General features: G+C 43.9%; 2 pseudogenes; both read left to right on the top strand.

The window, feature by feature from the left end:
* The first annotated feature begins 91,973 nt into the window (after positions 1-91,973).
* On the top strand, positions 91,974-92,093 carry LOC144204738 (5S ribosomal RNA; annotated as a pseudogene).
* A 2,146-nt stretch (positions 92,094-94,239) lies between these two features.
* Positions 94,240-94,359, top strand: LOC144204736 (5S ribosomal RNA; annotated as a pseudogene).
* The last annotated feature ends 49,820 nt before the right edge of the window (positions 94,360-144,179 follow it).

The raw sequence follows: 144,179 nt of genomic DNA, 5'->3' as shown, positions 1-144,179 counted from the left end.
TACTTACCCTCCCTCAGTCGGCGTGTAGAAGGCAGATCCACGCTAAACGACCTTCCTATTACCTCACTGCGAATTTATTCCATAGAAGGGATTTGTGCTGTTGTCTCGTCTCGTGTTAGGGCAGGTTCAGAGTCCTGATGGCTATTGGGAAAAAGCTGTCCTTGAACCTGTTTGTCCGTGCTTTGTAGGACCTGTAGCGTCTGCCAGACGGAACAGGCCGTGTCCAGGATGGTATGGGTCCCTAAAATGATCCCGGGACTGCTGAGGTACCGGGGGTTGGCAATATCTTCCAGTGATGGTGATCTGCTGCCGTGCTTCCAGCATACCACACTGTATAGCAGTTTACCAGGATGCTCTCCACAGTGGCTCTGTAGAAGGTTGCCAGAAGCTTGGTGTCCAATTTGTTCCCCCTCAGTACCCTGAGAAAGTGGAGTCGTTTCTTGGCCTTCTTCACTACCACTGTGGTGTTTGTAGACCAGGAGAGCCTATCCGTGACATGGACTCCCATGAATTTGAAGGACTGGACTCTGTCTACCCATCATCCGTTTATGAGGAGTGGGGCCAGGTCTGTGCTGTGCATAAGAAAGTCCAGGATTTTTTTTTTTAGTCTTCGTGGTATTTAGTGTAAGATTGTTCGCCGAGCACCAAAGAGACAGTTTGTCGACCTCATCTCTGTAAGCCGACTCATCTCCACCTGAGATGAGTCCGATCACAGTGGTGTCATCGGCAAATTTGATGATGGAGTTTGACTGGTGGGCTGGTGTGCAGTCGTATGAGTACAGGGAGTACAGAAGAGGACTCAGTACACAGCTTTGTGGTGAGCCAGTGTTCAGTGTGATGGAGGAAGAGAGGTGTGGACCCATTCTGACAGTTTGTGGTCGACCACTCAAGAAGTTCTTTATCCAGCAGCAGATTGAAGAGGATAGTTCAAGGTGGGAGAGTTTGTCCTTCAGAATGTCCGGCTTTATGGTGTTAAAGGCTGAGCTATAGTCAATGAAAAGCTTCCTCATATAATTCCCATGGTGCTCCAGGCGGCTTAGTGCTGTGTGTAGAGCCACGGCGATAGCATCCTCAGTGGACCTGTTTTCTCTATAAGCAAACTGGTGAGGGTCAACTGAAGGGGGGATTTTATTTCTGATGTGGTGGGCCACCAACTTTTCAAAGCACTTTATGATCACAGGCGTGAGAGCAACAGGCCTGTCATCGTTCAAGCTGTCGATGCTTAGCTTTTTAGGGACAGGAATGATGGTGGCAGATTTCAGGCAGGCTGGAACGATGGATTGTTGCAAGGAACGATTGAAAATGTCCGTGGAGACTCCACCCAGCTGTTCAGCACAGGCTTTGAGCACCTTGCCAGTATTCCGTCTGGTCCAGTAGCCTTCCAGGTGTTCACAGACTGCATTACCAGTCTCACTTCCTGTTCCCGGAACTCCAGTGTATTGTTACAGGGTGGTAGTGGGGGTGTTGACACTGGGTCTGATTTGTCAGTCTCAAAGCAGGCAAATGGTTCAGTTCTTCCGCTAGTGAGGCATCCCCGTTTACAGACATAGAATTGTTATTTTAATTGGTAATATGTCGTATTCCCTACCACATCTTCGTTGGGTTTTATTCTTTGAAGTGCTCCTCAATTTTCTTAGTATATGCTGCCTTGGCCTTCTTTATGCCCCTTTTCAGAGCTGAAGGCGGTGTTACGGCATTTGATGAGTGCTTGTGTCTCCTTGGTCATCCAGGGTTTTTGGTTAGGAAAAACCTGCATCCGTTTGTCTGTAGTAACGTTGTCAATGCAGTTTCGGATATAGGAGAGTACAGTTTCTGTATAGTCCAGGAGGTCGTTGTGTTCGAAAAGTTCCCAGTTGGTGCGGGAAAAACAGTCCTGCTGCTGAGAAAAAACGTCCTCGGGCCAAGTTTTTATTATATTTATTTTTGGTTTTGTTTGCGTCGAAATGGGTGTACGCATGGGGTTAGAGATATGCAGAGATGGTCTGATCTAGCTAGATGTGGCAGAGGAGTTGCTTTATAGGCATGTTTGATGTTCGAGTAGACATGGTCGAGAGTTTTGTCTTCTCTCGTATTGCATTTGACATATTGGATAAACTTGGGTAGAACAGTCTTTAAACATAACCCACATAAATATCTGCATGTTGTGACGGAGGCTCCAAATGAGCGAAAGGAGCATTTCATGTGATGGTCCATTTTGAGAAAAATGAGACTCGCGTCCTGGGGAAGCCCATTTTAGAAAAGCCCTGTGTGATACTAGTGTCTGGCAGGTAAACTTGGGGCAGTTTTTGGAAAGTGTCCTGTGCTGTAATTAGGCACGAATATAACATCAACGTTGTAAGGTCTACGTGGGTAGTTCTGGAGTAAAAAAAAAAGATAAGCCTGGGAAAAATATTTGAAGCGCGTAAAAAGAAAAAAGTTTACGACGTGAGGCACACGAACTCCCTTCAAAATGGGGAACTCGTGTAATAAGGCAGCTAGAGACGACGATCCAAAAATGCTTCTAACGTGTTATTGTTTTTTATGGCAAAATAAGGCGGAGGAAAAGACAAAACATGCTATATTTAAAAAATAGCGGCTTTTCCTCGACTGACAGGGAAATATTAAAGACTGAGGGGGTGGGAACGTGATGTTTTGTAAGGAAAAACAGCGGGGCCTCCTCGGCTGACGGGGAAAAGATTTACCGAGGTGGCGGGAGCATAGGATTTTTAAAAAAATAATGGGAGAAGAGCTGCAGGAAAGTTCAATAAAAATCAGAATAACAGAGATAAGACTTGTTGGGTTTGTGGAAAATAGGGACATATATTGTGTGATTGCCCAGACAAAAGGATCTCTAAAAACAAGGAAGCTCAAAATGATTTAAAATGAGGATTTTGAATATGAGGATGTTGTGCTAAAATTTCACATTTCTGCAAATTAAATTCAATTTGAATTTTTGTGGGATTCTGGAGCTATTAGAACAGCAATTAGAATGGTTATTTCCAAGTGCTAGACGTATTTTGTTAATAGTACCTAAATGTACTGTCAATTTACTGGAATGAAATGACTTATTGCAGCTTGGCCTGTGTTTGATCCCGTCCGCTAGCGGGAAAATGGTGTTTAAAAGTTGAAAGAAAATATACTAATCGGCCATTTAAATGTCTAGACTTGCCAAATAATGCATCGACTGCAGGGAAAGCGCTCTGTTGCAGCGGCTGCTAATTAGATGGGAATAAAACGTGGGCCGCGGGGCGGCCGATTTGACCGTGTTAGGCATTCAATATGCGTGTGGACCGCACAAGCGACTTAAATGTATTTATTTTTCTGGACCCCTTCCTTGAAAACATTACTGATAGGTCTGAAAATACAACTTCAGGAGCAGGTTAAGAACGAGTGAGATCAATTTAAATAGGAAATAGGTTTATTACCGGACTGCAGGATGGTTGGAGAATGCTCCAACAGCTGCGAACCTCTCACAGCCTGCCTTCCTCGCAATCTTGGATGCAAGATGGCGGCGCGCACGGGTGCAGTGGCTCACTGCTCTCCAGTTCGTTCGCTTTTCTACAGTCGCCAAGACCTTATCACTGTCGGAAGGAAAGGCAAGAAACCTAAATCTATGACCTTCGATATCCCCGAGAACATCCGGAGACCTCCGGGATCTCAGTGGATATCCAGCCCTCCAAAAGTACGACGTAGACGACGAAGAGAAAGAAAACAGAAACGGGGTTGTCGGTCAGGCTTAGCGGTTAGGCTAAGACAACAACCTTTCCGAACCCCGCTTCCTAGTATCTTTCTGACAAATGCCCGATCCATTACCCACAAAATGGATGAGTTGGAACTTCGAGTTGCTACCAACAGCTTCGTAAGGTATTGCAACATTATTCTCATCACGGAAACATGGCTACACCAGCATATACCCGACGCTGCGCTATCGCTAGCTAGCCGAACGCTTTTTCGGAACGATCGTTCCAAAGAACTAACAGGAAAAAGCAAAGGCGGTGGACTATGCATGTACATACACAACGAATGGTGCTGTAACAGCAAGATCATTGACACCCACTGTTCTCCGGATTTGGAGCTATTGGCAATACGATGCAGACCATACTACCTACCGAGGGAGCTAACGGTCGTCATAGTAACGGCTATCTACATACCTCCAAATGCTAACGTCAACACGGCTCTCGACTTACTGCTAACGGCTGTAAATAAACAACAGCTCGATCAGCCTGATGGAGTCTTTATTGTCGCTGGTGACTTCAACAAAGCAAGTTTAAAGACTGTCCTACCTAAGTTCATCCAATATGTCAAATGCAATACAAGACAAGACAAAATTCTCGACCATGTCTACTCGAACATCAAACATGCCTATAAAGCTGATCCTCTCCCACATCTAGCTGGATCAGACCATCTTTGTTTATCTCTAACCCCTGCGTACAACACACTCCGAACGCAGACAAAGCCAAAAATAAAGTCAATAAAAACTTGGCCGAGAACGCTCTTTCTAAACTGCAGGACTGCTTTTCCCGCACCAACTGGGAACTTTTTGAACACAACGACCTCCTGGACTATACAGAAAATGTACTCTCCTACATCAGAAATGGCATTGACAACGTCACTACAAACAAACGGATACGAGTTTTTCCAAATCAAAAACCCTGGATGACCAAAGAGACACAAGCACTTATCAAATGCCGTAACACCGCCTACAGATCGGGGGACAAAAGAAAGTATAGAGCTGCCAGAGCAGAGCTGAAAAGGGGCATAAAGAAGGCCAAGGCAGCATATACTAAGAAAATCGAAGAGCACTTCAAAGAAAACAACCCAAAGAAGATGTGGCAGGGAATACGACATATCACTAACTACAAGAACAATTCCATGTCTGTAAACGCGAATGTCTCACTAGCGGAGGAACTGAACCATTTCTTTGCCCGCTTTGAATCTGACAAATCAAACCAAGTGTCAACACTCCCACCACCACCCTGCGACAATACACTGGAGTTTCAGGAACAGGAAGTGAGACTGGAAATGCAGTCTGTGAACACCAGGAAGGCTGCTGGTCCAGACGGAATACCTGGCAAAGTGCTCAAAGCCTGTGCTGAACAGCTGGCAGGAGTCTTCACGGACATTTTCAATCGGTCCTTGCAACAATCCATCGTTCCTGCCTGCCTAAAATCTGCCACCATCATTCCTGTCCCCAAAAAGCCAACCATCGGCAGCTTGAACGATTACAGGCCTGTTGCTCTCACGCCTGTGATCATGAAGTGCTTTGAAAAGTTGGTGGCCCGACACATCAGAAAGACAATTCCCCCCTCAGTTGACCCGCACCAGTTTGCTTATAGGGAAAACAGGTCCACTGAGGATGCTATCGCCGTGGCTCTTCACACAGCACTGAGCCACCTAGAGCACCAGGGGAACTATGTGAGGATGCTTTTCATAGACTATAGCTCAGCCTTCAACACCATCAAGCCGGACATCCTGAAGGACAAACTCTACCACCTTGGACTATCCTCTTCAATCTGCTGCTGGATAAAGAACTTCTTGACTGGTCGACCATAAACTGTCAGAATGGGTCCACACCTCTCTTCCTCCATCACACTAAACACTGGCTCACCACAAGGCTGTGTACTGAGTCCTCTCCTGTACTCCCTGTACACATACGACTGCACACCAGCCCACCAGTCAAACTCTATCATCAAATTCGCCGATGACACCACTGTGATCGGACTCATCTCAGGCGGGGATGAGTCAGCTTACAGAGACGAGGTCGACAAACTGTCTTCTTGGTGCTCGGCGAACAATCTTACACTGAATACCACAAAGACTAAAGAAATAATCTTGGACTTTCGCAAGCGCAGCACAGACCTGGCCCCACTCCTCATTAACGGAGTATGTGTAGACAGGGTCCAATCGTTCAAATTCCTGGGAGTCCACATCACGGATAGGCTCTCCTGGTCCACAAACACCACAGTGTTAGTGAAGAAGGCCCAGAAACGACTCCACTTCCTCAGGGTACTGAGAAGGGACAAGTTGGACACCAAGCTTCTGGCAACCTTCTACAGAGCCACTGTGGAGAGCATCCTGACTTACGGCATTACAGTGTGGTATACCGGAAGCACGGCAGCAGACAAAAAAGCCATACAGAGGGTGATAAACACTGCCCAGAAGATCGTCGGCTGCTCTCTGCCATCGCTAGAAGACATTGCCAACCCCCGATACCTCAGAAGAGCCGGGTCCATTGTTGGAGACCCATACCACCCTGGACACGGCCTGTTCCAGTTGCTTCCATCTGGCAGACGCTACAGGTCCTACAAAGCACGGACAAACAGGCTCAAGGACAGCTTCTTCCCAACAGCCATCAGGTCTCTGAACCTGCAGCAACACGTGACGTGACGACTACACATATCCCTACTATGAAATTAAGTCAAGTCGAATTGAAGTAACAGGAAGGTCGTTTGGTGCAGATCTACCTTCCACAGGATGACTGAGGGAGGGTAAGTATAAAGACTGAGAGGTAAGTGATCCATCTTATTCTTGTTGGCATCGGTGAGGCAACTTGTAGTCGCCGGAAAATGGCGCTCAAGGCGGAGAGCTAACAAGTATGAATATGTCATAAATAAATGTCATAAATGTGTCTGGCCTGGGAAGACGAACTTGTGGAGAAGCACTATACAATTTCGTCATACGCTGCTAAGGGTATGATGACTACTAGGCTTTTTGTCAAGTCAATGATGACGACAATGCCTATGTCTGATTTTTTTTTTTTTCAATTGTCTCTGAATGAACAGAGCTCAGTCTTTTTATAGGAAGTAAAGGGTAATATTTCTAAGACAGTGATGTAGGACAGAGCTTATGTAAACAAAACGTTGGGCTAATATGGTTAGACATTAGCAGGTTTAAGCTGTATGCAAACACGATATTTTTATAGCACACACAAACTTATATTGCGCGTTCCCAACAAACAGTTCCAAAGTGAGTTGGCCATATTCCACAATACAAGGAAACAATTGCAAGGCCAGCTAGTAAGCTATCTTACAATTCGTACTGTGAACAAACAATTGCAAGGCCAGCTAGTTGGCTTGTCCTACATTCCACTGTCCTAACAAACAATTGTAAAACCAGTTTGTCCACATTGGCGGGACATGAACAAACAATTATTAAACCAGTTGGCAGGTCTACCCCAATATTCCCTCCTTTGTGACTATAAAAATATCAAAACTTCATTCATCACGACGCTACTTTTAAATGAAATTCTTCACAATCACTTCAATCATGGTAGTTCGACAATGGCATTAATGGTACGTTTGTTCAAAGCTGAGAATTAGGGTAAACAATAGGTTAGGATAAGAAGCACGAGATCAATAACAGTTACAAATAGTATTAGGGATTTCAAAAGTGTGTGTTCATGAGCCTGAGAGGAACCAGTCAAACCACCCCTCTTATGGAAGTGGATCTCCGGTCACAGCGCTACGCATGTTCCCTACAGCCTGCAGAGCATCATGGACCAAGCAGGACGCGTCGACAGGGATGAAGGCGCAGCACGAATGTCCCACAATGGCACACACACCTCCCCGCTGGGTGGCCACTCCGGCAAGAGCAGGGCGGCCCTGGAAAATAGCCTGGGCCATTACGGATCTCTGGGCCTCTCGGCCTTGCCGCAGCCAGACTGATGCGCTGACACAGGGCCGGAACCTGCAGTAAATGGTCTCCAGACCCAGGGTGTTCCTTGCCACACCCACCCACGGGAACAGAGTCATTAGAATTTTGGAGGAGACTGACCAGTGTTTGTGTTTGAGGGGCACATCCGAGCCCCACATCCTGGTCGTGAGCTCCGACACTCGTTCATCAGCTTCGACGGTGGTGGCCAACTTGGTGAAATTAGCGGTCAAATTCACACGACGAGGTCCGTCCCCACGTGGAGATGACCAGCACTTTCTTTTCATCACCTTTCATTGTTTTCTCATGGTTGGCAGGTCTACCCCAATAATTACAATAATTGTCCTTGGGGGTGCTGAAGCAAACTTGAGGACAAAAATGGGTTTTTGCTATGATATAGTTGTGTTTGCAGCGTATTTTGATTATGGGGCCTTGGTAAAATATTTTGATGTAGTTGGATATTTGAAAATGAATTAATTTAGCTTATTAATCGTTGTCTTCTCTAAAAAGCGTCATAATTCTGCAAAAGTAAAAATAGGCGACATTTCAAGATAAGAATGTCAGGAGTGGCTCGGTTGCCCCTCCTGGCATGATGTCATGATTGTTATCAGCCGTGGCAATTAGGTAATTATGTTTTCCTGGCTATTTAAGCATTATGAGTTTTGTTGATCGTCGTCGGATCGACTGATTTGTTCCTCTGATTCTTCCCCTGACTTTCACGTTTGTCATGCCTACATTCATTCAATGCCATGCCACATCGTGGGAGATCATGTTTTCAGTTCTGTATTAGTAAGTGTTTCAAACCCAAGTTGTTTATGTTTGGTTTTTTCCCGTTAATTAAACCAAGCAACAAATGCAACGCAACAGCCTCCCCATTTCCTTCGGCGTCTCTGCACCTGGGTTCACTTTCCCCCGATCGCGTCGCGCTACGCGACGGGATCGTAACAGATTGATCCGACCAGCATGGACCCAGCGAAGCGCCACCCACGCTCGGCGACGCCAACCATCCACCTCGAAGACACCCGACTGCTTGGAGTGTATAAGAAACCCCTCAGAATCGTTTAGGAGTTTTATAATGAACACACCGTGGTGTGGGGCTCTCAGGCACATCATTGCTGGAGATGAGTCTCAGCTGGTAGGAGAGTTAGATCCGCATTAAGCTCCTACGCACCCCCCCCCCCCACCGCTATGCCCGTCGCACTGGGAAGCCCAAACAGTTTAATCATGATGCCCAGGTGCGTACAACCACCAGAAATCTCCCTGTGCAATCCTCCCAGAGGAGGCGCCGAGCGCCACGCCATAGAGCAAAGCGAAAGCAGTGCCTGGACACTCAAACCACTGTCCAAGCTACTCGCCCGACCTCGTCCTCCAACCTCCTTGGCCGACCTCGTCCGTCCAAACTCCTCGCCCGACCTCGTCCGTCCAAGCTCCTCGCCCGACCTCGTCCGTCCAAACTCCTCGCCCGACCTCGTCCGTCCAAGCTCCTCACCCAACCTCGTCCGTCCAAGCTCCTCGCCCGACCTCGTCCCTCCAAGCTCCTCGCCCGACCTCGTCCGTCCAAGATTCTCGCCCGACCACGTCCGTCCAAGCTCCTCGCCCGACCTTCACCACGCCTTTCCAAGTGCCCGAAGTTACTCGGTCGACCACGCCTTTCCAAGTGCCCGAAGTTACTCGGCCGACCACGCCTGTCCAAGAGCCCGAAGTTACTCGGCCGACCTGGCTGTTCCAGTTGCTCCAAGATAATCGTCCGACTTCGCTGTTCCAGTCGTCCCAGGATGCCCGGCCGACCCCGCTGTTTCAGTTGCTCCAAGATAATCGGCCGACCTCGCTGTTTCAGTTGCCCCAGCATACTCGGCCGACCTTGCTGTTTCAGTTGCTCCAGCATACTCGGCCGACCTCGCCGTTCCAAGTGCCCGAAGTTACTCGGCCGACCTCGCCGTTTCAAGTGCCCCAAGCTCCTGTGCCGAGGCCACGCAAAGTACTCCCGTTGCCACTGGGGCCGCCAGTCGCACCCGTGCCGAAGCCACGAACCAGGCTTCCAGTGACGGACGGCCTTTCTAGCACCGCTCTGCCAAGCACCGCTCTGCCAAGCACCGCTCTGCCAAGCACCGCTCTGCCAAGCACCGCTCTGCCAAGCACCGCTCTGCCAAGCACCGCTCTGCCAAGCACCGCTCTGCCAAGCACCGCTCTGCCAAGCACCGCTCTGCCAAGCACCGCTCTGCCAAGCACCGCTCTGCCAAGCACCGCTCTGCCAAGCACCGCTCTGCCAAGCACCGCTCTGCCAAGCACCGCTCTGCCAAGCACCGCTCTGCCAAGCACCGCTCTGCCAAGCACCGCTCTGCCAAGCACCGCTCTGCCAAGCACCGCTCTGCCAAGCACCGCTCTGCCAAGCACCGCTCTGCCAAGCACCGCTCTGCCAAGCACCGCTCTGCCAAGCACCGCTCTGCCAAGCACCGCTCTGCCAAGCACCGCTCTGCCAAGCACCGCTCTGCCAAGCACCGCTCTGCCAAGCACCGCTCTGCCAAGCACCGCTCTGCCAAGCACCGCTCTGCCAAGCACCGCTCTGCCAAGCACCGCTCTGCCAAGCACCGCTCTGCCCAGCGCCTGCCCGTCCAGTGCCTGCCCGTCCAGCTCCTGCCCGCCCAAAAGTGCCGACAATGCTCCGGCGCCCCTGGAAGACGGGGCCGGCGACGTCGAGAGTGGCAATTCGCAGTTGCCCCTGGAGGACGGGTCCGGTGACGTTGAGAGTGGCAAGGCGCCGGTGCCCCTGGAGGACGGGGCCGGCGACGTTGAGAGAAGCAATGCTCCGATGCCCCTGGAGGACGGGGCCGGCGACGTCGAGAGAAGCAATGCTCCGGTTTCCCGGGATGAGGGAGTTGGCGACCCCCCCGAGCAACCAGGGTAAGGTGCCCAACCGTACTAAACTTCTGGTGTCTCCTAAAGGCAGGCGGCTTGGCCAAGACTTAAAGGACCAGCTGGGATGCCTGTCGGACCGGCCACGCTTACGCCTTGTCATCGGCCGGCGCGGAATTCCGCCGGACCGACCAGTGCCTCGTCTCGTCTCTGGCCGGTGCGGACGCCCGCCAGACCTGCCATTGCCTCGTCTCATTCCTGATCGGCGCGGACGCCCGCCGGGTCAACCACAGCCTCATCTCGTTACTGGCCGGCGCGGACGCCCGCCGGACCGACCACTGCCTCGTCTCGTTTCTGACCGGCGCAGACAACCGCCAAACCTGCCACAGCCGCGTCTCGTTTCTGGCCGGCGCGGACGCCCGCCGGACCGACCACTGCCTCGTCACGTTCTTGGCCGGCGCGGACGCCCGCCAGACTTGCCACTGCCTCTTCTCGTTTCTGCCCGGCACGGACGCCCGCCGGACCGACTACTGCCTCGTCTTGTTTCAGGCTGGCACGGACGCCCGCCGGATCGACCTCTCCTTCGTCTGTTCATGGGTTGGTGTGGACGACCCCCGGACAATAGTAGGTCTCCCACCTCCATGCTTGTTCTCGTTTCTCATGTTAGAATTGACCTTAGGACGTCTAGGATCGGTCCCTTAGAGGGGAGGTACTGTCAGGAGTGGCTCGGTTGCCCCTCCTGGCATGATGTCATGATTGTTATCAGCCGTGGCAATTAGGTGATTATGTTTTCCTGGCTATTTAAGCATTATGAGTTTTGTTGATCGTCGTCAGATCGACTGATTTGTTCCTCTGATTGTTCCCCTGAGTTTCACGTTTGTCATGCCTACGTTCACTCGACGCCACGCCACATTGTGGGAGATCATGTTTTCAGTTCTGTATTAGTAATTGTTTCAAACTGTTGTTAATGTTAAGTTTTTTCCCGTTAATTAAACCAAGCAACAAATGCAATGCAACAGCCTCCTCTTTTCCTTCGGCGTCTCCGCACCTGGGTTCACCTTCCCCCGATCGCGACGGGATCATAACAAAGAATGCTGCTTTCACAGCGAGCATGAAGGTCACAGTTAGCGGCTGAGAGCATGCAGGGGTATGCAATTGCTTTCGCATTCATTTTTTGGGTTTTAAACAGAAACATAATTTAAGGTGATAAAAATTCTGTTTAGTAAAATTTGATTTGGTAAATATATTGGATTTGGAAATAGAGACAATAGCCATTTTGAGCAATTTATGGATTTCAGAGGGCTCTTAATTAAAGAAAATTAGCTCGCTTTTGGAGGATAAACGAATATTAATACTGTTTTTTGAATGGTTGGATTGTTCAAAATACTTTAACTTAGGACCTTGGCTGGTTAAAGAAATGGAAAAGAATGGAAAAAAATTAATATTATGGCATATTGGTGACAATTTGTTGGTCCTTCATTAAACATTGAATATTGCAATTAGGAAATGCCTAAAAAAGGTTGATTTCTCTAATTTAATTATTGTAGATTTTTGTTGTGGCAATCGAGAGCTACAGGAAATAGCTCTTATCTTAAGTAAACGTCATATGAGGTGATTTGCAAAATATATCTTAGGTTTTGAGAGTTATTTGTTTGTTAAAGATTACTGATTGGATACACATCAATTGATACAAACGAAGTTGTTATCTATTGCTTTAAGGGCATACAAATTAAGAGAACTTTATCTTAAAACTTACAGCACTGCAACTATGGAGTTAATACACCTAAATCAAATGAAAATCAAACATAGGCATTGTCGTTATGATTGACTTGACAAAAAGCCTAATAGTCATCATACCCAGCTGCGTATGACGAAATTGGATAGTGCTTCTCCACAAGTTCGCCTTCCCACGCAAAACCCATTAAATGACATATTCAGACTTGTTAGCACTCCGCCTCTTGAGCGCCATCAATCCGGCGACTGCAAGTTGCCTCACCGAGGTCACTAAAGGTTGCAGTCATAACGATTGGCAATAACAAGCTTAGATAATGGGGAAAAGAACAGTTTTCCGAGTTCCAAAATCTGGTTGTAGAAACAGATTGTTTGTCGCTTTGGGTTTTAACAAAATGCGTTGGTGAATGAATTCTGGGATATTTAGGGGATGGGAATCCCATATCTACAACAAATTCAAAGGAAATTTGGAAATAGTCTCTATTTGGCACTGGATGCCCAAAATCTGGGGGGCCTTTCATGGATTGAAATGAGTGATGAGATTTTGTCTATGTTACAAAATAGCATCTCTAAATTATGAAATATTAATGTTTGAGTAACGCTTTAAGTAGATGTGTTACGACTCCCCCTGGGGTATGATATACCAGAGAGTCGCAACTATCACAGCAGACAGGTTCGGTCAAAGATGAGTTCGGACACACACTGCAAGTAGCCTTCAGTTATTTTTATTTACAATAAAGTCAACAAAACCAGACTACGGGATAACATAGGGGAAGCACGAGATATTAAAGTGGCACCCTCAAATAAACACGGTAAAACCCCCTCCCAGACAGGTGTCCAAATGAACACCCACAAAAATACAGGAAATCAGACCGAAGGATGCCACCGTTAAACTGATGTAATATAATCTAGACAGGGGAATAACTGTGTCTAAATGCACAAACTATATGTATACCCAAGGGTGTCTAAACTTATCTCAAGTCCCCCTATGCAACCCAAAATCATTAACAACACATACAAAATATAACGGAGTAACATACTCACAAGCCTGCAACTCAGCAAGGCAAGGGCCAGGGCAAGAAGAAGGGAAAAGGCAAGAAGGGGTGAACTGACTACTGAAAAGGCTTTAAATAAGGGCAGGAGGGATGATTGGGGAATTAATTACAGCTGTGTTTGGCCTGGGCAGGGCTCTGTCACAGGGGTGGAGCCAGAGCTGGAGATAAAACACCTCCTACTGGTGTGTGTCCAGGCTGCCAGCCGTAACACCTCCCCCCTCAAGAGTCAACCTGTTGACGAAACCGAACCACCAACCTGCCCCAATCAATCAATACACTCCTGTTAAAACTCTCCTAAACTTGAGATAGGGCATTGTCCGGTGGGCGTCCGCGCCAGCCGATGACAAGGCGTGGCCGGTCTGGCGGGCGTCCGCGCCGGCCGGTGATGAGCCGTGGCCGATCTGGCGGGCGTCCATGCCAGCCAGAAACGAGACGAGGAAGAGGTCGGTCCGGCGGGCGTCCGCGCCAGCCGATGACAAGGCGTGGCCGGTCTGGCGGGCGTCCGCGCCGGCCGGTGATGAGCCGTGGCCGATCTGGCGGGCGTCCATGCCAGCCAGAAACGAGACGAGGAAGAGGTCGGTCCGGCGGGCGTCCGCGCCAGCCGATGACAATGCCTGGCCGGTCTGGCGGGCGTCCGCGCCGGCCGGTGATGAGCCGTGGCCGATCTGGCGGGCGTCCATGCCAGCCAGAAACGAGACGAGGAAGAGGTCGGTCCGGCGGGCGTCCGCGCCAGCCGATGACAATGCCTGGCCGGTCTGGCGGGCGTCCGTGCCGGCCGGTGATGAGCCGTGGCCGATCTGGCGGGCGTCCATGCCAGCCAGAAACGAGACGAGGAAGAGGTCGGTCCGGCGGGCGTCCGCGCCAGCCGATGACAATGCCTGGCCGGTCTGGCGGGCGTCCGTGCCAGTCCTTTAAGTCTTGGCCAAGCCCCCTTCCTTTAGGAGACACTAGAATTTTAGAACGGTCAGGCACCTTACCCTGGTTGCTTGGAGGGTCGCCAACTCCCTCGTCCAGGGGTGCCAGAGCTTTGCCGCTCTTGCAGTCGCCGGCACCATCATCCAGGGGCGCCGGAGCATTGCTACCACTTCTGGGCGGGCAGTCGCTGGCCAGAACGGTGCTGGGCAGAACAGTGCTAGAAAGAACTGTGCCTGGAAGGCCGGCCGGCACCGGAAGCCTGGTTAGTGGCTTCGGCACGGGTGCGACTGGCGGCCCCAGGGGCGACAGGAGTACTTTGCGTGGCCTCGGCACCGAAACTTGGGGTGCTTTCTGCAGGCTGATCTCCGCGGCGGACATTTTCTTCTTGCTTTGTTCTTTTTCAAGCCGCTCTTGCTCCAATTTTTTTCTTTCTAAATTTTCCTGCTCCAAAATATTTTCTCTTTCAATCAGTTCTTTTTCTTTTCGCTCTGCTTTCAAGGCCTTTTCTCTTTCTAGTCGATCTTGTTCTAAGGCCTTTTCTCTTTCTAGTCGATCTTGCTCCAAGGCTTTTTCTTTCTCTTGCCTCTTAAATTCCAAAACTCTTTCTTTCTCAAGCCGTTCTTGCTCAAGACGTGCTTTCTCTAAACGTGCAAACTCCAAAGCTTTTTCTCTCTCTTGCCTCTTAGATTCCAAAACTCTTTCTTTCTCAAGCCGTTCTTGCTCAAGACGTGCTTTCTCTAGACGTGCAAACTCCAAAGCTTTTTCTCTCTCTTGCCTCTTAGATTCCAAAACTCTTTCTTTCTCAAGCCGTTCTTGCTCAAGACGTGCTTTCTCTAGACGTGCAAACTCCAAAGCTTTTTCTCTCTCTTGCCTCTTAGATTCCAAAACTCTTTCTTTCTCAAGCCGTTCTTGCTCAAGACGTGCTTTCTCTAGACGTGCAAACTCCAAAGTTTTTTCTCTTGCAAGCCATTCTTGAGCTACACGTGCTTTCTCTACACGCTCAAGCTCCAAAGCTTTATTTTTCTCAAGCCATTCTTGAGCTACACGTGCTTTCTCTACACGCTCAAGCTCCAAAGCTTTTTCTTTCTCATGGCCAAACTCAGCCACGGCCTGTCCAGGCTTTAATTTGTGATTTCTGAACCTTTGGCGGTACGTCTCAGGCACCAGTTCATAAACGCGCAACACTGCTCTAGCTACCTTATCATATACCAACCTGTCTTCTATCGACAGTGTACTTAAAGCTTCAAGGCCTTTCCCTGACAGTTTCCTTTGTAAGACTAGAGCCCAGCCTTCTTCTGGCCACTTATTGGACAGCGCTATCCGTTCAAACGCACCAAACCACGCCTCGACTCGCGTCTCACTGAAAGGCTGTACAAGCGGAAGGTTTTCACTAACTTTAAACCCCCTACTTTCTACCATATTAGAACTCTTTGAGAGTTCAATCTCCCGCCTTTTTAGTTCAATCTCAAACTCCATTTTCTTGAGGGCCAGCTGATGAGCATACTCCCTTTCCCTAGCCTCATATTGCATACGTAATATCTTTAGAGCAATGGGGGCATTTTCCCCAATAGATACAGCACCATATCCCTCTGGTTTTCCTTTTAAACGAGCCCTGGGATTTATAACTAGAGCCTTTACATTCAAGGTGACACCATCCCTGCCTACCTCATCTTTCTCCATCCTGCCTTCACCGGCCTACTGCACATGCAGTCCGTACCACCAATGACCAAACCGCTGCTGTGATAACAGATCTTAATGATTTCCCGGACGAGCCCCCACTTGTTACGACTCCCCCTGGGGTATGATATACCAGAGAGTCGCAACTATCACAGCAGACAGGTTCGGTCAAAGATGAGTTCGGACACACACTGCAAGTAGCCTTCAGTTATTTTTATTTACAATAAAGTCAACAAAACCAGACTACGGGATAACATAGGGGAAGCACGAGATATTAAAGTGGCACCCTCAAATAAACACGGTAAAACCCCCTCCCAGACAGGTGTCCAAATGAACACCCACAAAAATACAGGAAATCAGACCGAAGGATGCCACCGTTAAACTGATGTAATATAATCTAGACAGGGGAATAACTGTGTCTAAATGCACAAACTATATGTATACCCAAGGGTGTCTAAACTTATCTCAAGTCCCCCTATGCAACCCAAAATCATTAACAACACATACAAAATATAACGGAGTAACATACTCACAAGCCTGCAACTCAGCAAGGCAAGGGCCAGGGCAAGAAGAAGGGAAAAGGCAAGAAGGGGTGAACTGACTACTGAAAAGGCTTTAAATAAGGGCAGGAGGGATGATTGGGGAATTAATTACAGCTGTGTTTGGCCTGGGCAGGGCTCTGTCACAGGGGTGGAGCCAGAGCTGGAGATAAAACACCTCCTACTGGTGTGTGTCCAGGCTGCCAGCCGTAACAAGATGCGTGGCTGGTCTACTTGCTGAAAGACATTTAGCCGACTGACATCTGGCCGACAGCCAACTCGCCGAAAGACCATCTGGCCGAACGTAGAATTAGCCGAACGATTATTTGGCCGACAGACTATCTAGCCAAAAAACATTTAGCCGACACGCTCGCCCGGTCGTGTGTGTGTACAAGTTTTTCAACCTCGGCCCGCGGGCTGTATACGGCCCGTTACTGATAACAACATTCATTTAGAATAACAACTTACAGATAAAAACATTCATTTAGAATAACAACTTACAGATAACAACATTCATTTAGAATAACGAGTACCAGATAACATTCATTTAGAACAACAAGGACATTTTATCACAGCCAAACAAAGAAAGGAGTTATAACAGTAGATACTGTAATTTACACCCAAATAGAAGACATTGAGTACTATAATGACAGAAGAAAAAAGGAATTATAACAATAGATACTGTAATTTACACCGGAATAGAACACATTGAGATTAATCTTTCAAATAAGGTTCTCAGCAAATAATTTTTAATATGTATCGTAATCTTGTGCTGACTCAGCCCATCTGTCAAAATTTTAAAGTCAATTTGGCCCCCAGGCTGAAAAGTTTGCCCACCCCTGGACTAACCCATCTTACAAAGGGTTAAAACAAACGACCGGACAAGGGAAAATACGATCGGATATATCAACTCCCCCTATCACCATTCTTTGGGGAAAGTGTTTTTACAAATGAAAAACATCTCCTACAGAAAAATATTGAAACAGGGTCTATCCTGTTACGCAGTAAATGGCAAGTCAATTTTTCCACTGTGTTAACTTTACCAATTTGAAGTTCAAAGGGCATGGTCTGAAATTGGGTGTGGTGGACCAACTGCGCCACTGATTCCACGGTTTGGCTTATGATGGAGAAGTGGGGCAACTAAATTAATTCATCCAACTCCTGTCAAAAAGAAATCCTCACCTGAGCTGTTGAAGTCCTGACCCTGAACTCAACCGGAAACGAATAGGCACTCTGGAGTGGAACTGTCCACCTTGTGGCAGACTGGTGGGATAAGGCCTTCGGCAAATGTAAACAATTGGCCTTCACCGAGGTGATATCAATAGCTGTTTTGGCTAATTATTTGACAATGTGTGGATGCCAGAGCATCGCTCCCGCCGTCAATAAAACTAGCTTGACTGTTGGGGGTAGGCAGGGATTCAAACTGGTCAGGCTGGGGGATGGACACATCTCCCAGTGCTGGCTACTCTGACCCCTCCTTCAGCTGAAGTCTTTGAAAATCTCATCAAGCCGACTCTGTGTGCCTCCTCTGATCCGAAATTATTGAATGTATATGGTTTTAAATCCGACAGGGGGGCAAGAGCTGGGCGGGCAAGAGCTGGGCGGGCAAGAGCTGAGCGGGCAAGAGCTAGGCGGGCAAGAGCTGGGCGGGCAAGAGCTGAAAGAGGAAGAAAAGGAACTTGGCCGGCAGGAATTAGGCAGGCCACCCGGCACCGAAAGGCCTGGTTCATGGCTTCGGCACGGGTGCGACTGGCGGCCCCGTTGGCAAGGAGAGCATTTTGCGTGGCTACGGCACGGGAACTTGGGAAGCTTGAAAAGGTGTGGTCGGCTGAGGCGCCTGGACAGGCGTGTTCGGTCGAGGAGTCTGGACAGGCGTGTTCGGTCGAGGAGTCTGGACAGGCGTGGTCAGGCAAGGAACTTGGACGGGCGAAGTAGAGCGTGGAACTTGGTCAGAGGCCCGAGTGTCCAGGCCCTCCATGCACTTCTCCCTGCGGCGCAGCGTCCGCCGCCTCCTCTGAGAGGACGGCACAGTACTCCCGCCCCCACGTGGAGGCCCATTGTCGATGGCCAGCTAACCATGCATATGCTGGTCGGGTTAATCCAGGTCGGAGTAATCGGAGAAAGAGTAGGGGTCATCGTCCTCCAGTGGAACGTATCGGGACCCGAATCGGCTTAGAAAATCGCTGTCCGAAACTCCGGCAAACAAATTGATAGGTCTTAAAATACAACTTCAGGAGCAGGTTAAGAAAGAGTGAGATAAATTTAAATAGGAAATAGGTTTATTACTGGACTCCAGGATGGCTGGAGAATGGTCAGACAGCGGTGAACCTCTCACAGCCTGTCTCCCTCGCAATTCTCTCTGACTGAACACTGGGCCAGTCTTTATATAGGAACACAGGGTAATATTTCTAAGACAGTGATGTAGGACATAGGTTATGTAAACAAAACTTTGGGCTAATATGGCTAGATATTAGCAGGTTTAAGTTGCATGCAAACACAATATTTTTATGGCTCACACAAACTGCCGCAGCCTATCTTATATCGCGCGTTTCGAACAAACATTTCCAAAGCGAGTTGGCCACATTTGAAAATACAAGGAAACAATTGCAAACCCTTTTAGCCAGCTTATGTTGCATTTCGTCAGGCAAACAAACAATTGCAAGGCCAGCTAGTTAGCTATCTTACAATTTGTGGTGCGAACAATCAATTGCAAGGCCAGCTAGTTAGCCTGTCCTACATTCCACTGTCTAAACAAACACTTGTAAAACCAATTTGGCTACATGGCTCGACATGAACAATTATTAAGCCAGTTGGTGTCTACCCCACACAAATCAATAAACTCCCCATCGTCCTCAGCATCAGTAAAATAAAAGATTGAGCATTCCAACAGCGCCGATAGAGGCTGGGGATTCTTCTTCCATTGAGAAACAGACCGCCTGGAGCTAGACATAATAATCGTACATAGGCCTTGTCGTCATCATCAACAACAAAAGCCTTCTTGTCATCACAACCAGAAACTGCGCATGACGAAATTGGAATCAATGTCTTTCACTTACCTTCAGTCAGCCAGTAGGAGGCAGATCAGAAGGGAATGTGTGTTGTGTTACAGCAAATTTAGAGTTCTGATGGATGTGGGGAAAAACTGTCCTTAAGCCTATTTTCTGTACTTTGTGGGACCTATAGCGTCTGGCAGAGGGCAGCAGCTGGAACAGATCGTGACCAGTGTGGTATGGGTCCCCTATGGTGTTCCTGACTCTGCTGCGGTAACGATGGCTGGCAATGTCTTCCGGTGAGGGCCAACGATCCTCTGGGCAGTGTTATTCATTTTCTGCATGGCTTTTTTGTCTGCAACCATGCTCCCAGTGTGCCACACTGTGATGCAGCATGCCAGGATGCTCTCTACAGTGATTTTATATAAGGTTATCAGAATGTTGGTGTCCAAGTTGTTCTTTCTGAGTACCCTGAGGAAATCGAGTCATTTATGGGCCTTCTTCACCACTGCCGTGATGGTTGTAGACCATGAGAGCTTATCCGTGACATGGACCCCCCGGAATTGAAAGGACTGGACCCTGTCTATACATACTCCATTTATGAGGAGTGGGGCCATATCTGTGCTGTGTTTGCAAAAGTCCAGGATTATGTCTTTAGTTTTCATGGTGTTCAGTCTGACATTTTTCACCGAGCAACACAAAGACAGTTTGTTGACCTCATCTCTGTAGGCCGACTCATCCCCTCCTGATATGAGTCCGACCACAGTGGTGTTGTCGGCAAATTTGATGATGGAGTTTGACTAGTGGGCTGGTGTAGAGTCGTGTGTGTACAGGGAGTACAGAAGATGACTCAGTACACACCCTTGTGGTGAGCCAGTGCTCTGTGTAATGCAGGAAGATAGGTGGGGACCAAGTCTAACAGTTTGTGGTCAGTTGGTCAAGAAGTTCTTTATTCGGCAGCAGATTGAAGAGGATAGTCCGAGGTGGGAGAGTTGTTCCTTCAGAATGTCCGGCTTTATGGTGTTAAAGGCTGAGCTATATATAGAACTATTGAAAAGCATCCTCACATAATTCCCATGGTCCTCCAGGCGGCTCAGTGCTATGTGTAGAGCCATGGCGATAGCATCCTCAGTGGACCTTTTTTCTCTATAAGCAAACTGGTGAGGGTCAACTGAGGCAGGGATTGTATTCCTGTTGTGGAGGGCCACAAACTTTCCAAACCACTTCATGATCACAGGCATGAGTGCAACAGGCCTGTAATCGTTCAAGCTGTCAATGGTTAGCTTTTTGGGGACAGGAATGATGGTGGCAGATGTCAGGCAGGCTGGAACGATGGATTGTTGCAAGGAACGATTGAAAATGTCTGTGGAGACTCCAGCCAGCTGTTCAGCACAGGCTTTGAGCACCTTGCCAGTATTCCGTCTGGTCCAGCAGCCTTCCTGGTGTTCACAGACTGCATTTCCAGTCTCACTTCCTTTTCCTGGAACTCCAGTGTATTGCTGCAGGGTGGTAGTGGGAGTGTTCACACTGGGTCTGATTTGTCAGTCTCAAAGCGGGCAAAGAAATGGTTCAGTTCCTTCGCTAGTGAGGCATCTACGTTAACAGACATAGTATTGTTATTGTAGTTGGTAATATGTCATATTCCCGACCATTAGCTCTCTAGGTAGATATTATGGCCTAATTTAGGCTTATGAGACGTCCAATGGTGGACCAAATTTCCTTGAAGCCATCCATTAGAGACGGCTAGAGCCATGTGCCCCTTGGTTACCCGGTACCAGTCGGCTGCCTCCAGGGTCCCGTGGGCTAAAAGGGCCCAGTAGTAATTTGATGATGGAGGTTGACTGGTGGGCTGGTGTACAGTCGTATGTGTATAGGAAGTACAAAAGAGGACTCAGTACACAGCCTTGAGGGGAGCCAGTGTTCAGTGTAATGGAGGAAGAGCCTTGGAGGCCGATATGCCGAAGCGGGAACCCAGGCGCGACTGCTCGACATTTAGTAAGAGACCTTGCGCACAACGTCTTCAACACCATTTGCGGGCTGGATTTTTCAACAGCGGCGCCTGGATTCTCTATGGTTGAATTATAATCTTGCTGGAGTGAGACTTCTGGTGTCATCTCTGGTTTTTTCCACATAAATGTCTGCATGTTGTGACGGGGGCTCCAATTGCGTGAAAGGGACATTTCATGTGATGGTCCATTTTGAGAAACGAGACTCGCGTCCTGGGGACAGTGATTTTTGGAAAACCCTTTACATTTGGGCCAGTTTGTTGGAAAGTGTCCTGTGCTGTGGGTAGGCACTGATTTAGGCAACGTTGTTCGGTGTACTTGTGAGTCCTGGGGTAAAAAAGTAAAATACAGATAAGGCTAGGAAAAAAATCGAAGGGCGGAAGAATACAAAAATTAACTGCGTGAAGCACACGAACTCACTTCAAAAAACTAAAAGATGGGGAACTCGTGTAATAAGGTTCAAAAGGATCCAAAAATGCGTCTGCCGTGTAAGGATTGCAAATTTGTGGAAAAACAAAGCGCTTTAGGAATTAGAAATCTATACTTATCTGGATAAATAAATATAGGTTTGCTGGCCAGCTTAAAATGCATGAAATAATAAGCCTGCCGGATTTTTAATATGGGGATGTTGAGCTAAAATTTCACATTTTCGTGACTTGAATTCAATTGGAATTTTTGTGGGATTCTGGAGCTTGTAGAATGGCAAATAGAATGGTTATGTCCAAGTGCTTGACATACTTTGTTAGTAGTACCTATATGTACTGTCAATTTACCGGATGGAATGGCTTTTTGCAGCTTTGCCTGGTCATGATCCCGTCCGCTAGAGGGAAGATGATGTTTAAAAGACGAAAGAATATATACAAAGCGGCTGAATGTTTTGCAGGGAATGTCTCCTGCGTTTTTTTTTTATCATATTCTAGACTTGTCAAATAATGCGTCGACTGCTGGGGAAGCGCTCTGTTGCAGCGGCTGCTGATAAGATTGGAATGAAAAACGTGGGCCACGGGGCAGCCGATTTGACTGTGTTAGGCTTTCGAGATGCGCGCGGACCGCATAAACGACTAGATTTTTTTAGATCCTTCTGTGAAGACATTGCAATAAATGTAATTGGCCTTGGGGGTGCTGAAACAAACTTGAGGGCAGAAAATGGGTTTTTGCTATGATATTGTTGTGCTTGCAGCATATTTTGAATATGGGGTCTTGGCAAAATATTGTGATATAGTTGGAAATCGGAAGAGGGATTAATTTGACTTATTGACAGTCTTCGTCTCTAAAAAGCGTTATATTTGGGCACAGAAAAAAGAGGGTTTTGTTTGTAGCTTTGGGTTTTGACAGGATGCGTTGGTGCGTAAATTCTGGAATATTTGTGGGATGGGGATCCCATATCTACAAATAATTTGAAGAAAATGTAGAAGCAGGCTCTATTTAGCACTGAATGCCCAAAATCTGGTGGGACCTTTCGTGGTATGAAACAAGTGATTATGTCCATGTTCAAAAAATAGCATTTCCAGATTATAAAATATCGACCTTTGAGTAATGCCTTAAGTAGATGGGTTGTCTTGGAATAAAATGGAATGGGCAAAGTTGAAGATACATTGACGACTACTAAAACAAACTCCTTGAGAAGACCTTCATAAAAAGGAGCAAAAGGGATATCATGATACCTATTATTGTTTTTTAATGGCAAAAAGACGTTATGATGGAAATGCCAAACATGTTGATAATGGTCGGGCTGGAAGCATGGAGTGGGCTGTGTTTTTCCACAGGAAAGAGGATGAGGTGAGACGGGTCCGGTAGACAAGAAGCGGGTTGTGAAAAGGGAGGAGATCAAAGGAGCATTGTCGGGGATTACGGGGGTAAGGCGATCGTATCCGTCGGAACCCCCTCCAACAAATATGCACGACCGGTTGACCATGTCAGGGGGCCCCGTGGGAGAATGGTCAAAAACATGGGGAAAGACGCTATAACCCCATCCTGGGGCGCCACAAATGAGTGATGTTGTGCTTCAACAATATCCCATGATCGAGGTTGCCAACCCTAATGTAGAGAGTGAGCAGCCCCTTGTTATTTTGGTTAATAGAATTTGGACCCAAGACGACGGGAAAAAGGCCGTAGACGGCGTCACGTCGAATAAAATTGACGTAGAGGAATTTGTCTTACAAATGGAGGACATGAGACGGTCTTATCACCTGAATGGAGTAGAAACACAGCAAATTTGGATGGCCGCGTTAAAAGGTGATTGGCATGCTATTAGAGGGAATTGGGATCCAAAAACTGATAGTGGGCCATTAGGTCATGACAGCCGTGAATGGAATTTGAGAGTGCGGGAGATTATAGAGCGGGCCATGGGGAAATTTAAAACAAACTTTAGAGGTGAAACTATTCCCACCTCAATTCTGCGTACAAACAGCTAAACTGGTAGCATTGAAGAAGGCATAACTTGGAGGTAATTTTTTTTTTAACGGTTAAAATACTTGAATGGAGGTGTGTTTCAATGTGTCACAACTTTTCCATTATTGCATTACTGGCAAACAGATAGTTAAGCGCAGGCACTCGCATGACAGTCGCTCATGCTGACTGACTGGGGCGATTAACGGCGGCACTTTAACTTCCAAAACAAATTTCTATTTGTAGATGTGTGGCACGCAAATTTAATGCATTAATTACCTGGTTCCTTCTGGAACGAATATTGCTGATAGGGCAGCAAAAGGGGGTGGAGCTACCAAGAAGCCCCACTGGGGATCGTGGTTTACACCTTTGATGAAAATGTACGGGCCACTGAGGTATGGGTAAACGACCCAAATTAAAGGACTGGTGATTAGCGCATTAACCTTACGGTTCAAAGATCTACTAATGAATACAGCCCTTCTGGAGTGTGGGGTAATTCCTGGCATCCTCGAGAATCTGTGGGTTTTCTCCGGATACTCCAGTTTACTCCCACAAAATGAAATTATGGATGCTAGACTGGTTGAACACTCTAAATTCCTCTGATTATGAGTGTGAGCGTGAATGATGGTCTGTCTTTTTGTGATTTTTGATTGGCAGGCCACCGAGATATAATCTATCAATGAAATATCAAGTTGGAAATAAATTTGGGAATTTGGAATTGATTTCTGAAATCGCCAATAGGCCTTGGGGATGGCGTGACAGATTGGTACAAAAACAAATTGGGACCTCTGCTTGCCTAGCTTGAGTCATGGGAAGTCCTATGCCTCGACAGGGGGGATGGTAGCCTTGCTACACGGCACAACAAAACGTATGGTTTTAATCTATATGCAATTTTTTTTTGCAGAGCATGTTTGACTTGTACTCATTATAACCCCAATGGGGCTGTACGGCCAAAACGCGGGCAATTCCCAAAAGCTACATATCCATTTCAAAAGATACATATGGATTTAATTGAATTAAGTAAGATATCATTCCACTATATAGAATTCCAGAAACCGTCTATAGTGATAATGGCACCCATTTTGTTAATAGAATAATTGAAGGAATTGGCACTAAGTTTCATATTTCGTTGCAAAATCATTGTGCCTACAATCCACAATTGGCAGGCCTTGTCGAACGAATGAATGGAAATGTAAAAAATAGACTAAAAAATGCATGGAAGAAACAAAAAGGCCATGGACAAAGTGTATTGATTTAGTAAAATTATATATTAACATCACAACTTCAAATGGATTAACCCCATTTGAAGTCCTGTTTGGTAGACCTTACAAATATCCATTATTCACTACACAATGGGAATTCGATGATGAGGCAAATCTAGCACACTACATGAGGAAATCTTTAGAAAAACACACTGAACTTAAGCTACCAGAGGGAGATTTTGCTTCTCTACAGGAAACAGACGAAGCGACGGTGATTGCTGCAGACTGGATGCTGATACGCAGCATAAAAAGAGAAACATTGGAGCGACGCAAAGTGGGAGGGTCCATGTCCAGTGTTGCTAACCACGCCAACAGCTATCAAAATAGTTGAGAGGGGAACACGGATTCACCTTTCCTACAATAGGAAGGTTATCTCAATTAAAATGTTTCAAGAGGAAAACTCCCTAAACAAAGACAAAAAGTCATGTTGAAAACAATTATTGCCCTTGGGGCAATGGGATTAATGATGATTGTGATTCTATTCCTGTCCACAGTAGGTCTGTTTTCTCCAGTTGGAGAGAATGGCGCAGGGTTTCAATTGAGGATACACCTTCTTACGGGAGGGTAAAGCGAGCAACATTTACAATTACATTTGATTAACATTACCTACTAAATCAAATTTCCAGACATTCTTTCAAGATGATACCCCCATCCGATTGAGCACGAAACAATGTTTGCCTTCCATACAATAAGACTGTAGAGATCTTCCCTTCGTGGGAAAATATATTTGGACCCGGCAACATCCCTGTTGCCATAAAAGGGATCAACCTACGGTAGGGAATATGTGTGGTACATAACAGCCCAAAACAGAGATTGGGAAAGCCTTGTGGCAGAAACTGGTCAAGATTGGAAAGCTTAGACTGACAGATTAACTTGTGAAATTTCTGAAACAAGGATTTCCCAAAAGGGGGATAGTTGGGTGCTGTTAATGGAAAATGCAGCTAGTGCTATAAATCAAACCTGCAGTGTAAAGAAGAGCACAATGTGGAGCTAATTTGTGAAAGGGTGGTCTCAGTTGAAACATTGAGGGGATGGGTAAAATAAGCTTTCTGACTTAATAAAATGCGGGAACCACACCAATATTTATTGGAAAGATTATTGCTTAGCAAGCAATACCAGAAAACTATAGGGAACTCTTTCAAATTGGGTTTAACGTCTCCATATGCGAAGGGTGAAGGGGTTTCAATTCAGACTAAACCATCTTACAAAGGGTTAACACAAACGACCAGACAAGGGGAAATACGATCGATATAACAACTCCCTCAATCACCATTCTTTGGGGAAAGTGTTTTTACAAATGAATAACGTGTCCTACTTGTCCAGAAAAATAGTGAAACAGTGTCTATCCTGTTGTGCAGTAAATGGCAAGTCAAATTTTCCACTGTTTAATCATTTTACCTGCTTAAACATTACAGGGCATGGTCTGAAGCTGAGGGCGATAAATGAGACATGGTGTGCCGCCATTCTGAAACAAACTGCACCCCTGATGCCACGTTCTGACCTATGGTGTTGGTGTGGTGGAGATAAATTATACGACTCCTGCCGAAACGCCAGTGTCTGTTTTTCTATCTACAGTGGAGGAGATACAATTGGCTCCTCAGAAATCCGGTGTGATGAAGGATCACTCCCGATGGCCTTGAGCGGCATGGAGGGAGGGAGATTCAACATACATTGATGCGATTGGCATCCCCAGGACGTACCAGATGAGTATAAGATGGCTAATCAGATCGCAGCAAAAATATGGATAGGATAAATTACCTGTATTACAATGTCCAAAACTTGGAAATTATACTATAATTATCCTGGCAGCTAGGTGGATATGCTCCTTGCGGAGCAAGGGAATGTGTGTGCAATGTTTGGAGAATAATGCTGCACCTTCATACCGAACAACACGTCACCTGGTGGGTCCCTCATCAGGGCCATTAGTGGCAGACCCTTAACCGCAATATGAAAAGCATTCTGGAATAGAATTATCGGCTTGGACAGACTGGTGGGATAAGACCTTTGGAAAATATAAGGATTTGGTCATATCTGTTGTGTTTTCTGTAGCCATTTTTGCTACTACCTTGACATGGTGTGGGTCTTATCCCCTGTTTGTGCTCCTTGCTAAGCCGACTTATAACTACTGCAATTGCCCCTAAAAATTCTAAATTACACAAATTATATGCTCTGCTTATGAAACGTACCGGGGAGAGCAGTGAAGTGTAGTAATTCCAGGAACGAATTGGCCGAAAATGATTATGTTCTTTCTTTTTTAGACCAGCCATGCGAGTAAGGGGTGGGCGGGTAAAATTGAGGCAGTCAACTGGCATTTTTTGTATTTGCCTTAAAATAATTAGCAAATAGCAAACATATAATAAAAACCGGGCGGGGGGTAATTCTGGGATACTATAATGAATGTGGGCATAAATCATTATATGTATATTTTCATCTCACCCAGTCCCGGGCTCTGAGGACTGTTGATCTAGGTTTGCAATGAAGAGCGGTGAAGGACTCTTGATTCCAGCAGATGGCTATCAATCAGCTCCGGGAAAACTCGGGAATACTATATTGTTCTTACATCGTGACGCCCTTTTTGCTTCTTTATGGAATTGTTTTGTCGAATGAAGGGTTCCTTTTTTAAAATTCCAATGGAGTTTTTTTTAGTTTCCCCTCAATTGTTATTATTGAATACCTGATATGTTATAATTGTTGCAGATGTTGTTTTTGCTTACGCAGTTGGATTAATCAATAAGATTGTAATTGTTTTGATTTATGGCCTTAAAGCTCAATGAGAAATGACCTTACGGTAGAACCATTTGGGGGCGGAGACGAGGTCGGAATGTTCTCGCTCGACCAAGCTGATCATCAGAGATACCAATTTAATTACATGTCAATAATTGAATCAGATGTCTGCCTGCAGTGTTGTATTATTATATTGAAGTTTATTTAAGTTTATTGATGAATCTAACAGGTGGGGACAAAGTCTAAAAGTTTGTGGTCGGTTGGTCAAGAAGTTCTTTATCTAGCAGCAGATGGAACAGGATAGTCCAAGGTGGGAGAGTTTGTCAGAATGTCCGGTTTTATGATGTTGAAGGCTGAGCTATAGTCAATGAAAAGCACGTAATTACCATGGTGTTTCAGGTAGCTCAGTGCTGTATGTAGAGCAATGGTGATAGCATCCTCAGTCGACTTGTTTGCTCTATAAGCAAACTGGTGACGGTCCACTGAAGGAGGGATTGTAGTCCTGATATGGCGGGTTGCCAACTTTTCAAAGCCCTTCATGATCACAGGCGTGAGTGCAAGAGGCCTATAATCAGTCATGCTGTCAATGGTTGGCTTTTTTGGGACAGGGATAATGGTGGCAGATTTCAGTCAGGATGGGATGACGGATTGTTGCTGGGAACAATAGAACATTTTTGTGAAGACTCCACCCAGCTGGTCAGCACAGGGTTTGAGCATCTTCCCAGGTACTCCACTAGTGAGGCATCTGCGTTCACAGACATATTATTGTTGTTGTGGTTGGTAATAGGTCATATTCCCTGCCACATCTACTTTGGGTTATTTTCTGTGATGTGCTCCTCAATTTTCTTAGTATATGCTGCCTTTGCCTTTTAATGCCTCTATTCAGCTCTGCTCTGGCAGCTTTATATTTTGTCTTGTCCCGTGATCTGAAGGCGGTGTTACGGCATTTGATGAGTGCCTGTGTCTCATTGGTCATTCAGGGTTTTGGTTAGGAAATCTCTCCGTTTATTTATAGTGACGATGTCAATGCAGTTTCTGATGTAGGAAATTACAGTGTCCTTGTAGTCCTGGAGGTTGTCGTGTTCGAAAAGTTTCCAGTTGGTGCGGGAAAAACAGTCCTGTAGCGGAGAAAGAGCGTCCTCGGGCAAAGTTTTTTATAATCTTTATTTGTGACCTTGTTAGCCTCCTGAGTGGAGTGTAAGCGGGGTGAGATTTAAGCAGAGGTTATCTGATCCAGCTAAGTGAGGGAGGGAAGTGGCTATATATATATATATATATATATATATATATATATATATATATATATATATATATATATATATATATATATATATATATATATATATATAAAAATGAAATGAAAATGAAAATCAGACATAGGCATTTTCGTCATCATTGACTTGACAAAAAGCCTAGTAGTCATCATACCCTCAGCAGCGTATGACGAAATTGTATAGTGCTTCTCCACAAGTTCGTCTTCCCAGGCCAGACACATTTATGACATTTATTTATGACATATTCATACTTGTTAGCTCTCCGCCTTGAGCGCCATTTTCCGGCGACTACAAGTTGCCTCACCGATGCCAACAAGAATAAGATGGATCACTTACCTCTCAGTCTTTATACTTACCCTCCCACGACATCCTGTGGAAGGTAGATCTGCACCAAACGACCTTCCTGTTACTTCAATTCGACTTGACTTAATTTCATAGTAGGGATATGTGTAGTCGTCACATCACGTGTTGCTGCAGGTTCAGAGACCTGATGGCTGTTGGGAAGAAGCTGTCCTTGAGCCTGTTTGTCCGTGCTTTGTAGGACCTGTAGCGTCTGCCAGATGGAAGCAACTGGAACAGGCCGTGTCTTCTGAGGTATCGAGGGTTGGCAATGTCTTCTAGCGATGGCAGAGAGCAGCCGACGATCTTCTTGGCAGTGTTTATCACCCTCTGTATGGCTTTTTTGTCTGCTGCCGTGCTTCCGGTATACCAAACTGTAATGCCGTAAGTAAGGATGCTCTCCACAGTGGCTCTGTAGAAGGTTGCCAGAAGCTTGGTGTCCAACTTGTCCCTTCTCAGTACCCTGAGAAAGTGGAGTCGTATCTGGGCCTTCTTCACTAACACTGTGGTGTTTGTGGACCAGGAGAGCCTATCCGTGACGTGGACTCCCAGAAATTTGAAGGATTGGACCCTGTCTACACATACTCCGTTAATGAGGAGTGGGACCAGGTCTGTGCTGCGCTTGCGAAAGTCCAAGATTATTTCTTTAGTCTTTGTGGTATTCAGTGTAAGATTGTTCGCCGAGCACCAAGAAGACAGTTTGTCGACCTCGTCTCTGGAAGCTGACTCATCCCCGCCTGAGATGAGTCCGATCACAGTGGTGTCATCGGCGAATTTAATGATAGAATTTGACTGGTGGGCTGGTGTGCAGTCGTATGTGTACAGGGAGTACAGGAGAGGACTCAGTACACAGCCTTGTGGTGAGCCAGTGTTCAGTGTGATGGAGGAAGAGAGGTGTGGACCCATTCTGACAGTTTGTGGTCGACCAGTCAAGAAGTTCTTTATCCAGCAGCAGATTGAAGAGGATAGTCCAAGGTGGTAGAGTTTGTGCTTCAGGATGTCCGGCTTGATGGTGTTGAAGGCTGAGCTATAGTCTATGAAAAGCATCCTCACATAGTTCCCCTGGTGCTCCAGGTGGCTCAGTGCTGTGTGAAGAGCCACGGCGATAGCATCCTCAGTGGACCTGTTTTCCCTATAAGCAAACTCGTGCGGGTCAACTGAGGGGGGGATTGTCTTTCTGATGTGTCGGGCCACCAACTTTTCAAAGCACTTCATGATCACAGGCGTGAGAGCAACAGGCCTGTAATCGTTCAAGCTGCTGATGGTTGGCTTTTTGGGGACAGGAATGATGGTGGCAGATTTTAGGCAGGCAGGAACGATGGATTGTTGCAAGGACCGATTGAAAATGTCCGTGAAGACTCCTGCCAGCTTTTCAGCACAGGCTTTGAGCACTTTGCCAGGTATATATATATATATATATATATATATATATATATATATATATATATATATATATATATATATATATATATATATATATATATATATATATATATATATATATATATATATATATATATATATATATATATATATATATATATATATATATATATATATTATATATATATATATATATATATATATATATATATATACACATTTATACACATATATATATACATATACATATATATATATAAATAAATAAATAAATAAATAAATAATTTGAAAAACGGCCTGGGCTTTTTTTATTTTTAAAGTGAATGCAATAAACTTACCTACATGAATCTTGTTTTTATTTTTTTATTTTTTAATCTTTTAACATTCTGGTTCCGTTAGTTGAAAGTTCCTAAATGCTGCATGCTGCATAAATGTAGGAGTGACTGATTGCTTGTGTATAAACAAGCAAGGTGATCAGATAGGCTTATATTTGGGGGTCTGGTGGCGCGAGTGGTTAGCGGGTCAGCTTCATAGCTCTGGGGTCCTGGGTTCAAATTCAAATCCAGGTCACATCCACCTTTGTGGAGTTTGCATGTTCTGCGTGGGTTTCCTCCGGCTACTCCAGTTTCCTACCACGTTCCAAAAACATGCATGGTAGGCTGATTGGACACTCCATATTGCCCCTAGGTATTGATGTTAGTGTGCATGGTTGTCTGTTGTTGTTGTTGTTGCACTACGAGCGCCTGAGGATTGCCCTCAGATAGCGCTAGAGCTGCCACTGGAACACGGATTATTTCATCCGGGGGGTAGTCGGAGGTGGGGGGCAGTCAAATGTCTCCGGCTGGATGAAAAACGTAGGGTGCCACGGTCCTTGTTGGCAGCTCTGAGTGGTATTTGTTGGAATTCGCAGGCCGCGGCGAGCGGCCTCTCAGGAGACACCACGTGAAGGTTTCCAACTTTGTCTCCCCATGGTTGTCTGTCTCCTTGTGCCCTGTGATTCAGGGTGTCCCCCGCCTCTAGCCCGGAGTCAGCTGGGATAGGCTCCAGGACCCCCCGCTACCTTAATGACGATAAAGCAGTTCAGAAAAGGAGATGAGACGAGATGTGTTGAAAAACTGTTTTCATGTGTTATACAAAAACAATATTTTACGATTTTTTCAAAATCAATAAAAATCTGAAAAGGGCAATTTTACCAAGCATTGTAGTAATTAAGTTTTTTGTTTTGTTTATATTTTTTCCGACAATGTATTATTTTGCTGTGGCTTGCTCAATTTAGATTCATTTTTTTTTACCTGAAACAGCGCCATTACTTGTGTAGTTGTTCCTAGTAAACAGATGAAGTGAATGAACTCATTAAAATAATCATTTTTTCCTTGTTATTTCTTTAAATACTATTATCCTTTTAATTCATCACTTTGCTTAATTGAGAGCAATAAATTGTGTGGTCCGACATATTACACATTAAATGAATTGAGCAAATATGGGGGATATGAAGTATGGACGCAAACAATATATACTAAATGAGGGCAAATGTTAAAAAAAAATAAAAATGCAAACACTATATACGTTTACAAACATAGTATGAAACATCATCGTTTTACCTGTCCATTACAGTCCTACATTCCATATCATTGCTTACACATAAAAAATTAAACCTTAAAACCAGACAAATGGAACATTTTAGTTGTTTTTCTTACAGTTGTATTTTTAGTAAGCTTTTCTTTTTTCACAGTTTATGACAGAAACCAGCATGATGGCATGCTATTAGAAGAACACAAATAGCACAAAATGCATTTGAGATAGTCCTTATTCAACACATACAAAACTCAAGAGAAGAACACTTTCTCCTGCATATAGAATATTCAGTTTATTCCATCTGTGTCTGTTATTCCAGATCTTTGAGGTTATCCACAAAAATGTAAAGTGAATGCATCGTCAACCTCACTATAAATACTTAATATGCTAAAACATCTCCCATCCACCCTTTTCAATGGTTCAAAAGACATTGAAATTAAATACAATTTTCTCACTACTTGGGGTGAACTTGTCATGCTATATAAATATTAGTTTTTGTATTTGTCCTAGACGTTGACATTTTTTTACTCACCTAAAAATATCCCCCTTTCCCTCCACACGCCTAAACATAAGAACTTATATATATATATATATATATATATATATATATATATATATATATATATATATATATATATATATATATATATATATATATATATATATATATATATATATATATATATATATATATATATATATATATATATATATATATATATATATATATATATATACATATATATATATATATATATATATATATATATATATATATATATATATATATATATATATATATATATATATATGATAGCAGGTGTCAGAACACACACATTGCGCGGATGGCAAAATGGCAAAATGTATTTATGTATTATTTCAGTAAATATAGATAGTTTTAAATATTTCGCACACCACACATACATATAGATTCACATCGCAAGAAAGGCAGCTTTATTACATAAAAAAAATCTGATGAGCTGCAAGGAACCTCTGATAATTGCCACAACGTATGGTATTGACTGCAAAATGTGAAAGCATCATACTTACCTCCTGTCTCTTTCCCTTCTTTTTGCTTTTCTTCGCAAGTTAAATCTTATTAACTGTGAGAAAATAACACGGGGGTAGTGGTGGTGGGAGATTGCCTTCCCTCGGACTCTTAGATCTATTAAGCCCTTTCAAATCTCTTGTTTTTTTCTCTACTCTTTCTACTTTTGTGCGCCTCAAAAGCCACATAATGCCACATTTCTACCACAGTGGGATAGAAGCACCACACCAATACAGGTTGTCACCATTTTGCTCCCTAAGCTGACAGGAAATGAAAACAGTGAGTTTTGTTATCCTGACAAGAGTTGATAAAAGAAAGAGAGTAAACGACGTTGCCATTTCATCAGGATTGTTGTTATGGGCTGTGCAAATGTCCCTAAATGGCAGCATGAGCATAAGTCAAACTGAAAAATAATCAGCTTTTGGATGTCTCTAGAACGATGGGGCATGTGAGACCAGCAGGTAGCCTTTTGATGCTTTTAAATGCAACATTGGGTGGGAAATACAGAAGGTATTCGTTTTGTAAACAATTTTAGTAGTTACTATGGTGGTGGGAACCTGCTGTTGCATTTCTGAAAGTCATAAAGTATTCAAGCCTCAACCTCTTGACATTTTAGGTTGAATTTATCTGTTCCTGTATACTTGAACCCAAAGCTGAAGGAAAGAGAACATGGATGGAAAGCCATTTCCCTAGCAACCTCTTCTAATTGTCCAAACACCAATTAATTTTCTTACGGCATTGTTATTAGTATACTCATGTTTTCTCTTTTGTCCCAGCTAAGCAACTCATATTGGGCACTGTTTTGAAAATGAACAGAGCAAAGATGGAACCATTTATTATTATTTTTTCTCATATAAAAGGAAGTTTCACTAGAATGCACTCTAGACCTAAAGTGATATCTAAGATCATTGTGTCCCATCTTGTTAGGGTTTTGGGTGGAGGTGTGTGGTTTTTTCTCTTGTGTCCCTCTGGGCTTCCCTTCCTCTTGTAACCAGCTCCGCGGGATTGGTAATCAGCCTTTTTGTGTCTATTTAAACCCTGTGTGTTTGTGCGTCATTTTCCGATCGTCAGCTTTGTTTGCTTCATGCAACGTTGTTAAGCCATGATCCATGTTCATCGTTTTCCCATGTCGCTGCTTTCTCATTATTGGGGTAGACCTGCCAACTGGCTTAATAATTGTTTGTTCATGTCGAGCCAATGTGGCCAAACTGGTTTTACAATTGTTTGTTAGGACAGTGGAATGTAGGATAAGCCAACTAGCTGGCCTTGCAATTGTTTGTTCGCACTATGAATTGTAAGATAGCTAGGTAGCTGGCTTTGCAATTGTTTCCTTGTATTGTGGAATATGTGCCCTGCTGGCTATAGGGAACATGCGGAGCGCTGTGACCGGAGATCCACTTCCATAAGGGGGGTGGTTTGACTGGTTCCTCTCAGGCTCATGAACACACACTTTTGAAATCCCTAATACTATTTGTAACTGTTATTGATCTCGTGCTTCTTATCCTAACCTATTGTTTACCCTAATTCTCAGCTTTGAACAAACGTACCATTAATGTCATTGTCGAACTACCACGATTGAAGTGATTGTGAAGAATTTCATTTAAAAGTAGCGTCGTGATGAATAAAGTTTTGATATTTTTATAGTCACAAAGGAGGGAATATTGGGGTAGACCTGCCAACTGGTTTAATAATTGTTTGTTCATGTCCCGCCAATGTGGCCAAACTGGTTTTACAATTGTTTGTTAGGACAGTGGAATGTAGGACAAGCCAACTAGCTGGCCTTGCAATTGTTTGTTCGCAGTATGAATTGTAAGATAGCTAACTAGCTGGCCTTGCAATTGTTTCCTTGTATTGTGGAATAAGGCCAACTCACTTTGGAACTATTTGTTCGAAACACGCAATATAAGATAGGCTGCGGCAGTTTGTGTGTGCTCAAAAAATATCATGTTTGCATACAACTTAAACCTGCTACTGTCTAACCATTATAGCCCAAGGTTTTGTTTACATAAGCTCTGTACTATATCACTGTCTTAGAAATATTACCCTATAGTTCCTATATAAAGACTGAGCTCTGTTCATTCAGAGAGAATTGCGAGGAAGGCAGGCTGTGAGAGGTTCACAGCTGTCAGAGCATTCTCCAACCATCCTGCAGTCCGGTAATAAACCTATGTCCTATTTAAATTGATCTCACTTGTTCTTAACCTGCTCCTGAAGTTGTATTTTAAGACCTATCACTCATAATGGACTGGTTGGCCTCCATTGACGGCGGTCGACCGAGGGGATTCAACTTTTTTTTTTGGACGGCGGTCGACCGAGGGATTTAACTTTTTTTTGTAAGGTTTGGTTTTGTGATTGGATTTCTAAGTCCTTGTTATTTTCTAAAGATTCCTGCCTCAAGTAATTAAAGTTTTGTCAGACCCGTCCCAAGTACTTGGCTGCTTCCCCGAATTTGGGTCTTACACTACGTTTAAAGATCGACGGCACACTTCACATAACATATTGGGCTGATTGTGCTTCTTCAAATATGGGAAAAGGGAATGAGCTAAATTTTGTAAAGTTATTGTCAGACAAGAAAGAATAATCTAATTCCCAAAGTAATAATTTTTTTTTTTTACTACCACTGCTATAAATCTGTCTTGGCAGTACTGTTTTATTATTAACATAATCACTGAACAATATGTATTAAAAATACGGTATTGCAATTTCAAAAGTGATTAACCATACCTGTTGTGAAGCTTTGTGATAGATCTGAAATACACTTTAGGAGCAGGTTAAGAAAGAGTGAGATCATTTTATGGCATACTTTGGGCGAAGTCCGGTTAATCAGTTTGAGGTCTTCATGAAAACGACCAAACTCAGAGCAAGTTTCCTATGACAATGATATTTCTATACTTACAAAAACTGATACATTATGAACAAACAATTGCCAAGCGACTTTGACATATTTTCTTACAATTTTTGAGGACTGTATATGGGTTACTGGTTCAAAGTAATTTGTATTTTGTCTTTTCATCCGGAACTTGGATGAAGATATTCAACAACGATACAATCTTGTTACCTTGATGATGTGGATATGGGAGTGTATAAGCCAGTGTGGGTCTATAATATACAGGATTAAATACAGGTGTCAAAGTACAGGTGTGGTTCTGAAATAGAAACACAAACAGAGTATAAGTGCCTTTCTGACAATCTGAACATCAATACACGGGAAATCATAAAGCGGAAGTTTGGTGAATTAGCACATCTTGAACACTCTAAGTACATTACCAGGTACATAACACACACTCTTATCTCAAAAGATGAAATGAATACTAAACTGGTGGGGACACGCCACGTGTAATACTATGGGCGTCGCTACGGTTATGACGCGACCGCCACGCTTGTATAATATAAACACCAACAGTGGTTGGTTCACCAACCGGACGGCACGCGTGAGGGTCAACGGTACTACAGGACGCTGCCGCAAGTTCAAGGAAGCCCTTCCCCAAGGATCGGTGTTGTCATTGCTTCTCTTTACCATCTACATCAACAACCTGCTTAACTCCTTTGAGTCTACCATCCTCGTCTCCGGCTACACAGATGACTTGGCGCTGGTCTGTAACAGCCGTAACAAAGAAGAAGTGGCGACGAGATTAGAATCCGAGGCCGCCAAAGTCCACCAATGGTCTGCGAATAACCACCTCACCCTCAATACGTCCAAGTCGGAGGTCTCCTTCTTTACAATGGACGCTGCCGAATCCTCATGGTGCCCAAACATCACCGTTGGGGGTGCCAGACTCAAGCTCAACCCAACCCCTGCCTTCCAAGGAGTCCGGTATGACCGCCGTCTCACATTCAACGAACACATACGGCACTTGAGTCAAGTCATGAGGCAACGCACCAACATATTGCGACAACTGACGGGGACGTCTTGGGGATGGTGACCTATTGACATGCGGACGATCTACATCGCAACCATCAGATCACTTGCAGAATATGCAGCTCCTGCGTGGGCACCATGGGCCTCTTCAACCAACATCCAGAAGCTAGAGAGGGCCCAGTCGGACGCGGTACGGACCGTTACGGGTCAACTACGCACGACTCCCATTGATGCCGTCCTGCACGAGGCCCAGCTCCCACCTCTATCCAACCGCCTATGACTAGCCAGCCTGAAAAAGGCGGACGACTGGTCCCACCTCCCCCCCAACGATGACAGGCGAGTGTTCTTTGAAACGCCCTGCCCTAAACGCCTTAAGAGGGGTGACTGGCGAACTCTTACCACGCCTACACTCACCAACCTCAACCTCATCCCGGCAGGGGCGGAGACAGTATACAACCCTAATATCTCGTGGCCACCGCCTCTCCCTCCACCTATTCATTTTACACACATACAGAAATCCTCATCCCCCACCCAACAGTTAGACGCAGCCACCAAATCTATTGCGGCACTAGATAAAACTGACTTATACATCTACACCGACGGCTCCACCCACAACGATACAGAGAATGGAGGAGTAGCAGTCTTCCGAGGCGACTCCCTGATCCACTCTTGGCACGCACCAACGGGGTCCCTTAGCAGCTGTTACCAAGCCGAAAAGACTGCACTGAACGCAGCCATTGACTGGGTCGGGCAGAATGACGACTGGACCTCGGCCTCCATTATCACAGATTGCAAATCTCTCCTCCTAGCCCTCAATAACCTGAACAACCTTGACCCCCCACCATTGCCCTAAACTCCAAATTTGCGGCCTTTCCCCCATCCAAAAAGATCCAGCTAATCTGGGTCCCCGGTCACTGCAATCTCACAGGCAATGATATAGCAGATGAGCAGGCAAAACTTGGCTCCACCCTCCCCCAACCAACGGTTCCGCTAGAACAACAAACACGCCTAGCTATTATTCACACTAGCTGCAAACCCCCCTCATCAACCCATCCCCGCGTCATTTCCCTCACATCCTCCCGTCCCAATCCGGAGGGAGAGTCCCAGCTATCCAAGAAAGAACTTCATGACCTTATCCGATTCCGGTCCGCCCACCATCCCTCCCTCCGAAGATGGCAACATTTGACGGGGAAGTGCGAAAATGATCGGTGCCGTCTCTGCGGTGAAGAAAAAGAATCGGCCGAGCATCTCTGGCTCCGGTGCCCAGCACTTCAGAATGCCCGTTACCACCGCCGGCTGGGACTCTCTTTCGGAGAACTACGTAGCCTCCCACACGGGAGTGCAGCGCTGCTGAAGATTATCCTCAGGCGCCTCGGGTGATTCAGCAACAACAACAACCAACAGTGGTTGCCGTCGGGGCCTTCAAGGCCTTCTCTGCTGGCCTAAGAAATATCTGAATCATATTTTATATTGTGTACATGAATACATTTTAAATAACTCCACATTATCTGTTAGCTTCCTTTCATTGCTTTGCACTGCTTCCAGATGTGTTTTCATATGGAAGCATTTAACCAATCACTTTTCAGTCATTATTTGTTGCCAGGGTCAGAAATCTGCCTCTGAGGCCTTCACAATCAGTTCTGCAGGCTCTGCTGCATTAAACAAGCGTCGATAAGACTTGCTTTAACCAATCAGAATTTGATTTGGTGACACCAGGGCCTTCTTGCAGGGGTAGGGATATGTCATTGCCTTCTCACAGTGGTAGGGAAAAGTCATCGCTTTACCAACTATGATTGGCTAGTGATAGAGTAGGCGGACCAAAGCCAAAGTGAGCCAGCCAAAGATCGCAAACTCCACCCACAATGGCCGACGGAGAAAAAAAACAAATGGATTTGGTTGCATATTTGCTCTCAAAGCCATTTTCCAGATGGACTTTTCCAGAAAAAAATGGACCTCAGTAAGAAAGTGTTATGAACGGGGTGCGGACCCCAAAGCAAGCGAGAGTAAGAGCTCTAGTTCTTTTCCAAATCTTTAATAGACTCATCCACGTAGCTGGCGAGCACACATGAGGATAGCGGTGGTAGGTAGTTGGCTGTGTGGGAAGGTCGTCTTTCTCGTGGCGTTGGTGTGGAGGGTACCGGGTAGGAAGCGTGGTCGTTGTCCGTTGATCTGTGGTCCGTTGTCCTTGTTCCGTTGATCCTCATTCCGTTATCCTTGGTCTGTTGCCCTTGTTCCGTTGATCCTTGTTTGTAATCCTTGGTACGTTTTCCTTGGCTGTGGGTCTTAGCGTGGTCAAAATCCTGAGAGCAAAAAGATCGTTGATCAACAAAGCAAGCAAGGTAAAAATGCGAGAGGGTACCTTCAGTGAACTGATAAGACGATCCAGTAGCATGGTCAGGTGGCCTGGTGGCCTTAAATACTGTGTCTTGGCTGATAGCTTGCACCTGGCATCACTCCACTCGATAGGGTGACAGGCACAACCAGCCACCAGCCCACCTGGCTTGCTACAAGGGGCCCCCGGGTGGTCCCGGTGGAAGTCCTTGATGAATTCCGTGTAGAGGATGTGGCGGGCAGGGACCCAGCTGCGCTACTCAGGACCGTACCCATTCCAGTCTACCAGGTAGTGCAGGCCGCGACCCCGGCGGTGAATGTCCAAAAGCCGCTCCACCAAAAATGCTGGGCCTCCATTGATCATCAGTGGAGGGGGCGGGGGAGGGGGGACGTTGGACTTTGAGTGACTAGCTTGATCTGAGAAACGTGGAAGGTTTGGGTGGATGCGGAGGGGCGGCGGGAGATTGAGGCGCACAGCGCATGGGTTGATTATCCGTTCAACCCTGTACGGGCACATGAAGCGGGGAGACAGCTTCTGGGACTCTGTCTTCAAGGGAAGATCGCGGGTGGACAGCCAGACCTCCTGACCCACAACGTAGGTCGGTGCGGGCGCACGACAGCAGTTGGCCTGCTTTTGGGCACGATTAGAAGCGCTCTCAAGCGCGGCCCGGGCCTTCTCCCAGATACGGCCACATCTGGTCAGGTGCGCCTGGATGGAGGGCACGGCAATTTCCGCCTCCAGGAAAGAAAACAAGGGGGGTTGGCAGCCTAGGGAGCATATGAAGGGGGAGAGATTAGAGGAGGCATTACGGTGGGAGTTGTGGGCATACTCGATCCAGGGCAAATGTTCGCTCCATGTGGTCAGATCGGCATGGGTCGCCGAATCGCCGCCTCCAACTGTTGGTCCGTCCGTTCACATTGACCATTTGATTGAGGATGATATCCAGAGGAGAGGTTAGCGCAGAACAGAAAGCAGACCAGACGTCTGACGTGAATTGTGGCCCCCGGTCGGAGACCATGTCGGACGGAATTCCATATAGGCGGAAGACATGTTGTATGAGGAGGGAGGTAGTCTCCAGGGCCAAGGTTAGTTTTCGGAGGGGAATGTAGTGGGCTGCCCTGGAAAACCGATCGACAACAGTGAGTATGACGGTGTTGCCCTGAGACTTGGGAAGGCCCGTAATGAAAATCAACTGCAATATGGGTCCAGGGACGGCTAAACCTGAACTGGGAGGAGAAGACCGGAGCTTGGCTTGTTAGAGGATGTATTGCGTGCACACACTTGGTGGGCAGATACGAAAGATTTCGTGTCTGCCCTCAACGTCGGCCACCAAAAACGTTGGCGCTACACCCTCTGTGCGCGGGCAACCCCCGGGTTGTAGGTCAGGCGGGAGGTGTAGGCCCATTTCAATATCTTGGACCGCATTGGTGTGGGAACAAACAATTCCTTTTGCCTTGGTCCGGCTCCAGATCCTGGGCCCTCAACACCTCAGCCTCCAACCCCATCCCCATACTGGCCACCATGTAGGAGGAAGGTAGGATCGTCGGGAGCTTCTCCTCCGAGCCCGGGGACTGAAAAACGTGGGACAGGGCATTCGACATCCCGTTCCTAGAACCCAGGATATAGGTCAGTGTGAAATCAAACCTACTAAAAAACATAGTCCACCTGGCCTGGCGAGGGTCCAACCTCCGGGCCGACCTGAGGTACTCCAGGTTTTTATGATCCGTCAGAACCTTGAATGGTAGGCTAACCCCTTCCAGGTGGTGTCTCCATTCCTCCAAAGCCAACTTTACTGCGAGCAGTTCCCTGTCCCCAATGCTGTAGTTGCGTTCGGCTGTGGACAACCTTTGGGAAAAGAAGGCGCAGGGGTGAATCTTTCCATCTGCCTGCCCGCGCTGGGAGAGGACAGCGCCGGCCCCCACCTCCGAGACATCGACCTTAACCTGGAACTGCAACTTGGGATCAGGGTGTGGGAGGACGGGAGCAGTGGTAAAATCGGACTTCAGGTCACAGAACGCCGCCTCCACTGCGTCCGACTAACAGAAAGGGAGTTTAGTGGATGTAAGCGCTGTGAGGGCGGCAGCGACACGGCTATAGTTTCTTATGAAACATCTATAAAAATGTGTGAACCCCAAAAACCGTCGCACCTCCCTTCTCCACTTGAGCCTGGGCCACTGAGTCACAACCTACACCTTACTGGTATCCATACGCATCTCCCCGGCGGCCACCACGAACCCCGGAAAGGTGGTCTCCAAGACGTGAAACTCACACTCGGTCAGGGGGGTCTCTCCTCGGCGGTGGCATCAGGGGCAAGTGGGCTGCCTGGAGGCACTTGGTGTGGCATGCCGGGCTCCAGGCCACCACCTTGGGGGCAAGAGGATCAGATGATTTTTGATTGGATACCTTTTGAACATGAAAAAGATACACTGGTATATTTATTAAATAAAATATGGACATTCATGTTATACTTCTGGGTGTTTTTCTTAATTGATACGGTTGGTTAGAGACATGGCAAAAAAAGCATGAATTTTGTAGAAAATAGATTTAATATAGTTTTTCCAGTCGATCTCCGGATTGTGCTTTCTTAGCCATGGAAGGCCCAGAACAATAGTTGCCTCCGGGCAGTCCAAAATGTAGAAGCACGCCGTTACCTGGTGATTACCGGATAGGCGGAGTTGAACAGGGTCCGTCCCTCACTCCACTCTGCCTATGGTATGCTCGTCCAGTGCCGTTATTATTAGGGGCCTCTCAATAGCCCAAGTCATGATACCCAGTTCAGCGACCATGGAGCGATCGATGAAACTGTCGTTGTTGTTGTTGTTGTTGTAGAGGCAGCGCCCAGGTGGCCCTAACATAGGGTACGCCTGGCTAGCGCTAGCACCTTCGACGGCTCAGTCACCAGCACGTCCAGGGGGGGTGAGGCGACACCGAAGATCTGGAGGTGGAGGGAAGAAAGGCCGGGGCAACGCTGGAGCCAATGTTCAAGGTCTTGCGTCTCTTCCCGGCAGAGGGGGCAGGTTGGGTCGAGGGTGGGGTTGAGAAGGTGACGGTAAGCTCTCAGGCTTGGGTGGTGGCCCGAGCGGAGGCGGGCGATGAGAACCGCGTCGCTCCGGTTCTTACGCGCGCACAGTCTAGGCGCCAGTTATATTTTGGGTAGACGACCGCTGCGCGATGATCCGGTCTAGGTGGATTGTCGCGAATTAGTCGTCTGATGGCTGCCTTGGCTGGGGCTAATGAGATTGGTCGTGGCTCGTCGACCTTGGAGGAGGCGGTTTCCTTCGCTAGGGCGTCTGCCATCTCGTTCCCAGGCAACCCGCAGTGACCTGGGGTCCACAGGAGGGCTGTCCGAGCCCTGCGCTGGTTCAGCAGACGACGGATTTCGCCGGTGTCGGCCGAGTGGCTGGCGATGGCAGTCAGTAGTGATTGACTGTCCGAGCACACTGCGACGTCACCAGCTATGTCCGTGTCAGTTAGCCATTGCAGGGCCATCGTCATGGCCGCCTTCTCTTCCTCGAAGGAGGACGTGAAAGGGGCCCCACGCATCGGCTTTGAGTGCGTGGTGATTGGGTCTGCCGGATCTCCAGTGGTGACGATCATTGCCACCCCGCCGGCCCTTGTTCCATCGGTAGCAGAGCCGTCGGTGTAGATGGTGACCTCTGGTGCGACTGCACGGATGGCGGAGATGGCACGTTCCCGAAGGACTGGCAGGGGATCGAGTTTTGTGGCACTCCCATGGGTTGCAGAGACCGTCCAGAGGTCGGTGTCGTTCACCCATGGGCACTCGATGGGGGGCGGGAGGACCTCTCGTTGGTTGGACAAGGCGGGGGGGGGGGGGGGGGGCGGACATAATTCCCGACGCGGTCTTGCGCCAGCTGGAACGCTGGAGACGGTGCACGACTGTCTTAGTAGCAAGTTCGTGCCGAGGGTGATCAGGAGGAAGGCGGAGGGCTTTTTCAAAGGAGATGGCTGCTAGTTGGTTTACTCGCGAGGAGTAGGAGCACACGCCCGCTTCTAGCTGCAGCGCCTCGACTGGTGTAGTCCTCAGTTGGCCCGTCACGATGCGCAGGGCACTGTTCTGGGCGCGACCAAGGTCGTCGAGTCGGGACCGCGACAGGAAGGGTTGCCATGCTGGGGCGGCATAGTCCATGACGCTCCGCTGAAGGGCGAGGTGGACAGAGCGTAGGCTGTTTTTCTGCCAACCCCAGTCTTTTGTGGTCAGAGAGGCAAGGATGCGGTTTCGGGAAGCCACTGTCTTGGTGACGGCCTTCACGTGTGGCCCGAAACTCAGGCACCTGTCGAGCTTTACCCCAAGGAATTTGGGGGTGGGGTTGAAGCGCAGGCTCGTTGTTCCCACATTGACGGACGGGGTCCAGGAAGCCTCCCTTGGGTCGGTTGAGAAGAAAGTGACCTCACTCTTCGAGGCGTTCAACTTCATCTTCTTTTTGCAGCTCCACTCACAGACAGCTCCGACTGCGTTCTGGATCGCCGCCTCAGCGTCTTCCTTGCGTGTACTCTGTGCCAGCAGGGCAACATCGTCGGCATAAAGCGCGATGTCGACCCCTGCTGGGATGACTCTTCGGAGGTTGTTGATGTATAACACGAAGAGGAGGGGTGCAAGGACAGAGCCTTGGGGGAGACCTTGGCGCAGTGGAACGGACTTTACCCGCTCCCCGTTTATTAGGACCCTGGCTCGGCGGTCGGAGAGGAAGCTCTTTAACCACCGGGCAGTTTGGGCTGGCATGCCTACGTCCAGCGCCGTCGGGAGGAGATCCTCCTTCCAGACACGGTCGTAGGCTTTGCTGTAGTCCAGCAGGGCCATCACTCCGCGGAGCGGTTTTTTCCGTTGGAAGCCGTCGCTAATGGTCTGCGTGACGTGGAGGATCTGGTCTTCGCAGCTCCTCAGTTTGCGGAAGCCCGCCTGCTCTCTGAAGATCCAACCTCCGGTTTCTGCCTCGTAGTACACTCGGTTGTGGATGATTCTCTCGAGGGTCTTCACCACGCACGAGGTCAGGCTGATTGGACGATAGGAAGAGATGTCACTGGCAGGTTTGCCAGTCTTCCTGAGAGGTAGGATGGTTGCCTCTCTCCATGCCTGCGGGCAGGAACCGGATCTGAAGGATTCATTGAAGATTCCCAGGAGTTCCCGCCTGGCCGCAGGTCCCAGCGCCTTGATGAAGGATGGGGGGATATCGTCCGGACCTGGGGCGCCCGTCGGTCGCATCTGATGGATCGCAGTTTTGAGCTCCCGCTCGCTGAAATCCGCGCAGCTCTCGCCGTCAGCTGATGGGGCATCCAGCCGTTGCTTCGCTTCTCGGATGCGGTGTCGTTCTTCTTTGGAGAAGGAGAGTCTGCACACTGCGGCATAGTGCTTTGCAAAAACATCGGCTTTCCCCACATTGGTGGTGTAGAGGCGGCCGTTGTGTTGCAAGGACTCAGTGAGCGCGCAGTTATCGGGTGATCCGCTGAGAGAGCGGATCAAACGCCACGTTTTGCTGGTGTCCGGGTTGAACTCCAGCTCCTCCAATAGGGCAGCCCACTTTTGCTGCCGACCGGGTGAGTGAGTTCACTTTCCTGCAAGCGGCCAGCCAGTCTTCTCTGTGGGTGCTTATGGAGCGGCGTAGGCGATTGCGGTCTTTGATAGCAGATCTCACGTCAGCCGACATCCAGGTGTTGCTCGTCTTGCCTCTCCGGGATTTGCCAACGACGCGCTTCCCCACCTCCTTCAACAGGGTCGTGAAGCGGGAGAGGCGGTTGGACAGCGGCGGGGGCGTGTTGGTTCCAAAACTCAGTACTGCATCTTCTACGTCTTGAGTGAAGGTTGCCCAGTCGACGTCTTTGTGGTTCCACCGTGCCGTTGGTAGGGGCGGGCACGACGGGCGGACGACACAGGCCACTGAGATGGACAGGGGTAGGTGGTCGGATCCAAGGTCCTCATCAACAGTCCATTCGGCATGGTTGGCGAGCCGCGGGTGGGCAAAGGTGAGGTCGGGTGTGCTAAGCCCGCCGGTGCTTCGGTTCACCCTTGTTGCCGACCCGTTGTTAAGGAGTGTGATGGAGTTCCTCAGCAGCCAGTCCTCGATGTCGGCCCCACGCTTGTCGCTTGGCTGGTTGTAGTCCCAGAGGCCGGAGTGGGCGTTTAGGTCACCGCCGATGATCACGTCGGTGTTCGTCCCGATCCAGGTGAGGTCCAGTTCGGAATTTGGTCCCGGATCTCGGCATGGGGGTGCGTAGAGGTTGTGCACCGTCAGCCAGCGGTGCCGGGTCACACGTACCTTGATCGTGGACGACTCCAGGAGGCCCCGCAGGGAGGCGCCCAGGTTCATGAAGGAGAGGTCGTCTTTGATCAGGGTCATGAGTCCGCCCCCGGGTTGGTCTTTGGGGCGGTCGGCACGGACGACAGCATACCCGGGAAGGTCGGGGTGGAGTCTTTGGCCCGCAGCTTGCTTTCCTGGATCAAGCAATTGTCGTACTTGCCTTCGACCATCCGCTTTTCCAGCTCGGCAGACTTTGTCTTCACGCCGTCAGCATTCCACTGCAAGATGCGCAGCGTGGATCTCTTGGCTACATCGGGGATGTCTGTCTTTGGTTTTGGGAAGGGTAGGAGGGGGTTTGGGGGGTTGGGTTGGGGTTGGGAGGTAACCGGTGTCGGGGTGGTGGCACATTGTGGGCAGGACCCGGTGTCAGATGGCCTCATAGTTGCCGCAGCATCACGGGTAGTGCCTGAGCAGGACCGGTGGTAGGGGGCTCTGCACCGCATGTGTGCAATACAGAAAATGTATCGTCCGCACCGCAGTCGATCAAAGCAGCGGTGTTGTGAATCCTTCCCTCCAGGAAAGAGATGCTGGCAGTACACAACGACAGGATAATCCCCCAATGGCCAGGCTCACCATGACCTCCCTTCCTAATGGTGAGCCTTCCCCTTTTACCAGGCGGGCAGGGCATGACCACGAGAGGTGGCCTCCCTCGCCTCAATAGAAGCTGAGAAAAAGCCGGCAGTGTCTTGAGCGTTCCTCCTCAGACACTCCAGCGCGACCTATTTGCATCTGTTCTGACGTCACCACAAGAAGGGGTGGCGTAACCGCTGTGGGGGAACCCGGAAGCAGGCGCCAAAGCCCAACCACGGCGCTCCACTCATTACGGGCTGGGCCTGTGATAGGGTGACAGGCACAACCAGCCACCAGTCTGGTCTGAGGCCTGACAGAAAGGGAGATCAACTCTGAAGCTAGCAAGCCTGCCACAGCCGAGAAAAGGGTATGTCCGCCACTTTCATTTCGCTAACTACGAGCGCTACTCCTGGCTCACGGGCTCCTTACTACATAAATTGTTGTTTTTATTTAAGGAAAATACTTGGTCTTTTATTTTTTTAAATAGAAAATTGCTTATTCATTTTCTGTATTGCACATCCCTGTTTGCTGGAAAAGTGGGTGCACTCTGTGGTGCAGAGGTTCATTTGCCGGACTGCCATGCGGGCAAGTGCGGTTTGACTCCTGGTGTGATGTCATTTTCCCTTGAATAGAAGCAAACATGTGTACTCAGGGGTTTCCAAAAACGACAAGGTAAAGTTTGGCCACTTCATGGAGGTTTGTTCACCTGACTGCCATGTTGGCAAGTGTGATTTGAATCCCAGTTGGGAAACAGTTTTCCTTAATTATTTCTTCATATGTGTAGTCAACACTTTCCAATAATGACAAAGTAAAGTTTGGCCATTATGGTGTAGTAAAACCCTTCCGTGACTCCCCTGTGGGCAGGTGTTGTTTGCATCCAAGTTGGGAATCATTTTTCCCTTAAATAGAAACACCATGTGTAGTCAAGACTTTCCAATAATGACAAACATAAGTGTGGCCACTTTATGGTGTAGAGGTTCACTCACCTGGCAGTCAGGTGGGGTTAGAATCCCAGTTGGGAATCATTTTCCCTTCAATAGAAACAACCATGTATAGTCAAGACCTTCCAATAATGAGAAAGGAGAGTATGGCCACTTCATGGCAGAGAGGTTTGTTCACTTGACTGCCATGTGGGCAGTCCTGGTGTTGTTTGACTGATCACTGCAATATGTAGTTCAGTAAATGGATGAACCTTTTTTTCATTAAAACAAAGACTTAGTCATTTTTTTCAGCAAAACAATTTTCGACAGATGTTGGTTGTGGGTGCTGGTGGCCTCCACCATACAGAAACCATACAGTCGTTTGATGCTCGTCACAAGTCAGCCTTTGACACCATGTGCGCCAACCGGACGGGAACCCTCGCCTGCCACATGGCAGGCAGATGACTGACTCAACACCATGAGTCGACCTGTCTATACATGTTCATTTGATGCTTTTATTTAATGAAACACTTCGTGTTTTTTAATGACAAAAAGTTCATACACCAGTCTTTTGTATGTCAGTGGCCACCGGGATTCGAACCCCACCTGCATACACAGCAGTCAGGTGAGCGAACCACTACACCATGCAGTGCCCACACTTTACTTAGTGATTATTGGAAAGTCTTGACTACCTATGTTTTTTCTACTTAAGGGAAAAATGATTCCTACCTGGGATTTGAACCCTGATTGCCCACTTGGCAGTCAGGTGAGCGAACCTTAACGCCATGAGGTGGACACGTAACTTTGTCATTGTTGGGGTTTTATACCATACAACTATGGGGAACTGTTTTATATTGGGTTTGACGTGTCCATATGTGAAAGGGTTTCAATTGAGACTAAACCATCTTACAAAGGATTAGAACAAACTACCAGACAAGGGAAAATACGATCGGATATAACAACTCCCTCAATCACCATTCTTTGGGGAAAGTGTTTATACAAATGAAAAAAACATGTCCTACTTGTACAGAAAAATATTCAAACAGTCTCTATCCTGTTACGCAGTAAATGGGAAGTCAATCTTTCCACTGTTTAATCATTTTGCCTGCATAAACCTTACAGGGCATGGTCTGAAATGAGACGTGGCGTGTCGGCGTTTTAAAACAAACTGGATCCCTGATACCACGTTTTGACCTATGGTGGTGGTGTGGTGGAGATAAATTATACGACTCCTGCCGAAACGCGGCAGGACTAGGTGCTTTGGTCTCACTGCTCTCACCGGTGTCTGTTTTTCCATCTACTGTGGAGGAGACAATTGGCTGCTCAGAAATCTGGTGTGGTGAAGGGGGCCTCCCGACATCGGCGAGCGGCATGGAGGCAAGGAGATCCAACATACATTGATGCGATTGGCATCCCTCGGGGCGTCCCAGATGAGTACAAGCTGGCTTATCAGATCGCACCAAAAATATGGATAGGATAAATTACCTACATTACAATGTCCAAAAACTTGGAAATTATACTATAATTATCCTGGCAGCTACCAGTCTGATGGCGTTCCGGGATCGCCTATCGGTGGAGATGCTCCTTACGGAGCAAGGGAGCGTGTGTGCAAAATGTTTGTGGAACAATGTTGCACCTTCAAACCGAACAACACGTCACCCGATGGGTCCCTAACCGGGGCCATTAGTGGCCTGCAGACCCTTAAACCGCAATATGAAAAAGTATTCTGGAGTAGAATTATCCGCTTCTACAGACTAGTGGGATAAGACCTATGGAAAATGTCGGGATTTGGCCATATCTGTTGTGTTTTCTGTAGCCATATTTGCGACTACCTTGACATTGTGTGGGTGTTGTCTTATCCCGTTTGCGCTCCTTGCGAAGCTGACTTATAACTACTGCAATTGCCCCGACAAATTCTAAATTACACGAATCATATCTCTGCTTATGAAACGTACCGGGGAAAGCAGTGAGGTCCAGGAGTACGGTAATTCCGAGGACGAATTGGACGAAAATGTTTGTTCTTTCTTTTTTAGACCAGCTATGTGAGTAAGGAGTAGGCGAGTAAAATCGCAGTCACCCGACATTTCCATTTGTGATTACTAAGAAATGATTAATAACATACATATTTTAAAAACGGGGGAATGTTGGGTTTATTCTGTATTACTATCATATATACGTGTAGTAAATCATTTCTTTGTTAAATCATTCTTCCTATTGTTCGAAGAGGGCTCAGGGTCATAAACAGTCGTCTGGTGCTCTCACGAGGACTGCTTATCCAAGGCCAAGGTCTCTGATATCTGCCACTTCCTGTGCATACCTCGTGACACACTTCGGGCTTCTTTATGTCATTGTTTTATGATTGTTATGTCGAATGAAGGCGTGATTGTTTTAATCCAAATGAGGGTTGGTTTTAGTTTCCTGTTTTGTTATTGTTAAAGAACCTTGATCGTTATTTTAGTTTCAGATGTTGTATTTGCTTACGCATGTTGAATTAATCAATAACCTTGTAATTGTTTTGATTTATGGCCTTAAAAGCCGTACGGGAATACTGTTCGGGAGGATACTTTGAAGACAAGGGGGAAGTCTTGTTGCTTTGATGTATCTTTCCCTTAAGGTCCTTATCCATGATGTAATCTATTTAAGTAAATGTCAATAATTCAATAAGATGTCTGCCTGCAGTGATTGATAATTACATTGGGTGGGTAATTATTTATGAACCTATCATATCCCTAGATGATATTTTTTTTACAGAATAATAGAAAATACACGCTCATCAGCATTGGAGACAATTTCTGGGTGAATATACCAACCAGAACCGACTGAAAGTCATTGATTCGGGCATAACAGAACTTCTGAACATCCCAAGATGATTGTTTCTATACAGAATAGTCAAATATACATCCCAATCATCATTGGACACATGTTCCGGATACAAACACCCAACAGAACCGACTGGGCCCTGTTATAATACAACCACTATTTTTATGTTTTGGACACTATTGGTGGTGGGGAATAGTTCCAGAACATCCCTGGATCTTTTTTTTTACACTGAATAGTGAAAATACATCCTCCCACACAATTGGCACTATTTCTGGGTAAAAGTACCAATCGTAACCGACTGGGCCTGGTTCTAAACCACCACTTGTAAATAAAGTGCCCAAAATGGAGGTCATTGATTCGGGCATAACAGAACTTCTGAAGATCCCGAGATGATTATTCTTGGACATAATAATCAAAGATACATCCCTATCATCATTGGATAAAATTTTCGGGTAAATACACCAACCAGAACCGACTGTGCCTGGTTCTAATACAACCACTATTTTAATCGCAGAACGACTGTTTTGGACACTGTTTATGGTGGGAAAATAGCTCCAGAACCATCCTGGATCATTATTTTTACACAAAATAGTGAAAATACATCCATCCACACAATCGACACTAATTATTGGTAAACGACCAACTAGAAGCGACTGGGCCCGGTTCTAATACAACCACCATGCCAAATAAAGTGCCCAAATGGAGGCATTTGATTCTTGTATAAAAAACGCCCCAGATCAACCCTGGATAATTTTTTTTTTATACAGAATAGTGAAATGTACATCCTTATCATCATTGGACACAGGTTCCGGATACAAACACCCACCAGAACCGACTGGACCCGGTTATATTGCAACCACAGTTTTTTATCACAAAATGCATGTTTTGGAAAAGATATATGGTGTGAAATAGCCGCAGAACCATCCTGGATCTTTATTTTTAGACAGAAAAATGGAAATACATCCACCCACACAATCAACACAAATTCTGGGTAAAATCACCAACCAGAACCGACTGGGCCTGGTTCTAAACCACCACTTGTAAATAAAGTGCCCAAATGGAGGTCATTGATTCGGGTATAACAGAACTCTTGAACATCCCTAGATGATTATTTTTATACAGAATAATCAAAAATACATCCCCATAATCATTGGACACAATTTCTGGGTAAATACACCAACTAGAACCGACTGGGCCTGGTTCTAATACAACCACTATTTTTATCTCAAAATGCATAGATTGGACACTATTGATGGTCTGAAATAGTCCCAGAAAATCCTTTGATGTTTATTTTTACACAGAATAGTGAAAATACATCCTCCCACACAATGGACACTATTCCTGGGTAAAAGCACTGTTTATGGTGGGAAATAGCTCCAGAACCAACCTGGATCATTATTTTTATTACAAAATAGTGAAAATACATCCACTCACACAATCAACACAAATTCTGGGTAAAAGCACCAACCAGAACCGACTGGGCCTGGTTCTAAACCATCACTTGCAAATAAAGTTCCCAAATGAAAGTTAGTTATTCGGGCATAACAGAACTTCTGAACATCCATAGATGATTATTTTTATACAGAATAGTCAAAAATACATACCTATCATCATTGGACACAAGTTCCAGGTAAATACCACTATTTCTATCGCAAAATTCATGTTTTGGACACTATTGATGGTGGTAAATAGTCCCAGAACATCCGTGGATCTTTATTTTTACACAGAATAGTGAAAATACATCCTCCTACACAATGGACACTATTTCTGGGTAAAAGTACCAATCGCAACCGACGGGACCTGGTTCTAAACCACCACTTGTAAATAAAGTGCCCAAATTGAGGTCATTGATTCGGGCATAATAGAACTTCTGAACATCCCTGGATGATTATTTTTATACAGAATAATCACAAATACATCCCCATCATCATTTGACAAAATGTATGGGTAAATACACCAACCAGAACCGACTGGGCCTGGTTCTAATACAACCACTATTTTAATCGCAAAATACCTGTTTTGGACACTGTTTATGGTGAGAAATAACTCCAGAAACAACCTGGATCATTATTTGATAGGTTCATCACTAATTACACTTCTTTGTAATTATCAATCACTGCAGGCAGACATCTTATTCAATTATTGACATTTAATTAAATAGATTGGATCACGGATAACGACCTTGAGGGAAGATGCATCAAAGCAACAAGAATTACCCCTTGGTCTTCAAAGCATCTCCTTGAATCGTCCTTCTCGTGCGACTCTTAAGGCCATGAATCAAAACAATTACAAGGTTGTTGATTAATTCATCATGCAAAGACAACATCTTTACTATAATAACAACCAAGGTACTTTAACAATATCAAAACATGAGACTAAAACCATTAACATTTGGATTAAAACAATCACGCCTTCATTTGACCTCACAATCATATAACAATTACATAAAGAAGACCAAAGTGCGTCACGAGGTATGGCCACTATGCTGGAAATGGCAAATATCCGTCTTTGTGATTAGCCAGTGACCCTGGCTACGTTGCAAAATAGAACAACCGATCTCGAAGCCCCAGATTGGGTGAGTTGCTGGATAAACAATCCTTGGATAAGAAGTCCAAGTGAGAGAGGACCAGACGATTGTTTATGACCTCGAGCGCTTTCCGAATAATAGGAAGAATGATTTAACAAAGAAATGAATTACTGCACATATATGTATAATAGTAATACAGAATAAACCCAACATTATTTTTATACAAAATAGTGAAAATACATCCACTTACACAATCAACACAAATTCTGGGTAAAAGCACCAACCAAAACCGAATAGTCCTGGTTCTAAACCACCACTTGTAAATAAAGTGCCCAAATGGAGGTCATTGATTTGGGTATAACAGAACTTCCGAACATCCCTAGATGATTATTTTTATATAGAATAGTCAAAAATACATCCCCATCATCTTAGACACAAGTTACGGGTATATACACCAACCAGAACCGACTGGGCCTGGTTCTAATACAACCACTATCTTAACAAACAATAATAAAATCAATTTGGCCAGTCTATCTTTCATTCTACGATCTGAACAAACAATTTGCATGGCCAGCTAGTTGGCCTATTCTACATTCCACTCTCTTAACAAACAATTGTAAAACCAGGTTGGCCACCTGGCTCGATATGAACAAACATTTTTTAAGCCAGTTGGCTAAGTCTATCCCACAATTCCCCCCTGTTGTGAGTCTAAAAAACATCAGAATTTCATTTGGTAGCGACGTTACTTTTAAATGAAATTCTTCACAAATTACTTCAAACTGGAGTTTAGACCGACCAGAAAGGGGGGGGGGGGGGGGGCTTCACGCAGTTGAGGGAAAATTGCTCCCTTGACCGCCCGCTGGGGACGATCGCTGCATGATCTGGTGTCTCAGAATAGGAAAGACATATTAGTGTTAGACAGTAGCGTAACATCAGTGTCACATGATGGGATATGGATTGATGCATGTGTGACTGGATTGGATTGGATGTTTGTCAGTCTTCGATTATTGATGCCTCCAGCCAAATAGCAAGGATATGGATCAGTATTCGATTTTTTTGTGTCTGGACTCATGTAGCTGACACGCGGGGGTGGGGGGGGGGTGTTCAGGGATTGTTCAGTAAAAGTTGGCTTGAAGATAACAACAACTGACCTGTCTGATTATTTCCCCGTGTTTTAAAGGCAAAGAAATTGACGGATTCAGGGGTACTACATTTGGAGGGACCGCTGGGATTGTTGATTAGATGACCAGTGTTCACAACCTGCTCACTGAATTCTGAGCCAGATAAATCTACACTACAAACCAGGAAGAAGACAGTGAGGAGCGGTGTTGCTGTTAAGAGGAACTTGAAGTTGGCAGAGGACTCGTCATTTGAGGCCAAGCAGAAATCATCAGAGAGACGGTAAAGACGTGCCAGTTCAGAATTCACTTTTGTACAGTAAACCGAACTTCTACACCATTGAAGAAATGGAAATGGAACTGGTACAGTTATACCTAGAGGTGGAAGGAATGTTGGAGGACCTGACAGTTAATGACCTGAAAGGAATATGTTGTTTTCTTAAAATAATAAGAAGTTTGAAACGCTATACACATATGGCATTGATGGCTCACATTGTGATGCGCCTGAATAGGGAGAACTCGAAGACGAAGAGGATAAAGGTATGTCCAAGTTGTTGTAATTGAAAGAGAAAATATATGATATGAGGAGGGTAAACAAAGATGCTGATGCTTTGTCAAGGATGCCGCCTGATGTTGAGGCATCGATGAAAGAATGTTCTGAGGAACTGCCACCCGATGCTATCGTTGCCACAATCCAAGCAGTCAAGGCACAGGGAATATCCCCTTTGATATTGCCCTCATTTCAAATATGTTTTTCAGTGACAGATGTAGATGCGACCGACAGCTGCCGCGTCAATCAACCCTGTGCCAAAAGAAGAGATAAGAAAAGCACAACAATTGGACTGGTCATTCGTCCTGTGTTGAATTATAAGCAGCCAGAGTTTCTGGTTAGAAAAAACCTGTAACAGTTTATTACAGTGACATTGTCCGTGCAGTTTTAGATGTAGGAAAGTACAGTATCCGTGTTGTTCTGGAAGTTGTCTTGTTCGAAAGTTCCCAGTTGTGCGGGAAAAACAGGTCTGGCAGCTAAGAAAGGGCAACCTCAGGCTAAGTTTTTATTATGTTTATTTGCGGCCTTGTTAACCTCCGGAGTTCAGTGTCGGGTTAGTTAGTTTGTTTGCCAGGGACAACTTCAGTTATTATGGCCCGTAAAAAAATTCCATGCGCTCAAAAGCAAGTAATGGCCGAGTTTAACACTATATACACCAGGGGTCTCAAACTCAATTTACCTGAGGGCCGCAAGAGGCAGAGTCTGAGTGAAACTGGGCCGCATCAGTATTTCCACAACAAAAGCGCTGATAAAACATTCCAACGTTATCAAATATCTTTATTTTTTAACGAAAAATAATGGATTAAACAAATTAACTTAAATATTAATAAAAAATAAATCAATAAGTAATAAAAAAAAAATAAAAAATAATGAGAATACAGTAGATATACAGTGGCTGGCTAAGTAGAGAAAACTAATTATTTTTATTCCGTTTCAAATGTCTGTATTAACAGCTCTTTAAATTTTAACATTCTGAACTTGAATGGAACATTGAACATGAAATATTCTGGACACAGCTTCTCTTACTTCTTGCTGCTAGAGACTTGGCAGCGCTTCTCAAATAGCTGGGTCACATTTGGTTTAAGGGAGGAAGCAGTGGAGGCCCTCAATAGAGCTTGAAGATGCTCATCAGTAAGTCTGGACCTGTACTTGGACTTATTGAAGTTCAAGGTGGAGAAGAGTTTCTCATTCAAGTATGTGCTCCCAAAAAGGCACATGGTCCGCTTGAACATTTGGGAAAGTTCAGGGAAACTGGGGGTCAACTCTCTCAAAAATTGCCCAAGCTTGTCTGCTTCTCCACTCACCTCCCTGAACTTGGCTTTGAGTGCAGAGTTGCACTGCAGGTCAATGAGCTCCATTTGAAGCTCAGGAGGGGCATCTTGCACATCAAAGGAGAAGGGGTCCGCAAAAATTTGAAATGTGGCTTTGTGTGTCTTGTATTCTGAAAATCTGTGATCAAATTCCTCCTGCAGCTTCGAAACACATATTTCTCACCACTGAATGGTGTGCCTGCATCCACTAAAGCCTTGCATGCTGGGAAATGGAAAAGGTTTGCCTGAGAGAGCTGGGCTTTCCATAACAAAGGTTTAGTGCAGAATGCTCTCACGTTGTCATAGGCAGGACTGACAAGTTGCCCCTGGCCTTGTAGCTTCTTGTTCAGTACTTTAAGCTCATGTGTGATATCAACAAGAAAAGCTAAGTCCATGAGCCGTGAGAGGTGGCCACACCCTATGTAGACTGCCTGGCCTGGTAAGTCGTTGTGTCTCCGGTGTCTGGCATCGTCCTGGAGCCGGTGTAGAGGGGCTGCGAGGAGCCAGACTGCTAGGGGCGCCAGGGCTTTCCGCACGGTGCGATTCCCCATGGTCTAACCCATGGACTGTTTCTGCCCGGGCTGATGTCCCAGTCACCGGTCCTTGTTCCAGACTTCGCTGTGCCGGACCCGTTATTTGCGCTGAGTGCTCTGCCACTCGTAGATCCATGCGGTTGCGCCTGTAGAGAGTGCTGTGAACATCCACCACGAATGAGCAAGGAGCAACTTTCTGAATGCATTGGCCCAATGGCCATCTCCCCGTGCGGTCACCCGGGAGCGGCTTCATTCTGATCTGGGCTCCCACATAAATGGGTAAAACCCCAACTTGAAGCAAACTTTCTGAATTGTTCCCTGGCGAATTGGGGCCCATTGTCCATAATCACCTTGTCCGGTTGCCCATGACACGCAAATTGGGCTTTGCAGCGCTTGATCAGCGTGATGGAGAAAAGGTCAGGCAGCTAGTAAATTTCCCAGAAATCTGAGAAGTAGTCTACAAGAATAAGAAAGGCTCTGCCCGCATATGCGTATATGTCCATGCTCACCGTCTTCCATGGACGCATGGGTATCTCATGTGACATGGATTTCTTTTGCTCAACCCATGCGTACTCATTGCATGCGGGACAGTTAGCTACAAAATCTTTGATTTCAGCTCTCATGCTTGGCCAGAAGTCCGTGTCCCTGGTCCGTCTATAACAGGCCTCGCCACCAATATGACTCGAGTGTATCCTCTTGAGCATCTCTGCCCTGATGGCCTTTGGGATAATGATGCACTGACCTCTGTATACCACTCCATTCTGCACGTTCAATTAATCTGGGAATGGCCAATAGTCTCGCATCGCCAGCTGCGTGTCCTCCTTGAAGTCAGGCCACCCATGCAGGATTACCTACTTCACCTCCTGGAGTTTCTCATCCTTTTCTGTATGCTGTGATATCTGCTGGTATCGGAAGGTAGTGACATTCAGGTGCCGGGCTTGGTCCAGCTGTGCATACTCTGTATGGGCTGAAAACACAGTGTGGCGCACAAGTGAAGTGTCTGTTGCTATGCGTGGCGGCGCGGCGCGGCTCAGCGTGTCACTAACATACATTTCAGGCCCAGGCTTATACACCCCCTCCAGGTTGTAGCACTACAGTTGCATTAACATTCCTTGGAGACATTTTGACGCACTCAGGAGGTGCTTCTTGAATATGGTGATCAGCGGTTTGTGGTTCGTTTCTGCTGTGATCATTTCCCTGCCATTTACGTCCTGGTGGAATTTGGCACGCAAAAACTATGCTTAGACACTCTTTCTCGATTTGAGCATAATTTTGTTCAGTTTTTGTTAGGGCTCTTGAAGCAAAATCCACCGGCTGTCCGCCTTGCAGTAAGCAGCATCCAAGCCCACTCATGCTGGCATCACTCTGGATGTTGTCAGGTTTTGGAACGTCATAGTATCAGAGAGCAGGTGTGTTGGAGACCAGCCGCTTTATCTCATTTACTGCGTCGTCATGTTTGGCCAGCCAGTACCATTCTGTGTCTTTATGCAAGAGTCTGCGGAGTGGTTCACACACCTCAGAGAGCTTTGGGAGGAAATTTGGCGAGATAGGTCACAAACCCGATGAAGCGTTGCACAGCCTTTGCATCTGTGGGAGTCGGCATCTCCACCACAGCTCGTGTTTTCTCTGGGTCTATCTTCAGTCCGTCTGACGACAGTATGTGCCCGTGGAAGTGAACTGACTGAAGTTTGAATTCCAGCTTTCGCTCACTTAGTCTCACGGCTCTGCACCACTCCATGAGCACACGCAGGTTGTTGTCGTGGTCTCGTACTGTGTCACCACACCCAACAACCAGGATGTCATCTGCTGTTAGTTCAATGCCAGCTAGGCCCACTAAAAGTCTGTGCTGTTTGCGTTGGTAGATCTCTGGTGCTACCGAAACACCGAATGGCAGCGAGCCACTTCATGCGGACACATGTCATCCAAAACGTTGTAAAGCGACTGCTTTTCTTATCAAGTCTGCCCTGTAGGAAAGAGTTGCGGGCATTGACCAATGAAAATATTTCAGCCTGGGTAGCTTGTACTGTACATCTTCAAGTGTTGTGCATGTGATAGTGAGACCTCAGCAGTGTTCGGTTTAAGGGTTTAGGGTCGATACACAGTCTTATCTTTTCCGGTTTTGCAACTGTTACCATATTACTTATCCATGCTGTAGGTTTGCTCAATGGTGTGACATTGCCTGCTCTGATGTGTCTGTCTAGTTCGTCCTTGACCCTCTCCTTTAATGCTACAGGAACGTTCCGAGGTGCGCACTGTACTGGGGATACATTTGGATCGAGCTCAAAGTGTATTTCACCTGGGACTGTCTCCACAGGGTCATTGAAGACGTCAGCATACTTGTATAGCAGCTGCTCTTTCGAGAGGGGCATGCCTTCTCCTCCCTCAACTTTGTTCAACTCCTCAGGTATTGTGAATGTCAATAGGCCCAGGCATGCACATGTGGCCACAGAGAGGAGGGGCTCTTGGTGCGTTTCCACCACCTCAAAGACGAGCTCATGCTTTTCTCCTTTGATGACGCATTCTGTGTGGAATCTCCCTTGTGGTAGCATAGTTCCACCTGAGTAAAGTCTCAGCCTCGTTGAACTTGGATGTAGGGCTTTACCGGGAGACAACTTCTCTTTGGTCCTACTGCTCATGACGTTGCAAGTGGCACCAGTGTCTAGCTGGCATGCTTGTCTTTTCTTATTCAATCGCTGGTGGACAAACCATTTCTTGCCTTTTGAATTCACTGTGCTGATGCATTCTGTGTCTTCATTTCTGCTCGCTTGCTCTACAGCTTCCAGCACAATTACTTTCTTGGTCCGGTTAACCGCCTGGCATACCTTGGCAAAGTGATTTGCAACGCCACGTGCCCGACATGCATTGCCACAGGCCGGGCACTGTTCCTTGCCACGCTTGTGGCTGTTTCCGCAGTATTTGCAAGCCAACTGCTCTCTTCTCTTGTTGAGCATTCTATATCTACCAGTCTGTCTCTCTGGTGCATACACAGTGTCCACTTGTACTTGCGGGATCTCCATGGTTTTTATGCGTTTCTCAGTCAGCTCAGAAAGCTGACATATTTCCACTGCCTCTGAACTTGAGGTCTCGCTCACGCAGCTAGCGCCTTCGAGTGTCCTCACTTGCGACTTCGAGCACGAGCCTGTCACAAATCATCCTTTAACTCACTGTACTCGCACGATGTAGCACTTTCCTTTAGCCTTTTTAAAAACAGCTTATTGGCTCATCAGTCTCTTGTTTGCAGCAACCGAACATATATCTCTCATAAGTCTGGTTTCTAGCAGGTTTAAAATACTCCCCCAACGCATTCACAATTGCAGTTGGGTCTTTACTTTGGTCATCCGTTAATACCATGTTATTATTAGCCGTCTCTGGGCGGCAGCTTACACCTTCTCAGGTTTATCGTATAGCCCAGTGGCTAACTCAAAGTCCTCAAATCCAGCTCGAAAAATGTCCCAGTTCTTTGCCAAATCCCTGGGCATCTGCATGCCCTTGGGCGCCGGAATCTCATTTTTTGCCATTGCTTCGAGTTTAAGCCAGCCACTTCTGACACCATGTTTCAGATCCTGTCTTTATTTGAATCAGTACAAACAACAGCGCAAAGCAGTATGGGTCAAACTGAGAACATGTTAAAGTGATGACCCACTAGATGTCACTATACATGACTGTAATCTGTAACAATTGACTGACTTTCTGAAGAAAGGGAATGGTTGCGTTTTCTTGTTTTGGGAAAAGGCTTTTGTGTGAATTGCTGGGATCGGACGAACTTAACCTACTGCTTAATTGTTTGCAGGGTTGCAACACACATTGCACAATAGCTCCCTTGGGAACTTTTCTAGTGAAATCTCCTGAGTTTGTGCAGCAGCATCAGGGCTTCGGAGGTCATCTGTCCAGTTTGAACGGATGTGACCTCTGTCCATGGTGCTGACTGACCAGTAAAAGAATGATTTAGGGACGCAACAATTTGGTCTGTATCCTATGTAATGCTAATTAATGAATGTTGTTTAATGTCGGCTTTTCTCCAATGAACATAGTTTCCTATTCAAACAACAATAGATGAACTAACCAATGGTGATAAACACCTGGCCTTCATGTTGTAGTAGTACCTCTGGTCAGTTTGTTGTGCTGTCCATTGAAAATTCAGTCAGTCAGGGTCCCGTAACCCACCAGGGTCGTAGGGGCACCGTGATAAAGATTCTTGAACCATTTGTCTCAATTTCTCTCGGTCGCGGGCGACTACTTGCGTTGCGTTGAGGCCATATCCCGTCCACTCCTTGATATTGTCCGTCCACAATTTCCTCTGACCACCTCGTCTGCGTTTGCCACTGACATTTCCTTGGAGAATGACTTTGGAAAGTCCATTACCCCTGACGACGTGGCCGTACCACTTGAGCTTCTTCTTCTTTACGATTGACAGGAGGTCTTCATACTTGTCTACATGAGCAGTAATTAGACCCCGAATTTCATCGTTTGATACCCGGTCTCTGTAGGTGATAACGAGAACCGTCCTCTAGCATTTCATTTCCAGTGCTTGTATTCTCCTTTGAAGCTCAGCAGTCAACGTCCACGTCTCACATGCGTAGAGGAAAATTGACAGGATGAGGGCACGCAGCAGCTTGAGTTTGCTGCGGAGGTTGATGGATTTGTCTCTCCATATCGGTTTCAGTTTGGCCAGTGCTACTAAAGTTTGAGCTGCACGAACCAAGACTTCAGCCTTGGAGCCTTTGTTACTGATGGTCGATCCAAGGTATTTGAACTGCTTCACAGTTTCTAACTGGGAGCCATTTACTGCAATCTTGCACATCATAGGCCTAACACTGTTCGTCATGATTTTTGTTTTCTCGGCAATGATCTCCATGCCATATCTTGCTGCTGCTTTGTCAAAGCGAGCCACAAGATCGGCTAGTTCAAGTTCAGAACCTGCGATCAAATCGATATCATCTGCAAATCTGAGGTTGGTGACCACTCGGCCACCAATGCTGACTGAACCAACATGGTCGTCAAGTGCATCCGTCATGATTTGCTCAAGAAGTATGCTGAACAGTGTGGGGATAACAGGCATCCCTGTCGTATGCCAACCTGGGGGTGGAACCAGTCGCCTATTAAACCTTGCACGAGTACTGCGCTGGTAGCTTTGGCGTACAGTTCCTGTATGATCTTGGTGACCTTTGAGCCCATGTTGTATCTCTTCATTGTCACCTGAAGTGCATCATGCCATACCCTGTCGAAGATTGAAGATTTGTTCGGCAGTGGATCTTCCTTTTCGGAAGCCAGCTTGTTCTTCGGCAATAATTGCTTCAGCTTGGGGTTGCAGGCTATTCAGGATGACCTTGAGCATTACTTTGCTAGCATGATTGATCAAAATGATAGTTCTGTAGTTCTGACATAGTTGCAGATTGCCTTTCTTCGGGATTGATACGATCAGTGACTGTGTCCAGGTCGACGACCATTTACCGGTCTGCCATATCCGGTTGGATATGAGGGTGAGGATGTCAATAACTGCTTGATCTCCGTGTTTCAGAAGCTCTGCTGGTATGTTGTCGGTACCCGCTGCCTTTCCGGATTTCAGTGATTTGATGGCAGATCTAACTTCGTCCTTGAAAATTGGGTAATCGTCGTCAACTGGTGGATCCTGACACGTGAGAGTGGTTGGGTCCCCATTAACCTCATGGTTATATAGGTCCGAACAGTATTCAGTCCAGCGCTTCAGAATATCTTGGCTTTCGGTGAGCCAATGTCCATTTTTGTCCTTGATCGAATTTACTCTGGTCTGTTTCCGTATGGTCAGATCCTTCACGATTTGGAAAGTCTTCTTGCTATTGTTACCTCTAAGGTTAGATTCGACTTCCAAACACTGTTGGTTGATCCAATCTTCTTTCGCCTTAATCATGTGGAGTCTGATCGTTCTGTTGACCGCTTTGTATTCCGTTGCACCGTTTGTTGTGTTGATACACCTTTTCAATGCTTTACGTGTGTCGCACAGGTCTAGAATGTCATCTGTGACCCATGGCTTCTTTTTCCTGCGATGAATTCCCAGTATATCGGTTGCGCTTTCGACCATCACAGAGTTGAGATTGGTGGTTAACCCTTCCGGGCTATCATCAAGTTCCAACATTGCTGCGAACTTGCCGCCAATTTTTGCTTGAAATGCTTCCAGTAAGTCAGGGGATTTCAGTCGGTCCAGATTAAACTTGATTTCGGTGGCTCTTGGCCATTACAATCCTCCTCAGTCTGACTCTGAAGTTCAGCAGCACCAGGTTGAGGTCGCTTCCCACATCTGCACCTGGGAAAGTGCGCGTTGTGCCAGTTTTTGAATAGACAAAAATTCCACAGAAAAGCTTAGACAAGTCAATGTGTGAGGTTAAGTCCTATACCATTGACGGCAATAAGCGTCCAATACATTTTCATTGGGCAATTGGCAGTTAAAGAGCCCTTTCCTTCACTGCACTTGTCAACAGTACATTTCAAACAGATATTCCACTTTAAATGGATTGGTCGTCTGGCAACTGCATTTGAACTGCACTTGAGTTTGAGTTAGATTTATTGGATAAAGGGAATAAAAATTAATGAACATATACTAGTAAATATGTAAGATTATAGCCACAGGTTAAATCCCTTTGTGAAATTAATTTCCCACCCCTGCTTTAATATTAAACCTCTTTTTAAAGTATATTTTCAGACCACAGAATTTTGAGAGCGAACAAATCCAGCGACGAATTGTCCCTTCGACAAAATGTCCAGCGGCGAACCCGTCGACCAAGTGTCCGTCGACCAAGTGTCCGTCGACCAAGTGTCCGTCCACCAAGTGTCCGTCCACCAAGTGTCCGTCCACCAAGTGTCCGTCCACCAAGTGTCCGTCGACCAAGTGTCCGTCGACCAAGTGTTCGTCCACCAAGTGTCCGTCCACCAAGTGTCCGTCGACCAAGTGTCCGTCGACCAAGTGTCCGTCGACCAAGTGTCCGTCGACCAAGTGTCCGTCGACCAAGTGTCCGTCGACCAAGTGTCCGTCGACCAAGTGTCCGTCGACCAAGTGTCCGTCGAATAAGTGTCCGCCGACCAAGTGTCCGCCGACCAAGTGTCCGCCGACCAAGTGTCCGTCGAATAAGTGTCCGCCGACCAAGTGTCCGCCAACCAAGTGTCAGCTGACCAAGTGTCCGTCGACCAAGTGTCCGTCGACCAAGTGTCTGTCGACCAAGTGTCCGTCGACCAAGTGTCCGTCGACCAAGTGTCCGTCCACCAAGTGTCCGTCCACCAAGTGTCCGTCCACCAAGTGTCCGTCCACCAAGTGTCCGTCCACCAAGTGTCCGTCCACCAAGTGTCCGTCCACCAAGTGTCCGTCCACCAAGTGTCCGTCCACCAAGTGTCCGTCCACCAAGTGTCCGTCCACCAAGTGTCCGTCCACCAAGTGTCCGTCCACCAAGTGACAGTCCACCAAGTGTCCGTCCACCAAGTGTCCGTCCACCAAGTGTCCGTCCACCAAGTGTCCGTCCACCAAGTGTTCGTCCACCAAGTGTCCGTCCACCAAGTGTCCGTCCACCAAGTGTCCGTCCACCAAGTGTCCGTCCACCAAGTGTCCGTCCACCAAGTGTCCGTCCACCAAGTGTCCGTCCACCAAGTGCCCGTCCACCAAGTGCCCGTCGACCAAGTGCCCGTCCACCAAGTGCCCGTCCACCAAGTGCCCGTCCACCAAGTGTCCGTCCACCAAGTGTCCGTCCACCAAGTGTCCGTCCACCAAGTGCCCGTCCACCAAGTGCCCGTCCACCAAGTGCCCGTCCACCAAGTGCCCGTCCACCAAGTGTCCGTCCACCAAGTGCCCGTCCACCAAGTGTCCGTCGACCAAGTGTCCGTCCACCAAGTGTCCGTCCACCAAGTGCCCGTCCACCAAGTGCCCGTCCACCAAGTGCCCGTCCACCAAGTGCCCGTCCACCAAGTGTCCGTCCACCAAGTGCCCGTCCACCAAGTGTCCGTCGACCAAGTGTCCGTCCACCAAGTGTCCGTCCACCAAGTGTCCGTCCACCAAGTGTCCGTCGACCAAGTGTCCGTCGACCAAGTGTCCGTCGACCAAGTGTCCGTCGACCAAGTGTCCGTCGACCAAGTGTCCGTCGACCAAGTGTCCGTCGACCAAGTGTCCGTCGACCAAGTGTCCGTCGACCAAGTGTCCGTCGACCAAGTGTCCGTCGACCAAGTGCCCGTCGACCAAGTGCCCGTCGACCAAGTGCCCGTCGACCAAGTGCCCGTCGACCAAGTGCCCCTCGACCAAGTGCCCCTCGACCAAGTGCCCCTCGACCAAGTGCCCCTCGACCAAGTTCCCCTCGACCAAGTGCCCGTCGACCAAGTGCCCGTCGACCAAGTGCCCGTCGACAAAACCTCCATCGACAAAACCTCCATCGACAAAACCTCCATCGACAAAACCTCCATCGACAAAACCTCCATCGACAAAACCTCCATCGACAAAACCTCCATCGACAAAACCTCCATCGACAAAACCTCCATCGACAAAACCTCGATCGACAAAACCTCCATCGACAAAACCTCCATCGACAAAACCTCCATCGACAATCATCCATCAATATTTTGCATAAATTCCTACGGCTTAATCAAATCAGCAGCTGCAGATAACAGGGCGCTTCCTACCCACCGCATTATTTGGCAAGTCTATAGTATGATAAAAATTGCAGGTTGGCAACAGTGCAAAGCATTTAATTGGCTGTTTTGAATGTCTTTTTGTCTTTTAACCACCATATTCCCGCTAGCGGACGGGATCAAAGCCAGGCCAAGCTCCAATAGGCTATCTCATACCGTTGTGGAGAAGTCTAAATCCGGATAAGGATACAAAATACGGGACGAATAAAGTTATCCAATCCAATCCAAATAGACACAATTAGCTTTAAACATCTCAAGGAGCACCCTGAAGTCAATCATCATTTAAATGGAACGAGTATCAGACCACTGCAAATCTACCAAGGCCCAGCCGTCACTCTCAACTTTCACCGCAAACAAGGAGATGACTGATGGGAGATGCAGCCAAGAGGCCCATGATCACTCTGGATAAACTGTAGAGGTCTACAGCTGAGGTGCAAGAGTATGTTCATAGGACAACACTCAGTTGTACACTGCACAAATCTGGCCTTAATGAAGGAGTGGCAAGAAGAAAGCAATTTCTCAAGGGTATCCAGAAAAAGTTTCGTTCAAAATTTGCCACAAGCAACCTGGGAGACACACCAAATGTTGAAGACGGTGCTCTGGTCAGATGAAACCAAAATTTAACTTTTTCGCTACAATATAAGACGATATGCTTGGCGTAAGAGCAACATAGCTCATAACTTTGAACACACCCTCCCCACTGTCAAACATGATGGTGGCAGCCATGCTTTGCGCCTGCTTTTCTTCAGCAGGGACAGGAAAGAAGGGTAAAATTGACGGGAAGATGAATGGAGCCAAATACAGTACTTTTCTGGAAGAAAATGTGTTGAAATCTGCAAAAGACCCATCTTATCTTCCAGCAGGACAATGATATGAAACATAAAGCCAAATATGCAATGGAAAAGTACTCAAATAAACACATCCAGGTTTTTGAATGCCCAAGTCAAGGTCCAGACTTGAATCCAATCAAGAATCTGTGGGTAGAGGGCTCTCTATCCAACTTCACTGAGCTCAAGCTGTTTTTCAAGGAAGTATGGGCGAGAATTTATCGTCTCTCGATGTGCAAAACTGATAGATACATACCCCAAGCAATTTGCAGCTGTAATTGTAGCAAACGGTGGGGATATGAAGTAATAATGTTAGGTTGTCTTACTTTTTAGGTTTTTATTTCTTAAAAAAAAGAAAGAATTATCTAATACATTTTGTTACGATTTGTCCCACTTTTTGACTCTTGAAAAAATAATTTTATGACTTTATTTGAAGCCTGAAATGTGCCATAAGGGTGAAAAGTTCAAGGTTGCTGAACTATTTCGCAAGGCTTTATACGTACCTCTACCTATGAATGCCTTTATTGGAATGAAATTATCGGGTTATGAAAGCTTTTGATATGCAAATGAGCGACGTCCCAACAAACAAAAAACAGACTCGCATTGCGAAATCCCCTAAAACATAAATGCACATCCTCTATCCGTTATTTTATTTTGAAAATCCCCTGGTAACCTAATTTACTTCCGCTTGGATCCTCCCACAACAAGAACTCTGTCGAGACCACCATTTTTCGTGTAAATGTTATTTTTTATGTGCTTGTCAATGAACACCTAGGCCTGCTTCTTCTACTCGCAAATTCTTTAATTCTCTCAAGTGAGCAGAAGAAGGTACAAACCTAACTCAAAGACTAAAAAGATACTAACAAAATCAAGTAAATTAGAAAAAAAAGTACAAATTAAAACAAACTGACCCGGGCTCTTCCCAGGAGTTCAAAGAATCTCCTTTTCGGTCAGTACGAAACCACAAGGTGACATGGACATAACACGACAATGCGGCTGATACTATTGGGGTAGACCTGCCAACTGGCTTAATAATTGTTTGTTCATGTCGAGCCAATGTGGCCAAACTGGTTTCACAATTGTTTGTTAGGACAATGGAATGTAGGATAAGCCAACTAGCTGGCCTTGCAATTGTTTGTACGCGCTCCGAATTGTAAAATAGCTAACTAGCTGGCCTTGCAATTGTTTGTACGCGCTCCGAATTGTAAAATAGCTAACTAGCTGGCCTTGCAATTGTTTCCTTGTATTGTGGAGTATGGCCAACTACCTTTGGAACTGTTTGTTCGAAAGGCGCAATATAAGATAGGCTGCGGCAGTTTGTGTGTGCTATAAAAATATCGTGTTTGCATACAACTTAAACCTGCTAATGTCTAACCATTTTAGCCCAACGTTTTGTATACATAAGCTCTGTCTTACATCACTGTCTTAGAAATATTACCCTATAGTTCCTATATAAAGACTGAGCTCTGTTCATTCATAGAGAATTGCGAGGAAGGCAAGTTGTGAGAGGTTCACAGCTGTCGAAGCAATCTCCAACCATCCTGCAGTCCGGTAATAAACTTATTTCCTATTTCAATTGATCTCACTCGTTCTTAACCTGCTCCTGAAGTTGTATTTTCAGACTTATCAGATAGTCATTCATTTCAAAATAGAGAAAAGATGAAAACAGATTAAACGTTAACAAACTTTATTTGGCCGCATTTTGATGATCGACTTTGTGGTTGTGTAATCGGACCTGCATGTCTTGAACACTTGGTAAAGAGAGGGGCGGAGCTGTCAACCAATCGCCATCAGCTTTTCAAAGCACCTCATGATCTCAGGCATAAGTGCAACAGGCCTGTAGTCATTCAGGTTGTCAATTGTTGGCTTTTTAGGGACAGGGAGGATGGTGGCGGATTTCAGGCAGGATGGGATGATGGACTGTTACAGGGAACAATTGAAAATATTTGTGAAGATTCTTATGAAAGTGACATGGAAAGACATCATATGTTCGTCTAATCAGACACGTGCATTTAGGGCTCATCATGTCAAAACAACGGTTCACACACACACACACACACACACACACACACACACACACACACACACACACACACACATAAAGCTTAATAAGGATTAGAGCCAAGTTTTGTTTTATTCCAATATGACCAAAATAAAAAGTAATGAAATAGCGGTGCTGTTGCATAGTTCATGCAACTAACTAAAAATGGAAATGACAGCAAAAGCACTGCGGTGTGCGCTGAAGAAGATGGATTTTTTGAATCTGCAGTGTAACGTTTAAAATGACCACAAGAGAGGAGCAAATTAACATATTTCTGGTCAAGCATACTCATCGATAATCCTTGCAAATGATCAAATCTTGAGTTTACACATTAAGAGAAGGTAAAGAAATTCAAACACTTGTCTAATTGGATCTGACAGCCGTTTCTGTTTACCATAAAAAATGTCAACTCTCTATGATGCACGGCTGGACAAACGTAGCGACAATCCTAACAAACACACACACACACACACACATCCATCCATGAATCCCGCTTTATAAGGATTAATAGATAAAATATGATTTTCTTTTTTCAAATTCAAGATACAGTGGTACGTTGATATACGAGCTTAATTCGTTCCGGGACTGAGCTTGTATGTCGATTTACTCATAACTCAAACGAATGAACAAATTAATTCATTCCAACCCTCTGAAAAAACACCCAAAGCAGGTTTTTGGATCAGAAAAACATTTTTATTTGTTCTAATTCGCCATCCCACAAAGTTACAAATTTATAGTGTTTTAATCATACTAAAATGTGTTTAATAGTACTAAAATTAGACAGATTTCGTGGAGGCGAGAGAGAGATGGACAGAGAGAGGGGGAAGGGGGGAGACTTTTTGCACAGCAACGCCCTCGTAACATAACATAAACAAATTTAAATGAACTAGGATTATGATGCAGACACACTCAAAAATAAGTTTGATGTAACTTTATAATAAACTTAATTATATATATTTTTTAAATTATTATGCCTTTCTTCTTGGCTCTATTTGCCCTGCCTCCAACCTGACTTTCAGATGCAACCTATGAAGGGTTGTTTGCTTTTGGATTGGATTGGAATGGATTGGATAACTTTATTCATCCCGTATTCGGGGAATTTCATTGTAGAAGTACGAATTGGGTGGTGGTTAGACAGAACAGCCAAGCAAAAGCACAGAGTACAAAGCAAATCAAAGTAAATTGATTTGTTTTATGTGGAAAGCCTTCATTGGGTCAGTGTACCAAATTTAAAGGGCACATGCCTGAATTTTTCTCCAAAGGCATTGACTGAAATGGAAAAAGCAACCAGATGTGTGAGTTTGGAAAATGCAGCTTAGACAATGCAGTTTCTTTACTGTTCTGTATTGCCTGGAAGAGAAAATATGTTCACCCAATTAGCATGCAATAATTTTTATGTACATTGAGTGAATTGGCTTAGGGTTAAACAAATGAAAGTATCGTGACTCAGTTTACTCAGTTTAAACCTTTAGCGAGCCCAGGCGCACGCACTTGCGGCCGTTTCAATCGTCCCCCGGTCGTCGTCGTTGCTCGTAAAGATATTGATATATATATATATATATATATATATATATATATATATATATATATATATATATATATATATATATATATATATATATATATATATATATATATATATATATATAGGTAAGGTAGCGTATATTATGCTAGCTGTTAGCGTACCTATGTTATGTTAGCCACTAGCGTATGATATGCTAGCTGCTAGCGTATAATAGACTTGGCACTAGCATGTTTTTTTAGACAAGATTTTTTTAGCACGAGGAAAACTGCGTTTGATAATGATTTATTGAAGTCTGTTAGGTTCATTAATAATTACCCTCATTCGTAATTATCAATAACTGCAGGCAGACATCTTATTCAATTATTGACATTTAATTAAAAAGATAGGATCACGGATAAAAACCTCAGAGGGGAGATTCAACAAGCCAGGGTTTCCCCCACAACTTCGGAGCGTCTCCTCGAATAGACATTTTCGTATGACTCTTATTGCCATGAATCAAAACAATTTGCAGAGTTGTTGATCATTTCATCACGTATGAGTAAAAACAACATCTGGAACTACAATAACAATTAAAGTATTTTACCAATAACAAGGCAGGAGACTAGACCTAACAACATTTGGATTAGAACAATTATGCCTTCCCTTGACTTAAGAATCATATAACAATTACATAAAGAAAAACCCGAAGTGTGTCACGAGGTATAGCCACTATGTTGTAAATGACAGAAGCAACATTCTTGTTATTGGCCAAATGACCCTGGCCTCGTTACAAAAGGGACCACCGAATCTCGAAGACCCAGATTGGGTGAATTGTTTGTATAAACATCCTGGAACAGGCAGTCCAGGTTAGAGATGACTTGGCGGTTATTGGTGACTTCGCAACACTTTGAGAATAGAAAGAGAATGATTTAACAAAGAAATGAATTAATACAACTATATGTATAATAGTAATACAGATTGAACCCAACAAAGTCAAAGGTACACTGATATAAAGAGTTTGGCGTTTAACATGTTAGGTGATAGGTTCACCAATATATATACTTTAAGATAAGGGAGACATTGGACGGATATCCAGCTTTTCTTGCAAGAGAGAATCTATCCTGACTCGCCTTCATCCCAGATTATTCTAAAGAATCGAATCCTCTCCTGCCCATTTAATTGCATAAGCGTCAAAACAATTAAGGTCATCTATTCAAAACACTTAAGGTAAGGAATCAAAACAAGCAAGCATCCATTCAAAACACAGGAATCAAGACAATTGCAAGTCTTTTCGAAGGGCGAACGGTATCGCTGCCTGGCCCGGAATCCAAGTCAAAACAAATAAAGAGTCCTTCCCAGATCTTCATTGTAAACTTGTGACTGGGTGAGAAGTAGAAGTTTCAAAACAATTTTGATAAGTTCAGACGGATAGAGACCTTTTCACGGTTGCAAACAGATGTACTGAAAATGACTTTTTTTAATGTTACTAAGCTTCATTGCAAGCACATATATAATGATTATATTTCAAGCGAAGTTACAATAACAATAAACCTAACATGGCTCCACTGTCAGTCAAGAGTTATTATATATTCCGGGAACTTGATGCCAGCTTTGACGAAAGCTTGAACAGTGCTCTCCGACACTTGAACCCAGTCGTCCACAATCCATTGTAACTCGCAACAAGCCTTTGATTATCCTCGGTGTTATATCGACACAAACAAATAATTCCAAATGGTCACGTAACTCGTGCCACGCTTCCTGCCCGTACTAAAATGTTGGCCATCTGTTACGACTCCCCCTGGGGTATGATATACCAGGGAGTCGCAACTATCACAGCAGACAGGTTCGGTCAAAGATGAGTTCAGACACACATTGCAAGTAGCCTTCAGTTATTTTTATTTACAATAAAGTCAATAAAACAGACTACGGGATAACATAGGGGAAGCACGAGATATTAAAGTGGCACCCTCAAATAAACACGGTAAAAAAAACCTCCCAGACAGGTGTTCAAATGAACACCCACAAAATACAGGAAATAAGACCGAAGGATGCCACTGTTAAACTGATGTAATATAATCTAGACAGGGGAATAACTGTGTCTAAATGCACAAACTATATATACATATAGTTTGTGCATTTAGACATGCATTACATACAGACGTGCAGAATGCATACAGACGTGCATTTTGTATACCCATGGGTGTCTAAACTTATCTCAAGTCCCCCTATGCAACCCAAAATCATTAACAACACATACAAAATATAACAGGGAGTAACATACTCACAAGCCTGCAACTCAGCAAGGCATCAAGGACAAGGGCAAAGGCCAGGGCAAGGGCAAGGGGCGAACTGACAACTGAAAAGGCTTTAAATAAGGGCAGGAGGGATGATTGGGGAATTAATTACAGCTGTGTTGGCCTGGGCAGGGCTCTGTCACAGGGGTGGAGCCAGAGCTGCAGATAAGCACACCTCCTACATAGTGTGTGTCCAGGCTGCCAGCCGTAACACCTCCCCCCTCAAGAGTCAACCTGTTGACGAAATCGAACCACCAACCTGCCTCAATCAATCAATACACTCCTGTTAAAACTCTCCTAAACTTGAGATAGGGCATTATACATAATTTCTTCTGCGCCGGCTTCCATTTTTGTGCCGATATCCTCTTCTGCGCCAGCGTGCTCTACTGCGCCCCCTTTTGCGGCGGCCAGTCACGAGACAAGGAAGTGGTCGGTCCGGTGGGCGTCCGCGCCAGCCGATGACAAGGCGTGGCCGGTCTGGCGGGCGTCCGCGCCGGCCGGTGATGAGCCGTGGCCGATCTGGCGGGCGTCCATGCCAGCCAGAAACGAGACGAGGAAGTGGTCGGTCCGGCGGGCGTCCACGCCAGCCGATGACAAAGCGTGGCCGGTCTGGCGGGCGTCCGCGCCGGCCGGTGATGAGCTGTGGCCGATCTGGCGGGCGTCCACGCCAGCCGAGGACAAGGCGAAGCCGGTCTGGCGGGCGTCCGCGCCGGCCGGTAATGAGCTGTGGCCGATCTGGCGGGCGTCCACGCCAGCCAGAAACGAGACGAGGAAGTGGTCGGTCCGGCGGGCGTCCGCGCCAGCCGGTGACAAGGCGTAGCCGGTCTGGCGGGCGTCCGTGCTGGCCGATGATGAGCCGTGGCCGATCTGGCGGGCATCCGCGCTGGTCTTTTAAGTCTTGGCCAAGCCCCCTTCCTTTAGGAGACACTAGAATTTTAGAACGGTCCGGCACCTTACCCTGGTTGTTCGGAGGGTCGCCAACTCCCTCGTGCAGGGGTGCCAGAGCTTTGCCGCTCTTGCAGTCGCCGGCACCATCATCCAGTGGCGCCGGAGCATTGCTACCACTTCTGGGCGGGCAGTCGCTGGCCAGAACGGTGCTTGGCAGAACAGTGCTAGAAAGAACTGTGCCTGGAAGGCCGGCCGGCACCGGAAGCCTGGTTAGTGGCTTCGGCACGGGTGCGACTGGCGGCCCCAGGGGCGACAGGAGTACTTTGCGTGGCCTCGGCACCGGAACTTGGGGTGCTTTCTGCAAGCTGATCTCCGCGGCGGACATTTTCTGCTTGCCTTGTTCTTTTTCAAGCCGCTCTTGCTCCAATTTTTTTCTTTCTAAATTTTCCTGCTCCAAAATATTTTCTCTTTCAATCAGTTCTTTTTCTTTTCGCTCTGCTTCCAAGGCCTTTTCTCTTTCTAGTCGATCTTGCTCTAAGGCCTTTTCTCTTTCTAGTTGATCTTGCTCCAAGGCTTTTTCTCTCTCTTGCCTCTTAAATTCCAAAACTCTTTCTTTCTCAAGCCGCTCTTGCTCAAGACGTGCTTTCTCTAGACGTGCAAACTCCAAAGCTTTTTCTCTCTCTTGCCTCTTAAATTCCAAAACTCTTTCTTCCTCAAGCCGTTCTTGCTCAAGACGTGCTTTCTCTAGACATGCTTTCTCTAGACGTGCAAGCTCCAAAGCTTTTTCTCTCTCTTGCCTCTTAAATTCCAAAACTCTTTCTTTCTCAAGCCGTTCTTGCTCAAGACGTGCTTTCTCTAGACGTGCAAACTCCAAAGCTTTTTCTCTCTCTTGCCTCTTAAATTCCAAAACTCTTTCTTTCTCAAGCCGTTCTTGCTCAAGACGTGCTTTCTCTAGACGTGCAAACTCCAAAGCTTTTTCTCTCGCAAGCCATTCTTGCTCCACACGTGCTTTCTCTACACGCTCTAACTCCAAAGCTTTTTCTTTTGCAAGCCATTCTTGAGCTACACGTGCTTTCTCTACACGCTCAAGCTCCAAAGCTTTTTTTTTTAAGCCGTTCTTGAGCTACATGTGCTTTCTCTACACGCTCAAGCTCCAAAGCTTTTTCTTTCTCAAGCCGTTCTTGAGCTACACGTGCTTTCTCTACACGCTCAAGCTCCTTTTGGCTACCATGCTGTTTCCAAGAAGGGTTTGGACTCCAGCAGGGTGTGGAGAAAAGAGTGCCGTCCGTAGACCTGCGGCCATTTTGGAGTTTCTCGAGTTCAGCATCCAGTCTTGCTAGTTCAATCTCCTTTTCCTTGAGAGCTAGCTGATGGGCATATTGCAAATCAAACTCCATTTTCTTGAGGGCCAGCTGATGAGCATACTCCCTATCCCTAGCCTCATATTGCATACGTAATATCTTTAGAGCAATGGGGGCATTTTCCCCAATAGATACAGCACCATATCCCTCTGGTTTTCCTTTTAAACAAGCCCTGGGATTTATAACTAGAGCCTTTACATTCAAGGTGACACCATCCTTGCCTACCTCATCTTTCTCCATCCTGCCTGATTCCTCAGAATCGACCAGAGACAGAGAGGAAACACCCGCAGATGCTCCTCCTGTGGCTTCTAAGTACTGCGCTGCTATTAATATATGGATAACCTCCTACTTCAATTCAGCTAGCCTGGTAGTCCTGGACAGAGTGAACCCTAGATGAGCGGCAAGACCTAACAGATCTCTCCTCTTACATTGGTCAACCTGATCTACAGTGCCAAGTTAAAAAAAGGAACTCTTCCGCATCAAAGTCCATCCTGCTAGTTACAGCACCACACTAGACTGAATGATAGCTATTAACTGTGCCTACCTCAACTCTGCTTGCCCAGCCTTCACCGGCCTACTGCACATGCAGTCCGTACCACCAATGACCAAACTGCTGCTGTGATAACAGATCTTAATGATCTCCCGGACGAGCCCCCACTTGTTACGACTCCCCCTGGGGTATGATATACCAGGGAGTCGCAACTATCACAGCAGACAGGTTCGGTCAAAGATGAGTTCGGACACACATTGCAAGTAGCCTTCAGTTATTTTTATTTACAATAAAGTCAATAAAACAGACTACGGGATAACATAGGGGAAGCACGAGATATTAAAGTGGCACCCTCAAATAAACACGGTAAAAAACCCCTCCCAGACAGGTGTTCAAATGAACACCCACAAAATACAGGAAATAAGACCGAAGGATGCCACTGTTAAACTGATGTAATATAATCTAGACAGGGGAATAACTGTGTCTAAATGCACAAACTATATGTATACCCATGGGTGTCTAAACTTATCTCAAGAAGTCCCCCTATGCAACCCAAAATCATTAACAACACATACAAAATATAACAGGGAGTAACATACTCACAAGCCTGCAACTCAGCAAGGCATCAAGGACAAGGGCAAAGGCCAGGGCAAGGGCAAGGGGCGAACTGACAACTGAAAAGGCTTTAAATAAGGGCAGGAGGGATGATTGGGGAATTAATTACAGCTGTGTTGGCCTGGGCAGGGCTCTGTCACAGGGGTGGAGCCAGAGCTGCAGATAAGCACACCTCCTATATAGTGTGTGTCCAGGCTGCCAGCCGTAACACCATCCGTTAGCAATCTGTTAGCAAAGCTGTTAAATTGTGTTCGAGCCATGGCTTCAGTCCATTTTCAAAGCGTTCACACCCGCATTGTATTGTCATTCACGCCAGGCATTTCCTTTGTACACCTCTGATATGCTGTTTCATTAAGTATTGAGCGTTTTTGAGGGTTAAAAGCGCTGCAAGCACAGGGAAGTCAAAAACGTTGGGATGTTTTGAATAGATTTACCTTAATGCTTGGAATGCAAGAGGAGGCTATTTTTTGAGTGAACTGCTGGGTTGATCACAATAAGTAGCATGCTGGCAAGAAAAGAAAGTCACCCAGGTGATCAGGGCCCCACAAAAATTTAACTTTGTGCTTAGAGAATTTTTTTAGATTTTAAGTGTGCCCTGTAGGTGTGAAAATATGTTAATGTGATCACAGAGACTTTACTTCTTCAAAAGTTAATGCCACTGAAACCAATCAACTTCCAGTTCCCGTACCGTAAAAACAGGATGCGCCCTGAATGTGTGAAAATACGGTAGTTTCTAATACACACACTTAAAAAAGTATTAATTTTACGTTGCACTAAATTTAAACTGTGTGCAATTACAAAGGCAAAGAGGTTAATGCATTCCACCACGACTTTCGAGTATTTCCTTCTTCTCCATACATATTGCGAGCAAGCTCAGTCATAGGTACACTACTCATGCGTCTGCTTATATCTCAAAATGTGTCCAATATCTCAAGGTAAACATATTTGCTCAGAATTTTACTCAGATCTCCAATTCCTTGTATGTCAGGGCACAATTACAAGTAAATATTGCAGCTACAGAAATCCCTTAACACACGGGTGTGTGCCAAGGGATTTCTGTAGCTGCAATATTTGATAAATATACACTTTTTGATCATTGTACTTGTGTACTGTTATTGTCGTATAGGCGCGAAAACATGGACAGTACCTCGTGATACGAGTGCCCCGACATACGAGCAATTCGAGATACAAGATTTCGAGAAAATATTTATCTTGAGACACGAGACAAATTTTGTTACACGAGCATACAGCTGACGTGAGACGCTGCTCATAAGAACATCATGGGCAATGTCTTTCTGGTCACAACTCCCTTGTAATGTCTCTATAAGCACTCGCCGTAGCGTTTCATTTTCTTCAGTGTTTTTTTCCCGCTAGTCAGTGCGAATGTTGGAGCGATCGCTAATACGAGAGGAGTATTATATCCTACTTCTCGTTGGCAAGTGGTCCTGCGTAATCCTATTGTGAGGACATTTGTGTGCATCATTTTGGGAATATTTTGAATGGAAGACAAAAGCAAACAACCCTCGATAGGTTCCTAATAGCTGCAGCTGAAAGTCAGGGTGGAGGCTCTCTCTCTCTCTCTCTTTCTCTCTCTCTCTCTCTCTCTCTCTCTCTCTGTAGCCCTCTCGACAGACCATCACTCTCTCCCCTCCGTGAAACTTTGTTCACCGTTAGTCAGCGCGAATGGCGTATATATACTACTTAAGCAACCCTTGATATTGACTGGAAGTCAGTGTGGAGGCGGGGCCAATAGAGCTAACCCAGGAGAAGGAAGGTATCAAAACGCCAAACCCTTATAAATAAGTTTTAGGTTAGATTAAACTTATTTTTGAGTGTCTCCATCGTAATCCAAGTTCATTTAAATTTGTTTGTTGTTACGAGCGCGTTGCTATGTATAGCTCCTAGAACCCAGGTGTCATTGTCCACAGTCAAGCGTGTATTGCATAATCATGGACTGAGAGGCTGCCATGCAAGGAGGAAGCCCTTGCTCCAAAAAGGCACCTTAAGGCTCAATTGAAATTTGCTGGTATGATTTGGGTTATGGTTGGGGTTATGGTTTGGGTCAAAAAGACAAAAAAATAAGCATATTGTTCCTATGTGTTGCACCTGAAAACTACTCCTTTTCGCCGTCTTGCGGACACATTTAAGTACTGCAATCTATTTGGAAACAGTCAAAAACTCCCGCAGGCAGTCCATTGAAATACAGTGAACCCTCGCTACTTCGCGTTCCACTTATTGCGGCCTGCAGAGCTTCGCGGATGTTTTTCAGGAAAAAAAAGAATTAAAGATATTAAATTAAAATTCTAAATTACATCGTCCTACAGGGTGTGGAAACAAAATATTCAATTAGAATTAGTAATTTCATCATTTTATAAATTGTAAAACACAAAACATGTACGTATGCGCAAACATCATGGGGAACACGGCCGTGTCACGGTCACTTCCACATCACGGCGTTTCACTTCCGCATCACGGCGTTTCACTTCCGCATCACGGGCATAAACCCAAGCTGATTGGCCAGCTGAATGTACTCGACTCCCCATTGGCCCATTCACCACGGAAACCCAAGCTTCTCCCGATGCCCATTCTCAGTTCACGCTTATCTCGTGCTGTAGAGGACGCTTCTCGCCAAGTTAAGCTCAAAAGTTTTGTGAAGTCCTTCGTGATGCCTCCCAAACGCTCTTCATCCCTTGGTGCTTCTAGTGAGCCGGAGAAAAAGCGGAAAGATGTTGACAATCACCGAAAAAGTGAGTTTATTGGACAGGTTGAAAGCAGGATGTAGCTACGCTAGCGTAGCTCGACATTGCGGCCTGAATGAATCCACGGTGCGGTACATAAAGAAGGAGGAGAAGAACATCCGCAGAACTGCTGCAACATCTTTCACGAAAGATGCCAAAAGGGTTGTGAACACCCAGAAAAAGATCGAGGAGCGAATGGAAAATGCACTGGTTATTTGGATCCGTGATTGTAGGGCGAAGCAAATCCGCCTGGACGGAAACTTAATCCGAAGCAACGCTAAAACTTTGTTCGACGCCATGGTGCTTGAGAGTTGTGACGACGACGTCAGCGTTCTGGACGAGGAAGAAGAAGATGACGTCGGCGAAGGTGATCCTCTGCCCAGTGCCTCAAGCCAGACTAGCCCACTGCCGGTTTTCAATGCCAGCAAGGGCTGGCTTGAGAGGTTTAAGCGGCGAGTCGGGCTAAGAAATGTGTCGCTGCATGGAGATGCAGCCTCTGCAGATAAAGCAGCAGTGAAGCCCTATGTTGAGGATGTGTTTCCGGAAATGATTGAAGAAAATGGCTATGTCCCGGAGCAAGTCTTAAATATGGATGAGACAGGACTCTTCTGGAAGAGGATGCCGTCCCGGACCTTTCTTTTCAAGGACGAACTTCAAAAGACGGGTTTCAAAGCCCACAAGGATCGAGTGACTCTGCTCTTGTGTGGCAATGCAGCAGGATTCATGCTGAAACCCGGCCTTATCCACAGGTCACTGAATCCTCGAGCATTGAAAAACAAGAAAAAAGCCTTACTGCCAGTGTACTGGATGTCAAATAAAAAGGCATGGATCACCAAGGCCCTCACACTTGATTGGTTCTTTAACTCTTTCATACCACAAGTGAAGCTTTACCTGGCTGAAAAGGGACTGCCCTTCAAAGTGGTTCTGCTCATGGACTGTGCAGGAGGACATGCAGCTAATTTGCACCATGAGGGGGTGCAGGTGGAGTTCCTTCCCCCCAACACCACTTCCCTCATCCAGCCCATGGATCAGGGGGTTATCAGGGCCTTCAAAGCCCTCTATACCAGGGCGACAATGGAGGGTCTCATCTCTTCCATCGAAGAGCCCGATGAGACCTTCAGTATGAAGGCATACTGGAAAGACTATAGCATTGCTACGTGCCTGAATAATATCCAGAATGCTCTAAAGGACATGAAAGAGCAGACCCTCATCTCCAGACATGACGGCTGATGAGATTACAAATCTCATCGACTGTCACCCAGCCCCACTGACGGAGGAGGACCTGCAGGAGATGACCAAGTCGGCGAGTGAGGAGGAAGAGGAGCCTGCTGCCGACGACGACGCTGACGAAGGTGGCCTTACTTTACATAATTTTCAGGACCTCTTTAATACAGCCAAAGACCTCCAAAGAAAGGCCAAAGACATGGACGATAACATAGTGAGGGCAGTCAAGTTCAGCAATCGCATCGATGAGGTCATGGCTGTTTACAAGCGCATCCTCACCGACCAAAAAAAACAACGTTCCCAACTCCCCATAACAATGTTTTTTATGCGCCGCCAAAGAACTGGGGAAGATCCATCCTGACTGTATGATGTTGTTGAATTGCTGCTATGATGTTTTTGAATTGCTGCTATGATGTTTTTGAATTTCTGAGTTTTCTGAATAAAAGTTTACATTTATTAAATTTGCAGTGATTTTTTTGTATGCACAAACATAACACCTGGATTCTAATGTGGAATAAAACACCTGAATGAACAGCATATTAGCCGGGTGGAGGTTTTGGTCACGTGTTATACGTTTCTATAAGCGTTTTTTTTTGTTTTTTTTAATGGCGCCCGGCTAGTTCGCTGTTTCACCCTTCTGCAGGGCTGTCCCGGTCCCCATTAACCGCGATAAGCGAGGGAACACTGTAGCCCTATCTGAAAAGATCAACCCCCTTAAGATTACTGCACTGGACGGGCGTACTATTGGCAGAGTGGAGCTACGGACGGACCCCGTTCTACTCCGCTTATCAGGAAACCATTAGGAGATGGCATGTTTCTATGTCCTGGACTGCCCGGAGGCAACTATTGTGCTGGGCCTCCCCTGGCTAAAACAGCACAACCCGGTGATCGGCTGGGGGGGCCCCAAGGTGGTGGCCTGGAGCCCTGCATGCCATACCAACTGCCTCCAGGCAGCCCATTTGCCCCCGTTGCCGCCACCTAGGATTGACCCACCGGACCTATCGACGGTGCCTGATTGCTATCGGGATCTCTCACTGATGTTTTCCAAGGACCAAGCCTCCGCACTCCCTGCTCATCGCCCCTATGACTACACGAAAGACTTATTACCCGGCGTTTCGCCTCCTAGGCGCCGGATCTACAATATCTCCAGGCCGGAGAGGAAGGCACTGGAGGTCAACATCTCCGGGGCGTTAGCGTCTGGGCAGATTCGCCCTTCCTCCAGGTTTTTTTTTTGTGGACAAGAAAGATGGCTCGCTGCGTCTCTGCATTGATTACCATGCTTTAAATAAAATCACGGTTAAGAATAATTACCCGCTGCCACTCATGGACTCCGCTTTTGCCCTGCTGCAGGGTTCTTGCATTTTTACTAAGTTGGACCGCCGAAATGCTTATCATCTGGTCCGGGTTCGGGAGGGGGACGAATGGAAGACGGCCTTTTCCACTCCCCTGGGCCATTTTGAATACAGTGTCCCCTCGCTTATTGCGGTTAACGAGGACCGGGACCAGCCGTGATAAGTGCATTTCCGCGAAGTAGGGATTCCCCTTCAAAAATGCTTAATTTGAATTGAATTCCAAAAATTAAATAATAATATATTTATTTTACCCCCTGTATGCTGTACACCATTTAGAATATGGGTAGAGAGAGTGAAATTCATGTTATAACAAAAAAAAACTGTAAAATATATTGTTTCAATGTAATATTTGTTTTTTTTTTTTCCAAAATGAAAGGTTCAAATGAATTAGTTAAGAGCCAGTACAAAGATAATCATTTTACTTGCTTTTTAATATTAAACACATTATCAAAAAGAGTTTAAAAGAAAAACAAAACAGATTCTTCTTTGCAAGCAAATATATAATCATGTGAAACTAATAATCCTCTAATGATAATGAGCAAGGTTTCAGAGTAAAGCAAAGCATTCTTCATTGCAAGCACCTACAGTTGTGGTGACAAGCTTACATACAGTTGTGAAGAACAATGTCATGGCTCTCCTTAGTTTACAAGCATATGGCGCACAGTAAATAAATCCAAACTTTAAATTTTTTATTTTTTTTTATTTTTTACAATTATATTTTTAAATATATATATATATATATATATATATATATATATATATATATATATATATATATATATATATATATATATATATATATGTATATGTATATATATATATATATATATATATATATATATATATATATATATATATATATATATATATATATATATATATATATATATATATATATATATATATATATATATATATATATATATACATATACATATATATATATATATATATATATATATATATATATATATATATATATATATATATATATATATATATATATATATATATATATATATATATATATATATATATATATATATATATATATATATATATATATATATATATATATATATATATATATATATATATATATATATATATATATATATATATATATATATATATATATATATATATATATATATATATATATATATATATATATATATATATATATATATATATTCTTTTTTTATTTTTTATTTTTTTTATTTTTTTTAACCCCTCTCCCCATAATGGCACTGTTTACACAGTAGCCAGTGGCAGTAGCTCTGTCCACTCTTATGTTTTTTTTACATCATGTTTTACATGAAAAATTAGAGACTGACATCCACCTGCTTATGGCAGGTGTCATACTGGTGTGCCCATAGCGGGCAATGATGATGTCGCTTACATTGGTACTCGGTGCGCTCAAGGAGGTTGTATTTTTGCCCAGAGCAACGAAAAATTAGAGGGAACATTGGTGAAAAAACTTTGTCACGAAAAAACATTCATGATGTTTGGTTCTATTACGATTGAATTATGGGTGAACAGAAAAAAGTGATCAAATCTGCTTGTTCAAAAATATACATCCAACAGGACTAATATTTGGTAACATGTCCCTTGGCCATTTTCACTTCAATTAGGCGCTTTTGGTAGCCATCCACAAGATTCTGGAAAGCTTATGGTTGAATCTTTACCATTACCGCAACCAAAACCATAACCTCAACCATAACCCAAACCATAACCCAAACCGTAACCCAAACCATAAACCCAAACATGACCCTAACCATAACCCCAACCATAACCATAAACATTACCCAAACCATAACCCAAACCATAACCCCAATCATGACCCTAACCATAACCCCAACCATAACCCTAACCATTACCCAAACCCCAACCATAACCCCAATAATAACCCCAACCATAACCCCAACCGAAACCCTAACCCTAACCATAGCCATAACCATAAACATAACCATTACATTACCATTACCATAACCATAACCGTAACCGTTTTTATGATCGCGCCGCGTAGTGTGACGCGATCGGAGGGAAGTTGAACCCAGATGCAGAGTCGCCGAAGTAAATGGGAATGGGAAGGCAGATCTGTTGCTCTTGTAGGTTGATTTAATAAACGTGGTAACATAACATAAACAACTTAGCTTGATCTCTCTTGACAAACGAAATGAACATACGGCGTGGCGTCCATGGAAACGGCAATGACTACGAGGAAAAACAGGAACGAAACCAGAACGATCCGACGGCGTCCACAGAAAACCATAATGCTTAAATACCAAAAATAATCTAATCACGTAATTAGCCACAGCTGATAACTATCGTGACGTCATGCCAGGAGAGGCAATCCAGCCACTCCTGACAGTACATCCCCTCTAAGGGACGGGTTCTAGACGTCCCAAGGTCAATTACAACATGAGAAACGGGAACAAGCAGGGAGGGTGGGTGGGAGACCTAGCATTGTCCGGTGGTCGTCCACACCAACCCAAGAACAGACGGAGATGTCGCTCCGGCGGGCGTCCGCGCCAGAAACGAGACGAGTCAGTAGCAGGTCTGGCAGGCGTCCGTGCCGGTCAGAAACAAGACGGGGCAGTGGCAAGTCTGGCGGGCGTCCGTGTCGGCCAAGAACGTGACGAGGCAGTGGTCGATCCGGCGGCGTCCGCGCCGGCCAGAAACGAGACGAGGCAGTGGTCGATCCGGCGGGCGTCCGCGCCGGCCAGAAACGAGACGAGGCAGTGGTCGATCCGGCGGGCGTCCGCGCCGGCCAGAAACGAGACGAGGAAGTGGTCGGTCCGGCGGGCGTCCGCGTCGGCCAGAAACGAGACGAGGCTGAGGTCGATCCGGCGGGCGTCCGCGCCGGGCAGAAACGAGACGAGGCTGTGGTCGATCCGGCGGGCGTCCGCGCCGGCCAGAAACGAGACGAGGCCGTGGTCGGTCCGGCGGGCGTCCGCGCCGGCCAGAAATGAGACGAGGCTGTGGTTTACCCGGCGGGCGTCCGCGCCCGCCAAGAACGTGACGAGGCTGTGGTCGATCCGGCGGGTGTCCGCGCAGGCCGGATACGAGACGAGGCAAGGGCAGGTCTGGCGGGCCTCTGTGCCAGCCAGAAACGAGACGAGGCAGTGGTCGGTCCGGCAGGCATCCCAGCTGGTCCCTTAAGTCTTTGCCAAACTGCCTGCCTTCAGGAGATATTAGAAGTTTAGTACGGTCGGGCACCTTACCCTGTTTGCTCGGGGGGTGGACAACCCTCTTCTCCCAGGAAACCGGAGCATTGCTTCTCTGGACGTCGCCGGCCCCGTCCTCCAGGGGCACCCGCGAATTGCCACTCTTGACGTCGCCAGCCCCTTCATCCAGGGACTCCGGCGAATTACCACTCTTGACGTCGCCAGCCCCTTCTTCCAGGGACTCCGGCGAATTACCACTCTTGACGTCGCCAGCCCCTTCTTCCAGGGACTCCGGCGAATTACCACTCTTGACGTCGCCGGCTTCCGCCTCCAGGGGCACCAGCGAATTACCACTCTTGACGTCACCGGCCCCATCCTCCAGGGGCAACGGTAAATTGGCACTCTCGACGTCGCCAGCCCCTTCTTCCAGGGACTCCGGCGAATTGCCACTCTCGACGTCACCGGCTTCTTCCTCCAGGGGCACCGGCAAATTGGCACTCTCGACGTCGCCAGCCCCTTCTTCCAGGGACTCCGGCGAATTGCCTCTCTCGACGTCGCCAGTCCCTTCTTCCAGGGACTCCGGCGAAATACCACTCTCAACGTCGCCGGCCCCGTCTTCCTCGAGCGCCGGAGCATCGTTGCCACTTCTGGGCGGGCAGGCGCTGGACGGGCAGGCGCTTGGGAGAGCGGTGCTTGGGAGAGCGGTGCTTGGGAGAGCGGTGCTTGGGAGAGCGGTGCTTGGGAGAGCGGTGTCGGAATGGCCGTCCGTCACCAGAAACCTGATCCGTGGCTTCGGTACGGGTGCGACTGGCGACCCCAAAGGCAACGGGAGTACTTTGCGTGGCCTTGGCACAGGAGCTTGGGGCACTTGACACGGCGTGGTCGGCCGAGTAGCTTGGGGCACTTGGACAGGCGTGGTCGGCCGAGTAGCTTCGGCCACTTGGACAGGCGTGGTCGGCCGAGTAACTTCGGCCACTTGGACAGGCGTGGTCGGCCGAGTAACTTCGGCCACTTGGACAGGCGTGGTCGGCCGAGTAACTTCGGCCACTTGGACAGGCGTGGTCGGCCGAGTAACTTCGGCCACTTGGACAGGCGTGGTCGGCCGAGTAACTTCGGCCACTTGGACAGGCGTGGTCGGCCGAGTAACTTCGGGCACTTGGAAAGGCGTGGTCGGCCGAGTAACTTCGGGCACTTGGAAAGGCGTGGTCGGCCGAGTAACTTCGGGCACTTGGAAAGGCGTGGTCGGCCGAGTAACTTCGGGCACTTGGAAAAGCGTGATCGGCCGAGTAACTTCGGGCACTTGGAACGGGGAGGGCTGCATAGTCCTTAGGAGATGCTGGTACAGCGTGATCGGCCGAGTAACTTCGGGCACTTGGAACGGTGAGGGCTGCATAGTTTCTAGGAGATGCTCGTACAGTGAGGTTGGCCGAGTATCCTGGGACGACTGGAACAGCAAGGTCGGCCGAGTAACTTCGGGCACTAGGAAGGGCGTGGTCGAGGGCGGAAAAGGAGCTTGGACGGACGAGGTCGGGAGAGGAGCTTGGACGGACGTGGTCGGAAAGGGAGCTTGGACGGACGTGGTCGGAAGAGGAGCTTGGACGGACGTGGTCGGAAGAGGAGCTTGGACGGATGTGGTCGGAAAAGGAGCTTGGACGGACGTGGTCGGAAAAGGAGCTTGGACGGGCGTGGTCGGAAAAGGAGCTTGGACGGACGTGGTCGGGCGCGTAACTTGGACAGTGGTTAGTGTGTCCAGGCATTGCTTTCGCTTCGCTTTACGGCGTGGCGCTCGGCCACTCTGTAATTGCTGGTCGTTGTATTTGGAGTAGGAATTATCGGGGGAAAAATAGGGGTAATCCTCCTCCAGTGGAAGGTCTCGGGGTCCGAATTGGTCGAAGAATTCATCATCGGATTCCGAAACGCCAACGAAAAAAATCAATTTCCTCAACGATGTCCTCCTCACCAGAATCTTCAGGCTCCCTCCATGGTGAATCAATTCCACTGGTCATAGGCATAAGATAACTTGGGCGGTCTCTGGTGGTTGTACGCACCTGGGCATCATGATTAAACGGTAAGGGCTTCCCAGGGCGACGTGCATAGCAGTGGTGGGGCGTATGAGTACGCTGCGAATCTAACTCTCCTACCAGCTGAGACTCATCTCTAGCAATGATGTGCCTGAGAGCCCCGCACCACAGTGTGTTCATTACAAAACTCCTAAACGATTCTGAGGGTTTTTTTATACACTCCAAGCAGTCCGGTGTCTTCGAGGTGGATGGTCGGCGTCGCCGAGTGCGTCGGCGCGAGCGTGGGTGGCGCTCCGCTGGGTCCATGATGGTCGGATCGTGCTGTTACGATCGCGCCGCGTAGTGTGACGCGATCGGAGGGAAGTTGAACCCAGATGCAGAGTCGCCGAAGTAAATGGGAAAGGGAAGGCAAACCCTAATGCAGAGTCGCCGAAGTAAATGGGAAAGGGAAGGCAAACCCTAATGCAGACATCCAGACATCCGGACATCCGGGCATCCGGGCATCCGGGCATCCGGGCATCCGGGCATCCGGGCATCCGGGCATCCGGGCATCCGGGCATCCGGGCATCCGGGCATCCGGGCATCCGGGCATCCAGGCATCCCCGGTAAAATACAGCCCTGGCCGTCAAAGGCAAAATACCCTAAAATGCCCCAAAACATGCTAGAATCACGCGGAAAAAAGTATTTTACGATTAAATTCAAATTCTGGAGCTATCCAAACACTCAAACCGGTACCAGGGCACTCGTTTCCACGTCAAAACAATGTAAAACGTTTAAATAAGACAGAAAAAAGCCCTAAAATGCAATAAAATGGCTTTAAGTCTTGTATAAAACTGCATTTATGGATAAAATACAATTGCTGGAGGTGAAATAAAAATACTCAGTATTTTTAAACACTAACTTAGCCCGGGGAGCGTAATTTCCCTATAAAGAATGTATTTTTTTAACCAAGTACCAGACACGATTGTAGTAAAAAGATTTGTCCACAGGGTAGAAGACTTTTCCCGATTCAAAAACAATGTACCGGTCCATTTCGTTTCTGGAGGGTCGTTTTAACCAGATTTTTTTCCCATTGTGTTTGTGGATTTATATTGCTTATTCTCTGTAAAAATAAAGATCCAGGATGGTTCTGGGGCTATTTCCCACTATAAACTGTGTTCAAAACATATTTGCGATAAAAATAGTGCCTGCATTATAACCAGTCCAATTCTGTTCTGGATTGTGTATTGACCAGGGAATTGTATCCAATGATGATGTTGATCTATTTTTAAATATTATTTCTAAAAATTGTCATCCAAGCATGTTCTGGACCTTAATTACACCATAATCAATGACCTCCATTCTGGTAGTGTATTTTTGCATGGTTGTTGTATTAGAACTGGGCCCACTCGGTTCCGGTTGATGCTATTAACCAGTATTTTTAAAAATATGTGTGTGGATGTATTTTAATCATTCTGTTTAAAAATAAAGATCCAGGATGATTCTGGGGCTATTTCCAACTATAAAAAGTTTCCGAAACATGCTTATTCGTATATAAATAAGGGTTGCATTATAACCGGTCCATTTCGGTTATGGTGGGTTTATTTGCCTGAAACTTGTGTCCAATGATGATGTGGATGTCTTTTTGACTAATATGTATAAAATTTGTCATCCAGTCAAGTTCTCGAGCTTTGTTATACCATAATCAATGACCTCAATTTTCACATTTTATTTTGCACGCTTTTTGTATTAGAACCGAGCCCACTCGGTTCTGGTTGGTGGTTTTAACCAGGGTTTTTTTTTAACCCATGTAGGTGGAAGTATTTCCATCATTCTCTGTAAAAATTAAGATCCAGGATGGTTCTGATGCTATTTGCCACCATAAATAGTGTCCAAAACATGCTAATTTGCGATAAAATCAGTGCCTGTATTAGAACCGGTCCATTTCGGTTCTGGTGGGTGTATTGACCAAGTGATTATGTCTAATGATGATGTGAATCTATTTTCTTATATTCTGGATAAAAATAATCATCCAGGAATGTTCTGGGACTTTGTTAAACCATAATCAATTACCTCAATTTTTGCACTTTATTTTGCATGCTTTTTGTATTAGAACCGGGCCCACTCGGTTCTGGTTGGTGCTATTAACCAGGATTTTTAACATTATGTGGGTGGATGTGTTTTCATCATTCTATGTGAAAAATTAAGATCCATGATTGTTCTGGTGCTATTTGCCACCACAAATAGTATCCAAAACATGCTAATTTGCGATAAAATCAGTGCCTGTATTAGAACCGGTCCATTTCGATTCTGGTGGGTGTATTGATGCATGGATGGTGTCCAATGATGATGTGAATCTATTTTCTTATATTCTGGATAAAAATAATCATCCAGGCATATTCTGGGGCTTTGTAATACCATAATCAATAACCTCCAATTTTGTACTTTATTTTGCACGCTTCTTGTATTAAAACCGAGCCCACTCGGTTCCGATTGATGTGATTAACCAGTATTTTTTACCCTGTATGGGTAGATGTATTATAATTATTCTGTGAAGAAATAAACTTCCAGGGACGTTCTGGGGCTATTTCCCATTATAAATAGTGTCAAAAAGTGTATATTTGCGATAAAAATAGTGCCTGTATTAGAACCGATCCATTTTGGTTCTGGTTGGTGAAATGACTCGTAGATGGTGTCCAATGATGACAGGGATCTGATTCTGACTATTTTTTAAATAAAAATTATCATCCAGAAATGTTCTGGGGCTTAGTTATACCATAAACGATTACCTCTGTTTGAGCACTATATTTTGCCATTTTCTTGTATCAGAACCGAGGCCACCCGGTTCTGGTTATTGCTTTTAACCAGGGGTTTTCACCCCGTGTAGGGGGATGGAATTTTATTATTCTGTGCAAAAATAAAGATCCAGGATGCTTCTGGGGCTATTTGCCATCATAAATAGTGTCAAAAACATGCTAATTTGCGATAAAATCAGTGCCTGTATTATAACCGGTCCATTTCGGTTCAGAAGGGTGTATTTACTCAAGACTTGTGTCCAATAATGATGGCGATCTGATCTATCATTGACTATTCTGTATAAAAATTATCATCCATGGATGTTCTGGGGCTTTGTAATGTCAATGACCTCTATTTGGGTACTCTATTTTTGCATGGTTGTTGAATAAGAACCGGTCCATGTCGGTTCTGGATGATTCTATTAACTAGTATTTTTACCCTGTATACGTAGATGTATTTTCATCATTCTGTGAAAAAAGAAACTTCCAGGGACGTTCTGGGGCTATTTGCCATCAAATAGTGTCAAAAAGTGTATATTTACGATAAATATAGTGCCTGTATTAGAACCGGTCCATTTCGGTTCTGGTGGGTGAATTCACTCAAAATGTGTTTCCAATGATGATGGGGATGTATCATTGACTATTATGTATAAATATTATCATCCAGAGATGTTCTGGGGCTTTGTTATACCATAATCAATGACCTCTATTTGATCACTATATTTTGCCATTTTCTTGTATTAGAACTGGTCTATGTCGGTTCTGGATGCTGTTATTAACCAGATTTTGTCTATTATGTTTGTGGATGTATTTTGCTTATTCTGTGTAAAAATGAACATCCAGTATTGTTCTGGGGCTATTTCCCACCAGAAATAGTGTCAAAAACATGTATATTTGCAATAAAAATAGTGCCTGTATTTGAACTAGGCCCAGTTGGTTCTGGTGGGTGTATTTAAATATAAATGGTGTCCAATGATGATGGGGATGTATTTTTGACTATTCTGTATAAAAATTATCATCCAGTTATGTTCTGGGGCTTTGTTATACCATAATCAATGACCTACATATGACTACTTTATTTTTCATGCCGGTTGTATTAGAACCATATCATATCAGTTCTGGAGGGTCATTTTAACTAGAAATGTGGTCAAATCACTGAGTGTATGTATTTATGACTAATTTGTGTCAAGATAATCATCCAGGTATATTCTGGAGCTATTTCCATCCATAAATGGTGTACAAAACATGCATATTGCCTAGATTAAAATCGGTCCAATTCCGTTTTGGAGGGTTATTTTACCTATTAATGTGGTCTGATTTAATTCTGGATGTATTTATGACTAAATTGTGTAAAAATTATCATCCAGGGACATTCTGGAGATATTTTATAGCATAAATCGTGTGTCAAATGGGGTTATCATTAGTAGTGAGAATACAACCATTAAAAGCAGTCCTACTTTTTTCCTGGATGTCCTATAGACCCAAAACGTGTTTCTAAAATAAGAAATCATTTATTAGAATAGATTGAGTTCAAAAGAAGCTCATCGCTAGGTCCAGGGGTTGCTTAAAACGTCCATAAGTTCGATACCTTACGGGAGCTTTATGGATGTAATGACAAAATTTGTCCGCCAGACGAAAGAGTTTCCCCGTTTCCAAACAGCGTCCAGTGCGTATGATATTGTATAAAAACGGGTCCAGACGGTTCTGGTGGGTCAATTTACACGGGGAAAAGTATTTAAAATATGGTTGGGTCATTGGGGGACATTTTGATATATAAAGAATCGGTTTTGGGTTGATATTTACATGGAAAAATTGTCTCAAATGAGGAGAGATTGATTAAATAAGAGTGAAAGAGTGTATTTAAACCGGTCCATGTTAGTTCTGGAGGGTCATTTTAACCATGTATGATGTCCTATCTATGGGTGGATGTATTTATGACTATTTTGTGGAAAAAATAATCATCCAGGATGATTCTGGGTCTATTTCCATCCATAAATAGTGTTCAAAACATGCCTATGTGTAATAAACACATTGCCTGTATTAAAAGCGGTCCATTTTGGTTCTGGAGGGTTATTTGATCCATGAATGTGGTCTGAATTAATTGTGGATGTATTTATGACTAAAATGTGTAAAAATGATCATCCAGGCATGTTCTGGGGCTATTATATATGTTGTACCCCTGAATTAGCAATTTATTTGCCTTTAAAACAGAGGGGGAAATAATCAGACAGGTCAGTTGTTGTTATCTTCAAGCCAACTTTACTGAAAAAATATAATCAATTCACACAAAAACATAATATACAATTACACCCATATATATACATATAAATATATTAACAACCCGTTATAACCCAAAGAATTGTACTTATTGCATAAACGGTCATAACTTATGACTATTGTAACTTGTGTTACCTTTTGTTTTCCAACTTAGCAGTCCTTAGCTAGTTAGCAGGGCAAACAAAGGAATCTCAATAGCATAGCTTAGCTCCATTTGCTACTACCGTCATACACACATACACATCACAATGCTACCTTTAAAACAGAGGGGGAAATTATTCAGACAGGTCAGTTGTTGTTATCTTCAAGACAACTTTACTGAAATGCCTGAAGATCTCCCTGCGTTCAGCTAAATGAGCCCAGACATAACAAATCGAATACCGATCCATACCATTGCTATTTGGCTGGAGGCATCAATAATCGAAGACTAATAAACACCCAATCCCAAAACTAGTTTTCCATCACACATGCACTCATTTATAACTTAACTCACTTTACCCTGTCACACCTCCAATTGACCACACTGCTTGTATCAGAACCGGGCCCAGTCGGTTCTGGTTGGTGCATTTACTCGGGAACTTTGCCCATTATGTTGATAGATGTATTTTTGTTAATCTGTGAAAAAATATTCATCCTAACTGGTTCTGGGGCTATAGCCGACACAAATAGTCTCAAAAACTTGCATAATTGCGATAAAATCAGTGCCTGTATTATAACCGGTCGGGATGGGTTCTGGTTGGTGAAATGACACGGGGATGGTGTTCAATGATGACGTGGATCTATTTTTGACTAATCTGTATAAAAATTATCATCCAGATATGTTCTGAGGCTTAGTTATTTCCAAATCAATGACCTCCAATTGACCACGTTATTTACAAGCAATGCTTGTATGAGAACCGGGCCAAGTCGGTTCTGGTTGGTGTTTTTACTCAGGAATAGTCTCATATTTGTGGGTGGATGTATTTTTGACTATTCTCTCTTAAAATAATCATCCTAGCAGGTTCTGGGGCAATTTCCCACCAGAAATAGTGTCAAAAACATGCTAATTTGCGATAAAAATTGTACCTGTATTATAACCGGTCGGGGTCGTTTCTGGTTGGTGTATTAACACGGGGATGGTGTCCATTGACTAAAGGGATCTATTGTTGACTATTCTGTATAAAGATTATCATCCAGGGATGTTCAGAAGTTCTGTTATGCCCAAATAAATGACCTCCATTTGGGCACTTTATTTACAAGTGGTGGTTTAGAACCAGGCCCAGGCCTGAAAGACTTCCCTCCTCTACACATCTGGCGACATTTTATTGAAGCGATCCTTCTGACAAACTACATTCACCTAGTTGTAGAAGGAATTAAAGCAAAAGAATAACGAGCGGCAACCACTTCGACTACATTAACGAATATTTGTCCGAAAAGGACCCGCCCCCTTGCCACACCGGATCCCAATACAAGATCCACATGCCGAAAATTGGGTCTTTAGGATTTTTCAAAGGGGTGATTTCCCTAGTGCAGTACCGCTCACGGTAATACCACCCTGAAAACGCCCGATCTCGTCTGATCTCGGAAGATAAGCATTGTTCGGTCCTGGTTACTACCTGATTGGGATGCCGCATGGGAATACGAGGTGCTGTGAGCGTCCGGTGTCATGATCGTTTTCGACATTTCATGGGTGTCCATCTCCTTTCGACCTTCTAAAGCCTGAAAGACTTCCCTCCTCTACACATCTGGCGACATTTTATTGAAGAATACCCTGCTGACAAACTACATTCACCTAGTTGTAGTAGGAATCAAAGCAAAAGAATAACGTGCGGCAACCAAGTCGACTACATTAACGAATGGTTGTCCAAAGAGGACCCGCCCCCTTGCCACACCGGATCCAAATACAGTGTTCCCTCGCTTATCACGGTTAATGGGGACCGGGACCACCTGTGATGAGTGCATTTCCGCGAAGTAGGGATTCCCCTTCAAAAATGCTTAATGTTAATTTAATTCCAAATTTTTTATTATTTTTATTTTTTATTTTTTTACCCCCCTGTATACAGTACACCATATAGAATACGGGTATAGAGAGTGAAATTCATGTTATAACAAAAAAAACTGTAAAATATGTTGTTTCAATGTAACATTTGTATTTTTCAATGATGTCATTGATCTATTTCTGGCTATAATGTATACAAATTATCATTCAGGTACGTTCTGGGGCTTTGTTATGACCAAATCAATTACCTCCAATTGACCATTTTATTTTTGCTCGGTGGTTGTATCACTACCGGGCCCACTCGGTTATGGTTGGCGCTTTTAACCAGGACATGTGTCCATTATGTGAAGGGGTGTATTTTGCCTATTCTGTGAAAAAATAAAGATCCGGGATGGTTCTAGGGCTATTTCCCACCACAAATCGTGTCAAAAACATGACTTTTGCGATAAAAATATTGCCTGTATTAGAACCAGACCCAGTCGGTTCTGATTGGTGTATTTACCCATATATGGTGTCCAATGATGACATGGATCTATTTTTGACTATTCTTTATAAAAATATTCAACCAGGGATGTTCTGGGGCTTTGTTATACCACAATCAATGACTTCAATTTGGGTACTTTATTTTGCATTGTGGTTCTATTAGAACCGGTCCATGTTGGTTCTGGTTGGTAGTTTTGCTCAGGAATTGTGTCCATTGTGTAAGTGGGTGTATTTTCATTATTCTGTGTAAAAATGAAGATCCAGGGTGGTTCTGGGGCTATTTCCTACCAGAAAAAGTGTCCAAAACATGCATATTTGCGATAAAAATAAGGTTTTTTTAAACAGACCCAGTCGGTTCTGGCGGGTGTATTTATCCATGGATGGTGTCTAATGATGATGGGGATCTATTTTTGACTATTATATATAACATTTAGCATCCAGGAATGTTCTGGGGCTTTGTTATTCCATAATCAATGACCTCCATTTGGGTACCTTATTTTTGCATGTTGGTTGTATTAGAACCGGGCCCACTCGGTTCTGATCGGTGCTATTAACCAGGCTTTTTGGTCATTGTGAGAGTGGATCTAATTTGCCTAATCTGTATAAAAAAATGATCAAGGATGGTTCTGTGGCTATTTCCCACTACAGATAGTGTAAAAAAACATGCATATTTGCGATAAAATCAGTGCCTGTATTATAATCGGTCCATTTTGGTTCTGTTGGGTGTTTTCAGCCAAGACTTGTGTCCAATGATGATGGGGATCTATTTTTGACTATTCTGGATAAAAATTATCATCCAGGGATGTTCTGGGGCTTTGTAATGTCCAAATCAATGAAGTCCATTTTGCACGCTTCTGGTATTAGAACCGGGCTCACTCGGTTCTGGGTGGTGCTTTTAAACTGAATTTTTTTAGATTGTGTAGGTGGATGTATTTTGCCTATTCTGTGCAAAAATAAAGATCCAGGATGGTTCTGGTGCTAATTGCCACCATAAATAGTGTCAAAAACATGCATTTTGCCTGTATTAGAACCAGGGACCAGACTGCTTGGGAATACCAGGTGCTGTGAGCCTGAAAGTCTTCCCTCCTCTACACATCTGGCGACATTTTATTGAAGCGATCCTTCTGACAAACTACATTCACCTAGTTGTAGAAGGAATAAAGCAAAAGAATAACGAGCGGCAACCAAGGCGACTACATTAACGAATGGTTCTCCAAAGAAGACTCGCCCCCTTGCCACGCCATATCCAAGTACACGACCCACGTGCCGAAAATTGGGTCTTTAGGGTTTTTCAAAAGGGTGATTTCCCTAGGGCAATACCGCTCACAGCCATACCACCCTGAAAATGCCCGATCTCATCCGATCTCGGAAGCTAAGCACGGTTCGGGCCTAGTAAGTACTTGGTTGGGAGATCACTTGAGAATACCAGGTGCTGTGAGGACATTTCGGCATTTCATGGGTGTCCATCTCCTTTCAACCTTCTAAAGCCTGAAAGACTTACCTCCCCCACACATCTGGCAACATTTTATTGAAGCGATCCTTCTGACAAACTACATTCACCTAGTTGTCTAGAAGGAATAAAGCAAAAGAATAATGAGCGGCAACCAAGTCGACTACATTAATGAATGGTTCTCCTAAGATGACCCGCCCCCTTGCCACACCGGATCCAAATACACGGTCGACATGACAAAAATTGGGTCTTTAGGATTTTTCAAAGGGGTGATTTCCCTGGTGAAATACGGCTCACGGCCATACCACCCTGGAAACGCCCGATCTCGGAAACTAAGTGTGACAGGCTAAAGTGTGTAAGTTATTAATAATAGAGGGTCACGTAGTAAAAGTGTTTAAGTTATAAATGATTGCCTGTGTGATTTGAAACTAGTTTTGGGATTGGATGTTTATCAGTCTTCGATTATTAATGCCCCCAGCCAAATAGCAAGGGTATGGATTGGTATTCAATTTTTTATGTCTGGGTTCATATAGCTGAAACACGGGGGTCTTCAGGCATTACAGTAAAAGTTGGCTTGAAAAAAACAACAACTGACCTGTCTGATTATTTCCCCCTGTGTTTAAAGGTATGTTGTTTTGTTGTAGAGACCGATTGAGTATGGGGTTTGCAAGGGACAATGTTTGGCATGTGAGAGAAAAGAAAATGTTTAGTAATGTTTGTTTACTTTTTTTGTATGTGCGTGAATGTGCGAGTCTCGGGTAGAACACATGTATAGTGTTTTTGGAATATTATGGAATATGGCCAACTCACTTTGGAACTGTTTGTTCGAAACGCACAATATATGATAGGCTGCGGCAGTTTGTGTGTGCTATAAAAATATCGTGTTTGCATATGTTGTACCCCTGAATTTACGGGGTAGTTGTATTTCGCCTTTAAAAGACGGGTGAAATAATCAGACAGGTCCTTTGTTGTATTTCAAACCAACTTTAGTTATATCAAAGCAATTCACACAAAACATAATATACAATAACACCCGAATATATACATAGTAACATATTAACAACCCGTTATAATCCAAACAATGTACTTGTTGCATAAACGATTATAACTTATGAGTATTGAAACTTGTTACCTTTTGTTCCGGCCGTCATATACTGCATACTATCATGCTACCGTTATAACGGCGGCCGAAGGTAGCTTGCTGTAAACAATACACCCGAGACTCGCACATTCACGCACACACATAAAAAAAGTAAACAACCCGCGGCCGAAGGTAGATTGCTGTAAACAATACCCGAGACTCGCACATTCACGCATACACATAAAAAAGTAAACAACCATCACTAAGCATTACGTTCTTTCTCACATGCTAACTATTGTCTCTTGCAAATCCCACACTCAATCGATCTTCAAAACAAAGCAACATACCTTTAAAAGACGGGTGAAATAATCAGACAGGTCCTTTGTTGTATTTCAAACCAACTTAGAGAAATGTCTGACAAACCCGCTTATATCCTAAACACAGGTCTACGACCATTACGTAATCGCTGCGTATTTCGCGTGTACCCATTACGTCATAGCTGCATATTTCGCGCGTACCCATTACGTCATAGCTGCGTATTCCGTGCACGCTTCGCACGTCAAACCTGCGTGCGTTGCGGACGCTTCGCGTGTCATAACTGCATGAATCCCCTTTTACCTTAACACCTGCACTCATTTATAACATCACTTACTTCACCCTGTCACACTCTCCCCCACAAAATAAAATTTCGTCCCGACATTAATATGCTCCCAAACATCTCCACTTCGGTGAGCCGATGCTCATTAAAGTCCAGGCGGCACGGGCCACAGTTCAAATATAATCCACAACTCGTACGGTCCACGTTTTATTGAATGGGCACTGTAATCACAGTCCATAACAGTCCATAACAGTCCATGACAGTCCATGACAGTCCATGACAGTCCATGACAGTCCATGACAGTCCATGACAGTCCATGACAGTCCATGACAGTCCATGACAGTCCATGACAGTCCATTCCCGCATCATGCACGTCGTCCTTGTGGGCTCAAGCTTGTTGGAGTCCATACAAAAAGGGTGGCTGCAGGTAATATGGATGCAGGTGTACTAACCAAGGGGCCACTGGCAGTGGCCTGTGCTCCGGCTCCATCTCTTGAGTACCTCTCTCATTTAGCTGGCGGAGCTCATAGTGGAAGTCATCTTTGTCATCGCTTTCTTTGTCTGACTCCTGATGAGATGCCGGCTGCTTTTTCTTTCTCGGCGTCCTTGTGCCAATTTTCCCTTCTTCTGGTGTTATCTCAACGGGCAAATGGTCACAAGACATCAGTAGATTTCTGTGCAGAACTCTTGAACGATCTTTACCTCTTTCTGGCCTAACTTCATAACTTGGTAGGTCAGATCCCATTCGCTTCACCACTGTGTGAACTGTATCTTCCCAGAAGTCACGGAGTTTCCCAGGTCCTCCTCTTGGTGTCAGGTTTTTCATCAGGACGCGTTCTCCTGGTTGTAGCACAGAACTCCTCACTTTAGTGTCATAGTGCTTTTTACCTTTTTCTGCCGCTTTCCGTGCGTTCTCGGTGGCAATGGTGTACTCCTCCTCCATCCCTTGTCTCCATTTCTCCACATAGTCCTGCTGTCCATCTGCATCGGACCTGTTGCACAGTCCAAAGAACATGCCCACTGGAAGCCTTGGCGATCTCCCGAACAGTAGATAAAATGGTGAACAACCTGTCACATCACAACGGGTACAGTTGTAAGCATGCACAAATTTATTCGAAGACTCCTTCCAATTCGATTTCTGTATCTCAGTCGGTTCTGGTTCAGTTTCATTTGTCCTTTTGCCAGCGGATTCAAGATTTGAAGAGGAGCTCATTTCTTTTGCGTTCAGAGGTTTTGCTTGTAAGTTTCTCGATGTCCGAATGTCTGGTTTTGGTTTGACCTCTGGGAATCTACTCGTCTTGGTCTGTTGAGTAGGAATTAATTCACTAGATTTTTGACATTCAAGGGGAGACTTGTCAGTATCTCTACCATATTGGGTCAAAGCTCTTGTTGATTCTATCTTTAACCTCTCATTCGCCTGTTCTTGTTCCCTTTTTTTCAAGAATGTAATTTTTTCCAGCTTCAGTAATTCAAGCTCCTCTTTCAGTACTTCCTCCCTCTGGAGAGATGCCATATTCTCTCTTCCTGTTGCTTGCTTGGTCTGAAAAAGTTTCTCCTTCTCCACAACAAGCATTTCCACCTGTTTCTCCAGAGCCTTTTGCTCTTCTTGTAGTATTCTAATCTCATCAGTTTTCTGCTGCTCAGCTTGTTCAAACTGAAGTTCAAGATGGTCAATCTTTTTCTGAAAGGCTTCTCTCTGTTGCGATATGTCCTCCTCTAGTCTTTTGATGATGTGATCTCTAGATTGAACGATTTCATCACTATGCAAGTTCTCTAGCGCCACAAGTTTTTTCTGTTGGGCTATTTCCTCTTCATAAGATAAAAGTTTCAATTCTTTTGCCTCCACATCTGCTGCTGCCTTTGCTAAACAGCCAACTGTTTTGTCAAGCTGGTTCTTCAATTCTATAATTTCGTACCGCTGATTTTCTATAGCTTCATTTCTCGCAGAGAGCTGCTCCAACAAATCTCTTCTTTGCTTATTTTGTTCTTGTTTCAGGGATTCAAGGTCCTTCTTGAGACTTTTTTCACGCTCAAGAGAGGCCAAGTGTTCACTATCTATTGCCTGCTTTGCCCCAAAAAGTCTATGCCACCCCAGTCTTCTGTCTTCATATAACATCCTTATCCCCTCTTTTAATTCTAACAACTCAGCCATACCTTGATCCTCTTCATCCTTGAGTTTGCTCCTTTCCAGGTGGTCATAGATGTGACACAACAATCTTACTCGTGATGTGCGTTCCGGACTCCCTATGTTCAGAAAGTCACATATTTCTAACAAGTCATTAACTGTTAGCTTGTCCAACATTTCTTCTACCCCTAGGCGTAACTGCTTCCGTTCCATTTCCATTTTCTCAACACTGTAGGAGTTTGGTTTATGATGCAAAAGTGAACACTGAACTGGCACGTTTTTACCGTCTCTCTGATGATCTCTACTGGCCTCAGATGACGAGTACTCTGCCAACTTCACGTTCCTTTTCACCGCAACGCCTCTCCTCACTGTCTTGTTCCTGGTTGTGGTTGGTTTTCCTGGCTCAGCATTCAGTAGTCAGGTTGTGAATACTGGTCATCTAAGCAGCAATCCCAGCGGTGCCTCCAAAAATGTTGTACCCCTGAATTTACAGGGTAGCAGTATTTCGCCTTTAAAAGACGGGTGAAATAATCAGACAGGTCCTTTGTTGTATTTCAAACCAACTTTAGTTATATCAAAGCAATTCACACAAAACATAATATACAATAACACTCAAATATATACATAGTAACATATTAACAACCCGTTATAACCCAAAGCAATGTACTTGCTGCATAAACGATTATAACTTATGAGTATTGTAACTTGTTACCTTTTGTTCCGGCCGTCATATATTGCATACTATTATGCTACTGTTATAACGGCGGCCGAAAGTAGCCAGCTGTAAACAATGCACCCGAGACTCGCACATTCATGCACACACATGAAAAAGTAAACAACCAGCGGCCGAAGGTAGCTTGCTGTAAACAATACCCGGGACTCGCACATTCACGCACACACATGAAAAAAGTAAACAACCAGCGGCCGAAGGTAGCTTGCTGTAAACAATACCCGGGACTCGCACATTTACGCGCACACATAAAAAAGTAAACAACCATCACTAAGCATTACGTTCTTTCTCACATGCTACTATTGCCTCTTGCACATCACACACTCAATCGATATTCAAAACAAAGCAACATACCTTTAAAAGACGGGTGAAATAATAAGACAGGTCCTTTGTTGTATTTCAAACCAACTTAGAGAAATATCCGAATAGCCCGTTTTTATACTATACCCAGGTCTATGACCATTAGGTAATCGCTGCGTGTTTTGAGCGTGCCCATTACGTCATTGCTGCGTGTTTTACGCATGCTAAGCGGCATGGGTCCCTTTTAAACTTAACACCTGCACTCATTTATAACATCACCTACTTCACCCTGTCACATAAACAGTAACTATGTGTCTCTGACAGTTGGTTTCGCAGCGGGGGAACATTTCAGTTTTTATTGCCTTAATGTGCATTTCATGCGCTGAAAATCACGTTTTGGCCAAGTATCATAATTTTCGCTATAACTTCATTTCTATCACTTAGAAAGATGCTAAACGCAAAACTTACTTGAATTGGACGATTTTACACTATATACACTGTAACTATGTGTCTCTGACAGTTTGTGTCGCAGCAGGGGAACGTTTCAGTTCCACTATTTTTATCGCAAAATGTTTTGGACACTATTGACGGTGGGAAATATTCCCAGAACATCCCTGCATCTTTAATTTTACACATAATAGTAAAAATGCATCCATCCACACAATTGACACTAAATCTGGGTAAAAGCAGCAACCAGAAACGACTGGGCCCGGTTCTAATTCAACCACCATGCAAAATTAAGATCCATTGGAGGTTTTTGATTCTTGTATTAAAAAAAAGCCCCAAAACATCCCTGCATGATTATTTTTAAACAGAATAGTAAGATATACATCCCTATCATCTTTGGACACAAGTTTCAGATATAAACAGCAACCAGACCCGACTGGACCCAGTTATAATGCAACTACTATTTTTTATCGCAAAATGCATGTTTTGGAGAAAATTTATGCTGGGAAATAGCCCTACAACCATCCTGGATCTTTATTTTTAGACATAATTGTGAAAATACATCCACCTACACAATCAATACTAACTCTGGGTATAAGCACCAACCAGAACCGACTGGGCTTGGTTCTAATACAACCACCATGCAAAATAAAGTGCCCAAATGGAGGTCATTTATTCGGGCATAAAATAACTTCTGAACATCCCTAGATGATGATTTTTATACAGAATAGTGAAAAATATAACCCCATTCCGATCGGACACAAGTTACGGGTGTATACACAAACCAGAACCGACTGGGCCTGGTTCTAATACAACCACTATGCAAAATAAAGTGCCCAAAGGGAGGTCATTGATTCGGGCATAAAAGAACTTCTGAAAATCCCTAGATGAATATTTTTATAGAGAATAGTCAAGAATACATCCCCATTATCATTTGACACAAGTTCCGGCTACATACACCAACCAGAACCGACTGGGCCTGGTTCTATTAGGACCACTATTTTAATCGCAAAGTGCCTGTTTTGGACACTGTTGATGGTGGGAAATATTCCCTGAACATCCCTGCATCTTTAATTTCACACAGAACAGTGAAAATGCATCCATCAACACAATTGACACTAATTCTTGGTAAAAGCACCAACCAGAACCGACTGGGCCCGGTTCTAATTCAACCACCATGCAAAATAACGATCCATAATGGAGGTTTTTGATTCTTGTATAAAAAAAAAGCCCCAAAACATCCCTGCATGATTATGTTTAAACAGAATAGTAAAATGTACATCCCCTTCATCTTTGGACACAAGTTTCGGATTTAAACAGCAACCAGAACCGAGACGACCCAGTTATAATGCAACTACTATTTTTTTTCGCAAAATGCATGTTTTGGAGACTATTTATGGTGGCAAATACCCCTAGAACCATCCTGGATCTTTATTTTTAGACAGAATAGTGAAAATACATCCACCTACACAATCAACACTAACTCTGGGTAAAAGCACCAACCAGAACCGACTCGGCTTGGTTCTACTACAACCACCATGCAAAATAAAGTGCCCAAATGGAGGTCATTTATTCGGGCATAGAAGAACTTCTGAACATCCCTAGATGATATTTTTTTATACAGAATAGTAAAAAATACAACCCCATTCCTATTGGACACACGTTACGGGTGTATACACAAAACAGAACCGACTGGGCCTGGTTCTAATACAACCACTATTTTTGTCGCAAAATGCATGTTTTTGACACTATTAATGGTGGGAAATAGTCTCAGAACATCCCTGGATCTTTATTCTTACAGAGAATAGTGAAAATACATCCACCCACACAATCGACACTAATTGTGGGTAAAGCACCAACCAGAACCGACTGGGCCTGGTTCTAAACAACCACTTGTAAATAAAGTGCCCAAATTGAGGTCATTGATTCGAGCATAACAGAACTTCTGAACATCCCTAGAATATTATTTTTATAAAGAATAATCAAAAATACATCCCCATCATCATTGGACACAATTTCTGGGTAAAAACACGAACCTGAACCGACTGGTCCTGGTTCTAATACAACCACTAATTTAACCGCAAAATGCCTGTTTTGGACACTGTTTGTGGTGGGAAATAGCTCCAGAACCATCCTGGATCATAATTGTTATACAAAATAGTGAAAATACATCCACTCACACAATAAACACAAATTCTGGATAAAAGCACCAACCAAAACCGACTGGGCCTGTTTCTAAACCACCACTTGTGAATAAAGTGACCAAATGAAAGTAATTCATTCGGGCATAACAGAACTTCTGAACATCGCTAGATGATTATTTCTATACAAAATAGTCAAGTATACATCCCCATCATAAATGGACACAAGTTTCGTATACAAACACCCACCAGAACCGACTGGACCCTGTTATAATGCAACCACTATTTTGTATCGCCTGTTTTGGACACTGTTTATGGTGGGAGATAGCTCCAGAATCACCTAGAATGATGCCAAATGAAAAACTTACTTGAATTGGACAATTATACACTATATACACAGTAACTATGTGTCTCTGACAGTTTGTTTCGCAGCAGGGGAACATTTCAGTTTTTATTGCCTTAACGTGCGTTTCATGCGCTGAAAATCACGTTTTGGCCAAGTATCATAATTTTCACTATAACTTAATTTCTATCACTTAGAATGATGCTAAATGCAAAACTTACTTGAATTGGACGATTTTACACTATATACACAGTAACTATGTGCCTCTGAATGTTTCTTTCGCAGCAGGGGAACATTTCAGTTTTTATTGCCTTAACGTGCGTTTCATGTGCTGAAAATCACGTTTTGGCCAAGTATCAGAATTTTCACTATAACTTAATTTCTATCAATTAGAATGATGCTAAATGAAAAACTTACTTGAATTGGACGATTTTTCACTACATACACAGTAACTGTGTCTCTGACAGTTTGTTTGGCAGCAGGGGAACTTTTCAGTTTTTATGGCCTTCATGTACTTTTCATGCCCTGAAAATCACGTTTTGGCCAAGTATGATTGTTTTCATTATGACTTAATTTCTAGCTTGAGAATGATGCCAAATGGATAACTTACTTGAATTGGACGATTTTTCACTTTATACACAGTAACTATGTGTCTCTGACAGTTTGTTTGGCAGCAGGGGAACATGTGAGATAAGACAAAGTATCTTTGCAAATGCTTGTTCATATTGTATAAGTTTTTGTGAGTATAACAGCATCATAGTTATCCTTATGGCTGACATGTCAGCATAAACACCCAACTGTCTGACTGAATAAACAATCTTAGTCTTGTGATTGGGGTGACATGTCAGCACAAATACTCAACTGTCCGACACTGATCAATTACTTTTTGCCCTGCAAATGACTGAAATGTATCTGTCCAAAGTCCTAGTGACAACTGTCAGTTTTTCCTGTATTTGAGACACACACACTGGTCATTCGACTAGAGTTGCAGGAACATCGCGTTGAACAGGACCCTACTGTAGGAACTCTCACTGTCCACTTTGCAGTCTGGTAATAAACCAATTGGTCCGGGACCAATGAAAGTAGAACAATAATTAGCAAGGGCTTTATAGTCTTGGTCTGTTAATAGAGTCAGGGACTTAACTAAGACAAAGTCAGGGACTTTTGGTCTTTGTGTGTTCAGAGATATTGGGTTAATCACAAAGTAGAGATCACTTTCGGGTAATTTAGAAAATAATTGTTGTTTAAACTATTAAGTAGGTGATTAATATGGGTCAGAAAGCAACAAAAGGAATGGGTTTATTGTCAGAATGCAAAATGAAAATCGGAGAGTTACCGGGACGAGATATCATGGTCCAGCTTGGGCTAAGCCTAGTGGCCACCCAAAATGGCCTCCGACCCAGCGAATTACAGACCAAAAATATCTTCCACACCACCACATCTAACAGCTTTTACTCTCTCGACATTGTCGGTAATGATTCTGCCAAGGTAGCTGAAAGTCTAAGAGAACAGTCTAAAGATATCTGCCCAGCAGCACCAGGACAGGAACAACAAACATGGCCATTACATGTCACCCTGAAGTTCATGGGAGACCGGACGACAAGTAGTTAAACCAATTCTCACAGTTGCCCACTGTTAGACTATAAATATTTTACCTGACTTCAATTCCTTAACTCTGTAGTCTCCAGTCTAACAATGGAGCGTGTTCAGCATCGGAGGAGACAAACCAGGGTTGGGCGAGTTTATCCACAGATGATTTATTCCATTCAAATTGATTCATACAGAGCTCCGGGTCTCCCTCCCATAGAATAAGCCCGCTGAGTGTTGATGTCCCAAAGCGGAGGATGGAAAAGACATTGTCCAAACCCGCGTTTGCCCAGTTATAGTCAAACAAAAATGCATATTCATTCGCTGATTAATAATGAGATGTGGGCTGGTCCAGGGCTGCTGTGAGGGGGGGTTTCTCTGGGCTCCACATCTTCCAGCCTTGAATCCACATCATCCAGACCTCTGTCTCCGCTGGTCCTATAAAGTCCCGACCCTCCACCCTGCTCTTTGTTCCTCTGCCCTTTGAATTCCTCCATCTGGTCTCTTATCAGTGTGGATCCCACCTTGAAATAAGAATCTCAGGAAGAGCCTTTTGTTAACATTATAGTTGAGGAGTCTCAGACCCATCCTTCTGTTCATATTGTAATTGAGTTGGGAACCAGTGGCGACTCTAAAACAAGACCGCCACAAGAAAAGGAATGAGTAAAATGTGATATCAAAATGAAACAGCTATACTAAAAAGAATGAGTAAAATATGATATCAAAATGAAACAGCTATACTCAAAAGAATGAGTAAAATATGATATCAAAATGAAACAGCTATACTAAAAAGAATGAGTAAAATATGTCATATTCTTCACCACTCAACGAATCATAATTAACCACGAATATGCAAATGACCTAATGGACAACCCATTGCCCCCTGGACACATTGCCTATGGGGATGGATCATCATCAAAAACCCTGGATGGAGAAAAACACAACGTATATGCCGTGGTGACTCAAAAAGACAACCTCAAGACAGGACGACTCCCCGGCGACTGGTCTGCACAAGCCGCAGAAATAGTGGCACTGACAGAGGCATGTAGACTATTCCTAGAACAAGACGTGATGGTGGAAAGACACAGCCCAATCCCTGCTGAATTCCTAAGAGAAATGCAAAATCATTCCCCATCAAAAGAGAAACTGCAATGGGAAACAGAAGGAGCCACTCAACACAAGAACGGACTCTATGCAGTAGAAAACAAGCCATGCGTGACACGATCATAGTTTGAAGTAATTGCCAAATTGAGCCATGGGAGGAGCCATGTCTCAACAGGAGGGATGAAATAAACTGGGAATAAACTGTCTGAACTGCTGTAGACACAACTCTCAAGGCAACGAACGACCCAAGCATGGAACAAGGCAAACAGGAACATATCCCTTCGAGCTTTTGAACATGGATTTCATCAAACTGAACCAAAGTGCTGGACTCGTCGAACAAACCATTAGAACAGTAAAACTCAGACTCAGAAAAACCATGGAAGACACAGGAAAACCATGGCAAGAATGTCTGAGCCTGGTACAAACGTACATGAAAACAGCACAGGGATGCACACCATTTGAGGCAGTGAACGACAGACCCTTCCACTTAACAATGTGGGAAAAAGATCTGGTGGTAGAAGAGAAAGGAGAAACAAATTCCTTCACTAAGTGGTTATGCAAAATGTTCCAAGAAAGAACTGTTCTGAATGCAAAATAATCTGCCGACATCTTCTCTGTCTCCCACAGAGGAGGTCCTGTCCCCAGGAGACCTGGTACTCGTCGAGGTGATAAAAAGAAAGTGCTGGTCTTCTCCACGTTGGGACGGACCTCACCGTGTGATTTTGCCCACACCCACCGCCATCAAATTCGAAGGAAGAGACACCTGGATACATCAGTCCCACAGTAAACAAAGTACAAGAATGAAGTGGCTACTCATCATCATCATCATCGCTCTGTGTTCAACCACATGGGGGGAACGTACCAGAACCTTGGTACACTCCCACTGGAGGAGAATGCCCCACTAGCTGGTTCAGGAAACGATCAGGGGCCCCCAGATCTGCATCCCATTAACCAAGACACCAATCGTCGTTCAAGTCCCTTTGCTCAGCCTACAGCTCACTCACTTGGGATTACACAGGACTGACTCCAGTTATTTTTATTGGTACCTACAAGCTCCCAGAGTCTGAGTGGTCTGGCCAGACACCTGGGACCAGGTCCTCCTCTATACAGGCTTCAAAACCATCACATGGCCCCTTTCCAAAGAAGCTACCACCATGACCGCTAACTTCACCAAGTTAGCCACCACCATCAAAGATGGTAAACATACGCTGGAGCTCACCACCAATATCCAACAAAAAGGCTGCATCAACCTATGCCTCCGACCGGACCGACCAGGAAAAGGCCCCCTCTTTACTATCACCATCCGCACTACTAGTCCAGCCATGGTCCCCCACGTGATTGGTGTGAACCCCTTTGTAAAACCATCCGCCACACGCCTACTCAAAATCCGTCCAGCAGGAACACCTAAGCCTGAGTAGATACACCTTATTCTCGCCCATGTCCAAACACAGGAAGAAAACGACTACAACCTGATGATGAGGAACAGTTGGTACAGATACACCGCACTCACAGCCCGCGCCACAACCAATGAGTTGTTATGTCTGTTCCCTCATGCCTACTGCCGTAGCCCAACCACAGCTATGGGCCAACCGACAGAACGAAGAACTCGCCAACCTGTACCACAACTGTATTCTGGGTAATCTGAGAGAATCCTTCTAGCAACGCTCGACCGCCTACATACCATGGTCGCAGTACCATTAGCAGCTACAGTCAATACCGCAACGTATGTCCAGTGCAACAACCGAACAGACTATTATCCATCCTGTTTCAACTTCAGCGGACCGGATCCGAAGACCCCTTTGGACCAAGTTCACGTCACCAGGTGCGCCGAGATCAGACACATTCCTTCCCAATCATGGACAGTACTGGACCAAATTTGGTGGCTCTGTGAATGGCAAGTGTATATGATCATCCCCACCAATACAACTGGGCTCTGTGTCCCTACATCTGCATCCGACCACACGTACGTTCTAACAGCAGACTCGATTCCAACTGTCGACGCCAACCCACATCTACCCACCAGGCGTCAACGACGGAGCTTTGATTTCTTCCCCCATGATTCAGTTTGGGGCTCGGATGTCCCCCTCTAATACAAACACTGGTCAGTCTCCTCCAAAATCATGATGGCGGTGTTCCCCAGGGTAGGAACAGCGAAGAACACCCTACGTCTGGAAACCATTGACTACAGATTCCAGGCCCGACACTAATCAATTACTTGTTGCCCTGCTGTTGGGTTTATTCTGTTTTACTATTATAATAGTTATATTAATTCATTTCTTTATTAAATCATTCTCTTTCTTTTCTCTGTATTAATTCATTACTTTGTTAAATCATTCTCTTTCTGTTTTTCAAAAGTCTTGAGGTCACACCAAGTCATCTTTAACCTAGACAGCCTGTTCCAGGATGGTTATACAAACAATCCACCCAATCTGGGTCCTTGAGATTTGGTGGGCCCTTGGTGACGAGGACAGGGCTATTCGGACAATAACAAGAATATTGTTATCGTTATGTAACCGTACACTTCGGGTTTTTCTGTATGTAACGATTATATGATTATGATTATATTATATGATTCTTAGGTCAAGGAGGTTGTATAATTACTCTAATCTAAATGTTGTTAGGTCTAGTCCCTGTTTTTGTTATTAGTAAAATACTTTGATTGTTATTGTAGTCCCAGATGTTGTTTTTACTCATACGTGATGGAATGATCAACAACTCTGTAACTTGTGACCATAAGAATGGGACGAAAACGTCTATTCGAGGAGACGTTCGGAAGTTGTAAGGTGACACTTGCTGACTCTCCCCTTCGGAGGCTATCTGTTGTATCCATTTCTATTTAATTAAATGTCAATAATTGAATAAGATGTCTTCCTGCAGTTATTGATAATTACGGACGAAGGTAATTATTAATGAACCTGACATTTTGGTCCTTCTGAGCCATGGAGGTCAATATACCGGAGCGAGAACCCAGGCGCTGCTGTTCGACATCTGGTAAGTGACCGTGCGCACGGCGTCTTCAAAACCCTTGGTGGGCCGGAGTTTTTCGACGGGGGCGCCTGGATTCTCGGCGGTTGAAGACTTTTCCTGCTGGAGGGAGACATCTGATGGATCTCGGGTAAGTCCACATTAATGTCTGCATGTTGTGAAGGTGTTTACAAATGCGTTAAAGGGACATTGTATGTGAGGCCCATTGTTGGGCTGGTTTCGCGTCCTGGGTGACGGCGATAAAACCCTGTGTTTATACTAGTCAATGGCAGGTACGGTGGGGCACTTTGCTGGAAAGTGTCCTGTGTCTCAGGGGTAGGCACGAATGTATTGTACTAGAGGTACAATATTGGGGCCGGGGAGTGTCCTGTGTCTAAAGGGTAGGCACGAATATACGTTGTATGGTGTTTGTGTGGTTTCTGCAGTAAAATTAGGAAAGGCCTAGGAGATACAGTCGATACAGTCGAATAGATAATAATAAAAAATTGGTAAGAGTTAACTGTGTGAGGCACACGAACTCACTACAAAAAAGTAAAATATGGGAAACACGTGTTGTAAGGCGGGTTTGGATGACGATCCAAAAAATACGTCTAACTTGTAAGGATTTGAAAAAATTGGTAAGACAAAGCGCTTTAAAAAAATTACACAGCTATATTTATGGATAAATAAATATGGGTTTGCTGGCCAGCTTAAAATGCATAAAATGCAGGATAATATATGCACTAATGCATAGAGGTAATATACATATATAAATAATATGTGAGTGGATAAAAGTGTAACAGCTTGTTCCACAGACACTAATGGAGGTAATATACATATATAAATAATATGTGAGTGGATAAAAGTGTAACAGCTTGTTCCACAGACACTAATGGCGAAATAAGGCCGGGGAGAAGTTAAAAATACTATTTTGGGAAAATAGTGGGGGCTCCCTCGGATAACGGGGATATATTTAAGACCGTGGCGGCGGGAAAGTACTGTTTGGTAAGGAAAAAATAGCGGGGCCTCCTCGGCTGACGGGGAAAATATTTACCGAGATAGGTGACGGGCGCGGAGGAAGTTTAACAAAAATAAAGGGAGCTAGAAAATTAATGGAGACACTGGTATTTAATTTGGTTAATCCAGGTATGACGTTTTGTGATTACAATAAATTGGGTTTTTTGTGATGCTTGGGCTTGTATAACAACGATTAGAATGGTTATTTCCAAGTGCTGGTGGTGCTTTGTTAATATAACCTATATGTACTGTCAATTTACAGCAATGTGATGGCTTATTGCAGCTTGGTTTTTGATCCCGTCCGCTAACGGGAAGATGGTGTTTAAAAAGACAAAAGAATATATACAAAATGATCATTTAAATTTTAGCAGGGAATGTCACTTGTGTTTTTATTATGCTCTAGACTTGCCAAAAAATGTGTCAACTGCGGGGGAAGCGTTTCTGGTGCAGCGGCTGCTGATTAGATGGGAGTGAAACATGTGGGCCGCGGGGCAGACGATTTAACTGTGTTGGGCTTTCGGGAGCGTTCGGACCGTGTAAACGACTAAAATTTTGTGATCCTTTCCGTGAAGACATTATAATAATAATAATTGGCCTTGGGGGTGCTGAAGCAAACTTGAGGGCAGAAAATGGGTTTTTGCCATATTGTTGTGCTTGCAGCATACATATTCTGGATATATGGGGTCTTGGAAAAATATTGTTATGTAGTTGAATATCGGAAGAGGGGTTAATTTGACGTTTTAATGGTTGTCTTCTCTAAAAAGCGTTGTATTTGGGCACAGGGAAAAAGCTGGTTTGTAAACATAAGATAACAATGCTGTTTTCGCAGCAAGAGTGGAGGTCATAGTTAACGGCTAATTGCGTTTTCTGTTTGGGCTTTTCAGAATAAGAACAATACATGGGCTGCAAGAAATGCAAGGTTATGCGAATGCTTTCGCATTGATATTTTGGGTTTTAAAATGAAATGTATTAAGAGGATAGAAAAATCTGTTCAGTAAAAGGTTGATTTGGTAAAAAGCTTTGGATTTGGGAAATAGACCAAAATAGTCATTTTTGAGCAATTGTGGATTTCAAAGGGCTCTTAGTTAAAGGAAACTAGCTTTTGGAGGATAAAATAATATTAATACTATTTCAGAATTTTTTGATTATTCAAAATACTTTAATCCAGGAGGTTGGCTGTTTAAAAGAAAAAAAAGGCCAGGATGACAAAATTTACAATATTATGGTATATTGGTGACGATAAGGTTTTTAAAACATTAAAGTTTGTAATTAGGAATTGTCTAACAAAAGGTTGATTTGTCTCATTTAATTGTTGTAGATTTTTGTTTTGGTAACAGGCTATGGGAAATGACTCGTGTCTTAAGTAAACATCATATGAGGTGATTTACAAAGTATAGTAGGTATTGAATTATTTGGCTGTTAACGACATCAGATGGGAAATTTACAATGCAATAGTGGCATGATAAAATTCATGGCATTCATCCAAATAATTAGGTGAATTGTAAATAAAATAATTGGTTTAGGATGAGCATATTTTCCCTAAGAATGGAGTAACATGGAATGTTTTTCAAAGTGCACTTGAAAGAACATTGTCTGTTGTCCTGGCAGGAGGAAATATGCTTTGTCACAGGTCATATTGATGACTTTAAGGATATTACGGATTGGATAAGCATTGGTCAATTGATACAACCAAATAACGTTGCTTTTACGGCTTTAAGGGCATGCAAATTGGTTAGAACTTTAGCAACGATGGGGTTAATACGCCTGAATGTTACAGTGATAACGAGTGACAATAACAAGCTTAGATAAGGGAGGGAAAGGAGAAATTCTCCAAATTCCAGAATCTGGCTTAGAAACAGGTTATGTTAGTCGTTTTGGGTTTTTGACAGGATGTGGTAGTACATAAATTCTGGGAAATTTTGGGAAATTGGGGACCCCATATCTAAAACAAGTTTGAGACAAATGTGTAAATAGGCTCTATTTGGCGCTGGATGCACGAATTCTAGTGGGGCCTTTCATGTTTTGAAACAAGTGACGCTTTAGGTAGATGGGTTGTCTATGAACAAAATGGGATGGGGGAAATTCGCTTACAAATTCGGCGTGTTATCTTGGTTCATAGAATTTGGAGTCAAGGCGACGTAATAAAGGCCATAGGCGTCATGTTGTATAAATTAGGCGTGGATGAATTTGTTTTACAAATGGGGGAGATTATCTTATCACCTGAAACAAGTAGAAACAAAATTGGATGGCCGCATTAAAAGGTGATTGGCATGCTATTAGAGGGAATTGGGATTTTCCAAAAACATGATAGGGGGCCATTAGGTCATGGCGGCTGTAAAAAATAAAAACTTTAGAAACTATTCCCACCTCAATTCGGGGAACAAACAGGTAAACTGATAGCATTAAAAAGGATATAACTGTGTGAAACTTGAAGGTAATTTTTTACAAACGGTTAAAATGCTAGAGTGGGGGTGTGTATATTAAAGGATCTACTAATGAATGCGGGGTGGATCCAGACCTTCCGGAATGTGGGGTATTCATGGCGTCCTCGAGAATTTGTGGATTTTCTCCGGGTACTCCAGTTTACTCCCACAAAATGAAATTATGGATGCTAGACTGGTTGAACACACTAAATTCTTCTGTTTATGAGTGTGAGCGTGAATGATAGTTTGTCTTTTTGTGTTTTTTGATTGGCAGACCACCGAGACATAATCTATCAATAAAAGATCAATAAAGAAAATAATTTGGGCTTGAGTCAAGGGAAGTCCTATATCTCGACAAGGGGGAGGTGGCCTTGCTACAACGGCACTACAAGGCTTAGGGTTTAAATCTATATGCATACCCACATATCCATTTCAAAAAATACATATAGATTTTATTTTATTTTTATTAACTCCCATTTTGTTAATATAATAGTTGTCTACCATCCACAATTGGCGGACCTTATATGAAGTCCTGTTTGGTAGACCTTACAAATTGTTATTATTCACTACACAATGACAATTGGATGATGAGGCGAATCTATCAGAGAAAAAAAAAAAAAACGCACACACCAAATTTAGACTATCAGAGGGAGATTTTGCTTGTCAACAGGAAACGGACGAAGCGACGGTGATTCTTGAAGACTGGATGCTGATAAGCAGCATAAAAGAAGAAACATCGGAGCAACGCAAAGTGGGAGGGTCCTTGTTACTGAAAGGGGACACGGATGCACCTTTCCCACAGTAAGAAGGTTGTCTAAATTGAAACGTTTCAAGAGGAAAACTCCCTAAACAAAGACAAAAAGTCATGTTGAAAACAATTATTGCTTTTGAGGCAATGAGATTAATGATGATTGTGATTCTATTCCTTTCCACAGTAGGGTTGTTTTCTCCAGTTGGAGAAAAAGGCGGAGGCGTTTCAATTGAGGATACACCTTCTCACGGGAGGGTAAACCGAGAAACATACACATTTACATTTAATTAACATTACCTACTAAATCAAATTTCCACATTGAAAATATATATTTGGACTCGGCGACGTCCCGGTTGCCATACAAAAAGAGATGGTGGGAAATATGTGTGGTACATTAACAGCAAAAAATTAAAGATTGGGAAAAGCCTTGTTGCAGAAATTGGTCAAGATTGGAAAGCTTGGACTGACATATTAACCTGTGAAATTTATTTCTGAAACAGGGATTTCCCAAACGGGGGATAATTGGGCGCTGTTAATGGAGTGTAAAGAAGGCAAGCACTATGTGGAGCTACTTTGGTAAAAGGGTGGTCTCAATTGAAACATTGAGGGGACGGGTAAGATAAACTTTCTGACTTAATAAGATACGGGAAACACCAATATTAATTGAAAAGATTATTGCTCAGCAAGCAATACCATAAAACTATAGGGAACTCTTTTATATTGGGTTTGACGTCTCCATATGGTTTCAATTGAGACTAAACCATCTTACAAAGGATTAGGATAACCTACCAGACAAGGGAAAATACGATGGGGTCTAACAACTCCCTCAATCACCATTCATTTGGGGAAAAGTGTTTTTACAAATGAAAAAACGTGTCCTACTTGGCAAGAAAAAATATTGAAGCAGTGTTTATCCTGTTACACGGTAAATAGGAAGTCAATTTTTCCACTGTTTAATCATTTTACCTGCTTAAACCTTACAGGGCATGGTCTGAAGCTGGGGGCGATAAATGAGACGTGGTGTACCGGCGTTCTAAAACAAACTACACCCCTGATACCACGTTCTGGCCTATGGTGGCGGGGTGGTAGATAAATTATACGACTCCTGCCGAAACGCGGCAGGACTAGGTACTTTGGTCTCACTGCTCTTACCGGTGTCTGTTTTTCCATCCACAGTGGAGGAGATACAATTGGCGGCTCATAATTCGGAGGTGAAGGGTCGACCCTCCCGACATCGTCGAGAGGCATGGAGGGAAGGAGATCCAACATACATTGATGCGATTGGCATCCCCCGGGGCGTACCAGATGAGTATGAGCTGGCTAATCAGATCGCAGCAGGTTGGGAGTCTATCTTCCTTCTAATCACCCCAAACAAAAATGTGGATAGAATAAATTACTTACATTACAATGTTCAAAACTTGGAAATTATACTGAACAGGGATTTGTGGCCATGAAGGAACAACTGGCAGCTACCAGTCTGATGGCGTTCCAGAATCGCATAGCGGTGGATATGATCCTTGAAACAGGGGGCGTGTGTGCAATGTTTGGAAAACAATGTTGCACCTTCATACCGAACAACGCGTCACCCAGTGGATCTCTCACCAGGGCCATTACTGGCCTGCAAACACTGAACCGCAATATGCAAGAGCACTCTGGAGTAGATACGTCCGCATTGTCAGATTGGTGGGATAAGACCTTTGGAAAATCTAAAGATTTGGACTATAGGCACAATTACCGCTATCCCAACATTGTGTGGGTGATGTAGTATCCCCTGTTTGCGCTACTTGCTAAGCCGACTTATAACTACTGAAATTGCCCCTACAAATTCTAAAGTACATGAGTTGTATCTTATGGGACGGTTTGGGGAAAGCAGTGAGGTCCAGGAGTACGGTAAATCCGAGGACCAATTGGACGAATATAATTATGTTTTTTCTCTTTCAGACCAGCCATGGGAGTAAGGAGTAGGCGGATAAAATCGCAGTCACCGACATTTCCATTTAGTGATTACTAAGAAATGACTAATAACATACATATTATAAAAACGGGGGAATGTTGGGTTTATTCTGTTTTACTATTATAATAGTTATATTAATTCATTTCTTTATTAAATCATTCTCTTTTTGTTTTTCAAAAGTCTTGAGGTCACACCAAGTCATCTTTAACCTAGACAGCCTGTTCCAGGATGGTTATACAAACAATCCACCCAATCTGGGTCCTTGAGATTTGGTGGGCCCTTGGTGACGAGGACAGGGCTATTCGGACAATAACAAGAATATTGTTATCGTTATGTAACCGTACACTTCGGGTTTTTCTGTATGTAACGATTATATGATTATGATTATATTATATGATTCTTAGGTCAAGGAGGTTGTATAATTACTCTAATCTAAATGTTGTTAGGTCTAGTCCCTGTTTTTGTTATTAGTAAAATACTTTGATTGTTATTGTAGTCCCAGATGTTGTTTTTACTCATACGTGATGGAATGATCAACAACTCTGTAACTTGTGACCATAAGAATGGGACGAAAACGTCTATTCGAGGAGACGTTCGGAAGTTGTAAGGTGACACTTGCTGACTCTCCCCTTCGGAGGCTATCTGTTGTATCCATTTCTATTTAATTAAATGTCAATAATTGAATAAGATGTCTTCCTGCAGTTATTGATAATTACGGACGAAGGTAATTATTAATGAACCTGACACCTGCAAATGACTGAAACGTATCTGTCCAAAGTCTTAGGGACAACTGTCAGTTTTGCCTGTATTTAAGACACACTCACTGGTCATTCGACTAGAGTTGCAGTAACATCGCAGTGAACAGGAGCCCACTGTAGGAACTCTCACTGTCCACTTTGCAGTCTGGTCATACATATTTTCTATTTAAATTTATCTCACTCTTTCTTAGCCTGCTCCTGAAGTTGTATTTTCAGACCTAACAAACATTTCAGTTTTTTTGCCCTAATGTGCGTTTCATGTGCTGTTAATCACGTTTTGGCCAAGTATCATAGTTTTCACTATAACTTAACCTAACCCTAACCCTAACCCTAACTTCCATCACTTAGAATGATATCAAATGAAAAACCTACTTAATTTGGACGATTATACACTATATACACAGTAACTATGTGTCACTGACAGTTTGTTTCGCAGCGGGGGAACATTTCAGTTTTTATTGCCTTAATGTGCATTTCATGCGCTGAAAATCACGTTTTGGCCAAGTATCATAGTTTTCACTATAACTTAATTTCTAGCACTTAGAATGATGCAAAATGAAAAACTTACTTGAATTGGACAATTATACACTATATACACAGTAACTATGTGCCTCTGACAGTTTGTTTCGCAGCAGGGGAACATTTCAGTTTTTATTGCCTTAACGTGCGTTTCATGCGCTGAAAATCACGTTTTGGCCAAGTATCATAGTTTTCACTATAACTTAATTTCTAGCACTTAGAATGATGCTAAATGCAATACTTACTTGAATTGGATGATTTTACACTATATACACAGTAACTATGTGTCACTGACAGTTTGTTTCGCAGCGGGGGAACATTTCAGTTTTTATTGCCTTAATGTGCATTTCATGCGCTGAAAATCACGTTTTGGCCAAGTATCATAGTTTTCACTATAACTTAATTTCTAGCACTTAGAATGATGCAAAATGAAAAACTTACTTGAATTGGACAATTATACACTATATACACAGTAACTATGTGCCTCTGACAGTTTGTTTCGCAGCAGGGGAACATTTCAGTTTTAATGCCTTAACGTGCGTTTCATGCGCTGAAAATCACGTTTTGGCCAAGTATCATAGTTTTCACTATAACTTAATTTCTAGCACTTAGAATGATGCTAAATGCAATACTTACTTGAATTGGATGATTTTACACTATAGACACAGTAACTATGTGCCTCTGGCAGTTTGTTTCGCAGCAGGGGAACATTTCAGTTTTTATTGCCTTAACGTGCTTTTCATGCGCTGAAAATCACGTTTTGGCCAAGTATCATAATTTTCACTATAACTTAATTTCTATCACTTAGAATGATGCTAAATGCGAAAATTTACTTGAATTGGACGATTTTACACTATATACACAGTAACTATGTGCCTCTGACAGTTTGTTTCGCAGCAGGGGAACATTTCAGTTTTTATTGCCTTAACGTGCGTTTCATGCGCTGAAAATCATGTTTTGGCCGAGTATGATAGTTTTCACTATAACTTAATTTCTATCACTTAGAATGATGCTAAATGCAAAACTTACTTGAATTGGACTATTTTACACTATATACACAGTAACTATGTGTCTCTGACAGTTTGTTTCGCAGCAGGGGAACATTTCAGTTTTATTGCCTTAACGTGCGTTTCATGCGCTGAAAATCATGTTTTGGCCCTGTATGATAGTTTTCACTATAACTTAATTTCTATCACTTAGAATGATGCTAAATGAATGTTAGGTTCATTAATAATTACCTTCGTCCGTAATTATCAATAACTGCAGGCAGACACCTTATTCAATTATTGACATTTAATTAAATAGAAATGGATAACAATGGGTAAAAGCCTCCGAAGGGGAGAGTCAGCAAGTGTCACCTTACAACTTCCGAACGTCTCCTCGAATAGACTTTTTCGTACGCCTCTTATTGCCATGAATCAAAACAATTTACAGAGTTGTTGATCATTCCATCACGTATGAGTAAAAACAACATCTGGGACTACAATAACAATCAAAGTATTTTACCAATAACAAAAACAGGAGACTAGACCTAACAACATTTAGATTAGAGTAATTATACAACTTCCTTGACCTAAGAATCATATAATATAATCATAATAATATAATGGTTACATACAGAAAAACCCGAAGTGCACGGTTACATAACGATAACAGCATTCTTGTTATTGGCCGAATAGCCCTGGCCTCGTCACCAAGGGCCCACCAAATCTCAAGGACCCAGATTGGGTGGATTGTTTGTATAACCATCCTGGAACAGGCCGTCCAGGTTAAAGATGACTTGGCAATACTCGTGACCTCGCAACACTTTTGAAAACAGAAAGAGAATGATTTAACAAAGTAATGAATTAATACAGAGAATAGAAAGAGAATGATTTAATAAAGAAATGAATTAATATAACTATTATAATAGTAAAACAGAATAAACCCAACATTCCCCCGTTTTTATAATATGTATGTTATTAGTCATTTCTTAGTAATCACTAAATGGTAATGTCGGGTGACTGTGATTTTTCCCGCCTACTCCTTACTCCCATGGCTGGTCTGAAAGAGAAAGAACATAATTATCTTCGTCCAATTGGTCCTCGGATTTACCGTACTCCTGGACCTCACTGCTTTCCCCAAACCGTCCCATAAGATACAACTCATGTACTTTAGAATTTGTAGGGGCAATTGCAGTAGTTATAAGTCGGCTTAGCAAGTAGCGCAAACAGGGGATACTACATCACCCACAAAATGTTGGGATAGCGGTAATTGTGCCTATAGTCACCACGAAGGATGTAGCCAAATCTTTAGATTTTCCAAAGGTCTTATCCCACCAATCTGACAATGCGGACGTATCTACTCCAGAGTGCTCTTGCATATTGCGGTTTAGTGTTTGCAGGCCAGTAATGGCCCTGGTGAGAGATCCACTGGGTGACGTGTTGTTCGGTATGAAGGTGCAACATTGTTTTACAAACATTGCACACACGCCCCCTGTTTCAAGGATCATATCCACCGCTATGCGACCCCGGAACGCCATCAGACTGGTAGCTGCCAGTTGTTCCTTCATGGCCACAAATCCCTGTTCAGTATAATTTCCAAGTTTTGGACATTGTAATGTAAGTAATTTATTCTATCCACATTTTTGTTTGGGGTGATTAGAAGGAAGATAGACTCCCAACCAGCTGCGATCTGATTAGCCAGCTTATACTCATCTGGTACGCCCCGGGGGATGCCAATCGCATCAATGTATGTTGGATCTCCTTCCCTCCATGCCTCTCGACGATGTAGGGAGGGTCGACCTTTCACCTCCGAATTCTGAGCCGCCAATTGTATCTCCTCCACTGTGGATGGAAAAACAGAGACCGGTAAGAGCAGTGAGACCAAAGTACCTAGTCCTGCCGCGTTTCGGCAGGAGTCGTATAATTTATCTACCACCCCGCCACCATAGGCCAGAACGTGGTATCAGGGGTGTAGTTTGTTTTAGAACGCCGGTACACCACGTCTCATTTATCGCCCCCAGCTTCAGACCATGCCCTGTAAGGTTTAAGCAGGTAAAATGATTAAACAGTGGAAAAATCGACTTCCTATTTACTGCGTAACAGGATAAACACTGTTTCAATATTTTTTCTTGCCAAGTAGGACACGTTTTTTCATTTGTAAAAACACTTTTCCCCAAATGAATGGTGATTGAGGGAGTTGTTAGATCCCATCGTATTTTCCCTTGTCTGGTAGTTTTATCCTAATCCTTTGTAAGATGGTTTAGTCTCAATTGAAACCATATGGAGACGTCAAACCCAATATAAAAGAGTTCCCTATAGTTTTATGGTATTGCTTGCTGAGCAATAATCTTTTCAATTAATATTGGTGTTTCCCGTATTTTATTAAGTCAGAAAGTTTATCTTACCCGTCCCCTCAATGTTTCAATTGAGACCACCCTTTTACCAAAGTAGCTCCACCTAGTGCTTGTCCTCTTTACACTCCATTAACAGCGCCCAATTATCCCCCGTTTGGGAAATCCCTGTTTCAGAAATAAATTTCACAGGTTAATATGTCAGTCCAAGCTTTCCAATCTTGACCAATTTCTGCAACAAGGCTTTTCCCAATCTTCAATTTTTTGCTGTTAATGTACCACACATATTTCCCACCATAGATTGACCCCTTGTATGGCAACCGGGACGTCCCCGAGTCCAAATATATATTTTCAATTTGGAAATTTGATTTAGTAGGTAATGTTAATTAAATGTAAATGTGTATGTTTCTCGGTTTACCCTCCCGTAAGAAGGTGTATCCTCAATTGAAACGCCTCCGCCTTTTTCTCCAACTGGAGAAAACAACCCTACTGTGGAAAGGAATAGAATCACAATCATCATTAATCTCCTTGCCTCAAAAGCAATAATTGTTTTCAACATGACTTTTTGTCTTTGTTTAGGCATTTTTCCTCTTGAAACGTTTCAATTTAGACAATCTTCTTACTGTGGGAAAGGTGCATCCGTGTCCCCTTTCAGTAACAAGGACCCTCCCACTTTGCGTTGCTCCGATGTTTCTTCTTTTATGCTGCGTATCAGCATCCAGTCTCCAAGAATCACCGTCACTTCGTCCGTTTCCTGTTGAGAAGCAACATCTCCCTCTGATAGTCTAAATTTGGTGTGTGCGTTTTTTTCTCTGATAGATTCGCCTCATCATCCAATTGTCATTGAGTAGTGAATAATAACAATTTGTAAGGTCTACCAAACAGGACTTCATATAAGGTCCGCCAATTGTGGATGGTAGACAACTATTATTTTAACAAAATGGGAGCCATTATCACTATAAATAGTTTCTGGAATTCCATATCGTGGAATGATATCTATATGATCTAATAAAATAAAATCTATATGTATTTTTTGAGATGGATATGTGGGTATGCATATAGATTTAAACCATAAGCCTTGTAGTGTCGTTGTAGCAAGGCCACCTCCCCCTTGTCGAGACATAGGACTTCCCTAGACTCAAGCCCAAATTATTTTCTTTATTGATCTTTTATTGATAGATTATGTCTCGGTGGTCTGCCAATCAAAAAACACAAAAAGACAAACTATCATTCACGCTCACACTCATAAAAAGAAGAATTTAGTGTGTTCAACCAGTCTAGCATCCATAATTTCATTTTGTGGGAGTAAACTGGAGTACCCGGAGAAAATCCACAAATTCTCGAGGACGCCATTAATACCCCACATTCCGGAAGGTCTGGATCCACCCCGCATTCATTAGTAGATCCTTTAATATACACACCCCCACTCTAGCATTTTAACCGTTTGTAAAAAATTACCTTCAAGTTTCACACAAAGTTCTATCCTTTTTAATGCTATCAGTTTAGCTGTTTGTTCCCCGAATTGAGGTGGCAATAGTTTCACATCTAAGGTTTTTATTTTCACAGCCGCCATGACCTAATGGCCCCCTATCAGGTTTTTGGAAAATCCCAATTTCCTCTAATAGCATGCCAATCACCTTTTAATGCGGCCATCCAATTTTGTTTCCACTTTTTTTTTTTCCAGGTGATAAAATAATCTCCCCCATTTGTAAAACAATTTCATCCACGCCTAATTTATACAACATGACGCCTATGGCCTTTATTACGTCGCCTTGACTCCAAATTCTATGAACCAAGATAACACGCCGAATTTGTAAGCGAATTTCGCCCATCCCATTTTGTTCATAGACAACCCATCTACCTAAAGCGTCACTTGTTTCAAAACATGAAAGGCCCCACTAGAATTTGTGCATCCAGCGCCAAATAGAGCCTATTTACACATTTGTCTCAAATTTGTTTTAGATATGGGGTCCCCAATTTCCCGAAATTTCCCAGAATTCATGTACTACCACATCCTGTCAAAAACCCAAAACGACTAACATAACCTGTTTCTAAGCCAGATTCTGGAATTTGGAGAGTTTCTTCTTTCCCTCCTTTATCTAAGCTTGTTATTGCCACTCGTTATCACAGTAACATTCAGGCGTATTAACCCCATCGTTGCTAAAGTTCTCACCAATTTGCATGCCCTTAAAGCAGTAAAAAGCAACGTTATTTTGTTGTATCAATTGACCAATGCTTATCCAATCCGTAATATCCTTAAAGTCATCAATATGACCTGTGACAAAGCATATTTCCTCCCGCCAGGACAACAGACAATGTTCTTTCAAGTGCACTTTGAAAAACATTCCATGTTACTCCATTCTTAGGGAAAATATGCTCATCCTAAACCAATTATTTTATCTACAATTCACCTAATTATTTGGTTGAATGCCATTAATTTTATCATGCCACTATTGCATTGTAAATTTCCCATCTGATGTCGTTAACAGCCAAATAATTCAATACCTACTATATACTTTGTAAATCACCTCATATGATGTTTACTTAAGACAAGAGTCATTTCCCATAGCCTGTTACCAAAACAAAAATCTACAACAATTAAATTAGAGAAATCAACCTTTTGTTAGGCAATTCCTAATTACAAACTTTAATGTTTTAAAAACCTTATTGTCACCAATATACCATAATATTGTAAATTTTGTCATCCTGGCCTTTTTTTTAAACAGCCAACCTCCTGGATTAAAGTATTTTGAACAATCAAAATATTCTGAAATAGTATTAATATTATTTTATCCTCCAAAACCTAGTTTCCTTTAACTAAGAGCCCTTTGAAATCCACAATTGCTCAAAAATGACTATTTTGGTCTATTCCCAAATCCAAAGCTTTTTACCAAAATCAACCTTTTACTAGACAGATTTTCTATCCTCTTAATATACATTTCATTTTAAAACCCAAAAAATGAATGTGAAAGCATTCGCATAACCTTGCATTTCTTGCAGACCATGTATTGTTCTTATTCTGAAAAGTCCAAACAGAAAACGCCATAAGCCGTTAACTATGACCTCCACTCTTGCTGCGAAAACAGCATTGTTATCTTATGTTTACAAACCAGCTTTTTCCCTGTGCCCAAATACAACGCTTTTTAGAGAAGACAACCATTAAACAGTCAAATTAACCCCTCTTCCGATATTCAACTACATCACAATATTTTTCCAAGACCCCATATATCCAGAATATGTATGCTGCAAGAACAACAATATGGCAAAAACCCATTTTCTGCCCTCAAGTTTGCTTCAGCACCCCCAAGGCCAATTATTATTATTATAATGTCTTCACGGAAGGGATCACAAAATTTTAGTCGTTTGCACGGTCCGAACGCTCCCGAAAGCCCAACACAGTTAAATCGTCTGCCCCGCGGCCCACATGTTTCACTCCCATCTAATCAGCAGCCGCTGCACCAGAACGCTTCTCCCGCAGTCGACACATTATTTGGCAAGTCTAGAGCATAATAAAAACACAGGTGACATTCCCTGCTAAACATTTAAAGTATCATTTTGTATATATTCTTTTGTCTTTTTAAACACCATCTTCCCGCTAGCGGACGGGATCAAAAACCAAGCTGCAATAAGCCATCACATTGCTGTAAATTGACAGTACATATAGGTTATATTAATAAAGCACCACCAGCACTTGGAAATAACCATTCTAATTGTTGTTATACAAGCCCCAGCATCACAAAAAAAAACAATTTATTGTAATCACAAAACGTCATACCCGGATTAACCAAATCAAATACCAGTGTCCCCATTAATTTTCTAGCTCCCTTTATTTTTGTTAAACTTCCTATCCCGTCACCTATCTCGGTAAATATTTTCCCCGTCAGCCGAGGAGGCCCCGCTATTTTTCCTTACCAAACAGTACTTTCCCGCCGCCACGGTCTTAAATAGATCCCCGTTATCCGAGGGAGCCCCCACTATTTTCCAAAATAGTATTTTTAACTTCTCCCCGGCCTTATTTCGCCATTAGTGTCTGTGGAACAAGCTGTTACACTTTTATCCACGCACATATTATTTATATATGTATATTACCTCTATGCATTAGTGCATATATTATCCTGCATTTTATGCATTTTAAGCTGGCCAGCAAACCCATATTTATTTATCCATAAATATAGCTGTGTAATATTTTTAAAGCGCTTTGTCTTTCCAATTTTTTCCAATCCTTACAAGTTAGACGTATTTTTTTGGATCGTCATCCAAACCCGCCTTACAACACGTGTTTCCCATATTTTACTTTTTTGTAGTGAGTTCGTGTGCCTCACACAGTTATTTTTATTATATTTATTATTATTATTATTATTATTACCTCTTCGACTGTATCTCCTAGGCCTGTCTTAATTTTACTGCAGAAACCACACAAACACCATACAACATTTACAACATATTCGTGCCTACCCTTGAGACACAGGACACTTTCCAGCCCCAACATTGTACCTCCAGTACAATATATTCGTGCCTACCCCTGAGACACAGGACACTTTCCAGCAAAGTGCCCCACCGTACCTGCCATTGACTAGTATAAACACAGGGTTTTGTCGCCGTCACCCAGGACGCGAAACCAGCCCACAATGGACCTCACATACAATGTCCCTTTAACGCATTTAGAAACACCGTCACAACATGCAGACATTAATGTGGACTTACCCGAGATCCATCAGATGTCTCCCTCCAGCAGGAAAAGTCTTCAACCGCCGAGAATCCAGGCGCCCCCGTCGAAAACTCCGGCCCACCAAGGGTTTTGAAGACGCCGTGCGCACGGTCACTTACCAGATGTCGAACAGCAGCGCCTGGGTTCTCGCTCCGGTATATTGACCTCCATGGCTCAGAAGGACCAAAATGTTAGGTTCATTAATAATTATCTTCGTCCGTAATTATCAATAACTGCAGGCAGACATCTTATTCAATTATTGACATTTAATTAAATAGAAATGGATAACAATGGGTAAAAGCCTCCGAAGGGGAGAGTCAGCAAGTGTCACCTTACAACTTCCGAACGTCTCCTCGAATAGACGTTTTCGTACGCCTCTTATTGCCATGAATCAAAACAATTTACAGAGTTGTTGATCATTCCATCACGTATGAGTAAAAACAACATCTGGGACTACAATAACAATCAAAGTATTTTACCAATAACAAAAACAGGAGACTAGACCTAACAACATTTAGATTAGAGTAATTATACAACTTCCTTGACCTAAGAATCATATAATATAATCATAATCATATAATTGTTACATACAGAAAAACCCGAAGTGCACGGTTACATAACGATAACAGCATTCTTGTTATTGGCCGAATAGCCCTGGCCTCGTCACCAAGGGCCCACCAAATCTCAAGGACCCAGATTGGGTGGATTGTTTGTATAACCATCCTGGAACAGGCCGTCCAGGTTAAAGATGACTTGGCAATAGTCGTGACCTCGCAACACTTTGAAAATAGAAAGAGAATGATTTAACAGAGAAATGAATTAATACAAATATATTTATAATAGTAATACAGAATAAACCCAACAATGAAAAACTTACTTCAATTGGACGATAATACACTATATACACAGTAACTATATGTCTGTGACAGTTTGTTTCGCAGCAGGGGAACATTTCAGTTTTTATTGCCTTAACGTGCGTTTCATGCGCTGAAAATCACGTTTTGGCCAAGTATCATAATTTTCACTATAACTTAATTTCTATCACTTAGAATGAAGCTTAATGCAAAACTTACTTGAATTGGACGATTTTACACTATATACACAGTAACTATGTGCCTCTGAATGTTTCTTTCGCAGCAGGGGAACATTTCAGTTTTTATTGCCTTAACGTGCGTTTCATGTGCTGAAAATCACGTTTTGGCCAAGTATCAGAATTTTCACTATAACTTAATTTCTATCAATTAGAATGATGCTAAATGAAAAACTTACTTGAATTGGACGATTTTTCACTACATACACAGTAACTGTGTCTCTGACAGTTTGTTTGGCAGCAGGGGAACTTTTCAGTTTTTATTGCCTTAATGTACTTTTCATGCCCTGAAAATCACGTTTTGGCCAAGTATGATTGTTTTCATTATAACTTAATTTCTAGCTTGAGAATGATGCCAAATGGATAACTTACTTGAATTGGACGATTTTTCACTTTATACACAGTAACTATGTGTCTCTGACAGTTTGTTTGGCAGCAGGGGAACATGTGAGATTAGACAAAGTATCTTTGCAAATGCTTGTTCATATTGTATAAGTTTTTGTGAGTATAACAGCATCATAGTCATCCTTATGGCTGACATGTCAGCATAAACACCCAACTGTCTGACTGAATAAACAATCTTAGTCTTGTGATTGGGGTGACATGTCAGCACAAATACTCAACTGTCCGACACTGATCAATTACTTTTTGCCCTGCAAATGACTGAAATGTATCTGTCCAAAGTCCTAGTGACAACTTTCAGTTTTTCCTGTATTTGAGACACACACACTGGTCATTCGACTAGAGTTGCAGGAACATCGCGTTGAACAGGACCCTACTGTAGGAACTCTCACTGTCCACTTTGCAGTCTGGTAAAAAACCAATTGGTCCGGGACCAATGAAAGTAGAACAATAATTAGCAAGGGCTTTATAGTCTTGGTCTGTTAATAGAGTCAGGGACTTAACTAAGACAAAGTCAGGGACTTTTGGTCTTTGTTTGTTCAGAGATATTGGGTTAATCACAAAGTAGAGATCACTTTCGGGTAATTTAGAAAATAATTGTTGTTTAAACTATTAAGTAGGTGATTAATATGGGTCAGAAAGCAACAAAAGGAATGGGTTTATTGTCAGAATGCAAAATGAAAATCGGAGAGTTACCGGGACGAGATATCATGGTCCAGCTTGGGCTAAGCCTAGTGGCCACCCAAAATGGCCTCCGACCCAGGGAATTACAGACCAAAAATATCTTCCACACCAACACATCTAACAGCTTCTACTCTCTCGACATTGTCGGGAATGATTCTGCCAAGGTAGCTGAAAGTCTAAGAGAACAGTCTGAAGATATCTGCCCAGCAGCACCAGGACAGGAACAACAAACATGGCCATTACATGTCACCCTGAAGTTCATGGGAGACCGGACGACAAGTAGTTAAACCAATTCTCACAGTTGCCCACTGTTAGACTATAAATATTTTACCTGACTCCAATTCCTTAACTCTGTAGTCTCCAGTCTAACAATGGAGCGTGTTCAGCATCGGAGGAGACAAACCAGGGTTGAGCGAGTTTCTCCACAGATGATTTATTCCATTCAAATTGATTCATACAGAGCTACAGGTCTCCCTCCCATAGAATAAGCCCGCTGAGTGTTGAAGCGGAGGATGGAAAAGACATTGTCCAAACCCGCGTTTGCCCAGTTACCGCACCAGTTTGCGTATAGGGAAAACAGGTCCACTGAGGATGCTATCGCCGTGGCTCTTCACACAGCACTGAGCCACCTGGAGCACCAGGGGAACTATGTGAGGATGCTTTTCATAGACTACAGCTCAGCCTTCAACACCATCAAGCCGGACATCCTGAAGGACAAACTCTACCACCTTGGACTATCCTCTTCAATCTGCTGCTGGATAAAGAACTTCTTGACTGGTCGACCACAAACGGTCAGAATGGGTCCACACCTCTCTTCCTCCATCACACTAAACACAGGCTCACCACAAGGCTGTGTACTGAGTCCTCTCCTGTACTCCCTGTACACATACGACTGCACACCAGCCCACCAGTCAAACTCTATCATCAAATTCGCCGATGACACCACTGTGATCGGACTCATCTCTGGCGGGGATGAGTCAGCTTACAGAGACGAGGTCGACAAACTGTCTTCTTGGTGCTCGGCGAACAATCTTACACTGAATACCGCAAAGACTAAAGAAATAATCTTGGACTTTCGCAAGCGCAGCACAGACCTGGCCCCACTCCTCATTAACGGAGTATGTGTAGACAGGGTCCAATCGTTCAAATTCCTGGGAGTCCACGTCACGGATAGGCTCTCCTGGTCCACAAACACCACAGTGTTAGTGAAGAAGGCCCAGAAACGACTCCACTTCCTCAGGGTACTGAGAAGGGACAAGTTGGACACCAAGCTTCTGGCAACCTTCTACAGAGCCACTGTGGAGAGCATCCTGACTTACGGCATCACAGTGTGGTATACCGGAAGCACGACAGCAGACAAAAAAGCCATACAGAGAGTGATAAACACTGCCCAGAAGATCGTCGGCTGCTCTCTGCCATCGCTAGAAGACATTGCCAACCCCCGATACCTCAGAAGAGCCGGGTCCATTGTTGGAGACCCATACCACCCTGGACACGGCCTGTTCCAGTTGCTTCCATCTGGCAGACGCTACAGGTCCTACAAAGCACGGACAAACAGGCTCAAGGACAGCTTCTTCCCAACTGCCATCAGGTCTCTGAACCTGCAGCAACACGTGACGTGACGACTACACATATCCCTACTATGAAATTAAGTCAAGTCGAATTGAAGAAACAGGAAGGTTGTTTGGTGCAGATCTACCTTCCACAGGATGACTGAGGGAGGGTAAGTATAAAGACTGAGAGGTAAGTGATCCATCTTATTCTTGTTGGCATCGGTGAGGCAACTTGTAGTCGCCGGAAAATGGCGCTCAAGGCGGAGAGCTAACAAGTATGAATATGTCATAAATAAATGTCATAAATGTGTCTGGCCTGGGAAGACGAACTTGTGGAGAAGCACTATACAATTTCGTCATACGCTGCTGAGGGTATGATGACTACTAGGCTTTTTGTCAAGTCAATGATGACGACAATGCCTATGTCTGATTTTTTTTTTTTTTATAGTCCAACAAAAATGCATATTCATTCGCTGATTAATAATGAGATGTGGGCTGGTCCAGGGCTGCTGTGAGGGGGGGTTTCTCTGGGCTCCACATCTTCTAGCCTTGAATCCACATCATCCAGACCTCTGTCTCCGCTGGTCCTATAAAGTCCCGACCCTCCGCCCTGCTCTTTGTTCCTCTGCCCTTTGAAGTCCTCCATCTGGTCTCTTATCAGTGTGGATCCCACCTTGAAATAAGAATCTCAGGAAGAGCCTTTTGTTAACATTATAGTTGAGGAGTCTCAGACCCATCCTTCTGTTCATATTGTATTTGAGTTGGGAACCAGTGGCGACTCTAAAACAAGACCGCCACAACAAAAGGAATGAGTAAAATGTGATATCAAAATGAAACAGCTATACTAAAAAGAATGAGTAAAATATGATATCAAAATGAAACAGCTATACTAAAAATAATGAGTAAAATATGTCATATTCTTCACCACTCAACGAATCATAATTAACCACGTATATGCAACTGACCTAATGGACATCCCATTGCCCCCGGACACATTGCCTATGGGGATGGATCATCATCAAAAACCCTGGGTGGAGAAAAACACAACGTATATGCCGTGGTGACTCAAAAAGACAACCTCAAGACAGGACGACTCCCCGGCGACTGGTCTGCACAAGCCGCAGAAATAGTGGCACTGACAGAGGCTTGTAGACTATTCCTAGAACAAGACGTGACGGTGGAAAGACACAGCCCAATCCCTGCTGAATTCCTAAGAGAAATGCAAAATCATTCCCCAGAAAAAGAGAAACTGCAATGGGAAACAGAAGGAGCCACTCAACACAAGAACGGACTCTATGCAGTAGAAAACAAGCCATGCGTGACACGATCATTGTTTGAAGTAATTGCCAAATTGAGCCATGGGAGGAGCCATGTCTCAACAGGAGGGATGATCAGTACAGTACAACAAACAATGCATGTTCCCAGAGGTCTCCAAACTTCATTTTTTTTTTGGCAGAAACTGTCTGAACTGCTGTAGACACAACTCTCAAGGCAACGAACGACCCAAGCATGGAACAAGGCAAACAGGAACATATCCCTTCGAGCTTCTGAACATGGATTTTATCAAACTGAACCAAAGTGCTGGACTCGTCGAACAAACCATTAGAACAGTAAAACTCAGACTCAGAAAAACCATGGAAGACACAGGAAAACCATGGCAAGAATGCCTGAGCCTGGTAGAAACGTACATGAGAATCATTCCAACAGCACAGGGATGCACACCATTTGAGGCAGTGAACGACAGACCCTTCCACTTAACAATGTGGGAAAAAGATCTGGTGGTAGAAGAGAAAGGAGAAACAGATTCCCTCACTAAGTGGTTATGCAAAATGTTCGAAGAAAGAACTGTGATGAATGGAAAATAATCTGCCGACATCTTCTCTGTCTCCCACAGAGGAGGTCCTGTCCCCAGGAGACCTGGTACTCGTCAAGGTGATAAAAAGAAAGTGCTGGTCTTCTCCACGTTGGGACGGACCTCACCGTGTGATTTTGGCCATCATCATCACCGCTCTGTGTTCAACCACATGGGGGGAACGTACCAGAACCTTGGTACACTCCCGCTGGAGGAGAATGCCCCACTAGCTGGTTCAGGAAACGATCAGGGGCCCCCAGATCTGCATCCCATTAACCAAGACACCAATCGTCGTTCAAGTCCCTTTGCTCAGCCTACAGCTTACTCACTTGGGATTACACAGGACTGACTCCAGTTATTTTTATTGGTACCTACAAGCTCCCAGAGTCTGAGTGGTCTGGCCAGACACCTTGGACCAGGTCCTCCTCCATACAGGCTACAAAACCATCACATGGCCCCTTTCCAAAGAAGCTACCACCATGACCGCTAACTTCACCAAGTTAGCCACCACCATCAAAGATGGTAAACATATGCTAGACCAGTGATTTTCAAACTTTTTTGGCCACCGCCCCCTTCACCGCCGGGCCAAAATGCCAACGCCCCCCTCTTTACCCCTTTCCAACGAACGAAGCTTAAATAAATAGAAGACAGGCGCCTCAGATATTATTCGCTAATTTCGTTTCTTTTAATAGACCAATGCGCAGTTCACCTCGAATCATAAAAATTGATAGCTGATGCATTAAGCCGGTCGCTGTGCGCATACGTCTGTGGTTAAGCGTTGCCGGCGCGCTATTGTGTGCTCCTCTGCGGCTGACTGGATGGTGGTGGTTTCCCCAGTCGCCTGCATCGACGATAAACTCGCGACAATTAGTGATATACGGTATATGCGCGCTGCTCGTGAGCGCTCGAGCAGACAACGTTTCTTGTTTCAATAAAGCTTGTTTTTTGTCGACTTTTTATTACAGACAATCAATTTTTCCGGTCTTTCTACAAACACCAACGTCACATTTTACTGTAATTGCTCCATCGCCCCCTTCACTATTTCAACGCCCCCCATTCGCCTGTTTATTCGTCAGCGCCCCCCTGAAAGTTCACACCGCCCCCCGGGGGGCGGTACCGCCCACTTTGAAAACCACTGTGCTAGACCTTACGACCAATATCCAACAAAAAGGCTGCATCAACCTATGCCTCCGACCGGACCGACCAGGAAAAGGCCCCCTCTTTACTATCACCATCCGCACTACTAGTCCAGCCATGATCCCCAAAGTGATTGGTGTGAACCCCTTCGTACAACCATCCGCCACACGCCTACTCAAAATCCGTCCGGCAGGAACACCTAAGCCTGAGTCTGGAACACCCTACGTCTGGAAACCATTGACTACAGATTCCAGGCCCGACACTAATCAATTACTTGTTGCCCTGCAAATGACTGAAACGTATCTGTCCAAAGTCTTAGGGACAACTGTCAGTTTTGCCTGTATTTAAGACACACTCACTGGTCATTCGACTAGAGTTGCAGTAACATCGCAGTGAACAGGACCCCACTGTAGGAACTCTCAATGTCCACTTTGCAGTCTGGTAATACATATTTTCTATTTAAATTTATCTCACTCTTTCTTAGCCTGCTCCTAAAGTTGTATTTTCAGACCTAACAAACATTTCAGTTTTTTTGCCCTAATGTGCGTTTCATGCGCTGAAAATCACGTTTTGGCCAAGTATCATAGTTTTCACTATAACTTAACCTAACCCTAACCCTAACCCTAACCCTAACCCTAACCCTAACCCTAACCCTAACCCTAACCCTAACCCTAACCCTAACCCTAACCCTAACCCTAACCCTAACCCTAACCTTAACCCTAACCCTAACTTCCATCACTTAGAATGATATCAAATGAAAAACCTACTTAATTTGGACGATTATACACTATATACACAGTAACTATGTGTCACTGACAGTTTGTTTTGCAGCGGGGGAACATTTCAGTTTTTATTGCCTTAATGTGCATTTCATGCGCTGAAAATCACGTTTTGGCCAAGTATCATAGTTTTCACTATAACTTAATTTCTATCAATCAGAATGATGTCAAATGAAAAACTTACTTGAATTTGACGATAATACACTATATACACAGTAACTATGTGCCTCTGGCAGTTTGTTTCGCAACAGGGGAACATTTCAGTTTTTATTGCCTTAACGTGCGTTTCATGCGCTGAAAATCACGTTTTGGCCAAGTATCATAATTTTCACTATAACTTAATTTCTATCACTTAGAATGATGCCAAATGAAAAAAAATACTTGCATTGGACAATTATACACTATATACACAGTAACTATGTGTCTCTGACAGTTTGTTCCGCAGCAGGGGAATATTTCAGTTTTTATTGCCTTAACGTGCGTTTCATGCGCTGAAAATCACGTTTTAGCCAAGTATCATAGTTTTCACTATAACTTAATTTCTATCACTTAGAATGATGCTAAATGCAAAACTTACTTAAATTGGACGATTTTACACTATATACACAGTAACTATGTGCCTCTGACAGTTTGTTTCGCAGCAGGGGAACATTTCAGTTTTTATTGCCTTAACGTGCGTTTCATGCGCTGAAAATCACGTTTTGGCCAAGTATCATAATTTTCATTATAACTTAATTTCTATCACTTAGAATGATGCTAAATGCAAAACTTACTTGAATTGGACGATTTTACACTATATACACAGTAACTATGTGCCTCAGACAGTTTGTTTCGCAGCAGGGGAACATTTCAGTTTTTATTGCCTTAACGATTCATGTGTTGAAAATAACGTTTTGGCTAAGTATCACAATTTTCACTATAACTTAATTTCTATCACTTAGAATGATGCTAAATGAAAAACTTACTTGAATTTGACGATAATACACTATATACACAGTAACTATGTGCCTCTGGCAGTTTGTTTCGCAACAGGGGAACATTTCAGTTTTTATTGCCTTAACGTGCGTTTCATGCGCTGAAAATCACGTTTTGGCCAAGTATCATAATTTTCACTATAACTTAATTTCTATCACTTAGAATGATGCTAAATGCAAAACTTACTTGAATTGGACGATTTTACACTATACACACAGTAAATATGTGCCTTTGACAGTTTGTTTCGCAGCAGGGGAACATTTCAGTTTTTATTGCCTTACCGTGCGTTTCATGCGCTGAAAATCAAGTTTTGGCCAAGTATCATAATTTTCACTATAACTTAATTTCTATCATTTAGAATGATGCCAAATGAAAAAAAATCTTGAATTGGACAATTATACACTATATACACAGTAACTATGTGTCTCTGACAGTTTGTTTCGCAGCAGGGGAACATTTCAGTTTTTATTGACCTAACGTTTGTTTCATGCGCTGAAAAACACGTTTTGGCCAAGTATCATAATTTTCACTATAACTTAATTTCTATCACTTAGAATGATGCTTAATGCAAAACTTACTTGAATTGGACGATTTTACACTATGTACACAGTAACTATGTGCCTCTGACAGTTTGTTTCGCAGCAGGGGAACATTTGAGTTTTTATTGCCTTAACGTGCGTTTCATGCGCTGAAAATCACGTTTTGGCCAAGTATCATAATTTTCACTATAGCTTAATTTCTATCACTTAGATTGATGCCAAATGAAAAACTTAATTGAATTGGACAATTATACACTATATACACAGTAACTATGTGTCTCTGACAGTTTGTTTCGCAGCATGGGAACATTTCAGTTTTTATTGCCTTAACGTGCGTTTCATGCGCTGAAAATCACGTTTTGGCCAAGTATCAAAGTTTTCACTATAACTTAATTTCTATCACTTAGAATGATGCTAAATGCAAAAGTTACTTGAATTGGACGATTTTACACTATATACACAGTAACTATGTGCCTCTGACAGTTTGTTTCGCAGCAGGGGAACATTTGAGTTTTTATTGCCTTAACGTGCGTTTCATGCGCTGAAAATCACGTTTTGGCCAAGTATCATAATTTTCACTATAGCTTAATTTCTATCACTTAGATTGATGCCAAATGAAAAACTTAATTGAATTGGACAATTATACACTATATACACAGTTACAATGTGTCTCTGACAGTTTGTTTCGCAGCATGGGAACATTTCAGTTTTTATTGCCTTAACGTGCGTTTCATGCGCTGAAAATCACATTTTGGCCAAGTATCATAGTTTTCACTATAACTTAATTTCTATCACTTTGAATGATGCTAAATGCAAAAGTTACTTGAATTGGACGATTTTACACTATATACACAGTAACTATGTGCCTCTGACAGTTTGTTCCGCAGCAGGGGAACATTTCAGTTTTTGTTGCCTTAACGTGCGTTTCATGTGCTGAAAATCACGTTTTGGCCAAGTATCACAGTTTTCACTATAACTTAATTTCTATCACTTAGAATGATGCTAAATGAAAAACTTGCTTGAATTAGACGACAATACACTATATACACAGTAACTATGTGTCTCTGACAGTTTGTTTGGCAGCAGGGGAACATTTCAGTTTTTATTGCCTGAATGTGCTTTTCATGCGCTGAAAATCATGTTTAGGCCAAGTATCATAGTTTTCATTATAACTTAATATCTAGCCATTAGAATGATGCCAAATTAAAAACTTATTAAATTATAAAATTTGATGATATTACACTATATATAGGAGACATTTGTGTTTTTGACAGTTTTACACAGTTTTACAAGTTATGACTCCAGACTCTTAATTTACAATTCTGCCTTTATGGATAAATTGCATCACCACCCCCTGAGTGGATCACTTACCTCTTACTGTCTTTCACTTACCTTCATTCAGCATGTAGGTGTCAGATCACCTTGTACCTAATGTCTATTCATATTACCTCACCCGAAGTTATTACACAGAAGGGATTGTGTTGTGTTACCCCAAGTTTAGAGTCCCTACGGATGTGGGAAACTTACAGCGTCTGTCTGCCAGAGAGCAGCAGCTGGAACCGATTGTGACCAGGGTGGCATGGGTCCCTGATCATGTCCCTGGCTCTGCTGAGGTAACGAGGGCTGGCAATGTCTTCCAGTGAGGGCAGAGTAGCTGACGATCTTCTGCGTAGTGGTGATACCTTTCTAAATAGCCTTTTTGTCTGCTGCCGTTCTTTCCGCGTACCACCAAAAGTGCTTTTTATGCGCTGATAAGCACATTTTGGTCGAATATGAAAGTTTCCAAGTGTGCACTTGACCCTGGAGAGTGACAGTTACTCCTGAAGTTGAAACTTTTTTTCATCCCACAATTCAAGGAAACAATTGCAAACCCTGTTAGCCAGCCTTTCTTATATTTCGCGAGGCGAACAAACAATTGCAAGGCCAACTAGTTAGTCTTTCTTACATTCCACAATCTTTTAATTCAATTGTAAAACCAGTTTGGCTAGTCTACCTTGCATTCTACGATCTTATCAAACAAAGGTAAAACCAGTATGACCACATGGTAAGAAAAGAATAAACAATTATTAAGCCAGTTACCCAGTCCATCCCACAATTCCCTCCTTTTGTGTCTGTGAAAATATCAAAATATTGAAGTGGCTGTTTCCATGAGCCAGAGAAGAACCAGTCAAGCCATCCTCGTTGTGGAACCGAATCTCCGGTCACAGCTCTCTGCATGTTCCTAATAGCCTGCAGGGCATCATGGACCGAGCAGGACATGCCGGCAGGGCTTAAGGGGCAGCACGAGTCTCCCACCATGGCACACACACAGCCCCGCTGGGTGGCCACTCCGTCAAGAGCAGGGCAGCCCTGGAAAATCACCTGGGCCATGGCGGCTACCCAGCCTGACTGATGCGCCGACACAGGCCCGGAACCTGCCTTCAATGGTCTTCAAATGCAGGGCGTTCCTTGCCGCTCCCACTCAAGGGAACTGAGCCATTAGGATTTTGGATGAGACTGACCAGTATTTGTGTTTGAGGGACACATCCGAGCCACACACTGGATCATGGTCGTGAGCTCCGTCAATAATGTGCCCAAATGGAGGTCATTGATTCGGGCATAACAGAACTTCTGAAGATCCCTAGATAATTATTTTTATACATAATAATCAAAAATACATCCCCATCGTCAATGTATACAATTTTTCGGGTAAATTCACTAACCAGAACAGACTGGGCCCGGTTCTAATACAACCACTATTTTAATCGCAGAATGCCTGTTTCGGACTCTGTTTATGGTGGGAAAATAGCTCCAGAACCATCCTGGATCATTATTTTTACACAGAATAGTGAAAATACATCCATCTACACATTCAACACTAATTATGGGTATAAACACCAACCAGAACCGACTGGGCCCGGTTCTAATACGACCACTATTTTAATCGCAAAATGCCTGTTTTGGACAATGTTTATGGTGGGAAACATTATTTATATAGAAAATAGTGAAACTACATCCACCTACTCAACCAACACAAATTATGGGTAAATACACCAACCAGAACCGATTGGGCCTTGTTCTAATACAACCACTATTTTTATCGCAAAATGTTTTGGACACTATTGACGGTGGGAAATATTCCCAAAACATCCCTGCATCTTTAATTTTACACATAATAGTGAAAATGCATCCATCCACACAATTGACACTAAATCTGCGTTAAAAGCGGCAACCAGAACCGACTGGGCCCGGTTCTAATACGACCAATATTTTAATCACAAAATGCCTGTTTTGGACAATGTTTATGGAGGGAAACATTATTTTTATAGAAAATAGTGAAACTACATCCACCTACTCAACCAACACAAATTCTGGGTAAATACACCAACCAGAACCGATTGGGCCTTGTTCTAATACAACCACTATTTTTATCGCAAAATGTTTTGGTCACTATTGACGGTGGAAAATATTCCCAAAACATCCCTGCATCTTTAATTTTACACATAATAGTGAAAATGCATCCATCCACACAATTGACACTAAATCTGGGTAAAAGCGGCAACCAGAACCGACTGGGCCCGGTTCTAATTCAACCACCATGCAAAATTAAGATCCATTGGAGGTTTTTGATTCTTGTATAAAAAAAGCCCCAAAACATCCCTGCATGATTATTTTTAAACAGAATACTAAAATAGTAAAATTAGAATAGTACTAGAATAGTAAAATATACATCCCAATCATCTTTGGACACAAGTTTCAGATATAAACAGCAACCAGACCCGACTGGACCCAGTTATAATGCAAATACTATTTTTTATCGCAAAATGCATGTTTTGGAGAAAATTTATGCTGGGAAATAGCCCTAGAACCATCCTGGATCTTTAATTTTAGACAGAATTGTGAAAATACATCCACCTACACAATCAATACTAACTCTGGGTATAAGCACCAACCAGAACCGACTGGGCTTGGTTCTAATACAACCACCATGCAAAATAAAGTGCCCAAATGGAGGTCATTTATTCGGGCATAAAATAACTTCTGAACATCCCTAGATGACGATTTTTATACAGAATATTGAAAATTACAACCCCATTCCCATCGGACACAAGTTACGGGTGTATACACAAACCAGAACCGACTGGGCCTGGTTCTAATACAACCACTATGGAAAATAAAGTGCCCAAAGGGAGGTCATTGATTCGGGCATAAAAGAACTTCTGAAAATCCCTAGATGATTATTTTTATAGAGAATAGTCAAAAATACATCCCCATTATCATTTGACACAAGTTCCGGCTACATACATCAACCAGAACCGACTGGGCCTGGTTCAAATAGGATCACTATTTTAATCGCAAAGTGCCTGTTTTGGACACTATTGACGGTGGGAAATATTCCCTGAACATCCCTGCATCTTTAATTTCACACAGAATAGTGAAAATGCATCCATCAACACAATTGACACTAATTATTGGTAAAAAGCACCAACCAGAACCGACTGGGCCCGGTTCTAATTCAACCACCATGCAAAATAACGATCCATAATGGAGGTTTATGATTCTTGTATAAAAAAAAGCCACAAAACATCCCTGCATGATTATGTTTAAACAGAATAGTAAAATATACATCCCAATCATCTTTGGACACAAGTTTCGGATATAAACAGCAACCAGAACCGAGACGACCCAGTTATAATGCAACTACTATTTTTTATTGCAAAATGCATGTTTTGGAGACTATTTATGGTGGCAAATACCCCTAAAACTATCCTGGATCTTTATTTTTAGACAGAATAGTGAAAATACATCCACCTACACAATCAAAACTAACTCTGGGTAAAAGCACCAACCAGAACCGACTCGGCTTGGTTTTACTACAACCACCATGCAAAATAAAGTGCCCAAATGGAGGTCATTTATTCGGGCATAGAAGAACTTCTGAACATCCCTAGATGATATTTTTTAATAGAGAATAGTCAAGTATACATCCCCATCATAATTGGACACAAGTTCCGTATACAAACACCCACCAGAACCGACTGGACCCTGTTATAATGCAACCACTATTTTGTATCGCAAAATGCATGTTTTGGACACTATTTATGGTGGGAAATAGCCCCAGAACTGTCCTGGATCTTTGTTTTTAGACAGAATAGTGAAAATACATCTACCCACACAATGGATACTAAATCTGGGTAAAAGCACCAACCAGAACCGACTGGGCCTGGTTCTAAACAACCACTTGTAAATAAAGTGCCCAAATTGAGGTCATTGATTCGGGCATAACAGAACTTCTGAACATCCCTAGATGATTATTTTTATTCAGAATAATCAAAAATACATCCTTATCATCATTGGACACAATTTCTGGGTAAAAACACCAACCAGAACCGCCTGGGCCTGGTTCTAATACAACCACTATTTTAATCGCAAAATGCCTGTTTTGGACACTGTTTATGGTGGGAGATAGCTCCAGAATTACCTAAAATGATGCCAATGAAAGACTTACTTGAATTGGATGATTTTACACTATATACACACAGGAACTATGTGTCTCTGACAGTATGTTTGGCAGCAGGGGAACGTTTCAGTTTTTATTGCCTTAATGTGCTTTTCATGGCCTGATAATCACGTTTTGGCCAAGTATGATAGTTTTCATTGTAACTTAATTTCTATCACTTAGAACGATGCCAAATAAAAAACTTACTTGAATTGGACGATTTTACCCTATATACACAGTAACTGTGTCTCTGACAGTTTGTTTGGCAGCAGGGAAACTTTTCAGTTTTTATTGCCTTAATGTACTTTTCATGCCCTCAATAATGTGCCCAAATGGAGGTCATTGATTCGGGAATAACAGAACTTCTGAAGATCCCTAGATCAGGGGTGGCCAACCAGTCAGAGACCAAGAGCCACATTTTTTACTGTTACCGCAAAGAGCCACATTTTTTACTGTGTTACCGCAAAGAGCCACATCACACACATACCTTTGCTCAGCCAGATTTATTGTAAATGTCACACACCAGCATAGTAATGACATAAATTGACTCCTACAGTACTAACAGCACAGGCCAGTCATTATCAACAATGAATATTGTGTGCACTGTCTCACACAGACAAACTCTCAGTTCAACCAAGTCCACAAACAAAAATATAATTTACAATAGCGTTTTTCTTTTACTATGCATGTTACTTAGTGGGACTTCTGTCATAAAATCAGAGCCTATTTTTGCGCAACATTCGCTCCTTGTGAGCTGTCATTTATTATGAATGGCTTTTAACTAGCGCGCCCACCACGTGGGTGTACACCTCGCTCTCCTATTGGCTGCTCCTGGCTGAGCACTCTCGCCTTGGTCTGCCTCGCAGGGGGTGTGGCTTTTTCAGCCGACGCTCGATCTTTGGGATACTTTTTGTTTGCGAGACGCCGTTCATTGTCGCTTCTGGTTCACGGGAGCTCTCCCACTCTGTTAAAAACGTTTAATCAAATGACCTTGCTCCTACTGGGAAACTTTGAGGTATTTTCATCCCAAGCACATGCGCATTGGACGAAAATACCGTATTGAACTCAAGCGAAGCGCACACGCAAATAAAAATAAAACACAAATACAAACTATGATATGGACGTAAGAGCTGCATGAAACCGGGCAAAGAGCCGCATGCGGCTCGGGAGCCGCGGGTTGGCCACCCCTGCCCTAGATGATTATTTTTATACATAATATTCAAAAATACATCCCCATCGTCAATGGATACAATTTTTCGGGTAAATTCACCAACCAGAACAGACTGGGCCCGGTTCTAATTCAACCACCATGCAAAATAAAGATCCATTGGAGGTTTTTGATTCTTGTATAAAAAAGCCCCAAAACATCCCTGCATGATTATTTTTAAACAGAATAGTAAAATATACATCCCTATCATCTTTGGACACAAGTTTCAGATATAAACAGCAACCAGACCCGACTGGACCCAGTTATAATGCAACAACTATTTTTTATTGCAAAATGCATGTTTTGGAGAAAATTTACGCTGGGTGTGAAATATATTTGCATGCATATATATATAATCTTGCACCCATTTCACTATGATATATTAAAGGTTACTAGAATAGAATATTAATTTACACCTATTGGTTAAAATGTGCACTACACCTTTTGTACTCCACCTCCTTCATTTGTATTGACGCCTACCATTTTTATGACTTGTCTTATCTCTAATAAAACCACCGTTGAAGCAACTCTTCAGCAGGAAACAGCCTTGAGGAGCTTGGAGAGTAGTCACACTCTCGGGCCTCTGATTTGTCCACTCCCCCGCCTCTGTAGACGCGGCCTTTAACTTTCATTCCATCCACATCAGTGTGTGTTCCTGTGTTCGAGTTTATTTAAGTGTTGGCTGGTAGCTCCAACATTCTGGTGCCCGAAACCCAGAAGGTTTCGCATCCTGATTTTGGATCGCGAATAATTAATCCAAAAATCTGACGTCAGCTGTCTCCCCATTGAGGAGAAGGGTGATCGATTCTCCGCTGTTCAGAAGAAGGAAGCGAATCCATCCCACCGGACACAGAGCACATCTGAGCGGTAAGGCACTTTTAAAATTAATTTAATTAATCCAATCCAGTATTGAGACCCTGTCTTTCTAGAGAAGAAAGATGCTCCGTGTGTCGGAGAAAAATGTTTCTTTACCGCTCCCCGTAAGTTAGGGGAAACGTTCTCGGGATTTGAGAAGTTAGGTAAATTAAACGGGAGATCAAGTAAGGATCTCGAGATTTCTGGTTTGAGTTCTAATGCGTGAATCACCAGACAAAGAGGAGGAGGTCGCAACTCTCCGCCAGGGACTCCGAGGATTGCGTTAAAGATATAGAAAAAATATTATTATACTGTGCCAAGAGAATGAAAGCTCAAAATAAAGAATATATATATATATATATATATATATATATATATATATATATATATATATATATATATATATATATATATATATATATATATATATATATATATATATATATATATATATATATATATATATATATATATATATATATATATATATATATATATATATATATATATATATATATATATAAAAATATATATATATATATATATATATATATATATATATATATATATATATATATATATATATATATATATATATATATATATATATATATATTTATATATATATATATATATGTAGAATAATAAATATAAAACTTGCAAGTAATCTCCCTAAGGAGAAATTTAAACCAGAACACTTGTGACACGCTCGTAAATCACGTCGTTTGCCGCGCAAAATAAGAGTATAAATGACTATCTAGGCGGGAAAATAAGATAGTAAATTAAACGGGACGTCCCTAGAGAAGGTGAGTAAACACTAAATAAAAACTAATGAATACATTATAAGAATAACGAAATATATCAATATAATTTTTGAATAAGCAAAAATCTTCAAACAAAAGAAAAGTTGCAAAAATGGGTTTAACAAACAGCAAAGAACTCTCAACCGACATGAAGTTTATGCTGAAGCATTTTCCTGATAATTGCACATATATGAAAGAATGGAGGAAGAATAAAGACAAAGAGTGGGATGGGAGACTGTTGGAGGAGCCATTACAGGCCATAAAGCGTAAATTACAAGTCGAGAAGGCTATTGAAAGAGGAAAAAAAGAGAAGATATGTAAAGAACTTCAAGATGTTCAAGTTTGGATCGGTCAAGCCCAATTAAGACAGAAACAAAAAATTATGAAGAAAATTAAACAAGCTGAAAAAAAAACAAGTATGGCAGCTTTGATTAATATTAGGCCCCACGAAGAGACACTGGCCCCCTCCAGTGCACTCACTTCGGACAGGCTGTGCGAGGCACCTTTTACGAGCCAAGGGCACAAAGAGGGAGGGGGACCTGAGATGCACACACAAGAACAACATCTCAAGTTACAAAGGGCCTCTTACAATCCACACGATGAAGAAAGGAGGGGTGAGCCAGAGTCCACAGGTGCCGCTGCAGAACCAGCAGGAGTAATCAAAATGCAGACAAGAGCACAAAGAGAAAAAATGGGAGGAGGACAACTCTATCCTCCCTTGATAGCATTTCAAGGACCTTACACTGGCCCACAGCCATGGGCACCACCAAGCCAAATGTATCCCATAGTTGAAGTTGCAAACCCACACTTCCAAGTGAATGGAGATCGTGATCAAACCATTCTCGTCCACCGTCCATGGACCGAGTCTGAATGTACTGAAGCATGAAAGGGACTGGGAGACCCAATAAAAAACCCAACTGAATGGTCCAATAATTTTGAACAGCTAAGGCAGTTTTCACCTGAATGGAGCTGAGACAAGAAAAGCGTTCACCATGAGTCTGGGACACAACTGGGCAAGAGTGAGAGGAAACTTCGATGAAAAAAACAACCAAGGAAAAATTCACCCCCATGATTCACCAGACCTAACGATGCTAGTAGAAAGAGTCCTGAGTCGAGTTCGAGAGACGTGGCGCCCAACACCATGTTATGACAAAATTAGAGCCACAAGACAGGAACAAGGAGAAGGAATTCATAAATTCAGAGCAAGATTTGAAGAAGTGTTCAAAGCCCACAGTGGGATAACGGAAGACCAAAATGAGCAAGGGGCGTACCAAGCCCAACTGAGACAAGGGTTCCTGGAAGGGCTCCAGCCCCATATCAAAGGGTTCGTGCAGAAGTACTGTGTCACATACCGAACCATGCCAATGAACCAACTCATGGAGTGGGCGATTCATGCTGAGGAGAGACACTGCCAAAAACAGGTAAGTTCAGGAGTTAACGCTCTGACCCAAGCCATGGCCTCATTGGTGGACGAAGAGTCATCAGAAGTATACTACCAACGAGGACATGGAAGAGTAAGTGGCCGAGGAAGACACGGCCGACCAAGAAGAAGAAGCCCAGATGACAAGTGTTTCAAGTGTCAAGAGAGAGGACATTTTGCTCGAGACTGCAAAAATACACACAGGTGGAACCAGAGACCCCCACCGTTCAACCCTGAAAATCAATATCAAGAATGACGCCAGAAGAAATGGAAGTCTAACACAGAAGAGGAAACTGAAGAAAGCGTTTGGGAGGACGAAGAAACCCTCTGCTCGCCAGTAGAAGTGTTAGACTTAACCGAAATCATGTCCACCCTCTGGGAGAGAGATAGCAAACCATACTACACCTTACTGGTGGGACAAAGTCAAACACCAGTAAGATTCTTATGCGACACTGGAGCAGATAAATCAGTCATCAAAGACAAAGTGCCAGGATTGATACCAGGAAAGGAGTGGATCACTGTGATAGGAGCAGGAGGACACATGGAGCTATTGAAGAAGTCGAAGAAAACAAAAATAACTGATGAAAATGGACAAAATCATGAAGCAAAATTTGTCCTGAGTAAAAACTGTCCTGTGAACCTCATGGGAAGAGATCTACTCCGTAAACTGGGAATCAGCCTTATCCCCACAGACGATGGTACGAAACCAGTACACAGATGGGAGGAAGCGGAAATCCAAATAGTTGAAGATCAAGAGGAACCTCATACGTTCTACTCCCTAGATTTAGCAACACAAGGGCCCTCATCCGTAATCCGACAGTTAAAATCCAAAGTCGAAAATATTAATGGCCAAACACAAACCCACTGGCCACTACACATCACCATGAAATTTGGAAAAGCCAGACCAGAATTTGTTAAACAGTTCGAGCGACTGGGACCCCAACTAGTCCGACTGGAGTACCTGTATTCCACAGCAGAGGGAGATGCAGCCACTTCGGTGGACTTGCCGCCACAAGCGAAAAAACTACTACAGTTTGAGATAACACCTCATGTGTCCATAAAGAGAAAACACCACAGGTCCAGGAAAGACCTAGGACGCATGGTGCAATTTTTGGAGACCAGAAACGAGGAGTCGTGGTCACATCAGACTCACACAGTCAGCGTACTAATAAACACCCCATATGGAACAGTGACAAGACAGAAGCTGAAGTGGATGACCCAAGCAAGTCCGAAGACGCATTTAACTGCATGACAAGACTACATACTACTACAAGCTGAAGATTTCCCTACAGTACCGAGTTCACTGTGGTCCAAATCAAAAGCAGATGTAGGAAAAATGACCACAGCAAGAGAAGTAAGAATTGAGCCCAAGACATCATTTCGACCACGGGCTAAACAATACCCCCTTAAACCAGATGCTATAAATGGCATCAGACCAGTAATTAAAGAAATGCTTGAAGCAGGCATTCTAATTGAAAGTCCATCAAGCGAATGTAACACACCTATCTTTCCCGTGAAGAAAACGGAGACGGGAACGTGGAGATTGGTCCAGGACCTAAGACGGGTCAATGAAGCAGTGAAGTCCAGAGCACCCTGCGTACCCGACCCACACATACTGTTGAACGAGTTAAAGCCAAATCAGAAATTCTTTACAGTAATTGACCTAAGCAATGCATTTTTCTCTATACCATTACACAAAACAGCACAAGACTGGTTTGGTTTCACATTCGAAGGAACCAAATACACATACACAAGGCTGCCACAGGGATTCTGCGACAGCCCCACAATATTCTCACAAGAGATTGCAGCATGTATAAATCAGCATGAACACAGACACCACACAGATCCTAGTATATGTAGACGATATACTGATAGCCAGCCCCACCGAAGAGGAAAACAAAGAGGAAGCAATCAGATTATTCAAACATCGAGAGCAAACTGGGAACAAGGCGTCGCTGAAGAAACTGCAGTACTGTCAGGAGTCAGTCATCTTCTTGGGACACCGAGTCTCACAGAAAGGAAGGGAACTAACGGATGGAAGACGAGAAGCCATCCAGCAATGTCCGAAACCACAGACGAAAAAACAAATGATGGCCTTCTTAGGCCTAACTAACTACTGCAGGAGTTGGATTCCAAATTATGCAGAACTAAC

This window comes from Stigmatopora nigra, chromosome 11 (genome assembly GCF_051989575.1).
Source record: "Stigmatopora nigra isolate UIUO_SnigA chromosome 11, RoL_Snig_1.1, whole genome shotgun sequence".
In the NCBI taxonomy this organism is placed as follows: domain Eukaryota; kingdom Metazoa; phylum Chordata; class Actinopteri; order Syngnathiformes; family Syngnathidae; genus Stigmatopora; species Stigmatopora nigra.
The sequence above is the reverse complement of the archived record's forward strand: the minus strand, read 5'-3'. Positions and strand labels throughout refer to the sequence as shown.